The 144,179-nt window shown below is 38.0% G+C and overlaps 1 protein-coding gene and 3 long non-coding RNA genes across 15 annotated transcripts; 1 reads left to right on the top strand and 3 right to left on the bottom strand.

The window, feature by feature from the left end:
* Nucleotides 1-27,780: 27,780 nt before the first annotated feature.
* LOC105193845 (protein artichoke) lies at nt 27,781-112,713 on the bottom strand. Of its 5 annotated transcripts, XM_039459051.1 has the most exons (6): nt 106,336-106,437; nt 77,244-77,438; nt 35,599-35,911; nt 31,943-35,035; nt 30,298-30,641; nt 27,781-29,898 (listed from the first exon to the last, which is right to left on the bottom strand). In XM_039459051.1, exons 2-6 carry the CDS (start codon nt 77,307-77,309, stop codon nt 29,350-29,352), a joined length of 4,365 nt encoding a protein of 1,454 aa, XP_039314985.1. In that variant the 5' UTR covers nt 77,310-77,438; nt 106,336-106,437; the 3' UTR covers nt 27,781-29,349. The 5 variants fall into 5 exon arrangements, with proteins under 5 accessions (XP_039314985.1, XP_025990991.1, XP_039314986.1 ...); XM_026135206.2 differs by lacking the exons at nt 77,244-77,438; nt 106,336-106,437 and adding an exon at nt 112,404-112,713; XM_039459052.1 differs by lacking the exons at nt 77,244-77,438; nt 106,336-106,437 and adding an exon at nt 112,149-112,257.
* LOC120356875 lies at nt 71,081-137,292 on the top strand. Of its 8 annotated transcripts, XR_005576604.1 has the most exons (4): nt 128,940-130,032; nt 130,781-130,824; nt 135,901-136,049; nt 136,962-137,292. It is a non-coding gene; the product is annotated as an uncharacterized LOC120356875 (long non-coding RNA). The 8 variants fall into 8 exon arrangements; XR_005576607.1 differs by lacking the exons at nt 128,940-130,032; nt 130,781-130,824 and adding an exon at nt 71,081-76,360; XR_005576608.1 differs by lacking the exons at nt 128,940-130,032; nt 130,781-130,824 and adding an exon at nt 80,435-81,822.
* On the bottom strand, nt 87,343-89,553 carry LOC113003867. Its single transcript, XR_003268727.2, has 2 exons — nt 88,865-89,553; nt 87,343-87,869 (listed from the first exon to the last, which is right to left on the bottom strand). It is a non-coding gene; the product is annotated as an uncharacterized LOC113003867 (long non-coding RNA).
* On the bottom strand, nt 94,303-101,249 carry LOC120359815. Its single transcript, XR_005576609.1, has 2 exons — nt 98,229-101,249; nt 94,303-97,055 (listed from the first exon to the last, which is right to left on the bottom strand). It is a non-coding gene; the product is annotated as an uncharacterized LOC120359815 (long non-coding RNA).
* Nucleotides 137,293-144,179: the final 6,887 nt, after the last annotated feature.

The following is a 144,179-nucleotide window of genomic DNA, read 5'->3' as shown; positions in this document are numbered from 1 at the left end:
GTTTAAATTTATTGAAGCTTTGTTGGCTCGTAGAATGGCGCACGGTATCGCATGCCCGCGCTTTTTTATTCACGCTATGAAGCAAAGGGAGCTGCGTGTTCTGTGTGCGATACAGCAACGACACTTTTCAGCTCTGAAAAAATAATGCCTTTATTACACGAGAGACACGGTCGACATTTGCGATCGATTGGTCGCACGAAGCCGAGACATACGTACGCAAACTGTTCCCACACAAATCACAGCGTTAACACATATTTAAAATGTAAATGTTCTCAGCGATGTCACATTATTTAAATGTTACATTTTCATATGTTTTTTGTAATATACACTTTAAAATAAAATATTTCATATATTTCAACATTATTTATGCACGTTCTTGGGGGGGAGAGATTAAAACTCATCGTTTTAAATAATATAGCATTTGTAAGTAAAGAATATGTACAAGTGCATACTTACAGAATGTTTTATTTTAATTGACCCAGACAAATATTTCGAAAAATATAAAAGATATGAAAGAATATTTTCGACAAAGTTATATGATTTTAAAGGGGTATGATTTTATCACTTCGAATATATATAATGATAAAATCAATTTTTGAAAAATTTGGGTTTTTTTTAAGGTGAGATAAAAGAATAGTTTTGTTAAGAGCAATTTGTAAAATTTTATAAGTAACAAATGAAAATGGCTTTATATCTAAAATAACGTTTCTTTCACCTTTATCATTATTAATATTTTAATAAAAAGTATAAAATTATTAATATTTTAATAAAAAATATAAAATATTATAGGATAAATAGTAAATATAAAATTTTCCGGAAGCATCAAACAAGTTCAAAAGTTTTTATTTTTCTCTTTTAAATAAATCTTTGTAAATATTAATCAAAGTCTATAACTTTGTTCTATATACATCTATTACATGTTCGAAGATAAACTACCATATTTAATTTGCAGTGAACGATTTGAAGATGAAAAGTATTTTTATTTTCTGAAAATTTAACTATTTAGACTTGTTTAGTTTTTATAGAAAATTCTATGTATGCATTATGTATACATACTCGTATATGTATAGTCTAGTGAAACCTTCCAGGGATTTAAAGGGATTATCTAAGGGATTATTCCAATACGCGCGCTAAAGAGCGATAATATCTTTTCAGTCAATTAATACCGAATCGTCGTTAAAATCGCTTTCATCGCTCGCGCAGCAAATCAGATTGTATTATGACAGAATTAAGTTCGAAATATCCTTTTCATCTTTTCTACGCGACTCATATCGTTCTGCCTCTCGATGCTAATGGAACTGATCGAGGTCTGTGTGCCCCGGAAATATAAATTGCTCTGATTGTTAAACGTAATCCCACAGCGATTTGTTAATCAGTCAATGACAATTTGCCGAGTTCAGCACGACAATCTCCCCCATCTTTTAACATTGCAATCTTTGTTCTCTCGTGATCGTCGATTTGTACCTAGTGTTATAAATAAATTTGCGGGACATTTTATCGGTCGCTCGAACGTTGCTTTGACGTTGAACGTTTCCCGCGAGCGTATGTCTAATCGAAGTGCGTGTCCGCTTCGACATCGGCGCGAATATTCGGGGCCGATTATGGTGGTTGGCTTAATTGCATCGACGCAATTTCTCGACTGGCTTGCGGGTTAGGCTCGCCGGTTTTGGGGTCGGCATTAACGCATGCTACTCGAAACGAGCCGACACGGTGGTTGTCGATCCGTTCGATAATCAGCGCAATATATAGCGGCGTACGTACACGCACGTGCACACGTATGTACGTGCGCAACACACACGTGCGTTTGCCAGAAATCGAACGAGAGTAGTTAAAGAAAGAAAAAAAAAAAACATTTTGGACGATAAAACGATCGTCTCTTTGGTAACTGTTGATCCGAACGTAAGCGCTTTGGGTACGGATCTTCCGCGCTTCGCGTTACCGCTATTGTGCGTGTTACGGATTAAAGTGTAACGAGCGTTTTAAGAGGGCACGCCCGTTTGAAGCGGCGAAAATCGTGTTTTTCAAAGAGATATTCGCGAACAAGGTGAAAATCGAGAATTGAGCGATTTTCAGGTGTACATCTTTCGCACTTGATGTGCTCGGGGAACTTGACTTTTTTTCGATTAAAAAGAAATTAGAGGAAAAGGGTGTCTTTCTCTGCGTCTGCGGTGTTACGTCCCGTTGAAATATAATTTTTATCTCGTAGATGACCCGCGGCTATTTTGCAAGTTGAATCGGCGCTTTGAAATAGAGAATACTCACAGACGGAAACGTATATTACTCACAATGAATATCGCTATCGCGTAATATTCAAGGCAGAAATCGTACCCGGCGCGACCAAATGAAATCCGCAGGCGCAGGGTAAACTTTGTGCGAATACTATTATCATCGAAAAGACTCCGCGATCTCATCCACGGTTTCCGGCGCGGCGTTCGCCTGAACGAACTTACGGAAGATAATCGCTTTGCGATCCGTCGACGACTTTGTTATTCTTCTTCGATTCACGAATCCCTCGATGCTATCGTACTCGGTGAGTCGCGTTCTATGAGCGGAGAGCGTTCTGTCCGAGGCGCGAACTTTGACCATTAATATCGTCCTCGATTCGGACGCGGGAGTAACTTTGGAGTTTGGTCTTTCGAGCACAATAACCGATCTCGTAGGTGCACGGATAATTTCCGCGCAAGCTTTCGACGTAATTGAACCGGCGATTCAGCATAATTGAGCGCTAGTTACGCGCGACTCAAGGTGAGTTAATAATTGCCGCTTTAACGAAGAGACACGTGTCTCTTTTATGAGTAACACGCTGTGTGAGAGATTACTACTCGGAAATTGGTCCAGCACAAGTAGAACACAATTTAGTCCTTCTCGCGTACTATATTAACGAGGCACGTGAAATGGAATTCCGTAGCGTGATTTTGCGTAATACGTGAAGAACAAGAAAGATGTATATCTATATATCCTATCTCCTCAAATGTGACACAAATTCTTGTCCAAAAGAGAAATTGAGTATGTAAAAATTGCTTACTACGAGGCAGTGTTAAACACAAGTTAAATAACTTATTGCTAATTATCAATTGTTTCAAGGTTTCTACACAGAGAGAATTTGATTTTAGAATTTACCGTCAAAATCATGGCAGTCGTGGAACAGGATGGACTTGAAAAATTTTACTATATTTTTATTAGACTTTTTTACTAAAATTTAACCAAACTGTTCTATAATATAAAATAGTTTAATTAAATTTTACTGAGATTCTTCCAAAGCCTTGTTGTCCCACGCTTGTTGTGATTTTGAGAGTAAAGTCTAAAAGAAAATTTTCTTCATGCAAAAAAGTAATATAAATATTAATTTTATTATGGTGTTACGTTAGATCCTTGAAAACTATCTTTTGTAATTTGTGTTGTTTCCCCCGTTTTTCACTTGACTTCATCTTGTCATCTCATCAGTTTTCCTAATTGAAAGCCGATATATTTAGAACACAATCCGCACATGACATAAAATTTGAAAAATTTCAACTTGTGTCACCTTTCTTGCGGAGCTATGATATGTATCCTCATATATTTCAACGAGCCGTTGCGTGAACGAGTCGCTGTTGACAGCCAGCGATGCAGCTTATGCGATTAATTGCGCTTTAATTCACCCGCCCCTCTCCATACATCGCGACCCTCCGAAATTACTTCTCCAATTAACAGGCGTGTTTTATGTTGCGTTCATCAATAATCGATATTTCGTGTCTGTGTACACCCACCTATCAAGCCTACGCGGTTGAAGCGAAATGTGTTGACGTGCGTCTGCTAACGTTCGCCGCACCATTTGGTTCGTTGAATGTGTTTGGTCGTGTCTCAATGCGAATTCTGATTGCTCAGCAAGTCGTCGATGTGTGTGTGTGCGTACATCAGAATACGTTACAACCGTTACGACGTCATACGTTTCATAATTACATCTCTTTAACATACATGTGCGCGGATAGCTTAAGATAGAATATTTTCTCGCAGCAATTCAAATAATTAAATCGATTCACAGATGAATCTTTTTATTAGCGATTATTTTTTCCGCTGATAAGTATCGTGATTTGTTACTCATTCATTCTTTTTACGTTGTTAAATTTGTAATATCGAATTTTATACCTAATTTCAATTATTTTTGAATCATTTCTACGTTGACACTGCTCCTATTCAATATGTCATTAATTTATCTAAAACAATAAAGTTAAACAATTTAGCTCAAGAAATGTACTAAATTCGATTAAAATTTAATTTGTTATTTACTAGCGTACGTTAATATGGACACTGTTCACTTCGAAACTAAACAATTTAACTACAGAATTGAGTTGATTGAGATGTAATTGTCTTTTTAATTACATATTTTGTAATTAAAATAATAAATTTTAACACGCACATACACATAGAAGTTAAAAATAACAAAATGTCAATTGACTCAAGGCACTGATTTAAATTTGATTCTTTAATATTTAACAGTGTATCTCTAGAATAACCGATAATCGTATTGCTAGAAGAGGCACAGCGACCTTTAATTGACGAACAATGAGTGTATTTTTAGATCAGCTTCGATCAATTCGCTTTGACACTAATTGAACCTAGTGGATTAAATCGGTCACGTTGCTCCCGATAATCTCGATGCGTGTTCTCCGAATACAAAGACGATTCCAGAGAGAAATGGCTTTGTGACGATGAGAGCGCGTGCCGTCGCGTCTGGAGAACACTGTCGTTGAAATACCGTGATCTGTCTTTCTTCTCCGCACGTCGTCCAAGAAGCTACGGAATTTAGATGGGAAAGCCAAGTCAACTGATACTATATTTTGCATGCTATGCGATGCGATCGTCTACTTTGTAGAAAGAGTCGAGCGCATCAGATTCGGGCGTGAAATCGATCCTCGCAAGGACCCTCTCTCTATCAGATGCTTTATACACAGTCGCTATTATTTGCTTAAATTGTCAGTACATTTATCTATCTATTGGAAAATATAATACGTGATTATTGCAGATTAATATAGAAAAATGTTTCAATTATATAAATATGTATATAGGTTTAGATGAGCTCAAACGAAATTTTTGGTCATTTTCATTGGATTCAATATTTTACAGTTACAACATTGATAAACTTGATTATGAGAATTTGATTAGATCATTTGCAATTAAATTTATAAAATTTCTAGTTACATTCGTCAGATTTTTTTTCTCTAAAAGTTATGCTAATCTAATTAAGTTTGGTATCATTTAGCATCATTGAGTATCAAAAAATTTTGATATATTTAATAGGAAGTAATTACTCATACTCATCTGGTAATTTCTGAAAGAATTTTGATTTGTTCATTTTCTAAGGAATATTTTGATTGAATCTATCAACTTTCCAATTTATGTAACCAGAATTTTTCCAATGTATGAGTTTAAGAATTAATATAAAATTGTGTTTGATAAGAACAAAATAAAATATGAGAAGAAAATTAAGAAGGAAAAAGAGGTAGGAGATGAGAGAGAGAGAGAGAGAGAGAGAGAGAGAAATTTGAAAAATTATAATAAAAGATTTAATGTGCAAAGAAGACAATATCTGAAAAAAATAGAATGAACAAGTCTTGATAAGATTAAATTAAAAGAGATTATTCTTTCATATTTCGATATTAAAATATCGATCCAGTCCTCAGTTCTGTTTGATGGAATCGTATCGTTAACACGTTTTTTTTTAGAAATCCATTTGTCCCATCGATTCCGTTCATCTGTCGCTTTTATATGATACGATGTCTGAACCAGAAGAGAGAAAGAGAGAGAGAGAGAGAGAGAGTACGGTAGTATAGTAGTAAATGAGACGTTAACCGCTTCGCACAGGTGTGTCCTTTCCAATATCCTTTTTCGCGGCTGGCGATCTACGTTTGAGCGTTAAAATGTTCCTTAAATATCGTCTCTGCTCGAGGGTGAATTACGGTTTACCCTGGCAACGGCAGCATCGAACGGTATGCTAAGGGAAAAGAAGAGCGAGAGAGAAAGAGAGAGAAAGTGAGAAGTAGAAAGAGAAGTGCATGACGGCGTAGAACCGAGCTTACACGGCTCTGTACGGCAATTTCTTAGGCACTCGCTGCAATAAGTACCCATAATGCTTCGAAACGCGGAGCAAGCGAAATCATGCCATCGTTTACCCGCTATCGCCCACTAATATCCGCCTGTAAGACGGCGGTTATCGGAAGATTGCACAACCTCTTCGAGAATACTAATAACGAAGTCGAGAGACCTAAGCGAATTTTCTACGTGTTGGACGATTACGGATCAACTCTGATCTGTTTATTGCTGTGGAAATACGTAAAGTTCAGTATCGCGATCAATTTCGCATGGAATTTCACCAGAGGGATAGGACCGATCATGGAGAGAGTCGAGAGAACTTGATGTGAAAAGTTAACAGTGTGTATGATGAAAACGTTTTGTTCTTACCATCTTACGTGATTCTTGACTACTGTTTGTTCTCGACTACTTTGGGCGCTGTATGTTGGAAGAGATGGAAGCCTAAGGTACACAGACGAGCGACAGAAGCAACTTTGCGTCAGGTTAACGGATGCTACTGTTCCAGTCGAGATATTAGGTGCAAGAGGTTGAGATGTTAGATAATCCTGCTTAAAATGTATCTTCCAAACACCGTACGCAAAGTAAGACGAGCTGTTATTCTCTCCCGCAGTGTTATTCTCTCATGCACGATTAAATCAGGATGTATCGTATCTGCAGAGAGTTATAACTCGTGTTAGGCTTAGAGGATCGTAACGCGAAAGAACTCGGTCGATCTACGCTGCTTTCGCGCACGATAAATCTTCACGTAAGTTCCTCGATTGAATTGGCCACGAAAATTGTGAGAATTCGCGAGTCTTGGATCGAAGTTTCTAGAAAATGAAGGAGAAAGTAAGATTGGGGAAATAGGTTCCGCGGATTAACAATAAGACGACTACGCGGTAAGGGCGAAACTTTTTCCGCATCTTCCTGGAGCGCGTTTCTGCATTAAGGATCCGGTTTTAAAACAAGTCTCGGATACACGGAGACTACGAGTAAAACAATGCGAAAACGAGTAAGCTAACGTAAAAGGCTGTACCTAACAATGATCCAAGTTAAATTACAAAAACATACAAATGCATAACGTTTCGTGCATCACGAAAATTCACGGCAAATTCATATCTGGATTTTTATAATCAGTCACGGTCGAAATGATGAAACGCTAATTTAAAATAACAGAATTAATTAAAAATTAAAAAAATAAGAAATAAAAATACAATTTTTCAATTGAAACGGATCTTAAGATAGTTAATGATATTTCTATATCAATTATTAAATACACTTTATAAGAAAATATACTAGACATATTGCTTTAATAGAAGAATATAAAATTTATTTATTTCAGTTTTTCTGACAAATAGGAATTTGTTCACAATATTTCTTAACCACATCTATAACTTAAATATAGTGAATTGATTGATATCTATTCTACCATAATTTCATTTTTGTTCATATCATCTTTTCTTATTTTATTAGCTTATTTATAATATATTGAATTATATTACACTTTTACAATATTACAGAAGATATTTTATCTCACGCTTTCGTCTTTATTTCCTATCGTATATTATTTTAATAAAATGTGTATAATATATGTAACACGCATACATGTAATCGGGCTTCGCTACGAAGGGCGTCTTTGGTACGCCGCGTTTGCTTTCATCTACAGTTTCTTTGAGGAATTTGGCATCCATTTTTCCCTAACGAATTCGATTGGCGCCATCTCTTCACGTGTACTTTCTGGGTTTATACAAAAAATCCTTTGTCTTCCTAATTCTATTGTCTTTCATCTATCATCTGATCTATTGTGAAATTGTCAGGGCAAAATCAATTTCTGCGATGTGCCTTTATATCGCATGTATTGCAATACATGCAATTACAATAATATATACATGTAATTGCAATTACATGCGATAGATAAAGAACTTTAAGCCTCTTACAACATATAATTGGAAACAATTTTTCGATTTAATGATGTTCAATTGATACACTCATTTGTTTCAACGGAAATCGGATCAAATGTAATCCGCGAAATCATAAGTTTAAACAGAAAAAAAATTAGTATCAAATTAACAATTATTGCCTCGTATAAGTATAAGCAAGAATGTAAAATCTTCTTTGAAGAGTTAAGTAGACTCCTTGAGAATTCTAGTAAAAAGAAATTAAATACAATTATAAAATACTATAACTTATATATTTAAAAAAAGTCTTTAATCGATTTTTCAGTCTAAGATATTATTAGTTATTGAGATATTTATATGTCTGTGTTTAAGATTATCAACTTGTTTTAAAGAATTTTTTATATTCTTATTTATATATGAGACAGTGATTGTTGATCTGATACTATTTTTTTTCTGTGTAGAGTTACATATTCGTTTTGCTAAATGCTTACAGTCGATTTCGAGTAAATAATCCGGTCCCGCGGGTTCGCTCGGAAACGGAAAATCGGGCGCGAAAATTGATTCTCGCTCTCTCTCTCCCTCTCTTGCGTCCTACGCACGTCCCCTTCGGCGTAGCGCTGGTTTCTGCCTCCACTCGTCGATAAACCCCATCAAGCCCAGGCGATGAAAGCTCGCGGTCCAGCTCGCGCCGTTCATCTCGTTGCGAAGCGATTTCGGCGGTGCATGCACGCATATGACGAGTCTCGTCTCTGACTCGCCGCAGCGATGCAATGCTCGGTGCGGCAGTAATTAACCTTTCGTCGACCGTCGATTCTTCTGGCAGTCTAGGCCGGAGAGCGATTGGATCGATACGTCTCTCCTCGACGCGCCTTGCGAATCGCCCGAAGAAGCGATGCGGGGGAAGACCGCGTTCCCGCGAGGAGAGCGAAGGAGATGCGCCGATTGATGGGATTGATCATGATGAGATTAGCGAGAGTGAGGAATTGTTATTTGTTCCCGCCGCGCCGCGCGCCGCGTCGCGCTCCCGCGGGAGCCGCGCGTTTATATTCCGCTCGCCGATAATTAATTCCTCTCGAAGGTTATCCTGACTAATCGTCCGGTCTTAGAAAGCAGCTTCCCCGAGACAGCTTGGTCGACGCAGCTGCCGGGCGTGTTCAGTTTAATGAGAGTGCACGTCGAGATTCGAAGAATCCGATTAATGCCGCGCATAGCGATAAATATCGTCGTGGATCAATGTGATTTATCGCCCTGTATTCCGGGATTCGTCGAACTATCCTGTGATATAATTTATACGTGCAGCACACAACTTACACAGTACAGCGATACGGATAATGTGGCTGAGAGAATTGATGCGTACACGTCAAATGTTGCGTTGAGTTGGTAATTAATGACTCGGTTGGAAAGACCTCTGCGCGCCGCATATCTCTGCGCATATTCTTTTTTTCTTCTTTTTGCATCCCTTTCCAATAAATAAATATCATTCGAAAAGGAAGCCAGCTCCTTTTTATACGCTAGCACGATCCTTTTTACATCCAGCCCCAGCGGCTAATTAATCAAGCTTTAAAAATCAGCGGCCGGGACGTAACGGTGATATCTGATAAATATGCTAAGCATACGGGAAGCGCGCGTATGATACGTAGCATATTTCGAATTTGTTTGACAAGTCGTCTGACGGGTAAGTGCAACCGCAAATTTGAAATTCTAAATATTGCACCGGGGGGACCCCCGTAGGTATTGCGTGCAATCGATCATTCGTAACAAGTTCTCTTGCTAGGATATATCCTATTGAAAATGCTTTCGCGATACACTCGACATATCTGTTGCAATATGTAATGCAACCGCCTGCTGCAAAAAGTAATCACCGAGTATTGCGCTACCGCAATTCCTAAGCAATACTCGTCCCGACGAGATTTTGCTGAAGCGCGGTGCGCTTCCTATTGCTTACACATTTCAACGTGACATAGCTCAAACAGAACGGACAAATCGATAAGTAGCAGTAATTAGCGTAATCGTAAATCGATTCGCGAGTAATTACGACCTTTTTATGCTAACGTCTATAGCGCGTATGTTTAAGGATGTGTTTTGGCTATGCGATGCCAGCTAAAAGTTATTGAAATTTAACCCTGATCGATATTCGCTCTGAAATTTCCTTAACTGGTACCCGACGAATCTTTCAATTAATGAATCTTCACTTTAAATTAACATAATTGAACAATTTTTTTTCACTTGAAAGACCAAAATTAGAAGAATAAAATTAAACGACTTAAAATTAAGTAAGGTTATACAAAAACATTTGTTATAATTAATTTTTCATAGTACTATTTGGCGCGTAAAAAATATCCGGGTCCCCTAGATTGAACGTTAAAAGTGTAGATTTTTTGAATTTATATTTTTTCCTAATCAATGAAAAATAATTTTGATTCTGAAACAAGCTGCAAAAAACAAAACAACCAACTAGAAATAATTTAGTTTATAATAACTAATAACTTATGTAGTTTAAACAAATAACCATATTTTTTATACAATTTTAGGTAAATAACTTTTAAACGAGTAAATGGAGCCAAACAAACACGAATATTTATTAGAGTTTTTATTAGTTTTTAGTATGTGTATAAAAAATTCGATTTAATTTCCAATTTCTTCTCGAATTTGCAAATAAATATTAGAGAACGCGATTTTACATAAGAATTAATAGCAAACAAAAAATCGAATAACTTTTAAACTGATAAGAGAATTGTGCTCAAATTTTTTACAGATATTCAAACGTGCGAGTAATAATAGAACGATCTATAAAGTTTTTATATTTTTGATAAATGCTTTGAGATTCATAGATTCTTGAAAGAAAGTGTAATAAAGTGAGACGATGCATGTTGCGAATATTGCTAAACCGCATAAAAAAACAGCCGCAATTCGTGCATGTAGCCCGCAGTGGTGCGCTAGAAAAAAAAACGTATTTTGCTCGATATTCAATTTTCGCTCGGTCGCAGAGTGTCGAGGGCGGCTCTTATTTGCCAAGGTTGTAATGTAAAGCTCTCGATATGTGCCGAACGCATCGGGGCAGCGCCTGTTTTGCTGCTATGGTAAAAGAATATCGCGTCGGTGGCGGGTAAAAATAAAACATCAAATGCAACAAAACGGTATCGGTGGAGAGGCGATACCGTGTAGCCGTGTACACAACTGAAATTGTTGCTCTCCGGCTATGCGTAGAGGAAAGCAGAATGAACGCGGTGAGTCCGTTCGTTGGGGAATCGGGGATCGGGGATCTCGGGATAGTGCGAGTGAATTGGGACGAGAAAACGCGAGAATTACACGACAGTTGGTGAGAGCCGCCGTTGATGCTACTGGTCGATCGATTTTTTTTCCACCTGATGAAGTTGAGCCAATTAATGTCCGTCGGTTAAGTCACTTTGCCGCTATCGAAGAGAGATTCGGCTTATTTGCACATATTTGCTAGGGGGACCAGAAAAATCTGGGGTCCGATTTATTGAACATCGCGTTGCGACGGCGAAATGAAGGGAAATGAAGGGAAAACCGTGCGGCTTTATTTACTGCGGGCTTGTTTAGCGAAGAGCCCGGCGCGGCGCGGCTGTGTAGCCATTGGAATATATTATCATCTGTGAACGCCACTCTAGTTAGGTACGTGTGTCAATAATGTTTAGTATGCGACTTGCTTAAAATGCACGAGAATGTCTCATCTCATGCGTTATCAATTTTGTGGAATATTGCGATTGAAATACGTTGCGCTCTAGGGCCGGCTTTGTCATAGTAATGCCCCAAACACTGTTATTTTTCGCTATTTCGCGGCTAATTATTTTCAGATGAATATACATCATGCATTTACTGAGCGTTTGATACCGAATACACGAGCAAGATATCTTTTTCTGCAGAAATTAACCAGTTCCTTTTTACAGTTTTTAAAGTTTTCACATTAAACATTTTAGAGCAACTATGTCTCTCTCAAGTCACTTTACAGTTAAGTTCGCGTGCAATTATCTGGAGAATAAGGTTATATTATCTACTTGCAGTCCCGAAGTGAAATTAGTCGGAATTCCTTCTTCTCTTCAGTCGTATAGCTCATAGCATAGAACTATTTAAATCTCGACATTTATGCCAAGGAAAAATTACTTTGGTTTCTGACGAGAGATATCCGCGTGCATTAAATCTTCTACGGCATATCATATTTTTGTTAGAAAATTCTATATTATGAAGTAAATAACTGCCAGAATATTACTTAAAAGAATTAATGAAGAATCATGTTAATTTTATCATAAATAATAAAAAGAATAATAGAAGGTTTCCTACAGAAATTAAAAAGTTTAAAAAAGTTGAATTTTCAATAAATAAAAATTTCAAACCATTATATAATATGGTAATTTTTTGGACGTGTAAAAATATAAAAACAAAATTATAGACTTTTTGATTAATACTTTGAGGCCATTTAAAAGAAAAAAAACCTCTTGTTTGATTTTTGCGGTTTGAATTTTATATTTACTATTTTTTGTTTTCTGTTTGAATTTTGCCAGAACAAAATTGTTCAATATATGACGCTATTGAAAATGATTTGGCGTCTTATTCAGATTTAAAAAAAATAGACTTGTTTTTGCAAGAAATAACGTTCAGTTATTACTAATATCATAATAGAACTTTAATTTAAATTTGTAGTACCAATATATTCAATATATACATTATAAAATATTCATGAATGATTAATGTGCAATATAAATTCTAATACAGATCTATATTTAGAATGACAATTGCGGAAAAGCAAAATGTTTCGTACGATCGATTTTCTTCCCTTGTAACAATATACGTCTTCATTATATTTCTAGTTGAGTACACAGCCGATCGACTCAATTGTTAGATTCTGGCAGTCGGCTGCAATCGACCGTCGGCCGACAACGCCTTTTCGCCCTGGATTTTGAAATTCCTTTAGTTATCCGCTGACTTCTGACGTTCCTTCGTCGCGCGCGCAACCGAAAGTGGAAACGAGTTTACGGCAGAGCGAGATGGAAAAGAGGAGACAGGCTCGAACCGATGGAAATATTTATTCCAGAAATTTTCCTCGGAATAACGGCCTGGTTTCTCGCGTTTATATAAATTTGGTTCCTGGCGTTTTCGAGTCTGCTCGCTTGGGAGTTCTTACAGCGCTGCGAAAAACCCGAAGGAAACCCGAGTTCAGCGATAAACTTATGCACTTTCTTACGCTTTCCTTTCCTCCGACGTCGCATTGTTTTTGCTACCTTATGTGTTTGAACCTTGGCTCGCTATTGACTGTGCTCGTTTTTAGGCACGTATAATTGAATGTTCGAATAATTATGTTATCGTCACAATATTGTTGATTTCTTCTAATTTTATTAAATTAACATTAAATTTTTGCTTGATTTATTGATTTTTTACACTCATTTAATTTTTATACAAGCTGCTGAATATTTTTGTTTGAATGTCAGGTTTTTAGCTGATATACTTTTGGACATAAACTGGCGATGATTCTCAAAATAGGAGCAACAGCTATTAAAATATGAACATTCTCTGAAAACGTGTCCAATATGTATCGCGTCTTATAGAGGATTCGCGGCGCGAAGATATTTTGTTCACGAACTACATGACTGTCAACATTTCATTCGTACGCCAGTTTCGAAGTCTGCAGTTTGTCTCCGAAAGAAAACTCGCAGACTTTTCGCGCCATGGAAAAGCCACGGATGTCAGGTTTTCATTTGGGTATTCGTTTTGAAGTCTCCGTGAAAGTTGGACGGTACTCGAGAATCTGAGACACCTAATTTTGAAACTTCTCGTGTTACTTATCGCCGTCTGCCCAGTAATTTGTCGACCTACTGCGGAAAATTTATGAAGAAAACTCAATAACTCTCTTAGATAACGAACTCTCGATGCATCTACATTGTTCAAGTATCTCTTTCTGATTAATTTTTGTAAATTCGATTTTTCTCGCTGTTATTTTGCGTAGCGTTCAAAAAAATATACAGGTATCCTTCTACTTGTGACGGGGGTTTCATTTCATCGTAAATCGAATTGATTTTAAATCGAATAGCAATAAAGCGTTAACTGCCAATTTCATATAAATATTATTTTAACTGATATTATCGATATTATTTTAAAACACATTATTTATCGAAAATAATTATTGAATTACTAAAAATGTTTATAAATCTATTTAAGAAAGGACAAAACAAAATTAATTTTTTCAAGATATTGTAATACTTAATATAATATTTGCTAAAATTAATATTTATGTTAAAAACAGGTTAACTTCAACAGTAATTGTATTAAAAATACTATTTTTTCTTAAAAATATAATATAATTTTTAATGAATACTTAATCAACTTTAGTTTACTAGTTTATTTTTAGCAATTTTTAAACAATATGTCGGTTATCAGTTTAAAAATTTGTAAATGGAGCTAGTCGTAAGTAGGTAATATCTATATTCTGTTATTCAAAAAGATATGAAGTATTACTGTTAAGGTGATGTAACTTTTAACTTTTAATAAGATTATAGGATTAAACGATATTCCATTACAATATATGAACGTATATTGAGCGGACAAAATGTATCTGTTGAATAGCAATCAAACATGAGGCGATTATCAATATTCAACAATATTCAGCAAGCGATAGCTTTAGTATGATGGGATTCTGTCGCAGCATTAATCCTATCACAATATTATCCTCTCATTAGTTTGCATTAAGCTGATTGAATTACTAATTATGCGAGGAAGGAGACTTCGAAACGCAATTATTGCTTAATTAAATTGTACAAAATTAGTGATCTATTGTAGTTGCCCAAATAACTACAACAAAATCTTTTTCCTCGTTACATCATTTTGCGTAGAGTCTTTTCTCTTTGTGCTGTTCCATGTTGCATTTAAATGCGCATAATTTTATGTTGTCCCTGAAAAAGTTGCATAGATACTGGAATCCTCGAAGTTTATTGTTGCCGTTTGTCCGATGTGTTGATTGGTTTTCATTCAGCGCTTATTTTGTGAACGGTTGTCATCGTAGAGATTGTGTATTTTGATTGTGTGTATTGAGAGATTGACAGTGTAATATTAAATTTGTAATTTGTATAAAATTATGTAATATCAAAAACGCAGAAACAGAGCGCCTGTTTTGTCTAGTTTATTTAAATTACAAGTCATAATTTATTAAATAATTTGTTAAATATCGTATACAGAAAAAGAAGGAAATTTATTTTTAGAATTTATCTATATAAAATAATGATAATGGGACAATATGAATATTGAAGAATTTTATTACAATTTTGATAAAATTTATTATAAAGTTTAAATGAAATTTTACTAAATTGTACTAAAATTAATGTAAATATGTATATTTAATAAATATTTAGTAAATAATATTTAATAAAACTTTATTAAATTTTATTAAAATTATGATACAATTCTTCGATGTGTCCATGTCGGCTCACAATTACCATGATTTTAAAAATAAGGTCTAAGGGAAAATTCTCTTTGTGTAATTTGTTAAATATTATAGTTAACAATGTCGAATTTTTTAAAGAAAATTTAATCTCCCTTCTAGTAAATTGCTATAAACGCCGTTGGCTTACTTTATGCACACAATTAGCTTTGTCGCTTAATTATGCAACAGCATTTCACATACGAGTGTCTAATTAATCGCGTCGGCACTTGAGACGAAGCTTGATCGTCTGGTGTTCCGCGTGTTCTGGAAACGTAAGGTTTCTACATGGCAAGCACAGACGTGCAGAGAGACAGTCGGGTAATCCTCCTCGACCTCCGTCATAGTTCTGTCTGACCTAGACTTAGCGAAGACGAGATTTACCTTTGTTTCATCACGTTTTGCCAGTAGTTTCAACGTTAGCTCCGTTGTAATTTCGCCTGGGCGTACTCCGACCACTACCCTGGACGGCGCGGCGGTGCCACGGGATATTAAGGTAATGAGAATTCCCGTATTCTCCCCACCCTTCTCAACATCCGAGTATTCGATAACAGCGAAACCAAGTTGGAGTGCAAGTTTCCATTTCGAGGCAATGATTCGGTCCGCAAAAGTGGACGATAAAAATCCACCTTCGTTGAAAATCGCGCCGTTCCGCGAGGAAGAAATTGCGTGCTTTCAGTCGGATACGCATACAAATCCGAATTAAGTCGTATAATCTTCTAAAAACCATTTACACGTACGTTATTTATGTATAATCGTACTGAAAGGTACAAAATTTTATATGATCGTTTACTAAAGATGTACCATCCATCGAGATTTTGCAGAGTAAATTGAAATGGATAATACTTGGATGGATAATACTATCGGTTAATACTTATATTAATCTTTAAATTCTATACTTTTATACTTTAAATAAATTATATGCAGATAAAAATTACATTATATTTTGTATAAATACTTTTAGTATCCAAGAGGATTTATACAAAGTTCAATAAGTTTTATTTTACAAAAATATTCTTAAATACTTACATAAAAAAGTTTCAATTTTTATTGTTATTTCTTAATTACATCCATTAAAAGAATAAATTTCTACTTTTTATAGAAATAATTTTTAATCTAGATACAGAACATTACCAAATTTTTTATATTACTTTCAAATATAATATAAAATAATTTGTAATTTATTCATAGTTTTTTCATTATTTTGAAAAAAAAATATATATATATTTATTGCATAAGTTATTAACATATACGAAGAATCGCGATGCAATCATTTATATTTAACAGGTGTACAGTAACTATTAATGTATGCCAAGTACAAGCATAAGCGATTATATCGCAAACTCTTGATTTACATTCCTTGTCCGCAATACACTTGACTGTGATTCGAATATTGCACAATACGCTAGTATTGAGTGCTTGACTAGATTAGAGTAGCAGGTAGATAATCTAATATGAGAATGGCTCCTGGCATAAACATCGTATAATAGTAATTGAGGCCATTGAATCTGTCGGTCTGAATCTAGTTGTAGTAACGCTATTCAAAGCGATTTATTGATTCCATATTCCGTTCGAGATTCCATATTTATACATGCGGACGACGTAAAAAAGATTAATCCATGGGAATGAGTATACTCGCGTGATTTTCCTTACATTGCGCTGTCTCCCGATGAACGCGCGATCAATAAAACCGAGAGATATTTTCTAAATGCGAAACGTGCACGGGAGGCAGTTACGATCAAGCAACGAAACAGGTGCGTGTCGTTTTGCGTAATCTCACGACAGTGAGATTCGCTTTGTGCGAGGTACAAAGCCCACCGGCGCCATTCCGACGAATGCCCGACTTTGTATGTATGTCTATTCCCCGAATACGTCGTTACGAAGCCGGAAACGTTTGCTCGAGGCTCATTGAATTTCCCCGCACTGCGAAGTTTTGTATAAGCCGGACTGGAAGTAGCATCGACGAATGTTTCGCAAGCACGCGCTCAAATGTGCTTAGGTTTTGATAACCACATTCGCCTGTGTGCGTCGTTACCGCGAATATGTTACTAAGTTTGAGTATAGTTTTAAATAAAGGAAAACCAACGACATGCGTTCGGACTAAGGGGAATGATACAAGAAAATTAATAAGAACAATTAAATAATTGTTCTAGTGTTATATATATATGTATAAAAGATTTCATCTTCCGCGCTTACTTCTAATTTTCAAATTTACAACGAACCCGTAAGCATTCGCGTGACTTTTTTTAAGTAAGTACCTTTACTTTTATTTATAAGTAATTATAAACTGAGATGTGTTGTAAACATAAAATAATAAATTTGTAAATATTAGAAATTAAAAATTCTATATTTTTGAAAATATTTTGTAATATATATAATTAATAAATTTATAGCTTATCTTTGAATCAGTTTGATTCTGTCTCGCGAGTGCTTACGGTTGAAAAAAATTTGACATTTCGTTATCAAAATATTTAATATTGAAGATTTGTACGATAAAATTATACAATCGCTCTTGTTATTACCGTATAATTTTTACGAAATATGCATATCTCTTAGGATCGAGTTTAGTAGACGTAGATGGAGCATGATGATAAAACAGTTAATAGAGTCAATAAAGTTGCCCCTTTGAACTTATAATTTCATTCCACGTGCGCGGATTTCGAGAGACTGAAGAAGAAAAGATTGGGGATGCGGAAGGAAGAGATGGAGCCATGGCGTTCATTATAATATCACCGCCGGATAATCCTATACCCATTTCATACCGATCGATCCCTACCTTTTTCTCGGATCTAAGAGTTAAAATCCGAGAGTTAGTTGAGATTCAAGGGAAATGCTGAGCCCCATAAAATCATACCTCGGAATTGCTTCGCGTGTCTCAGGGATTCCGCTGGGCGAATGTTTGATATTTGCGAGGATCGTGCGGGAAATGTGTGTTTCCATGCGCAGGAGTACAGTTTTTTCTTTTTTTTCTTTTTTTTCCATTAAATTTTTTCCTACGTACTACTCGTTTTATTGTTGCTCTGTTCCCGCTTTCTCTTATTTTCCGCTGAGCGTCACGGTTTTTAAAGGGAGTTCTTTATACAAATATATGTACAAAGAAAATATCGTAAACCGTTACAACGGTAATAATCGGATGGCGTGTGTATTGACGTGTCTTTTGTAAATGGGACGAGATGGCGGCAGACTCTAAGAATCGCTTGGAAGTTGTTAAAGCGCGATCGCAGCTGCTGCCGCGGCAGCAAAAGTTTCGAAAGAGAACAAGTCCGTCGAATCGATCGTTGTTCATTGTACGGAGCTGGACCGTTCGTCATTCCTCCACAGAACTCGGACAAGATCCGAGTCTCAGATATCTCTTTGGGGGTGAGTGGTGCGTCGCGTCGTGTCGTCCGAATCTACCCGTCCATTGAACAAAAAGTTTCTGTCACGAAATTCATATATTCGAGAAAACGAGGAAAAAACATATGCTGTAAATATACATGTTGTAACGCTGACTTTAAATACAAATCATTTTTCACGTTTTTTTTTTTGGCACTGATCTCGCGATGTTTCTTCATGCGTTTTCCGCTCGATTTCGCTCGTTTACGCTGGCATACGCACACATTTTCGCAATCACGCTCATTCAGATCAGCATTTCAATGAAAATTATCGGTATTGTTATCGCGCGGGAGAAGCACGTATTTTCGGTATGTCGTTTATGAAAATGGATTAAACGTACTCCACACGTACATAAAATTATTCGTTCACCATATCAACGAGTTTGTGGTAATGTAGTAAAATACATTCGCAAAAGCGAATACGAGCGGCACGATGAATAGAATTATTCAGAAGAACATTTCATCAGTATAATAACAATGAATTGAGCTGGTACTTCATTTGTTATATGTTTCATATTCTTTCCTTCAAGAATCGCGTGATGCGCTTGAATCAAAATTCCATTTACTTTTATGGTAAAATTGAAATCTTAACATTATTAATACAAACAGATAAATTACATTTATTTTACACGCCTTTCTTTAATGAAACGAATTTTGCGTTTACAGCAATGTACTAGAGAGAAGATTACTCGAATCAAACAAATATGTTATTTGTATTTGAAAATAATTTTGACTTTATCAAAGTATAAATGTTATTTGAATTAGGATAAAGTCGCCTAAATGCATCACTTTTTAGACAAAGGTTTATACTTGGTCATATAATGTTTTCATAAGCGCAAGCAATACGAACAGGCCTAATTTCGAACAGAGTGCACACGTATTGACCTTGACACTTATCTTGATCCTCCTCGATGCGTTTGTGAATCGCACTCAATCTTATTCCAAATATTACTTATTTGATATAAAAATATCAATTTATTGGAACAATTGTAATAACATATTTATTTGTGAATCCAGTAATCTCTTTTCTCAGCGTAGAAACGTGCAGGATAACGTTATTTTCTGAATTATTGCGGATGCCAACGCTCTTCTGCGCTATAAACGTGAGATATACATTTGAAATGTAAGTTATTATTGTAATTACCGGACATGTCGGCATCCGCTGGTAAATATGTATGGCCCGCATACGAATCGGCGGAGAGGCAGCCGATAAACTCGTATATGAATTGTGTTTCACACTAGCGCGATAATGGCGATTTTGAAAGCACCGTCGACGAAATTACGACAGCCCGAAATGTTATTATTCGCTTTGAATATGCGCCGCTGGTAATGCGGTGCCCCTTTTTGCTCTCGTTGCCGAAATAAGCCGGCCCGGTGATATATTAGTACCGCATAATAGAGTTACTGTAATGAATGACCACGTAGTACGCGCCATTTTTGTTAGTTTTCGTGGTGAGCGCAGTCACTGCGACATACGAAAATGTCAATCACCTATGTAAATTGCGCAAGCGGGGGTTCGCCACACGTTACACATTGAATTATGGTCGGTAAATTGTCACAAGTCATCGTTGTTAAGCTGTTAGTGCAAGAATCCATATATGAATATTTATAAAAATTTTATTCAAATATGTAATTACAATTATAATATTGTAAAGAATAATAATATTTCTCTTCTAATAACTCTTTTTAAATAATATTCAGTTTTCTGAACTAACACTTATTATTAAAATTTTCAATAAACTTTTAAGCTCTCTTTCATATAATTTTAGAAATTAATATGGTTGATAATGGTGTGCATTAATGTTAAAGTTATCTTTATGCATTTAATGTACTCTTTATATTATTACAGTTTTTACCGTTATTATTATTGGAACGTATAATTTATATATATGACCTTTTAATCGATTTCGCCATAAAGTTGTCGTTGTAAAGTATCAACGACTATTTAATTCATGTTGCGTAATGGCAATGGGCTAGTTTAAAGCGGTTTTTGTATCAGCATAAATTTCACTTCGGAAAACATTTGATCTTGCGTACGTTGCGCGCCTGCCGCGCGAAGCGTACTCATTTTCCAGCATATAGCGAATAAATATTAATTATCTGTTATCGGACAAGCCGTACATGGTGCGCTGGCTCATTTTATGAAAATTCGATTTTATGAAAATAATATATGCTGGATTAATTTGAATCGGCAATGCGCGCCCACGTGCGCTGCGCTAGATTGTGCGTATTACAATTTTACTGAATTTAAAAACTGATTTTAAAGAGCTAACCGCTTTTCAATTAGTTTCAGGTATTATTATAATTTCAATGTGACTTTTCAATTTTCCTATATTTTCTCCAATTATTTTTCTGTTATATATTTGCGGATAAACGTGCTTCAAACATTTTTTATTAACTATATCATATTTTTATCATTATATAAAAGAAAGAGAGAGAAATCTGTTAAATAATTTTACATCATATAATTTACGTACATACAATACAATTTTACTTTTCACGATCAAATTTTAAATATAGTTAACGATATTAATATTTTGTAATATTCGTTGCATACAGTTTATGGAACATGTTTAATTATTATATATTTACAAACGGAATTGATTTATCGAATATAATACGTAATCATAAAAAATGCAGCATAACGTGAAGAGATAAATGAAAAGATAGAAATAAAAAATGTGCGTATATAATATTAGGCGTTCGAGATTATAATTGCATCCATTTTTTTAGCATAAAGTTTGCTCGAACATCCAATTTTATCGCCATTATTCTAGTTGAATAATTTTCCGGCATTCGCTTTGCATTCGATTACATATTCGCGCCAATTCCTTGATCACGACTTAGATTTATGTGGAACAGGTTGTTATCTCCTCGGCAAACGAGTGTTCCCCACTAGGTCTTCCTTTTAGTCTCTGTTCCTGCTTCCGGGCCACTTTGTACGCCCCTCGGGTATCGGGTCAAGAGAATGGAATCATTCCAAATCAGATTACGACATGCGCCGAGCATTTAAAGCATTCTCGATCATTCCTTTTCCGGAGTCGCCGCGCAGTGATTTCTCGACGTGAGAGAAGAACCGGTGAGAAAACGCAATCCGACAGGAAAGTGTATTGCCGATCGATATCGAAGCGGAGCTTTCTAAAGCGCAGAGTGGTATCTGAAATCTTTATACGCTACACGAAGCGGAATCTCGTGCTGAAGAGTAAACGTAAAACTTGTGTGTCAAGTTATGGACGTTTTACATGTTGTACAAATACAGAAACTAGTGTCTCGAGTATTTTCGTTGGTTTCTTTAATCTTTTTACTGCGAATCGCAGTAACACAGTTACGGACATTATGACTACTCTATGGTAACGTTTAAAAAAGAAAATTTTTACACTTAAACGTAATATATAACAATGTTAATTCAAATAGCAATTTCTAATTTTTTTCATTTTTTGCATTTATTATAAGTCTTTTTTCTATTTTTAATTAATTTAAAATTTTTTGTTAAATATATTTTTAAATATTTTTTTAACTTCTTGTACGCATTTTACTTGTAAACTTTATTTGTTTTATATGCTCTTGAATACTCTTTATTCATATTGTATCTAGAGGAAAAACCTTCGCAATATTAAAGAATTCCACGCGCATATTACTTTATCTAGAATGTTAAAAAATTTCTGACAATTTTCACAATTGAGTTCAAATTGTATTAACATTTTGGAATCCTATGCAGGATGTTTTAAATATAAGGAATTACCTAATTTTGAATTAAAAACGGTAGGTACATCGATTGATCTCAAACAGATCATTCTCGTAATTTATTTTTAATTATTAAGATTTTATCATTTTCACAAAAAAGTTTAAGACGAGAAACAAAAAAACTTTCCGTTAACAAGAGACAGAAATTTTGAATATTTCAATTTACGCTCGGTGGAAAATATTCCAAGAATGTAATTTGCAGTCATTTGAATTGCGTGGAGTTTAGCCGTAAGCGTAGTAAATTAAACAACAAAGTGTGCGGATATATGCAGTAATTAAACTGCATCTAGGATATTTTCTTTCTCTCCGTGAAATGAACGGAATGTACAAAAAAAAAACATGATCTTATTAATTAATTTATACAGCTGCGGTCGCAGCTTACCTCGAAATGCATGCGCTGCGGTTAGCGGACAAGTATATATTGTGTACATGCGCAAACTCTTTCTTTAATTACGTTACGTGCGCCAAAAGTTTCTTCATTATGCACGTAACTTTTGCATACCGTCGTTACGCGTATAAACGCTTTTTAAGAAAACTTGATGTTTCCAACTGATACGTCCAATATGTTTCGCAAAATAATTGATATAAAATTAAATAGTCAACGTTTACATCGATCGCAATTACACAACTGTAATGATAACTGTTATTGAAAAATTGTAATATCTTTATTGCAGAAAGAATTCGAATATTGGCAAAAAAGTCGAGTATAAAATCGTAACGGAGATATATCGTAACATTTTTTCGCATTCGATACGACGGCTATTCTCGGCGCAATTAATGTCGTTGCCGTGCGTGATGCAAGTGTGAATTCAAAACGATAGTATTGGTTGGACGTCCAATCGATATCGCTTTTTGACGCCGTCAGACGTACATTAATCCGGCGATAATGCGGCGCTATGAACCTGTACAATCCGTTGCGTTTATCTCAATAAATATAGTCTCTCGTGCTGTAGGCTGTCGCGAGCAGACTGCGCGCGCCCATAGATAGTTATTTCTCTCCTCTAGATATCGCGCAGCGCGGAACGGCGCGGAACGGCGCGGCGGCGCGCGGCGTGCACTTACACGTCGTAGCGAATTGGTTACTTGATAAATGTTTTACGTCACGGCTCGAAATGGCAGTTTTATACGAAGCTATATAGTATCGACTATTGTACCATTATAAACGCTATCTCGCGCGATCTATCATTTTTTTTCTCCCCGAAAGAAAATAACTATAGATACATGTATTTAGAATTTCGGTTGGAAATGTTAAAAAAGTAATGGTCATTTCAGTTCTGTAATGTGTAATGACGTTATTGTTACAGAAAAAAATAACAATGTAAAGTGTAACGTGCTATTTCACAATGTTATCTATAATTGGGGCTATATATATAAAATTTGAAATCCGACAGAACGCGATATTATCTCAGCGTTTATAATTCGGCTCTCGCGGGATTATACGAAGGAACACATCGGCGTTTCAGATGAAACGCGACGCTCAAGCGCCTTTCGTGTAATGCGCTATCATGTGTCCGCTCCCATTCAGCCGTCAATCGCGATAGGAGTCATCGTGGAGTGCATCTGCCAGGGTGTATTGTGCCAAGCGAAAAGTAGGATAGCGTAACACGATCGAGAGAAGCGCAGCCGCGCCGCCGCGTCGCACCCGTCGTACGCTGGTTGCGCGTGGGGGCGAAAACATGGGATTTTCATCGCATGCATAATTTCTCGGCCCGCAATTGCGTCTTTCCGTTACAAGGGAGCTGCCTTGCTCAAGCGTATTATCCGCGTGTATGTATACAATAGAACGTGTAACGCGGCGCAGCGCGGCGCAGCGCGGCGCAGCGCGGCGCGGCGCGGCGCGGCGAGGCGGACTCGCGAGCGCGCTGGCACAGCGAATGCGTATAGACGCCCAAGCTCTAATACAATTGCTCCCGCACACCAAGTTTTCCCGGTGTACGGCGCACAGTTATGCTGGCCCCGCGTCATGATGCTCGTACCGGATCCGTGCTATCCCAGCTACCAGCGGTATAGTTTACGGTCTAACGGTGCGCGGCGTAGCGCGCCTTATTAATAGTTGCACTTGGAAACTGCAACGCCGTTGGTCCCGTGTGTGCACAGCGAAAGATTAACAATATGCGCTCCGTTCGGAGTTGCCATTCGGTTCGAGTAGAAGAAGCCTCTAGCCTCGACCGCGGCTGTTTGTCATGCGGGAGTATGCTTCGGAAGCAAAAACACCAACCGCCGCCTTCTCTTGCAAACTGACGTCTTGGTTCATTAACGCGTCAGATATTTTTGCGCCGCTGACGCTGGTATGTTTGCTTCACCATTATTCAGCACGGTCCATCTGTTTCGACACGTAAGCTTTCTCGAAATAGCTTTCCGAAAGATTTCCCAAGTTTTACGGGGCTTTTCTTCTATAATACTTGTACTCTTACGTGATATGCTCGAGAGACACCGTTCTGAATAATTAAATTATGCAGCTAAAGAGCGAAATATATCCACGACTACGCGGTTTTCACCTAGCGAGTGCCGAGTGAGGCAAGACTGAAAGATATTACGCGTTGCAAATGAAGTACTCGCGAGCGAACTTCCCTGCAGGGTCGAAAAGGAAGAGAAGCGGTTTCGGTGAAACATGGCTTATTACATACGGTAGATGTTTTATAATGGCTCATTTAACTGTCGCTTTTTTTAGCGCTCGGAAAATATAGCTGTCGGTGCTTGGAATAACACACTAAACCTGGAATAATATAATAAACCTGCAATAATATCGGTTGTTCCTTTTAACAAATCGCGCTGTCGCTTTATTATACCTTCACCGGCATTCCTCTTCCGTGCTCCATTTTTGAAATTATAAATTACGTCGCAACGTACGCTATTTATCTCCTAGTTTCCTTATAAAGTAACAAGAAAGCAACTATTACGTTGGTAGACGTGAATTTATTTGTTCGATTCATTGTAAAATCACGTTTACAGCAGAACGTTTTGTAAAAGATTGATAAGCTGTGAGTATAATCAGCGAGAAGCATATAATGAATGAATAATAACGCGAAGGGATGATTAATGTATCGGTTAAATATGAGTAGCATAATAAACAATTATAAAAGTGATCTGTCTGCTTCTTTTAATATTAACGCGTATGTTTTTACGTAGCTTCCTTTAATTACGTTCTGTACGTCCGCGTTGTCTTCTTCTGGCCTTAAAAAATAAAAGGAATTTCATCATGCATGTCTTTGTTAATTATGCCAGCTATTATCTTATATATAAATTTTTTGTCGAAGAGAGAAAGAGGGAAAGAAAGAAAGTTTCGTTACTGTGAAGGCTCTAGTTTGAATATTACTTTTGTAGAACAGCGCGGGAGTAAACTTTATACTGGCACAAAAATGTACTGGGCTTCGTTGACGAGATCGCGGAATATGATTATAAAATAAGCGGAAATACCCCCCGGACGATCGCGACATACATTTACGGTCGCTGTACCGGGTAAATTAACGATACGCGACGGTTAGATGAAACCCGTGGAATTAATTAGCGCTCATAATTGCGTTGCTCTGCATCTCCCGACGTATCACACTGACCTTTCTTGTCGCGTTTCTTCTTGTTGTATATTCTCTCATTAAATTTACTCAGTAGTGATCTTATTTCATACTGCTACTTTAATTCCCTCTCAAGGGATGTCGACGTTAAGGCAGTTTCGATACGGTTATATACTTAATTAATCTCTCGAGATATTCGCAGTTTTTAATACTATTTTTTATATACTCTTTGTAATTCTATATTCAAAATTATCGAACATTTAAAATACAAGAATCACGCTTTTTAAATGTTTTAACTAAAATTTACATTTCTTGTACACATGTACAATATATAATATTCTGTATAATAAATATTCTGTAAAATGTTTAAAGAGAGAAAAAATAGTATTAAATTAAAATTAATATATTCAATTTAATAATTATTGTTTCATATACAAAGCAAGAATATAAAATCTTTTTTAAAGAATTTGATAATTTTGAAATTTTTAGTAAAATATTTTATATTTTAATTTTAATATTTTAATAATCATCTAAAGAGCACAATAGGATTATTTTGACAATAATAATATTAAAATATTCTAATTGTTGGTTTTAAAAATATTTCCCATTTGATATTTTTTCTTTTTAACTTATGAAAATTATTATTAACACTAAAACCGCGGTAAAATCTCTATCTGAAATCGCGGCAGAGATCAACTTAACCGCTCATTAAAAATTAGCGTTTAAATTATTATAATTTTAACAATAATTATCAGATACGTACCCAGGTATTAAGCGGACATTTAAAAATAATAAGTTATTTTTATTTGTTTATGTAACTACTACTGAAACGGTCATTTTGACCGCGGCCGCGGTTCTAGTGTTAAATAATGACAATATATCTTTCTTGATAAAATTACACAAAATTTCTTTATGTAAAAATCATGTCTGTTTAACGCTATAATTTTATCTCAATATATTTAGATATTTTGAAAATACATTCCTAAGATAAAAATGTTTTTTTTCCTATGTATCTACATATCTATACAAATAATAAAAAATCTCGGGGCAAGCTTCGAGTTTCTTATATGCACTTACCTGCCACGTGGGACTGCGCAATACCATCTGCAACACTATGTAGATACGTAGTCATAAAACGGACTTGCATCGAGGCATGTATTATTAGAAGGTGTATCTCTCCTTGCAGCTACATCTTCTCCTTCGACGTATCAGATCGGAACTGATTGACGCTCAGGGATATACCCGAGTTAATTACGAAATCTATGCGAGCCACGGACGCGTTCTAAGCTGTCCGGTCTAAGCTGCCATTATAATTAATTAATTAGTTGTGTGAGATGACTTAACGGATTGCCGGAGATACGCTAGGAAATTCCATTTGGCCAGAATGAATACTGAATCATAAATGAGATGTTTCACGCACAATCGTGATACAAAACAAATAAATAATTGTACTATAATAAAATTGATTGCAAATGAATCTTGCAATTTTATAAATAATTATATAAAATCTGTAAAGTCAATTAGTCTTATTTTTTCGTTGTTACGACTGTTAGGCTTTTTATCAGAATTTGCATCTTGCATAAATTGATCCTGTAATAAAAAAAAATGAATTATTGTTAATTGTGATATACTTAATTTTTATCGTGTATGCTATTACACGGACATTTTTTTGGGATCAACTGTTCGTCCTATTTGTGGACTTGTTTGAGAAATTAGTATGGGAATCGAAAGGGTAATAAGGATTAAGCAAATTAAACGAATAACAATTGAAACAATTAATTTTTACAGCTTTGTGGGGTACTTTTATTAACCGAAAGCCTAGACTATAATAAAGAATGCTATGTGTATATATATTCTCTATCTATATACAATAAACCGATTTGTTTTTTTTTTCACGATATTCGATACACAGTTAACATTTGGCAACTTGGAATCGATTATTTCTTCTTCTTCTTGGCAGGAATCACACTTAGTCTTTCGCAATTCATGAGTTCGAATCGTTGTGTCACGAGATATGCCCGCCTCGTGACGTGATATTAAAATCGAAGAGGCTGGATCACGTCCGTTCGTAAAATCTTTTCTATTGCAATGTCTTAAAGAGGTTGTCTTTCGTCGTGGCTCGCGTCTCTTCTTAATTACGTTAGTGCTGATTGTTAGAAACTATTGATACGAATAAGTTTAATATTGCTTGCGCAGCACTTTAATAAAGACAAATTTCACGGATACACACATCTTCGATGGACATCGTTTTATGCCGCGATGTTTCACGTTACGTATTTACAAAAATGTGTCGCGCCAAGTGTACGATACGGGGAGGAGTCTCGGAATTATGAAGGAAATTTTTAAATAGCGTAAAAAATCAGTCTTCGTACGAGAGATTCCAAGTTTCGAAGAGTGAGGGAAGATCGATACTTGATCGTTGCTCGGTTGCTTGTTTTCGTAGAACGGCGGGAGTACTCACCAATAACGCCGGCGGTTTTTTCCCGTGGTGTACATTGTAAAAAAAAAGAAGAGAAACCGTGCTTCGGTAAAATCTGTCAAAATGCTAATTTTATCGCGTATGTTTGATTTTCTCGCAGGCAGTCCTTGAATTTCACGCGGGAACGTTTCCCGGTCTTTTGGCATGATTTTCCAATGTCGCGACGTGCCGAAATCGCACGTTTACATTGACGTTTCCTTGCTGATGCGTGATGATGAGATCAAGTCACTCGTGAACGTTCTTTTCTTCCAGTGGAAGTCGTGCAACTCGTATGTGCGTGAGAGACTTGCGTTGTACGTAGGGACATGTATTTTTTGGCACTTGGCTACGTCGAATTCCTTCTTCCGTACGCGAGCTTAGTCGCGAAAACATTGACGCCGCGGTCACGTCTGACGATGTATAGTAGAAAAACTCTTCTACGTCGCAATGTCGTTGTGAATTAAAAAATTTTATCAATTGCGCGCGCCTTGCTGTTTTGATTATTTGCTACGTAAGTCGAACCTTTGTCTCTTCCTGTGGATTGCATAAACGAAATTATGTCGACTCGCAACGGCCGGAATAAAAATCACGTTCGTCACGAATGTTATCGTTCCACGTTGCGATCGATACAATCGACGGTTTTTTTTATTCGATTATTTGAAATGCAGATTAAAAGTTCGAAGATTCGATACGACACACCCGCGGGGCCGTCTCGTTCTTCTCGTCTTCACTTTATCCGACGACATATCGAAAGCGTCGTTGACGCGTCGTCGTCATCTCTCACCGTGCCGCGCGATTATTAGCTGTAGATGCTGGTGCAAGTCGACACGGTCTTCATCTCGATGTCATGTTGAGCGGTCTCTTTACGAGACTCCTTCGCCTTCTGCTACGAGCTGAGAGGCGGCGGCCCGATGTTACTGATGAAACTCGGACAGGCGTTTTCCGCTCTGTCACCGCTCTGCAACGAAAAGTGCCTGTAGGACATGTACTCCGGTGGATTCGACAACGGCTGATCCCGCTTGATCGTCGCCCGCTGTTTCTTCATTTTCACGTAACCCAGAACGGAGATTAGCACGATAAAGACGACGAAGCCCATGCAGCTACCCACAATCAGGCCCAGCCGTCTTGTGAGGATATTCGCTAAACTGCCCCTGTCGCTCACCGTGCCGTCGCCCACTATCGAGTCGGGTGCGTCTAAAGTTCTGACCTCGGTGCACCGGCTCGTAGGCGAGTTCACCATCACGGGCAACGAGGATCCTTCGATCACGTCATCGTGCGAGGCGTTCCATTGCCAGGAGCCGATGTCCTCTGGGATCGGTGTGCCCCAACTGCCCAAGCCAAGTACGCAGATCAGGTAGCGCGTGTCAGATGCCAACTTCGTCAATCTCACCGAACGTGCCTTTGGATCTAGCAGCTTACCTCGAACCTGAAACGCCGGCGGAAATATTTCGCCATCAGCATGCGCGAGCTCCACGCCTTTGCGCCGATTAAATAAGAAATGATCTTTCGGAGAAATAATGCAGCATATTTTAGTCTGTAGCATGAGCCACGTGGATGAATTTTTAGCACATTATTTTCGACACTGTGCTACGTTCCCGTAAGGAAATAAAAATTATCAATTTTACAAACAACCAAGAATAGTATTAAATAATATTAAAAAATAATAAAAGCAGTTTCATCTAAAACGACATGGTTGAATAAAGAAACGTTCTACTTGTATAAATTGCCAGACAGCGTATAGCTGTTTTTTCTAATTTGACATTTCCTTTCTGTTTACTTTATTCAACGTAGCGTGAGGTTACGATTTTCCTCTCACAATAATAAAAACTCTTACTTCGTCGACGTTGTCCAAGGCGTGATACGCCACTTGGTATCCGTGGAGGCCGGAATGATTCCTACTTTGCCACGATACCAGAACGGAGAAGGGCTGAATGTCCTGAATTGCGAGTTTCAGGACCAGTGGAGCGGAACAGAAGGCGTGGGGGTCAAGATCGAGGAAGACGAGACCCCGGAGTTCGGGTGGCTGCTCGCATCTTAACAAACCGCCCTCGACGTCACCGACTCCGACACCATTTCTTCCGCGGCTACGACCACCGCCGACCCCACTCACCAATTTCTGATGGTCTCTCAACCATTCCCACAATTCTTGCGATTCGCAGCCACAGTGCAACGGGTTTTCTGCCAATGAGAACAAAACAAAATTTGCTATTGTCCGCGACGTTCTATTTATCAAGATTGATTTAAAAAGCAAATTTAATATCTCGAAAAACATCGATAAACGGTTTGTTTTATACAGAAACTGATGCCTGTGAAATTATTTTTCACACAAGCCAATTGAACAATAACCAAAGTTTATTTGAAATGTAAAAGATCAGAAAATTAATAAAACCACGACAAAGTAAAGAATAAGTACAATCACAAACATGAAATTTTTTAATAAAAACTTTATCAATTTCAAGCTCTAATAACTCTTTGTATGATGATTTAAATTGTATGCAAACACGAGTGAATTCTGATCAATAACGTTTGAATAATAAAAGACGAGCAAATACAGTTTTGTCAATAATGTTAATAAATAATATGACCAATAGTGTTAATAAATAATATAATTAAAATAACAAAAATGTAATAGTTTCTCTTACATTTAGTAATGCTTGAATAATATATGTTCGAATTAGATTCGATAACAGATTAATTTATTAGTTAGCGCAAAAACATACATACTTGCAATATATATTTATAAACTAAATTTTTAAATATTTTTTATACGTTGCGACGAGTCTCTATTCGTTTTTCTTAACTAAAATTCAAATACGCAATTAAAAATTCATATATAATAAATGTAAATAAGTATATATATTATAATAAATATAAATCTCATTTATTCTCTCGCGCGTCGTAATTGACTAAAATTAATTACAAACCTCATGCATTAACAATAATTAAATTTTATAATTCCGGTTCAATACTTTTCAATTAGCATAAAACAAATCTACGCGATTCATGAGTAAACGGATTAATGGAATGGTATTTTACTGCTAATGGTAATGCTCCGTCTAAAGTCTTTCTGTATATTTTGTAAATAAAAAAAAATGGATTGCATGCATGTAATTTTGTATAATATATTCCAAATAAGTTTCAGAGAATTTTGAGAAATCTGTGATAAATTCAAAGATTCGTAGATTCCATTGAAACGAGTTATAAGAACTTGTTTGATTGTTTCAGTGCTGAATATTGATTCGAAATATGGCAATACGTGACTGGCGATACGATTGATTTTCAAATAGCAGTAACTTCATTCGGATCAATAGCCTCTGCGTCGTATGCACGAGAGATAACTCACGTATATCGTTTTCTTTCGCTCGTAGCCGTGTCGTCGCTCTCGGCTTTCTCGAACTCATTCTTTCAACGAGCAAACGCGCGCGCGCGTACGAGCGCGGAAATTAATTACAAATACTAGACGTGTTTAAGTAGCTCACCTTCAGCCCGCAGGCTCCTTATTTGTGTCTCGAGTGGCCGGAAAGCGTTCAGCGGCAAGTTCTCCAGATAATTCCTACTTAAGTCAAGTAGACGTAACTTCTTCAGGGGTCTAAACGCCTCGCTGGAAATGGCGTTTATCCAATTACCATAAAGGTGTAGCTCCACCAGACTAATTAAATTTTTGAACGTCACTTTGCCGACAATGCCGATCTGATTGTAAGACAGGTCCAGTATTTGTAGGGATTTGAGATCCTCCGGGAACTCTTCCAGTTCCTTCAAACGGTTGTGCGTTAAATTGAGTATCCGTAGATGCTCCATGCCCTGAAGCCTCTCCTTCGGTAGGATCTCTAAGCTGTTCATGCCGAGATGAAGAGTGAGCAGATTCGGAAGACTGCGAAATGCGCCCGGTGACACGCGCAGGATACAATTCTGACCGAGATAAAGATGCAGCAGCGCTGGGAAGGCTTCGAATTCTTGCGAAGTCACTATACTGAGGTTGGTGCCAGATATATGTACCTCCTGGAGAACAGGATACATCGCCTCCGACGGCAGATCGTGGATTCTGTTTAGAGGATTTCGCGTGAGATTCAGCCAGGCCAGACCGGGAAGATTCTGACCCGAGAGAGCCACCGCGGGTATCTGTCGGAATTTATTCTCCGACAGGTCTACTCTACGTAACAAGGACGAATGCGCGAAGAAGTTGGCTGGTAGAGCGTTCAAATTATTGTGACTGAGATCCACGGATGTCAAACGCGATAGATTGGCCATCGCGAATCCGGACATTGTTTCGATCTTATTGTGGCTCAGATCCAACTCTCGCAGATGCTTCAAGCTAGCGAAGCTGGCTACGTCGACGTTAAGAATCTCGTTGGTAGACAACGTGAGAATCTCGAGATTAAGGGCGCTCGCGAGCGCCGAATATGGGATATCTTGGAATCGATTGTGATTCAAATGTATCTCCCGCAACGATAGTAACCTATCGAAAATGCCCGGCGGCAGAGCACGCAGATAATTATGATTCAAGTGTAGGCGCGCCAGATTCCGATTCAGCACGAAGATGGTCTCCGGCAATTGACTTATTTGCGAGCCGTCCATGAACAGTTCCTGCAAAGACGGCAGTCCGTTGAAACAGTGCTCCGTGATCTGACTGAAATTGTTGCCGGATGCCGCGAGGGTACGAAGACCGGGAACGTGCAGGCGCAGCAGCGCCATCGCCGTAAGGAGATTCTCGTCCAGGTTGAGATCGAACAAGTTGTTGAGCCCTCGAAAGGCACCGTTTTCTATCGTGGTTATCGAACAGTTCTTTAGATTTAACGTTTTAATTGGCAAATCCTCTTGAAACATCGCGTCTTGCAGAACGGTAAGATAATTATTGGCGAGATCCAACACTCGCAGTTTCTTAAGTGCCGTCAACGCGTAGGGATCCAGTCTTCTCAAGCCGTTATCCTGCAGATACAGTTCCTCGAGCTCGTGCAGCTCCGAGAACGTCCTCGTTGTTACGTGACTCAGCTTATTCATGCTGAGCTCGAGAAATTTTAAAGCCTGCATCGGCTGAAAAGCGGCGTCCTCGATCTTGGATATGGAATTGTTCGTCAGATAAAGGCGCTCCACCAAAAGGAGATCCCTGAAGAGAGGAGCTTGTAGGTGTGTCAGCTTGTTGTGACCCAGCCACATGATTCTGACGGACGCTTGGCCGCGCAGAGAATCGTTGTGTAGAACGGCCAAGCCGTTACTGTCCAGCTGAATAGACACCAAAGAGCTTCCGCCGGAAGATGATTCTGAGGCGGACAGCTGAAAGACGTCGCCGAGCATGGCCAACTGATTGCCCTGCAGATTAACGTGCTGGAGACTATTCAGCGTTCTCAGCGCGCCCGTCTCCATGGAGGTGATGGCGTTGTTTTGTAGATGTAGCTCGAGGAGCGCCGGTAACGGTGTGAAAACGCCGCGCTTCACCTCCGTTATATGATTATCCTGCAGCCGCATCTCGCGCAATTGATGCAGCTTAAGGAATGTGCCTGGCTGCAGTTCGCGGATCTTGTTACCGTCCAGAGAGAGCGAAGAGAGGTTCTCGCAGTGCTCCAGGAATTCCCGCGGCACCTTCTCGATGTAGTTGTTACTCAGATGCAATTGCGCTAGCTGCGCGAGACTCGTAAGACCCTTGGCGTCGATTCTACGGATGGCGTTCTGCTGAAGATACACCACCGCGAGGCTGACGCTGCCGGCGAACGCGTCTCCCGGGATCTCTAGGATATTGTTTTCCGCGAGATAAAGCTCCCTCAGTTCGGGCAGTCGCGCGAACACGCCACCGATGTAGTGAATGTGGTTATGACTGAGCTCGATCGTGCGCAATCGTTCGTTTCCCTTGAACGTCGCCACGTCGAGGAAGACTATTTTGTTGTGGCTCAGATCGATCGACTCGAGATCCTTCAGCGACGCGAACGCGTCCTTATGAATGCTCTCGATGGAGTTGTAGTAGAGAGACAGAGTGTGAAGGATGGGACAGGGTCTGAAGCAGTCCTCGGCTAGTTTCTCGAAATTGTTGCTGCTCAGATCGAGGATCAGCAGAGAGCTGAGGAGACTGTAACCGTCGTCGGGCAGCTCCGATATTTCGTTCCACGCCAGCCTGAGCGAAGCCAAACTCTCGAGTCTCCTCAGGGGAGCCATGGGAAACAGTTTCAACTTGTTTTCAGCTAGATCAAGATCACTGAGACTGTCCTCGAGGCCCGCGAACGCGTATTCCGAAATTTTCGATATTTGATTCCCCTTCAGTGTAAGCTTCATTAGCTTCAAGCCGTAAAAACAGTAAGACGAGAGGTCCTGTATTAGATTCGTCTCGAGGTCCAACGCAGCCAGCTTCCGTAGATCGGCCAATGATTTTTGAGGCACGTGGGGCAAACGACCGGAGACCAGTGCCAAAGATTCCAGGCTATCTTTCAAATTCGTGAATGCACCCTCGTTCACTTCCCGTAAAGATGAATGTGATATTTGAAGATGTCTGATTTGAGTTCCGGGAGGGAAGGCACCCTCCCTCAGTTCTTCGATGCTTTTGTCGAGCTCGTAAACGCTCAACGACTGTACCATCGTGCCCGCGCCTGAAAACGATCGTAAAGGGCACGGCCATTAATTTCATTGAATCGCGATAACGTAAACTTTGAATTTGGCAGCATTGCCTGATTGCACGTTTCATTAGTTTTATGAGGCGCATTGAAGAAAATGGTTTTCTTCAACCGCGTCAATTTCAACCTTGCGTTGAAGTTACATGGACACGTAAGAAAGAGTATACGTATTATTAGTTTGCTATTAAATGAGGTGTGTGACAAGAAAGTACGTTTAATAGGGCACTCGATCGATAGAGCCAATTTCTTCGATGCTTTTAGAGATGCCGCTAAATACATTTAACTGTGTTATAAAAAAAAAATTATCACTGCAGTTATTATGGTCATCACACATTTAATTCAAAATTTTTAGTATAACAATTCATAATCCAGAAATTCTTTTAAAAAGATTACTTGTTCAAGATATAAAAGTATTATATACAATATAATTTCAATAATCACTTCCGACATTCTTTCTTCACAATATTATGGAAGAGTTATAAAATTTATTATAAAAACGTAGCTGGCCATATTTCGTTTCTTTTAAACATTTAACTTACCGCTAATACTTAGCACGCCTTCTAGAGTGGTTTTTAGAGTCTCTTCCGTAGCGCCAGCGCATTCTAGAAAGAGACCGTCCTCGAAGTTATAGCAGGGACAGCCCGTTATTATTTCCGGCGGCGGACATTCAGCTATCTGAGCGACAGCTTTAAATGTAATAAAATTCTGAATCAACAGAATCTGAAGGACCATCCTCGGTATCCGCCGCCGGTCTATAGCGTACGGGTGATCTACCCGTCGTTGCGGATCTCGCGTCATCGTATCGTCACATCCGTAATCCCGTTTTTCGCCTGACAGACCGCAAGAAGCTTTCTGAAACATGAAAGTTACTAAAATCAATTCCATTTCGGCAACTCAGTAACATTACATCGAATAACGAGTTATATATTATTTGAATTTGTAGCATGAAAAAAGTTGCAGCAGCTTGTTAACTTTTTTATAAATGTTGCAAAGCCAACTCCCACTGAAAATTAAATATATTAAATTAATTTAATTAATTATACTTTTACAAAGCTGCAGTTGTATTCTATTTGCATATGTTCGTAAGAAATAATTGAAAACCTTATTATCTTTTTAAAAATTTTCTTGACAAATATTTACAGCTGCCTTTGCCATGAGAGATTCTTGTCTGAATAAATCTACGGATAAAGTTAAAGTTCGCCTGCCAGGCACTATGCAGCGCGTGCTGGAGCATGTTTACGAAAAAGTACGGCCAAGCTCTCAGAATAGTGCGAATAGCTTCCTTGAATAACAAAGAGTGCACGTCTCGCTAAGACGGAGATGCATACGAATACACGAGAACATAAAAATTATTTGACTTGTATAAGAAAAAATTATGTTATTTTTACAATTTCTCGAAAAAATCGCTTTTTTTCAAGAATAAAGAAAAAAGCAATTGCTGTAATAAGAAAGTTTGTTTTATAGTCGTAATCACAATACTCATTCTTATGAAACACGTTTTGTTAATAATTTGAAAATTTCGTCTTTGACGATTCCCCTTTTCCATTATCTGCCATTTATTTTATATATCATTACACACTAATGTAGTATCCCGTTACGGGTGATTAAATCGGGAATGGAAACCGGAATCTTTCTTTTCCCAGACGATTGCTTTTACCATTAAGCCATCCGGCTCCTACGTGCTGATATTTTATATATATATACTATATATATATTTTTTTTTCAACGTGCTATGGTGATTTACTATGTATATAAAAGGAGTATTTTTCTTTCACAGAAAAACATTAGTATCAAATTACAACTAATATATTCTATTTAACAATCATTGTTTCATATATAAGTAAAAAATAATTATGCTTATATACAATTTTATTTTATTTAAGAAATTTGATGAAAATTTGTAATTTTAACAAAAGATTACATTTTTGTTTCAATACCATACATAGTTATTTAAACAGCATAATATGATTGTTTTTGAAAATAAAGATATTTTTGAAACAAAAATGTTCTTCTTTTGCGTATGATTGAGATGATGAGGAGTAAAAACAAGCTAGCAGACACAATTATATTTTACGTTGTATAATGTTACTTTTTTACAGATACAATGCGTAATAATTTTTTTCCTGTTAATAAAACCATATGTGCATAAAAGCTTTTCTTTGCATAAATCGATTCCTTTTGTTATTACGTGTATGGAAGTATTGAGATAAGTGTATTGAAAAATCAATAATTTATGAGATATTTCATATTTTATCTAGATCTTACTTCGTGTAAAAAACTATTGTGGATAACGTTAGCAACTTTTCGACTATTTCCAAAGTTTTACGTAGTAGAAAAAGTTTGGAACACAGAACTGCTGTTACTGAATATAACATGACACGAAGCTGCACACACAAAGACAACGTTCTTAATTTGATAGTATCTATCGAGGGAATGCTATTCAAATAGACATGGCGACGTCGACGGTTGTCGACGATGCTAATGAATTTCCGTGTGGATGACGTTCGGTTTGAGCATATTGAGAAAATACACGACGGGGACTGTTCGCAAATATGTCATCTGTAAAGTTGAGCTTTCTGTGTAGTATTCAACGGAAAACATGTTGCACGATGTTTTTTGAACGTTGGTGACGTTGATAAATATGCCTCTAAAAGATATCGCGGCTTCTCATGCATCATAATTGATAATACATCAAAACTGCACTGCTGCACTGATTGTAGGAGTATTATGATAAATAAGCTTTCCTTCTAACATTGTAGATTTCAAAGGAGATATGTTATGCAGAAAGGATGAACGGCCATAAAGCTCTTTACGCGTAATCGAGCGACGGCAATGGCCGATTCAGAAATCTGTATCACAAAGACGGTGTCTAGACCGAATCGATTTTCTGCGAGCGCCAAGCCGCGATATCGCGCCATTCACGCCCAACTGAATTCACGAATGTCTCTTTCCTTCTGACCTGGATGGCGAGATCGCGGCACGAAAAGCCTCAATAGGGATGCACCATTCTCGTTCACATTCACATTTGCGCTTCCGCGGAGCGCGTCGACCAACACCACCTTTACGATCGGGCGGTAAAACACACCACAAGAGACGTTTCACGCGTGCCAAAAGGCTTTAAAACTCGAATCCAGTAAGGATCGTTGGTGGTGTCGACGGACTCGCCGGAAAACACTCGGGAGAGGTTTTTCCACAAAATATGATTAACAAACTCTCGAAAGAGTTTCATGCGCGCGCTACGGATCTACTGGAAAATATTTTAGAAAATTCTTTTAAAAGTTTCAAGAGTATTTCATTTATCGAAAATATACCGAGTAAAAAATTGTTAGCTTACTAAATTCTTCAATTTCATTAAACTTCTATATTTAATTTAGATATATAAAATACATAAGTATTTTAAATTCAGTTTATTCGTATATTTAATTTAAATACATAAATACTTGAACTGGAGAAATTTAATCGAGTTGAACAATTTAGTCAAGTTAGTCAACTTTTGTTTTCGGAACATTTTTAGTCTCGAATGTAAAATTTATCGACAAATAAGATATCCGTTAAAATGACGGAACAAAGTAACAATTCCACCAATACACGTGCGTAAATGCGCATACGCACGAGACATCTACGCGCGATTGCGAGAGGAGGGTACATGAGTCTCCGATTTCGAAGAGGGTAACCGAATCGGATCTCCTCTCACTCTGTTTACTATCGAGCGAGAGAGAAAGTCAACGTACTCCAATTATTTTGCAGCGAGCGATTAAGGACGGATTCACTTGAAATTCAAGAAACGTTTTCAATTTGAACATTAATCTTCGTAGAGAAACGTCGGTTCAGCGTTATATCGGAATCCCGGTTGCAGCTATCCTTCCTTAAGTATTTCGATCGAGTGGTTGGGCAAACTCGGCTCCGGTATACCTTTCCGGTTTCTATTCGTCCTACTGATCCTGGGGAATATGTTGTTCGCAGGGCATATGTTGCATTCCTGGCACGATCGCCATAAACGCTCCGTGCTCCAGAAATCCGGTGTACGACGCGCCATTAGTAAACTAAGATATCGCGATCGCGTACAACTACTCGATTTGGATTATCGGCATATAATATTGATAGAATTAAATCACACGCGGCGACAAATGGATTGGCTAACGACGGCAGTTGTCCACGAGCATTTATGAAAACAAATACATTTCTTTTTATGATTCTTAATGATTATTTTGTTAAGATAAATACGAGAAAGAAAGAGAAGGAGAGAGAAAAGAAAGTAAACCTTCGGACGTTTGCCATCCGTTTGTCGATCGGCAAGTTTGAAGAATACTAGTTACTAAAGAATACCAGTGCGTGAAGGAGGAATTCGTCTACTCGCACGAGTGAATGGTTCAAAGCATGCTCTTTTCAAGTCGATGCGACAGAGGATTATAACTCGCGAAGAGAAGAAGGTAGTTGAGAATTCAGTAGAAAATGCGCTTTACTAGACATACATCGTTTCGATCCAAGTGTACGGCTATATATGTACGTTACTCCTTGAGAGCGTACTCAGCGCTTCATGCAACACCGACGGTAATAAAGCGCGAAAACGTTTCTCCGTTGCTTCGTGGCGCTGTTTTAACGCGATGAAAACAGTCAGCGCACTTCCACCCGGGGAAAAACGAAACGTGTCTCTTTCAGCACGTCCATTTCCCCGTCAGAACCTCTCGTCGAGCCCCAAAGAAGTTTCAGCAATGGAATTAAAAGGTTTATGTGAAACTAAAAACGTTCTTCTTGTTTTCTCGATTCTTTGTTGAATTATTTGCCACTCTCCTTCGTCATGTCTTTTGCATCGATTTATGGCGTCAAAATTTGTGATATAAATACATATATATAGTATATAGATACGAGATGTATAAATTAAGATGTAAGATTTAAGTTTTTTTAAGATAATTTTTACAAGAATCCTATGAAACATTTATGCTGCGAGAATTTCATTAAACTTTAATATAGAAAAAATTATGCAGCATAGAGTTTGGATTTTTATACAAAGAGAATATTTATAGAATAAATATTCATAATCTCTATAAATCTCGATACGGTAAAAACTTCCTTTATTAATATAAACTGTTTTAATAATTCATCCCACATTGCTGCTATTTGTTACGAGAGCTCGACAGTTTCGATTGAATTTCATGATTTACGTTACATCGATTTCGAAATAATAATATATTGTAATTTTGAAACTATGCTTCGATAAAACACATGGCTGTTTTGCTTTTGCATTATTTAGGCATGCAACACAACTTGTGAACCTCATGGTTCAATTAGTAATCGCTCTTTTTGACACACTGCTGTGTCAACACCATGTATGCGCATGCATATTAATTATTCGATGAAGAGCTTTGGCATCTAGTAGCTACTGATCGGTTTAATACATTTATTTCTCAATAATGTATTGATATGATATGCAGCTATAAGTAAATATTACAAACAAATCACCGTACTGATATTCTAAATAATTCTTTCAAATAGTACGAGTATAGTTGTCATTGTAATAAGTTTGATGTTCAACAAACGACGCAGTAAAATAACTGCTTCGCGAGAACTCTAACGTTTATGATTTCTCCCCTCCGCTCCTATTTAAGACGGTGGAAGTGATTAATTCACCGCGCACGGGGTGGTAGTGTCAGTCGAAACTGTACTCGGCACTGTTTTTGCGTCGTACACTCGGCTATTGTATTGCGCTTCTTGTCGTAAACTACGCATAATTTCAAGAATATGCCGCTACAGTTGCCGCATAAAACCATGGCAGAGCATGATATGTAGAGATAGGTGGCGGCGTAAAACTCGATGCCAGTACGCTTCTTCCGTTGCAAGTTCCGACCGCACGTCTTGAGAGATTACCTACGGCTTCCTTGTGCGTGCGGGCATGACTCGCGCGCGCCATACGCGCATGTTTCGTGTGCATTCGCGAAACTTGTTTGCTGCATATTACATTCGGCGGTTAAACGTACCGTGAATCCAGTTCGTTTATCGGAGCGTCGCGTCGTTCGAGCGATTTGATTGCAAATCATGTGCAAAACTTTGGAGCGATACATTTTATCGCTCGGACATACACGCTCCGCACATTTCCTTGATGTCGAGACGCGAATTGTAGATTAAAAGTGAAGCTTCACTCGAACGAGCGATCATATAACGCGCGGAAATACACAAGCACGGGACAGTGAGAAAAGAGAAAGTTAATGAGCGATATATCGGAGATGAATAATCACCTAACGGATAAATTCGTCGGAAGACATCGCGACTATGTACTGCCTGTGTACCGGCGACAGTCAGCTATCCGATCGTAATTGATAGAAATCTGTGTAATAGTGCGTGAGCTGTCGTAGGCACGAATAGCGCTTTGCACGGGGTATTAAGGTCAGGCGGCCACATTTGCTGGGACGACGCGATAACAGCCCTCGTTAAGTTTGATTGGCACTAGCGCAATCATTTTGCCAGTTAGATTTACTATGAATATATAATTGTGTCATTAAACCGCACTTAATTGCAAATATGTTCTCATTGTAACGCAATTACGATTTAATTTTCCGTGATATAAGCTTTTAATATCGTTTTATTTAATTAAATCCCATATTGGGTAAATTGCGTTTTGTTCATAATATCACATTTGTCTAATTGTTTTTGATCAATAGGCATATGATGCGTGCAATTTGGTTTTTGAACTCGTATAAAAGCTGTAGTCTTAATGGAAATTAGAAACAATTTATTTTTAATTTAATAAAAATTCGATGTTTATTGCGACCGTAAATGACCAAGAAAAAGACGCCAGTCAGTCTATCACTGAAATAGAACGGGGAAAAAGAAATAAATATATCGCGATCGAAGCCAAAAATTCGAATAAAATCGAAAAGATACGGCTGGTATGGCAAATGGAGCGCATTGACATGTGCAAAATTCACTGTTAAACGGATAGCCTATTTTCTTAAGAGAGATTCATAAAAGGATTATTTGTTTTGTTCGCATACTCGCGGTTTATATCGATGGTTGTGAATACGAATTCTCATTCGGGCATATTTTCTTTGTATATGGTGAATGATAACGCGTTGCCCCAGGGATGTTACATGAAGTATCTCTTCAGTCGTTTTGCAGCGGAAAACTTGCTCGTATTCCAGTACATATATGTCCTACGTATTTCGTATACATCTTACGTATCTCGTATATTATGTGTTTATCGCTTCACGAAATATTATCTTGGAGTAATTTTGACTGCCAACAAAAGAGCAAAATGATCAAATTTAATTTACGATACGTCGTCTTCTCTACGTTTATACAAAATTTTAAAAAAAAATATATAACGCTTTTTTTAAACTTAAATAACTGTCAAACAAGTAAGGATGTTCCTGTCCTTGGAATTACTAGTATAAAAAGAACGATTAATTCAAATCTTGTCGTTCATAGCGCACATTGTAATTTTAACATAAATCAGCATTTATAATCGGACATACACCCAAAGGGTAAATATAACAATATATATGTCAGAGTAAATCGAGTTTTAAATCGAGGACTATTTAGTTAAAGCGCACCTCACGTTTATTTCGTCAGATGGACTTTCCTTAAAATGGTTGATCTCCCTGCATGGGATTTCTTTTGCTCGCACAGAGATCCGACTGCTTGCGGATATTGCTTCTCTGTGCATCGCCTTTTAACCGGTTTACCTTGTTTCTCAGCGGAGGGGAAAAGCAAAGCCTGGGCTTGCTAGCATCGAAGAAGCTACCAATTTCCGCAGCGCCTATCCTCTTTCGAACGTTTTCACTTGGAGGATCTCCGCTAGAAGTGGCTTGCGAAGAATCTCTGAAACTGGGTGGGTTAAGTGAATTCGGGGTGTCCTAGTTCGGATTACCACCTTCCAATTTTGCCGTCTTCGGTGGCTAACGGGAACGCGAATTCGCTTTAGATCGGGTCCGCGATCGCCTCGAGATTTGCGTGATTCGAAAGGCGGGAGTTTATCTAACTTTGCATTATCAGTTGAGCTTACGCGGTTTGTGATCTTGAAAAGAAGATCGTCGCGCACTCGAGGAAGATTCCATGAAGAGAGAGCTCCCGCTTTCTATATAATCGATATATTCGATCGCTTTTGAATCTGGTACTCATTCCTTCATGAATAATTGCTATCTTAAAATAATGAAAGTGTTCGCCAAGTGCCTTGCGCATAAAGTGCTCTATAATAGAACGTCGTTTCGTAATATCGTTTTGTATTTTATAGCGTGGTACAGCGAAATTTATGATAAATGTTTTATCGTTCATACATGATCGTATATGGTCGATAATATATTATCGCATCACGCCAAGTACCAAACGACTATTGTAATCATTTGATACATGCATTCGCGATTCGCAAATGTAAATTACATTTAACAAACGTGTAAAATAAATTATGTTTCGATAAATTATTATCGGGAATCCTCATATTAGGGATTAGTATCATGTAATATAGTAACAAACTTTAGACGCAGCTTTCGAGCTAACGTGAATCTACGCGACGTCTTGCGTTACATATTCACATCGTAGTTTCGAACAAGTTCCGATCCGTTCGCTCCAAAATTATGCGAAAATGGGTTACGATACTTCGCATACAATTTCGTACGTATAGCCACATGTTACTCATACATGATATCGAACTGTGACGTTAGCGACTATTCGTCTTTCGAAACTATAAACTATTTATCTTTGAAGGGAAACGACATTTTATGCATTTCGTTCGTTCCCAACCGTGCGTGCCAGTAAGATTTTCCGTGAAAGGCGGAGAATGACAGTTAAGCTGTTTTTCTGATGCAGACAGAGAACAGAAGTCAAATTGCAGGAAACTAGCTTGCGGGGATGGAGAGGGAGAGGGAGAGGAGGAAGGATTCCTATCGGTCGAATTAACCAAGACGAGAATACGTTTCGCATGTTTCTTCTGCTCGAGAGGCGTGTGGCATTCGTCTGGAATACCTCGATTTGGAGAACCCCAGACGAGTATAAACGTGATTTGAATATTTCAAGCGCCAATAAGAGAAGCCACGGAGTTTCCAGCGTATGAATTATTTTTTCGGTATACCGTTGAGTACAACAGGAAGATTCCGATGAATATTTCATATGCGGAATATTTGTCAGTCTCTTGCATCACGCGGACGGGCACGTCGCGATTTATATTTACTTTTCGCACGCTTCTCCGTTTCGCAAAAAAAATGATCCATTAAAATGATCTCTTCGCGACACGGAACAATGGCTCGCGCCATCATTTCTTCCGGTTATGATTATTCCGGTAATAGAACTAGTTTGTAGAATGTACAGAGACGGGAAATGCATAGATTTCACGTAGGCGGGAAGCCATTCGATATCCGCTTTGTAGTACGACAGAGCGAACGTAAGGGATGCATTGCCGTTCGGCAGCACCGAATCGATGCTGCCACCGCGACGAATACCAAATACGTTCGTTATGTCACACGAGCACGAGCACGGCTGCCGGGTTGGGCTGGGCGCCCGTAAACTCCCGGGCAGAGACGTTCGGGTTCGGTCCTCCCGCGGAAACAAATGTATGATATTCCGGCGAAAAGCGGGCGCCTCGATCAACGAAACTGCTATGTCTCGGGACAGTCGTTCGCGGAAGGAGGATGGGGAACGGATAGGCGAGGATGGCGAGAATGGCGAGGACCGCTTCTCTCTGAAAGACCGGATTCCCCGAGTATTGGCACATACGTAATCTCCTTTCGGCCTCGTTTCCGGAAATCGCTGATCTTCGAGGAAGAGCATTCCCTTCGTACATCCACCCAGTCGCCCAGACCCGGCGACCGGGATCCTCATGTGGAATAGTTTCGCGGCGCTTCGATGGGGATAGAGCTCCCGAAAATTTACTGCTCTCGTCGTACGTGCGGTAACTTAGGGCAAGGTCCGGGAAGAGACGCGTCAAGGTGGAAGCGGGAAACACGCTTCCTGCTGCGCGCCGATTTAAAGTTGAAGAACCTCCTCGATTCGGAGACGATGACTCCTTTTAGGATTCCCGGTGACGTCGTTTCTTTTTATTGTCCTCAACTATAAGTGCGCGCTTCGTGGTTTTATGTTCGCGGATGTATGTGTAACATGGTATACGAATATTACACCTGCCCGCCATGAATTTCAAATGTGTTAAATGTAACGATATTACGTTCGTGGCTTGGGAGAGATTAATAACGTTTTCTAAAATTTTCCAAAATTATCAGAATTTATCTATCCTTTAATTATGATACATTTCAATTCCAGAAATTTAATTCCAGAAAATCGAAAAATCTAATTGTCGTAATAATTGTTATAATAATGACTGTTCGATAAAAAGCGATTTTTCTTGGTATAAAAATAAAGTTGATCGTTTTCTGTGGTTTTTTATGTGCTAAATACAACTGAAGGTCTGAACTTTGACAGCTGACACATGACTCTCTATTAATCATAAATATCTTTTTAATTCTAATCGATACAAGAAATTTCTTTTAAGGGATAAAAGTTCTGACAACATACTTAATTTTAATTGCAGTAAAATTTTTCAACACATTATATTTCGTAGTTATAACATGCCAATATGTACTAGAATTCGCAACTTTGCTTATTTTTGCAATTTTAAACGTAAATTTCTCAAATTTTTAAAACGTAAAAGAGCAATTTGATAGAAAAGATCTTATTTAACGTTCAAAGCTGTGAAAAACAAAAATCTTCATCCGTATGCATTTTTCAATGAATATTATTATTGAAATTCTGATGAGTGATTATATAATTGACCAATACAAAATCATGTCTCCGTAACTATTCTTCCGCGTGTATTTAACTATGCGCATTTATTATCAGCATTCACAGTTCAAGTGATATTGATTATCACTAGTCCCTTTTTTGCTTCTCTTATGGTTAGATATTATGCAGTATAGCTAATTAACTAATATCGGTAATTAATTACTAATTAATGTTACGTAGAATTAATTAATTCTTTTTTAACAAAAATTTAAATAGTTAATGAATTAATGGAATTATAAAATTTATATAAAAAGTATTATTAAATATTCATTCGCAGGACAAAGTTTACCTCCATTTGCTTGGAAAAATATGAAAATTAATTTACCATTATTACTTTTTTTCAATTTTTTATATCCCGAGAGAAATAAAATTGTGTGATTGAAATAAATGAGTAAAAAGTGAGATTAAGCATCACATATTTTTGCAACGTTTTAATCTCATTTTCTCGATTTGTCAAAATCGCAAAAATTGTAACATACAAAATTGATATAACTTATAAAAATAATGAAAGAAATGAACGTTACACGAATGTATGATGAAACAGTAAGTTTCTTGAAGTTTTTTGAAAGCATAAAAAATGGGCTGACATATGGATTTACCGTGTAAAGCTTCCGAAAGCTTTCCGTCATCCGGCGTTACATCGATAACTTGCATCTGCGGACAGTTATAGAACGAATCTATCAGTGGCTATATCGCGCGATACGTGCGTGTCCGTACGTACTTTCGCGCTCGAAAATCGCCACCAAGGTGAGAGTGATTCTTGGATCGATAGAGGAGGAAATAGTGGGTGTTCCTCTAAAAGCCGATCGTACGGTGTCTAGCCCTAGCAAAGCGGGGTTACTCGTGCAAGATTACGGTCGAATGACTATCGGTTTGTGATAAATTCTCACAAGTTTAAAGGATGCCGTAATGGATTCGGGTTATATATCTTCTCCCGGACGGTAGTTGCTCGCCGCCGCGCCGGTTTTCTGACTGGAAAGAGAGCGGGTCGTCGCGTCGCTTCGCGTCGCGTCGGTTGGTTGGTGGAGCGAACTGCTATGGCGTTCTCTTACCGTCAGGCGCGCGATTCTCGATCCCGGATATTTCGGAACGGTATGGCGGACTCGACGAGAAATTTTTGCGACATCCCGGAGTGAAATCCGCTCGAGCACACCGTTCGATTACCCGCGTTCGCCGGTACGGTGCGCGAACTTCTCAAAGCCCTTCGTTCGCCCTGTGAAGTTGAAAGGAGCTTTCTTAGAGACCGCGCAAAAGAGCCGCGTGGCGATGGTGTTAAATGGAACGTATCAGAGTTCTCCTGGTTACTATAGCGACAGAGAGTTGGCAAAAAATTATATAAGAAGCGTTTGCCGTTTAATAAGCTTTCTAAAATTAAACACTATAGAATGGACGCGTACAATTATAAAATTATATATTTTTCGAATCTTGCAGTTTTTATGAATATTTTAAGTTTTAGGAAATACGAACATTCACGAGAAAAAGAATAATTTTATAGAAAAAAATCATATATTTCTTAGATGTAGAAAAGAAAAATATCAATAATAATAATTTACAATATAAAACTTCAGTCGCATCATCTATTCATTCGTTCCTTGAATTTATTAATTAATTAAAATCTAGTGACTTTCATAAAAACTTCTTACTGTTTATACCGTCATCTCTTATTTTTAAACCTCTATTACTCGATTTATCATTTATATTAATTATATATATCTCTTATCACATTATTACAATGTTACAAAATTTTTATCCTACAACTTTGTTCTTGTCCCTATTCTCCTTTCTCTTATTCAAATCCACTTTTAATTCTCTCTTTTCACGCTCTCCTCAGTACACTGCTTTTCATATTACGTTATAATTATATTTTACTTGATAACGCGGAATTCGAATAGTAGTTCAAGCAACGTTTTAGCAACAATTACGTTATCTTATACTTGACTGAATCCGTTCATTACGCGAGGAATAATCCGCAGGCAGGAATCAATCGATCGTCTCATTAAAATGGCATTCGTATTACGATCGTAATTATCACGGTCGAAAACCAAGAGTTCTATCGGGTACATTCATTCGCGGCTGTCTAGCAAGTCGGGGGTTCATCCCGGGAGAATAGCTCGCCTTTTTCTTTATTCTTACTAGAGGACAAAGAATCCCCGCGGATAGATTAAAGTACAACGCGATACAAAGAAGTCGCTCGGCGCTTTCAAGGAAATATCGTTTTGAAGGTACGAAGGGACTCGTACAGCCGTCGAGAAACCGTCATTCTGCCAAAAGCAGACGTGGGGAGGAAGGAGGTGGTGGTAGTAGAAAAAGCTTCTGCAAGAAGACGGTGAATGTGTGCGAGGCGACACGAGTGTGCGATTAGAGGTGTGAATATCGATTTAAGTCCGTCTGGCCTCGGAGAACTCGTCGATGTTTCGTATTTCTTTGTGTCGATACCGGTTTCGTAATGTAATGACGGAAATCGTGCGCGTTGCGTGTCCTCGAGCACATATCGCTAAATTGAAACTGATTCCCTCCCCGGCAAAAATATGGAACCGAGCCCAATTAATTAATCGCGTTGTCTCCCCTCGCTCGTGTCGATTGTCCGTCCGACTTCGCACGATTACGACCCATTGGTCTCTCGGCGAGACCGGCGGCAATGGGATTTCATGCATCGTCGAATATCAAACCCGTATAATATTATTATCGGTGTCGTTATAATTAAAACGCGAAGAAATTAACTTTGGCCCGTTCATCACCGTCCGTTTCTCTCTTTTTCTTTCTCCTTCCGCGCTTTCTTTCCTAGTTCTCTTTCCACTTCATTTGTTCATTCCTTTTCTTCCTTGCCCCACTTTGCTACATTTTGTCTTCTGACTCACGCGCTCCTCTGGCATTTCCATCCAATGTTCGACTTTATGAGTCTCGGCGAACCTCGAGACTTTTTAATTTCTTTTATCCTCAAGTTCGCGAGCGCTCATTCCCATCGTTTCCCGCACTTTTATTTGTGCGAATTAGCACTTTGCTTGATATCGATCCCAAAGATTCTCCACGATTGTGATGAGAAACTGTGCGAAAAATCTACAAAAGGAAGAGAGACATGGGTAGGGAAAATACGCATATAAATCGATTATTTCCGTGTAAAGGGAGAATGAAGGCAGAGCCAGTTTTCGAAAGAAGAATTGAAGGGTGAGAGGAGAAAGAGAGAGAGAGAGAGAATCTGCCTGCATGTGTGAGGAAATGAAGGAAGGGTCGAGCCGTCGATAAACGGGGTAAAATAGAGAACCAGTGCAATCTTTCGATTTACTGCGATCGAGTGATTCCATTGAAGCAGCACAGGTGCTGACGATGGATCGAGTGGGCAGTAACGCCGAGAGTGAAATAATTTTCATGACGCGAATAAATTTGGTCCTTTGGGCGGTCTGGGCATTCATTTACATTTCTCGAATACAGTGAAAGTGCAAATTTGCTTTCGCGCCCCGTACGAATTGCCGTAATTTTTTTCCCCTCTCACGCGGTAATCACGCGCGCGCACAAATAAAACCAATTGTAGGATGGAGTTGAGATAAATCGTAAATTCATAGTGAAAGTTAAGCAAAACTCTCGTAAATCACAACTCTTATCGCGTAATGAGAAAAAGTCAGAGATATGAAATATTATTAAAGTAATATATCCTCAAGGGAGCTAACAGGAGACAACATATCATGTTGCGAGTCTCTATCGATTATCTTATGTATGCTACTTGGAAAGTTAGTAAATTTCTCTTTAACGTCATTTAATTTTATTTTTGGCTGAGCGAGAGAGAGAGAGAGAGAGAAGGGGGGGAGAAAGAAAGAAAGAGAGAATACTGTTATTATATCGTTTCAATGCATCGGATATCTTCGGAGATTGTCGCACATTGTAAATTGTCAATGTATTCATGAAAAAGTAAAAATTTTGATTAATTATCCAGAGAGTAATAAAAAAATGTATGTCATGTGACTAATATTCGACGTTAAACATTGTATAAAAATAATTAGTTATTTGGACACTTAAATTTTCACAATGCACTCTTGATTGGCACGAAAGCCGGACCCGAACTAACGTTGGTCACGGCGTTATTCTCGTTAGGTTTCTCGTTAACGGAGAGATTATCAAAAGCTGGGCTGCCTTTGTGATGGCCAAGAGTAGAACATTTCATGAATAAGTGATGCAATTACCACAAACATTGCTTGCGATTATTTTACGAGCTGTTGTACGCGTGCAGCGTATTATTCATCCTTTTGGCAATTTAAATTCCAATAATAATGATATTACTATGTTTCGTAATTAAGCTCACGTGAAATATAGTCATATTTTTGCTTTGTCCATTCGTCCGTTTGTATCGTTCGACAATGATCAAGTGTTCGTTCGCGCGGGCGGGTAAAAAATGAAGGATCAGAACGAACACTATATCGACTGCGAATTTATTCATGAGAGTATTCTTGTTATTTTTTTCTTCGCTTCATCGCTCGAAGAAGAGGAACAAAGGATAATTGCGCATAAAGGACCACAATGGCTAATTTCACGCTTTCCAAGTTTCCGTTGATATTAAACTGCCGATCCGTTATTTTTTGGCTTTTATTAACAATAAAAATACTTTAACGATTGTCGGTGCTAATAAATAAAATCAAGTGATGGATACATCTAACGGATTAAATGCCAGCTTATAAACGGAAGCTCATTTGAAGTTTTAATAATCAGTTTCGATATAATTCTTTACTTTTCGTAATTACTCTGTCGTTCTGTTCCGATGAGAAAGGAGAAGTGACACAACAGGAGATCTATTGTTTTAAATTAAAAAAAACGACTCGCTCAATGCGGTCGTAGCGCTATTTGTCAGACGACACTCTCGTTACAAAACGTTTGCGAGGCAGTAGCTCATACCGAAATTACATCGTCTCGTAAGTGACGGGTCGCGCGTTTCTAACACCCTTCGGTTCGACGTGCTACGTGTCGCGTACATCCATACTGATGTATTGCAATTTGCAACACGCGCTTATGGGTCGTGTCAGCGTGTAACAATAGATACATCAGGCACGACTGACGACGACGACTCGCCGCACCGCGCCGCACCGCGCCGCGTCGCGCCGCCCGGAAGCCGGCGCGACCGTTCGCTTGCTAGGGAGCGACCCGATGATGGTCTCGAGCCATCGGATTGACATCTCGAGTGATCGGTAAATCAATCGCGGGTACATTAATAAGAGCGTGCGCGCGCGCGCGCATAAGCCACTCCACCTACCATGCCTAGACTCTAGTCTGGAATCCGGCAGTAGACGACAAAGCGGTCGGCGCGTGACCCTGCTCGCGTGTCCGATTGTTGTGCTTCGTGCTCGTTAAGATCAGTTGACCTTTTACAATCGGGATCCGCAGGCGGAATTTCCTCATCGTGTGTCGTTGCCCTCAAACTCGCGAGAAACGAGGCGTTCTCGGTCTCTGTCAAGGATACCGCAATAATACAACTCGCTCTTTACAGTGCACGGTTATGAGGCAATCTATCCTCCGTTTATACGGTAACGTGCCACGTCGAAAGAGAGATAAGGGTGAACGTAAATACCCTTAAAGCGAAACATTACATTAAGTAAACGTTCGACAATACGACTCGCGTGGGTGGGTTCGCCGGAAATTTTCAGTCGTTTCGCGGGGCGGGCGCCATTGAAATTCAATGAACATCAAAATGAAATAACGCTACGCGACTTCGTTACATCACGTTACGTTTGTGCAATGGCGTTTCTCCGAGAGCAGCCCGAGTGAACCAAGGCTCTCCTTAAATTCACCGCACGGCTCACAACGGCGCAAGCTTTCATTTATGTCGATTCCAGTTTATATTGCGCGAACCGTAATGGGCTCGCATTCGTGAAATCGTTACTTCCATCGGTCGTGCAAAGTTTGAATCTCGGGCCCATGAAGCGTTATTAACCTCCGATGCATTCGCATACTTCTATATTGCACATCTACCGATCTTGCTTGCGCGTCGTGGCTCCTCCATAGTTTCTTGCGGCGTATATTGTGGCCGTAAGACTGCCGGTGGCACGGCGGTTTGCCATTTGTAACGTATGAACTCATAGATATGGTAAAATAGTGTTGTAGTGATCGCATAAATAAAGTTCTCGTGTGCTTGATTACCCTGTAGCTTTTATTTCCCATCTGGTGCACGACAGTTTCACCTTTACTCATATTTCATTGTATTTTATCGACCTTATATAAACGCGAATGTGTTGGAAGTCTATACTTCTCATTTCCTCTCTATCTTCGAATCAATTTTGAAACAAATTCAAAAATGTACGATTTACTCGCTAATTTATTCACAAATGTTGGTACGTAAAATTGTTAAAAATATGTACATTGAAAAAGAGGATTTTAATTATCATAATTTAATTATAATTTATTTTTGATGTCAACTATATATTTATAACATTTATAACTATTAATTATTATTATTTAAATAGTAAGCGAATGTTAAAAAAAATTACGTTTATTGTAATTATGATTACATTATATAAAAATGTTAATTTTATTTTTGCCATTGACCAGCCTGATATTTTAGTATTTTAATATTTGAAGATAAAATTAAAAATTTTTTTTACATAATTAGTAGAATTATAAACATAAGGTTATTATTATTACTGTAGTAATAATTATAAAAATGATAAAAAATATAAAAATAAAAATCATAATTATTTTACCGTTTAATATTATAGTAATAAACAGTTTTCTCTCAGTGTATGAATAAATGCATAATAACTTGGCAGAATGCACATTATTCTAATATACTTCAAAGGAAGAAAGAATTAATTTCCCTGCTTAGCGTAACACTTAGTCACAGGAAGGGCACAATGGGCGCGATTAATCGCGTTGAATTATTGTTGCGTGGTACGTTACGGTTCGTCGCAGACCTTCAATTGGTTCTGTCAATTGCATGCGATTCGCTTGGTAGAAATGGTTCAGGCTACCGTGCAGTATGTAGATGAAACTGGCTGTCTAAATCGATAAAAGTGAGATTGAGATTTTCTCGATATCGCATAGAATGAACATAGCTTTGTACGAGAAATGTGCGTTTCTCCTCGAAAGCGAACGTCGGGACATACGTTGGGTGGGAGTTATCTTCACAAATTCGCACGTGATGTTCTGACGGTCCCCAGAGGCGCTTCGCTTGCCGTTTAGATTTCTGCTTGGCAACAGTATTGCGAGCTGGTATAAATTCTCGGTGACGTTTGACTGCTATAAATTAAAAAGCATCTGCGTGCCAAATCTGGAAAACGCGGGAAACTTGTTGTATCCAACCCCCGCGCACCTTAGACACAAATATTAAATCCTGATGGCAGGAAATAAATAATTCTGCAATGTTATATTGTATCGAGGTTCCAGCGCTAAATTTCATATTGTGAGAAAGTATAAGGAAAAGAAAGAAGCTGTTGTCAAGTAGCAAGTAGATAACGGTAATGGATAGCATGCGGCAAGGGATGTAAAGTTTCTAAAGTTTTTTTTTCGAAAATGTATGTGTGTGCATTTTCAGAGAAATTATTGTTGGTATATATAATTAAATATTTTACTAAATGAATTTTAATTTAATCACTCTGAAATAAAAGCACTCTGAAATTCTTAAAAACAGTAGTAAATGTAATGGGCTATTTTAAAAATACAACATCAAAAATCTGCACAAAGTTATAAAACGTTTTTCACAGTATACAGAATTTTTATTTAAAATATTCTTGCATATTTCTATTGTTTTGATAATATATGTGCAGAAATATAAAAGTTTTTCAGAAGATTGTGTCATTTTCCTAACGTGTATAAGAACATTTATTAAAAAATACATATTTCTTCTTTTTTTAATTTATACTGCGATTTATCTTCAAAACTCGTGTAAATCCAAGAAGGATATTTGCATACGTTTCTTTATTAAATCTCTTTAATTTTGAGCGATTATTCAATTTCGTTACATCGTTCATGCAACTCTAATAATTTATATTATGAATTAGTTTCTTTTCGCAAAAACATATTCGTTTCACAGAAGATAGTTATCTAAAATATTTTGGTCGGTCTCCTAATCGATTTTACATAACACCATACATCACGAAATCTCATGTGAATCGTTCGGCGTGCGCAAATGCATGTCAGAAATGCGTCAGTATAGCTCACGAGACATCCGATCTAACCCGTTTGATCCTCTGCAGAGAAGCAATCCTATCCTACATTTACCTACTTTTTCTTTACAGGCTCTCGGAGTCTTTTGCTCACGTGAGACGTCTGAAATGCTTTCTATCGAGTTCCTTAGATGCAGGTAAACGTACGGTGTCACGTTTCGCAGCGCGTCTACTCGCGTTCTCCACTCTAAATTTTACTGCCGCGCGAGATCCAATCCGACAGCGAGGCCGTGCGAGAGATCTAATCCGAAAAATAGCGTGTGCCGCTATACGATAAGCTTTCTCCATATTCGTACCCACTTTATCGCAGCACATCTCCGCCTCCGATACTTTCAGGGGTATCATCATTCATGCTACTTCTGTTACTTCATGTGGAATATATTCGAAATGTAACAGGACAAATGTATACGAAAAGATGTGGAAAAACTTGCGATATCCCGCGCATATCCTTTGCTCGTTCGACATATTACATTACTTAGTCTTTATTTGTTATTATCGTGAACATTGGAAACTTGTAACGTTTCCCCTCCTAATTTCAAGGTTTCAAGGTTGACAAGTTTTTTTTTTCATTTTCCCTTTGACACACTCGTGAAAGATCATTCGTCTAACGCGAAAGCGTCGCGCGCCGCGCCGATCGAAGCCGTCGAGGTGAGAAATGGCCAAGTCGAAGATGGAATATTTTGTTGGCGAATGAGATCTGTCGAAGAACATAAGCCCCTTGTACGTCCACGCGCGCAGAGGTGGTTGGTTTCATTACAACTCAGGTGGCGAAGAGAATTTTCTGCGAGGGGAGAGGAAGGGAGAAAGGGTCTCATCGAAAACCTAATACGATGGTAATCAGGAGTGAGTCTGCTTCGGGGTTACCAGTTCCATCCGCCGTCGAAAGAAGATCCAGTCACCCCCGTCTCGCTTCCCGCACCTCCTATCCGCCAGTTGCCAGGCATTGAAAATTTATTGAACTCCCCTCCCCGCCATCCACCTCCTCGCCAACCCCTCCTCCGTCATTTTCCTCCTCTCTCACCCTTCAACGCTCTCTTGACTTGATCGCAGACAGGCTTTTCGATATCTTAATAATCCGCCTATTCGGCTGTCATTGGGGGTGAGTATGATTCCGCGAATCTATAGCCCGTCGACATACGAAGAATAGACGTCGTCGTACTTGTCATTCGTGGTACGTCGTCGATGGAACCTTCATGAGCTAAGCTCACTCGAGGGACTTTTGTGCTGCCGTTATGTTCGACGTCCCGCGCGTAATGCCAAATTGAAATTGCCGTATCGTCGGCTTTCGAATGGCCCAGGTGTAATGGAACATACGTTCTATTATAACCAACGATCTGTTATTTTATTGCAAACGAAAAATAGTTTTTAATAACGCAAATATATAGGTAACAAAGTGCTGTATTGAAGTAAGTTGTTTATTTATATTTCCGCACTTATTTTCAAATTTTGCAGCGTTGCATCTCATGAAAATTCCATGCACAAAGTTTCTAAATAATCGAAGAAAAAAAATCAATACAAAGATCAATACTGCAGTACGGTGCAATCAAACCGATATAAGTATCATATTGGTATGTTATTGTTACATCTAAATAATAATAATTTTTATCAAGAATTTACATCACAATATAGGTATGCTTCCCGAGTTTGTTTACCTATTCTCGAACAGCCATCGCAAAACGCATATATACAGAGCACGTCGTACATTTTCCATTTCTACATGTTTCTATATTTTCATGAATACGTCAGAACATAGGATCCATCTACTCATGGTATTATCGAAACTTCTCCTACAAGGCATCTTATTTCTTACTATGTCTGGCACAAAGGAAGCACCTACCGTGCTTTTCAAACATTCAATAAAATATGAGCAATCTTGAATATACGTTTATGAGACAATCATACTTCAAGTAAAAAAAATAAAAATAGTGAATGTACCCCGTTTTCTTATGTAAATGATCCGTAACTCAATATCTTATTAAGCTTCACCTAATAAGCGAATTTGTTCCAAATTCAAGGCTGCTATCTGACTTTATCCGTTGCCAAAACTTTTTTCGAGTATTAGTCCGTTCAAAAATGGTTTTGGTTATTACTACTAGTAAAAATAAAAATTGGCAGAAGTGAAAATGATTGGCGTTTCGCTTCTTCCACCAGTAAAACCAAAAGTCTTTATGACGTTTCGGACTATTTGGGATCGTCTATTGGTTTTACTAGTTGAAGAAACAAAACGCAACACCAATAATTTTCACTTCTGCCCACTGCATTATTTTTACTAGTAATAATCAAGCTTATTTTCAAACAGAGGGTATATCGTGAAAAAAATGAATAAAAAAATTAATCTCATTGACACACGCACGAATATGTCTGTATTCACGTGCCTCGTCTCTCTCTCACCATCTTTTATTTCGAATTCGCACCCGCTTTGCCTTTCGGCAACGCCTCAGCGTAGGTATGCTTCTTCTCTTCGGGATTCTTTATCTATTTTCTTATGTTAAATTCATGACCCTACGACGGCCGCCGCCACTGTCGCCGCTCTTGCTGGAATTCCCATGCGTTGCGCGTGCGACAAGTCGCTGGCTCGCAATACGCATAGAATGCGCTTCGTTCTTGGCACGAGCAAGCCGCCGAAGCGTGTGAAAATAGTGCCGAGTTGTTCGTGTAGACGTAAAAGTGATGGATATTTTCCGAGATGATTTCTACAGCAGCATTTTCTCTCTTAAGCCCACTCTCCCTCTTTATCTATCCAGCTGTCTTTCTTTATCTTTTCCTCTCTTTCTCCTTATTCACAGCTCTGAATTTGCAGAATTAATTACTAATTAATTAAAATTTATAGCGTATTGTTTGCATTAAAAAAAATATTGATTCTCTATAATAATAATATTAAATTTTTGTTTATACATCATTTGCTATATCGCTGACCGTAACTCTCCAACTAATATTTAATAACGCAGAAAAACGAAATAAAAATGGAATTTTAAAAAAATTTTCAATAAACGCGAGGAAAATTAATTACATCGCATAAAATGATGTTCAACAATTTCTGTAATTAATAAGTGGTAACAATCTCATTACTTTTCATCATAAAATTCTTAATAAAACAAATGGATAATTAAAATACAGCTAAATGGGTCAACAAAATTATTACATATTATAATAAAATTTATAACAAAAATATTAAGAAATAATGAGTATAACGTTAGCATATATTGCGACTACCAAATGTTTTTCGTTCCATTCGAGTTTTCATCCGAAAAGAATCAACCTGCTATTTCGAAAGTAAAAAGTACAAAAAAAATCGTCTTATCTTCCCGCTTCTTTGCTGACTGCGCACATTTTCGAGCTCTTTCTCAGAAATATTATCGATAAGGGAAGAGGTGCATCGTGTAATCACGTTTCCGGAATTTCTGCGGTTAATACAGATTCTCGGTCTTTCGTTGACATTGTAGTGCAAAAGAGGATGGGGGAAGGGGGGGGGGGAGGACATCTGCATAACGTGAGGAATACAATGCGCAATACCGGCGAGCGTGAGCCCGGCGCGCGGATAATGAAATCGCATATTACGTTGTGATAATGACGAGTCTCGAGACATTGCGACGCTTATCGTTTACAAGGACGATGCAGGAAAGGAACGTCCCGCAATACGAGATTAAGACGTTGTCGCGGACCGCGATTTCGACGAGCGCAATCTCAAATTTCTCCATTTTACTTGATTAACACTGAAAAGGACGCAAAATAATCAGCCACGTAAATAATTTTGTTCTTCACAATTTAGATCGAATACGTGATTTCAGTGAAACGAAATCGCGAGGTTCGTCAATTAAATTAAGATCTTTAAGCGATAACTAATAATTTGATTAAATGCTTCTATATGTGTGATGCTTAGACGTGTCAAGCTTATAAAGTACGACGAGTTAGCGTTCTAGAAATAACTTCGTTACTAATTTATGTTAAGTAAGCTGCTTTCAGATATGTGTCAAGAGTACTTCTCTAAAGAGCTTTTAGAAATCTGGCAAGTAGATTCACATTTGCGTACAGTTGCGCGGCTATACAAATGTTTGCATAAGAGTCTTAATCCGATTATTGTGAATGAAGTTAGGTAGGATTACGGATAGAAAGCTGTAAGCTTGCTTCTCGCAATTTTTACCACCGGCTACTTGCGAGAGACACGCGGACTACGCGGACAGCGGATCCGAAATGAAACGCTCCGGTATCTGCGGTATGTCTGGTATCCAATTTTTAATGAATTCCGAAGTGACGGCACACACGGCGCTGTGAAGCTATAATGACAGTCACCACGCTCGATGGCCGCATGCAATTATAGAAGGGACACATCGCGCAGCTTAAACTGGCGCAGCTGCAATCAGCGTAACGCTCCCTTGGGGATCGCTCATCTGATTATGGTCGCGATGAGAGCTCGGACATGCCTGTTGATAAAAACTCTTAATCGATGTACATATCGTCGCTAATTACAAGTTGTGAGCTATATCTCACTGAGTTTGGAAACTGTTATAATTATGTTGCACGTGTGAAGCTTGTAAATCTACCGACGCGTACATGCATACTTCAATAAGATTGTGATTTACGAGAGTGATACATTATAGAGGAAAACAATGTTAGCGTTGAATAAGAAAATTTCCAAAGATATAATTTTTTCAATTCTGTAACAATGTTCGAATCTCTTTGAAAAAGATTAAAAAGATTTTATTTTGTTAAAGATGTCTTTTCTGTGAACATTTTGTTTTTAATTTTGTTATCTTAAGGATTTCGTACAATCTTCCATTTATTGACAATTAATACAACGTTCCGTAATAAGACTTATATAAATCTAAACCAAATTTATAAAATTTTTTTCTTCGCTAATTTTTACGAAGAAGCAATTTTAATAAATTTTCGAGACCGCTTTTATATTTGTTTGACACTACGCTTTCGCAAACAAAATTTTTATTACCAATATAAATTGTTGATCAAAGAGAAATTTAATTAAATGTTCCATGATGATAAAACTTTTACCTCTAAATTCGATAAAAAAACAGTGTCCTACGTTTCATTGTCTTGATTCGAAATCAAACGGAATGAAATTTACGTGGATGAGATGTTCGCAGGCCTGCAGCCACGTAATCATAAATATTCTTCTTTCGTGCAGTTTCCGCGTTCTCAGTCATCGCGTTATCTGAAATGTCCTCCAACAACGGCATAAATTTGCCGGTATGTTTTCGGCTCGGTGCGCAATTTACTTGAGGTTCTGTTTGCGCGACCGCCGCCTGTGCCTTCGCCGCTGATTCCTAACTCCAAAACTGCAGCGGAGCGACGGACTCTGCCGACGACTTTGCTACGCCGGTCACGCCGATCGTCGGAGTTTCTCATTATGATTCCGTTAGCGTCAGCAATTGCAGTAAGTTGCAGCCGGTCGAGCATATATCGTGCTACTTTATTGCTGTTTGACCAGTGGCCGCTACAGTGCACTATTTCCAAATTTTCGGCAATGGCCTCGTCACGTCACTAACATTACTGTAACTTACGGTCGTGAATGAACGTGATACTTTCGTATTTTACTCCTCTACCCTTACTCGTGTGTTTTTGTGATCTTTAACCCAAGTTGGACAATCGAATTATTTATTTTGTTCGCGCGACAAAGTATATTTTTTACACCCTCAAACAGTACACCTTCATGCCGTTCAGTATACCATTAATGCAGGATCTTGTACCTCCGTGTTAAATTATCATTTTTTGTGCACTATTTAACGAAAAAGAAGAAATACAGGAACGAAGTAATAATTCAGGATATCACGTTTAGAAAATCGATTTCCTTCTTTCTCTTTTTTAAGCCGGTTATATTCTATTGAATTCTACGTGGAAATACTTCTGGTTGTCAACCGATTGCGCTCGGGTAAAGCAGACGTTCGAGAAATTCGCTACAATCAGAGAGTATTTGTATGTGTCATCATTTTTACTTTCTATTCGTTAATATGATAGATAGGGCTCGGATATTCGTACTCTAAACCGGCTCATCGCCGGCTGCGCTGGAGATAAATGGGCCAGCTCGCTCTTTCGGCTCTGTCCCTTTCTCTCGCCTCTTCTTCTCACCGACGAGCTGCTAAACGAGTCGTTAGTGCCGATTTTTTACACCGGAACCGTCATTTTAACGGGCGGACATCCGAGCTTTAAATTAATAGACACATAAATCAAGGAGATTTCCTAATTTACTTACGGTAGCGACGTGAGAAGAAGACATCTTCAATGCTTTTTTCTAAGTGTTGACGAAAAAACGTCAGAATACTTGGATTACATGTATATTTTGTACATTTCACACATATTGTACATTTCACGAATCTCGTCGCGTCCGTTATATAGAAAGAGGGTTTCTGCATTTGACGCGCCGTAATTTACACTCCCTGAATCCCAGCGAGGGAATCCTAAAAATTCAATTTTCTGAAACATCGCCGTCAGAAATTCCGCAAATAACTTGCAGTGAGCCGCGTCTTCGTTCCGAATAGGTTTTCCGAGGAAAGCAGCGCGGAAATTGTAAGGAAGCCGCGATTGATTACCGATTCGAAGCAACATGGGACGGCTTGGCGAATCTCGAGGAAAACGCCAATGCTAGGATGATAAAATGCAAAATAATAAGCAGCTCACGTTGCAATTTTATAAATATTTGAAAATATTTATTATTTACAAAATTATAAAAGAGATAAAGTATTTCTTTCACGCGCAAAATAGATTTCGAAGGATTTTCTATTCCAAATATCGAAAGGAATATTTTTGACCACAAACAAAGAGAAACCCTTTCTATATAATTCCATACGCGTTATGTTTGGAAATTCGCAACAAATATTTTCTCATTGTAGTCAAAATAAATAGCATATTATTCAGCACATTATTTTAATGGAATTTACGGTTTCAGAAGGCTAGGCTTCTCGAAACAGGTCACATCGATTGTGAGAGTTTCTCGCTGTGCGCTCGGGATACCACTCGATGTATCACGGCAGAACGGAATTTCACGAAATTGCTTACCGCCTTTTACAGTGTCTACAATCCCTGCCACGGTATAGCTAGTCGAATTGTGGCCCGAATTCTGCAGACATTACAGACAGTTCCGTACGAAACTGGTCTCGTGTATTTTCAAAGCAAACTTGGGACAAATTTGTCCCAATTGGATTTTATAGACCGTAGTAATTCGTAAAAGTTATTCAAAATTACGTGTTACAGTGTAACAAGGGCAATGATCATTAAATGAATTCGTGACAAGCTTATATCTCAAAAGAGATTTATCAAATTAGATTTATATTCATTTAAAGGGAAACATTATATTGAAATAAGAATAAATCGATATAATACTATATTATCTCTGTAAAAGGTACAATATATAAAAATAAAAATTACGTGGAAGAGCGAATAAGCTTATTTTGAATATCTTTATGGACCAGATTTTTAATATTCATACACCAGAGCATACGTATTTCCACGTGTATTTTTTATAAGATTTAAAACATTCCATTAACTTGCGCGTCCATTAGGACATTTTTTTCATGTATTTTACATCAGCGTACATTTGCCAGTCTTTTACGATTTCACATTTCACCCTACGAATCCCTTTCGATTTACAGTTGTGAACAACTGCATAATTTATTTTCGACTTTTCGTTTTCATCCGCGTGCGACGACGTATGGCCAGCGAGCAATGAAAATGCCCTGCAGAGGCTGCATTGTTCTTGCGATTCGTAATGATGCCTCCGAGGTCGCAAATGTTGCTCTAAGCTCTACTTCGGAGCAGCCAACGTGGAAAATTGGAAAGACCTAGGAAAAAACCTTGTAACATGTTTAGAGTAACATTTTTATATGTCATGTAGCATGTTATCATATTTTCCGTGCATCACGACAATATGACACATCAGTTCTAGCTTCAGTTCAGCGTGGAATTGAAACTATCGCAACATGAAAAAAAAAAAAAAAAATAATCAAGAGGATAAATGGACCAATTACTGATAGTGTCCCAAATATTGAAAATTCAATCTTGCTTTTTTGAATATTAAGTTATATCGTTACACAATTGTATTTTAATATTATTACATAATTGTAATATTTAAATTTTCTTAAGGAGTGTACCTGGTATCGTTATAACATTTCATTAAAAGTAAAACGTCAAACTTCTAAATTAAAAAAAAAGTATTTAAGTTCGAAATTTCTAGTAAATAGAACACTGTCAATAATTGAAACATTTATCCAAACTCTATTTTACGTTAATTTAAAAATTCGTGAAGACGAGAGACGGAAGATATAACGTTAATGTTATTTGCGTGGGTAGAAACGACGGAATGTAATTGTTAATAAAATACAATTTCCTTACATCGCTAGGCAGAGAAAATTACTACCATTTAGAAACTATGCTCTACGGCATGCCTTTAGATTCGCCCTCTGCCGAATCAAAGTCATTGAACGAATTGCCGCGGCCGATTGCTCGGCTCTAGCTGATCAGGAAGCCCATTTGTCGAGTAATATATTATTCGGAGTGGCCGCATCAATCACCTCCGCTTGCAAGTTGCCTAGCTTCTCATTGCGATTTAGAGGTCAAACGTAGGAAGAAATGCGGAGGAGAATACTATAGAGGAAATAATTTAATTTATCCGCTTTATAGAGCTTATATAAAGGAGATTACGATTTACTGAAAGACGATTATTCCAATGTTTCTTTGTAATTCTTGATGAGAGATGTAGAGATCGGTGAGTCTGCAGCAGCAAGCTCGAAACATATCGTTTAATTGCAAACACATTCTCTCGTTTTCATACTCTCGTCTAACTTCTGGTTTTGCTTGTAATTGCATCGATTACGTGTAGTCCGCAATATCATCTCGCAATGCATAATAGATTCGAGTGGTAGGTAATTAATTAACGAGCATCCATGGTATCCAATAATGCTGTCTGTTAATTCCTCTGCTTCGTTTTGCAAGTATACCTATACGGTAATATTCAATACGATTCTGTTTGATTTCTCTTACTATATGTAAACTTGCTATAGTAGCAGCTGAATTACAAATTTTAGAGAGTTTTGTAATCAGTATAACATTTTATCAATACATATACTAACAATAAAGTGCGTGCTTGTTTCTCGAATAAAAATTCTTTATACCAAGAATTATATCTTAAAACTTACGTTAGAGTGCAAAGATGTCATATAATATGAATATACAATTTATTATAATTAAGGATACAAATTATTTTACACGGCCTTTTGGCATTAAATGAAATATTTACTGTTTGCCATAAATTTTGTCGTTTTTCAATTAACAAGTGTGAACATAAATAATTGCAAATTACTGCAATTTATCGCGTAAAAAGCGAAACTGTAAATGTGATTAAAACATGAGTGTAATTATAATCGGTGGTCAAACGCTGTCTTCTCACTTATGGACAAAATTAAACTGCTATAACAAGAGAATTTGATAATGGGCAATTAATTACATTAATCGAGATTAATTGATTGATGGTTATTGCAAAAAAATCTTTCGTTTGTAGATTTAAATATTAGTGACAAGAATTGGAACAATCAAACTGGTTCAAAAGAAAATCATTCAACGTTTTTTTTCTTACATTTTTAACAGAAACAATTATTAATTGCCAATCAATCAATTATTAAATATCATTTAAATTACTTAATAAACCATTTAAATAGCAAATTACTATCATTTAAATGGCTAGTAATTCATTAGTAATCCAAATTTATTTTTATTAGTTTTATGAGAGGAAAGTTTTGAACACGCATATGAGATAAAATAATATCTTTTGTGTGAGTTTCAAATTACCATTTTACTCGGACAAAAGCTATACCGTGGCTCAAAAATATAAGCATTGTGTAGTCGGAATGATTTTTTTTCAGAGAGAATAGTCGTTCTTTAAAAACGTGCTTAAAAAAAAATAGTTGTTCAAAGGTACTCTCTTCTACTAATTCGAGTGAATCATAACAAGCGGACATGATCACAAAAGCGATTGTATGTATAGTGATTGAAATGTCAAAGCACGTAACAGCGATAGATATTTTTAATTTAAAATATTCCTCGATGCGTCACGCGTACGAATGTGAAAGCACACATTAATGCACTCGCATTCAGAACAGTCCCACGAAACATAAAGTAGCAACAATGTTTCGTTTCGATAACTATATTGGAGCAATTATAATACTTCGTTCCTCGTCAAACGAAAATTTATCTCCGAAATGTCATTCAAGTTCCTGCGCTTGACAATGTGTTAATGATGTTGTTTGTAGGTTGTCCACGGTGCGTCAATTTAGAGCATGTTAAGTTAATAGATAATTAATTCTGTTTGATTATTATGAGCGCGTTAGATTTTATCGCTTCCGTGTGTGTATGTGTATATGTGTTTTGCGACACATTCGGATTATTATCCAGATTATTACTTGGATAATCCAGTATTCGGTTCCGCTCGACGAAGCGACTCTCATGCATCGATACGTCAGGTCAAATCGAAATAAGAGGAAAACGAGAGAAATGATTTCTGTTAATTAAATTTAAATTGACATAATAAGTCTTTTAATGCGGTAAACTGATTAAATAAACTCAATCGTCAGTTTTATCAGGATTGATATATTATTAACTGATAGAATTATTGATACATTATTAGAATTGATATATTAGTTTTACAAATGTAATAGAAAGTAAAATAAAATATAAGATGTTCTTGCATATATTGAATTTATTATTTTTTACTTATGTATTTGCATTCAATGCTTTTATTGCTGCAAAACTCTTGAATTGTATTATTTTATTGCATAATATCGACATTCTTTTGCAGTTTAACAATCGATGTAAATATTTAAATTAAATAAATTGTAATTCATGTATTTTTAGTATTTTTTTTTTATAAAAATGCTATCTTCTGTTATCTATTTTTTCTGTTCTGCTGTTTTTTTTGCATTAATGTTGTTTTCTCGTAATGCATTTGAAATGTTTAAGTCTCTTGAATTATATATCTCTCTTGAAATTATTGAATCTACTTCTGTAATTTGTCGATCGAAGACTGTAGATTCAGTTTAAGATTTTTAATTGTTATGCGATTGTATATTTTGATGTACTATTCTCTATTAGAAATATTAATAAACGAGATAAAAACAGCAGACAAGCAATAATCAATAATGTAATGGATTTCTAAACTTTATTTTTGCAAACATCGCTAAACCTCGTTCAGTGAGACGGCGGAAATGCAGAGAGTACCATCGTTTTATTTTAATTGTTGACGCAGCAAATGAACTATCACAAATCAAGCTCGACTGTCGGTTCCGGTAAAACGCACATCCATAAACTGACTAACGTTCCCATCGCACGCATCCTCCGCAAATGAAGCCATTGACGCTTTCCGCCTCGAAGCACGAGGAAGCCGCGCGTATTTTTTTTTTATTCGTCACTCGCCTCTCTGCTTCTTCCATGAAAACACAATTTAATTTCACGGCATACGTATAGGTGAGAGCGACCTGTTTAGTATTCGCATCGCGTCACGGGGCCTGGATCGTCACGGATGGCCTACGCCTTTAGTCCCGTACTTTCCGCATCGCGTCTTCTTCCCCTTGCTCCTCCTTGGTCCTCCGCTTCGAGCGGAAGTCGGAATTTACTGAAGAGCCGGAGAGTGCCGAAAAGGCCGTGAGAGTCGTTCTATATTCTCCGATCTTATTTTCGTATCGCTAGGCAAATTTTCTGCGGGAATCCCAAGCACGTTGATCAGAGGGATACCTCGGCCTCGGCCTTCCGTCGCTCGTTCGTTCCTACGAGCCAGCAACCATCGGGGGAGCACTGAGTTATTACACCGGTCTTCCGCGGGCGGTCGTCGCGGAGGGCTGCTTCGCAGCGTGTCGGTCCCCCCCGGGGTGCTTTGCGAAGGACAAAGTGCTAGCATCACTCCGGCATTAATAGGCCACGAGCAAGTGACTTATGTAAAGTTTGACCAAGTTGGCGCAGCAATATGCCTCTTCGTCCTCGTTGTCGGTATTCTCCCCGTCTCTCCTCCGTCTTTCCTGAGGATCTGCGAGAGAACGATGGGCTGAATAACTCTCCGGAGGACACTTTGAGAGAGAGAGAGAGAGAGAAAATAGTCGCGGCAGCAGTATCCTCAAAACTTCCGCGTCCAGCGATACTGTATCTCTGCCCATTGGGCGGTGCGCGCGCGGTGGGTCGAATTGCAAGTGGAGATGAATTAAGTGTGTGCGCGCGCGCCCATGTACACGATTCGTGTTTTGCGAGGCGCGAGGAGAGGCGAGAGGATGCACGGTTATAAAGGTCGGGTCATATTTTAGTTCTCGCATTGTACTGACGGAATTGTAAGGGAAATAAATTATCGCGCCCGTGGGAATCACCGGGCGCCGCCGGCGACCACCGCGTTTCCTCGCGGTGCAACGTGCTGCTCGCGCAGACTCACCTCACCTTCGTCGAGAGAAGAGAAGAGAAGAGAGAGAGAAAGAGAGAGAGAGAGAGAGAGAGAGAGAGACAGCGAGAGAGCGAGACTCTGTGAGCTCGATGCCAAAGTACGACGGGATTACGCCCCCTTGACGCTGAAGTTACCGATAATCCTGGGAAACTATTCGCGATAATAGCGCGAGCAATTCAGTCGTTCGCGGCTGAATTATCGAGTTATTCTGAAACGTGAAGTTTTGTAAATTGAGAAGAGTCGGAAATTAGAAGTGAAACGATAGAAGTGAAACGACGCTTGCTAAATGTTTACGGAGGCTTTTGCAATTGGTATCTGATACAAAACGCAAGAAAGTTTTTCCTTAAAAGGTATTGATAGTATCTCTATAAAACTACATGGAGATTATTCTTTTTATTCATTTGCGTGTCGTCCAATATAATTGATCGAATTAATTTTCTTCGATACTTTTCTTTTCCATAATTAGTCTTGATATACAAAGCTAGAAAAATCAATAAAAAAATAATTAGAAATATAAACAAAAACAGAATTATAAAAATAATAATAAAGAAAATAAAAGAGCGTGATATGTACAACATAATTAAATGAAGAAAAGTATCAAGAAATGGTCGAGTAGGATTTTAATGATTAATGTTATTTTTCGCAACAAGTTTTTTGCATTGTTTAAAAGATGCTTATTAGGATCAGTATTATTAAATTAATTATCAATCAAATTTTAAAATATTATTGTACTATTTTGGTATAATTTAAAAAGTGTATTTCAAGAAAATAATTCCGCGCAGTTTGAAGAAAAAATAGAGAAATATACTATAATTTATACATTTCAATTACAAAATTATAAAATTTAAACGTCTTTTTTATAAGTCGTTGAAATATCTCATTGATTTTTGCTCTTGAAACATTCCATCTTTTCATGACAAAAGACTGAGCACCCACACAAGATCTAAAAGAAAAAAGTAAACAATCACGTACTTCATAGAAAAAGAAGTGTACAAATTTGCGTACTTGATACTAGTAGTTGCCTGTACATGTATGAGCGCACGCGCATATCTGTGCTGATGTTGGTTCGTGCAACAATTACGTGAGCATCAATATCACTTCGGAAGAAAAAAGAAGCGCCTTTGATCTTGCCTTTAATCCGCCAATATCAATTAACGTTTTTTTTCCGTCGTCGCGCGTCGCGTCGAGTAAATTCGAAAAGAGGGTTAAAAGAATCTTGAACGCGCGCGATGCGCGATCTGTTTCCTCCCTTTCGCATCCGACCAGAATTTCCAATTCTGCGAGTATTACTCCAGATTACTAGAGACCGACCGAGCACATTTTTTGGGATCCCCGATAATTCCGTAGAACGCGACGGAAGGGGATTAATTCGAGTGGCGGAACCGTATGACGTGTTCGTCACATTTTCGGGGTTATACGCGAGCGGAAAATGTGGCACCTGTGCCACACGAAATTGGATAGATAGTCCGCGTGGCTTTTATAAATCGTAGATACTTCCTGGAATTTATTGTCCGTAATAGCGATCGCGAGAGATCCATTCGAAAAAAAGAGGAAGAAGAAAAATGTGGGTATGGAGCGAAATTATCGGTCATTCAACGTGTATGAATTCCATTCGATTTCATCGTTTGTTCTTCGTGTAGAACGGATTCGTTATATCTTCTTCGATGATACTTGGCGCGAATTCTCAAGTCTCACTTACTGCTCGCGCAATCTCCCTGCGTTTCAAAATTTAGACGCGCAACCGTGCGCTATCGACAGTTCTTGTAACACACTGGCTTTTGACCGATCATTTCGAAAATATACGGGACAGATTGATGCATCGCATAACCGGCGCGCGCGCGTATCAAATGTCTCTATATTTTATATTTCGCGTTCGCCGAAAACTGTTGAATGCACAACGTTCCGAATCGGATAACGCCTAGTATCGTAACGTGTCAATAGCGATTCCACAACCTCGAGGAATTGTCGATTCGGGAATGCGAAATGACAGGTAGAAGTTTGACCCGCAGATATCACGGGTATCAATACTGATCGCGTTTATTCAAAATATTGATTCTTTTCTTTCTTTAATAAATGAAAAAAAAATATATAATAGGCATTCTTTTATTAAGTACCAGTATTTAGTAATTTACGGTATTTCTTCGTCTCTTGAAAGATTTATGGAAATATCTTATGCGGAATTATCTTATAATTAGTTGACTTTTCTCGGTAAAAATTTTACTTGGATTACCTTTTATTTTTATCATTTTCTGTAAATATTTGTTTTAAAATTAAATTTTCTTAAATAAATTGAAACACGAACGTTTAAAGTTTATTAACAGAGAGAAATAGAGAGAGAGAAAAATAGAGAATATTTCTTCAAATATTCCCCCTCAAATTAAAATTCTATTAAAGTTTGTTTAAAATATATAAAGTAAAGAATAAAATTCAAATTTCATAGTGATATAATTTGAAATGTTATTTGTAAAATTTTGCGCCGCTTCGGGGAATTGTCTCTTCCTCACAATCTTGTCTCACAACTGCGTCTTGCGAATTTGCTACAATGACTTTCGCGAACATTTCCCGTTAATGAAACCACGCTTTAGCGTCATTCGTGTCTTAATGGGGAGGGTAGGCTCCGCCGTCTCGTCGCGCAAACCGAGAATAATCTGCCTCCGGAGACGAGATCTGCAGGATATACGTACTTTCTCTCTCTCTCTTGTCCCTTCTAAAAGTGTCGCCGACACGTCTGGCGGGTACTGTCAAAGATCTCTCTCTCTCTCTCTCTCTCTCTCTCTGTGTGTGTGTCGTCGCAAATACGCGCAGTTTGTCACGTATATTTAGTGCGAATTTCTCGGCCGTTTCTCGCCCACGCGCTCACGCTCGTGATTTCCCCGCGGCGATAAACCCTACACGAATTTCTGTCTCTCTCTCTCTTTCAAAGCTCTTTTTCATCACGTATATACTATACCTGTCGTGCATCGGAACGTATTGAAGTGGTGAACGGTTATGACAGACGATTCAATACGGTCCAAAGCCGCTGTTCTGGCCCCTATCTTCGTGGATGATCTGCAACGAAAATATTAACAAAATACTCCGCCGCGCGTGATCATCGATATCGATCGCTCCTGATCGCGGCTCCACTCCGTGGAACGTTAAATTGAAAACCTTGGGGTTCAGAGCGCATGGCGCGTCCAAAAATCAATATTTGACGGATAACAGGGTTTCAACGGGGTAACGCTGGTATTCTTTCAAATATTTGAAGATGCTTCGTGCCATCAGATCAAAGACATTAAACAACCAATGCCCACACACATTTAAGACATGCTCTTTAAATTGTTATGTTATTAGAATTTAATTCAATAGCAAAACAATCACATCTCTCCAATCTTTCCGGCTAATCGAAAAATTGCAAATAAGAAGGAAAAAAAGTTTATTACATAATAATTTGTGAATAAAATAAAATAAAAAAAAATTACAACATTAATTCAATAGTTTTCTTCATTCTCCATTTCATTTTTCTAGCTTCTCTGAGCTGTTAGTTCATATACAATATTTTTCTTAACGTAGCTTTCAATGCTCCATTCTTTCTCTATGTTCTTTCTATACCCTCTAAGGCTTGTTTCTAAAAGTAGTGAATGCTTTAAAACGCAACGAGAAATGTTAGTCTCCAACATTAAGACATAATATTTACATTTCTCTGATGTTTCTACATGTTCGTGTGGAATTTCGATTATATTGACACTGAAATTAAAGATATTTAATTTATATTTGTATAAACTAAGTGTAAATATTTATTTTCGTCTTTTAGATAATACTGTTTAGATAATACTGTTTACCTAATAAAAGGTTTTACTATATGTATGTATAGGATAAACTGAAAAGAAAATTTCCCACTTTAAGCTTTTTTGTGCGAAATATATTGAAATACATTAATTTTTGGTTTTTAAAGGGAATGTACAATTGTGATAAATTCAATCGTGCTATTTTAACTCTTTGGTTAGCTATTTTTTCAAAAACCTTAAACAGTAAATTTTCACATCGTCATAGAGTCAAGTTTTAATATGGTCTTAAACTTTCTTGGTTTTTTTTTACAATTGTTCTTTTTTTTAATTTTAGTGAATGCTTGTTGAGAATTTAAAAATTTCATTATTAAGAAAAACTAAAAATTCGAAATAAATCCGCTCAAAAAACCTGTAAAGTTGTTTGATTTTTCTTTGGAGACATTTGAAAAATAAGATTTATACTACAATATGCTGGATTCCATACAAGGTTTACGTCAAAAGATAGTGGTTGAGCGCCATAGAATAACGGCGAAGATTTCTTGAAAAGTCCGCAACAGCATTGAACAGAAACTTTATTATTGCATGAGAGCTGAAGGACATATTTCGAACATGAGTTTGAACATTTCGAATCATTACACAATTTTATATTACTTTTAAATGCATTTTTAAAATTTGATAATAATTTATCACAAAGGAATAATTATATCGTTGATTCTGCATCCAGTGTATTGTAGGTACCTTTTTGTTTTATTGCGCACAACTAAAAATATGATAATTTTTTAGTTATGTCGTTGTTGCAGCATTGAATATATATTTTCATGAAAAGTTTACCCTTTTACATAGTATCCTTTTGAAATATATTTGAAATTACTTTCGATATATTATTTTGAACTTAAATTTTGATGGAAAAAATGTAATGTATGTAAAATACTAACAATATTAAATAAATTAAAAAGACAACAAAAATATAATTTTTGCTTCTATTATAATAAATTACTGCATTCTTCATTTAGTATTACTGTCATTGCATTTTACACGTGGTGTAGCATAGCAATAATAGGAAAACGTAAATGCTTGTTTTCCAATGGACAGTATCACTTTTTATAATATATGAGCGTAATCGCTCACACCAAGAGACACCGCTGGCGCAAGTTTTACGTCATCGTAGACGCGGCATTTAATTTCTCGACCGTGTCTTAATCGTCTTTCTCTTCCGGCAGCTACTTTTGCGCGCGAACGCAGACGGAAAATTGGGGCTTAAATTTCCGCGCGCGTGCATGCAAACAGGAGAGAGAGAGAGAGAGAGAGAGAAAGGAAGAAGTCGTGGAGAGTTAATTAGCGCAGAAAGCGCAATGCCGTTTTTGCCACCTTCCTTCAAAACAGCAGCGGGAGTTCGGTTTTAGAGCCCCCTTTTTCTTCGCTGCGTACGATAATTTATAATTAATAAGCGTGGAGGCTCGCCTTACCTTTTTCATTATTTTAAATCAGCTTGTAACGGAAAGTGAAAGAGCTCACTATAAAAACTAATTTACATAATACGCGTTCATTGTTCATTCGATCTAATTACAATAAAGTTTTCTGAAGCTAAATCAAACAATTCTTTTATTTAATCGGAATATTAATATCACTTCAATATAAATATAAATATATACTTTTAAATATTAAAAGATCAAATTTAATCAATTCCGCAAATTAACATTTTGTTAGTTTTAATTCTTATGTGTGCCGGAATTTAATACAAAATATGTAATTAAAAAAAAATTACTATCTAAACTCATTTTTATGATTGAATTGTTAGTTTCAAAATAAACGATGTTTATATTAATGTATTCATCTGGTAAGTAATAGACTAAATTTGAATAAAATTTAATACGCTTCTAAATTGTTTAACTCGATTATTTTAATTAAATTAATGATGTTTTGAGTAGGAGCAGTGGCGACATAAAAATGATTAAAAAATGATTTAAACATATTGGTACAATTTGACATTTCAAATTTAGATGACAAGACAAAGAATGTGTGCCGTCGTTTGTATTAATTATTTCATATAAATAAATATAATTACAAAAAAGATTTAAAAAATATAATATGTGATATAAAATGATGAAAATTACAAATAAACGATTTCTCAATTAAATGGACAATTTAGTAGTTCAATTGATCGAGTTATAATACTTTATCGCGTACATGTACTGCAGCATCGAACATGATTCAACCATTATTACTACACGTTACTCTCTATCTCTCCTTTCCTCTTTTAGTTTATTATATTACGATGTTTTCATCTATTCGTGCATAATACATAATGGAATACGCAATGAAAGAGGGAGTGCGTGCGTTGATGCAAAATACGGGATGAAATTGAGATCGTAATAATACTGGCCATCGTGGATAAATCTCTGATAAACTTTGACATTAATTCAATAATAGTAATGGCTAGTCCGCGTTATTTTAGCGCGCTGCATGTCGAAAATGAATTATGCTTTACGCTCACGTTCGGGCTCTGTTCCTCCGTGTATTTATCGTATTAAAATAATTCCCATATAATGCCATATGGCGCATTAATCGCAAGTATAACCCATAAAATGATAACCTATTCACTCACGAATGACACAATTTGTAGCAAAAATAAAATTTATTCGACGAAATCGAGATCTAAAGCACGACCGACCGTGATTATCCAGTCTCTTCCCCTAATTTTCTTTTTTAAATTTTAGGCTAGTTAACAATTTGTCATTACGTGTGATTGAGCCGCTTAATGACTTTTAATCGTAAACGCAATCACTTAGCCGTTGTTTATTTCCTTTGATTTCTACGGCAATTGGGCCGCGGCGTTAAATAACGGCGCGAGCAGCTTTGAGTCTGGATTATACGAAGCTGATCCCGGATTATAAAAGAGACCGGATAATATTCGCAACAACGTCATGCCATTCCCGGCGCTTTTATCTCTATATGAAAACTGCTTTCTCGCACAATGTGAAAAATCCAGTTGATAGCCCTACGACGACAGACGAATGTAAAGCGCAAAGCCATAAAGCATTTACGTGAGTGCGGGGACGGATCGTGGATTCTCTCTCTCTCTCTCTCTCTTTTCTCTCTCGATGAGCGAGAGAATACCAAATGGTAGATCGCGAGCCCATTGTTGACGCAATTCTTCGGCCGGTTGTAAAACGTTGCTCATACGCTACGTTTGTCCGTGTAACGCGACGTCGCGATTGTTATGCATTTATTTGAGTTATTATTTCATTGCTATAGCTCCGTGATTATGATACGGCGTATATGTGACGTTTTCAAAATAGGATAGTTCTATTCTTCTCTCTCGAAAGCAATACGCTACCATCGCAAAAATGTCGATGAAATTCGATATCGCAGAGACTATGCTTGGCATTGGAAAATTGCGAAAATAACTTAGGCAGTTTGTGCGGTATTATCTGCATCCGCATGAGTAGCCTCGAGGGAAATTATGTATTCTCTCGTAACGTAACGCGCTTATGACGCACGTATGTATAATATATTGATAATAGGAACATCATAGAAAATCATTTCATGCTATAGATTATTAAAATTTATTATCATAATCCGCAATTATAACAGAATAGAAATTACTTGATAATTTAAACTGTTATATATATTCTATATTATCGTATAATTAATATGATTTAATAATGTAATTTAATGTACAATTTTTTAATAGTTATAGGAGAGTTGAACGAATGATTTTTTTTACGCGACAATGTCACGCTTTGCTTATTTTAAAATCACGAAACAACATTAAGAACACCCTGCCAAATTTCAAAGAGTCAAAGAGCTGTAACAATATTTTTCGTTTTTTGCTTAAAAAATACGCGCGAATATGAGAATTGAAACGAGTCGCAACAATTAAAAGCGTTTACACAAAACCCGAATGGCAAAATACAAAAGCGAACGTCGTTACGCGTACGTCGTATTGTTCACCATAAAAATATCGCAATTAAAGTTGAATCCCCTCCAGGTTCATTTTTCGACGTGTACGTCGAAACGGGCGATTTCACGATCGGGATCCAATCGCATAATGTATAAGGAACAACGTGCCGAGATCCGATGGATTTTCTGCCGGCTTGGCCTAGCCGGATCGCGGATAATTCGAGTGGATCAAATCGGCTGCAATTTACTCGTGGCCTTAAGCCCATTTATACATAGATGCGTCCCGGAGCACGGCACTCGGAACGCCGCGTTAGAGAACAGCCGAATGCTACAAATGGATCTGCATGGAGTGATCTGTACGAGCGAACGTGGGGACGTTCCTCTCCAGCACGCGCAGATTGCACCGTGCATACGCCGCATTAGAAGCGTTCGAATGCGGCGTATTCCGAGCGGACATTTTGAACGCCCGTCCCGATCTGCTTCTAAAGCCGCAAAGACCTCCTCCCCCCATCCTCCATACAAGAGACTACTCTCTTCCCTTTTCCGCAAAAGGCTTTATTCGAAAATCGCTATTTGTCATAATGAATATTTATATAAAGCTTATACAGAGAAGCTTATACCAACGCACACACACACACACACTCTCTCTCTCTCTCTCTCTCTCTTTCTTGTTTATAATTTCACTGAATATCATAATTTTAACGCGATTTCTCTCGCGAACAGTAATGATTTCGCCGAGTATCATCTTTCCGTGCAGTCCTTTGATTTTCAATATTCTAGTATTTTACAATACTGAAATTCTCATCTTTTGTAAGAATATTCAGGAATATAGAATCTATGTCACGAGGTGTGAACGATAACGGCTTTAACGATACATTTTAAGATCGATGGAGAACTTGGATAATTCGAGGCGGTCTTTGCAAATTCGATACCGAGACTGAATTCATTGGAACGACATGTCGGTCGTATAATCGGCGCTTCAAATGCTCTCCCTGCTTTGAATTTCCTCTAAAGTGCGCTAATATGCATACAACTGGTATGAGAATTCGCTCAGCTTGCGCTACAAATAAATCGTTTTAATCATGCGCTTCACAGAGGTATTAATTGAATTTGCTTATGCAACTTTCAACGTTTTAATCAATGCCTGAATGTACTTTTGTATTTGATGCTCGTAGGCCAAGTAACACAAGTTACGCAGTGCAAGTTTATTCGAAACAATGAATTTGAGTTTACGGCACGCTTACGGAGATTTTTTTTAATATAAACAAATTAAGTGCTATTCGTCTGAAGGAAAATTATAGTTGCATACATCCTGAATGCAGTTTCATGCTGTATTGTTTTTGTTTGCAGTGGTCGTTGTATATTTGCCCGCACGTTGCTAAAAGCAGCCGCTATAAATTTTGCCAGCGGATATATCTACGGTAGAATTTATAGCGATGTAAAAACTAGATATCTCCGATTTTTACGAAATTGGGCTACGCGATAGCGGGCTACACGCGCGAACTACGTGGTGCGCCGGAGACGCAAATAACGCGCGAGAGGACGAATCTAATTAGTGCGCCGTAATATGGATGTTTATCTGCTTGTTTTAATTAATGATGCACCCGCATATTATTTTCCGTGCAGTTGCGTTTCGGTCGCGCGCGTGCGCGTGGCTTTAGCATTCTGAAATAGCGTCCGCTTTTATGCAGATCCGTAATAACATATAAGCGTAACTCTGGATTAGTTTCCTCCAGTATTCCCTCTTATCGCGAGTTCCATCTTCCTTTTATCGAATAATATAATACGATTATGATACGTAATTTAGACGATTGCATCAATCAGTCACGCGTCAGTGTATATATGATGAGCAAAAGCGATGAACATGTAATATTGGATACTGAAGGAATAAATGTTATCATTTTTTACCTCTCCTCGTGAATGCGAAAACGTTTGCTTCTTTCGTGGAAAAGGACGCCGCGCGTAGTTCGTTTTTCGCTCATGAATTGTAGATTATTTTATTATCGCCACGTTGCGCGTCGTTTAATAGATCGTGCAATTTTCAATGCTGCAGGAGCTACACACAACGGCTTACGCGGCACTTCCTTAGGATAAGCGTGCATTCTTGATCGCGCACATCTATCAATATTGGAAATATTATGCATTGAATGCAGCCGCCGCTGTCCAGAAAGGAGGAACGAAGAGAATGCACAATGGATAGCGCGCGAATTCCTGAGAAAATCGATGAGGTACCTTTCAAAGCGATCGTCCGCAAATTACTTGAAGCTCATTGTGACTCGAAATTGATGAGGTCGTGGACGCGCGAACGCGGGTACGTATATACGTACACACGTACACACCCACACACCCACGCACACACGTAGACACGACGAGGGAACGAGCGGAATAACGAGAACGACGATTGGCCGACTTGTCGGAAAAAGTGCAACGGAGGAGGCTGACGAGCAGGAAGTTTGCGGGCATTAAGTTTTTGCGCCGTCAGGGCGAAATACGAAGAAAGTCGTTCCTCTCGTTTCTGCTCGTCCACCGACAAGCGCGCGGTGTCTTATCGTCAATGAAGGGTTGTACGGCCACCGGCGTATAACGATATGCCGTTAATAGGAGACGCGATATCTGATGGTAGGGAGTTTGCGTTAACTACGACTGTGTAGTAGTACCGCCGCGGAAATATCCGATAAAACCGGCCAAGACAAGAAATAATTAGTGCCCGTCCATTTCTGGAATGCGAGAGCTAAGGGGGAGTGAGTCTCTAAGCTAGCTGTTAGAGAGGAAAGGTCGTTAGGGCTTTGATACGAGTTTCAACAACACCTAACAAAGTAATAAGCGTGAGGAACGGAAAGCCGCTTGTGCCCCGACTCGACATTTATACATTTAATTGACTGTCCTCTGCAATCGGCGCGTAAACACCGGCAAATTGCGGCACAAAAATGAACGTGCAACTTTGTGTCTATTATGATACTTGTGTTTATTAAGACATCTTATGTTATAAACGTTTGATTAAAAATTTTCATTACTATTTCATTCTGTTTGTTTCGTATATAATAAATTTTATTATGCTGTCCTTAATTTTTTATTAAAAATCTTTTACTACCTCATTTAATATAGGGTTTATTTTATCAACGGCTCTTTCTCTTTCTATGAGTAGTGAACAACGTTGAAGCAACGTTTAACAAAGAAATTTTATGATCACTTACTTTTGAATAACGAGGTACGAGCACTGAAGCGAACAGCAGATGCAGCACGAACGCGTGCAGCACCATGGCGAAAGTTAACGTCAGTGATGTTAACCCTTTAAGGCATATGCCATATATCGTGCATATGGCTCCTAGTTTCCGCTCTCTGCCTACTCCGGCATACGTCAACCCGCCTCTCTCGAGATTTCATTTCCTCTAATTTTCAAGAGAGAAATGCCAGAAATTAACGTATTATACGTACAATATGTCATAAAAAGAGTATTATTGTATTATTTGCTGACATTTACAAATTTTACAACTATTATTATTAAGTCAAATATGTGTAAAAAAAATAGAATAGAAAAACGTACAAATTGTATACATATACGATGGAATATATGTAAAAATGCAAAAAATAGATGTATTAAAGGTAGAAACGAAAAATGATGTTGATGAATACTTGTTTATAAATTTCCTTGTGAAAAATATAATAATTGTCTTGTTCTTAAAAAATAAAATTCTATTGCAAATATAATTGAGTGATACGCGAAGGTATCACAGTATTTGACAGCAAATGCGCGTTTGAGTATTTCCCTTTGATCACGAGTCAAACAAGAGGTAACTAAAGGAGCCCTGCGTTCATGATTGCGGTCTGATGCTGACAAACGACTGCAATTGCGGATTGCTGAAATGCAAGCAGCGATACAAGCGAACGATACATGTGCGTACAGCATCATGTTTGATCTGCGTTTCTCATCCGGGCACGTCCACTGCTTATGCACTCAGAAGATACAAAGCAAACAACTGGGAACGTAGAACGCACCACTTCATTATCGTATTTGATCGCGTGAAACCAACGGCTATCGGTAGATCAGCAAACGGCACGATATATTCGAACACAATTATCGCCGCGTACGTGTGCAATCTTTATTTCGCGTGTTTCAAAATTTGACTTTTATCTTGTGTGCGAGCCTCGAAATTTGATTTTTATTTCGTAAACCTTGAAATTTGATCAGGCCCACGTCAACGAGATGTGTATCGATTCTTAACAAATATCTTAAAAGAAGCAGATACTAATTTTCAGAAAATTATTCAAGCTTTTTTCTTATTTTGTTAAAAGTTTTATTTACGGAGAATTTTAAAAGTTTGATTTATAGAACTTTTTTCCACAATTACCCATCGTATTAATTTCAATGAATTTTATAGGACTTGCTAACTATTTTGTCTAGTTTTTGCACTTTCTACGTCGCTTCGTCTCTTCAAAAGAGTGTTCGGTAATTTAATTCCAATAAACTGTCGATGGTTTAGCAGCATCGCCTTTGCCTTGCTCGAAACTTTCAAAGAAGCGTAACTACTTTTATGAAAGAGACACTCCTTTGTCTCTCCTTCTGTTAACGCTAAATAAACGCGAATTAAAGGAAAAATTTTTTTATGAGTCTTCTTTTTATGAGATCTCTTGTGATCACTTTTTATACAAATATAAAATACATAAAATGCATATAAGATGTACGTTGTGTGTGTATATATATATATATATATATATATATATATATATATATAAAGAGAGAGAGAGAGAGAGAGATAACATACATAAGATGTACATTATACACATGGAGAGAGTATAGTTATCTAATACGTCATCTATAATAAATCACATCTTATTAATTTTTTTCTTATTATTAAATGAGCGACATTTAATAATAAAAATTTTAAATAAACAAATAATAAAAAATATAGACAAAAATTTTCAAATTACATACACACCGTTATTTTTTTATTCGTTACAATTTTATGATAATTGTTTATTTATCGATTATTTACTGTATTATTTATCATTTTATGACTACATAATTATTTCTATAGCCATAAAATGATGAAACAAATCTACCAAATCTATATGTAATAAACTAAATACGTAATAGTGAATATATTAAGTATGACTTTTTAGATAAATATTATTACAAGTTAAATATTTTTTATTTATACGTATAAACTTTCTATCGGTTGATATTGATTGATCAAGAGTAGTAGTTAGTCATTACAAGAGCTCAGTGCAGGAGATTTCGCATATTGAAGAGCACATATAGAAGCAGTAATCGAGGACCCAACGCGCGTGTACAAACAGAGAGTTCCGTCTTAACTAATCGGACAAAGGGAGTACGAGTCTGATGAAGCATTGTTGGCCATGTCAGGATGTACGATATTACGAAGAGACGTAGAGTCAATCACAGATCTGGTGATGTCGCAATAAAAAGAAAAAAGAGCGACGGAAGATCATGATAGTAACGACTCCTCTCGACGTGGACACACTGGTGACACTCGAACGAAGCGGTTGTGCACTAAATTCTCTTTCGCATCCGCCGTCCCCTTTTGTTTCGCCCGTCATCCGGCAAACACCATCAGCGCGCACATTATAAGCTTCCACGTCAATGTCGCGTTAATTCTCGCAATCGCGACATCCATAGCAGAAAGCTTTCGTTCGGAAGCCGCGTTAAAATCGATAACGAGTCCATTGTTGAAAGTTCACCGATGTCGGCTTTCGTTGCTTTTAGGATCGCCGGGTAATTTTTCGCGTTAAAGAATTCACGACTGCTCCTCCCGAAGGCGCGAGCGTTAACACAGAACCAAGATGGAATGCATTCCGCGAGGTATTTTTAAAATACGCGTCCACGTAGTGCTCGACGGCATTGTCGTCGAGAATGTTCTTCGTGACGTGCGACAGCTCACTGTTTCAGTCTCGGTATCAGCGTGCAAATTAAGGGGATGCATCTCACCTGTATAGGTCCCGGAAAAGTTTTAAATTGAAAATGTGTTAATATTTATATTTTTCGTATAAAAATAAATACCAAAATTATATATAAATACAATAACCACAGAACAACATATTTTTATTTAACGATATATTTTTCTAGTTTATTTATTCCATTTTCTATTATTTTTTAATAACAAAGTTTATTTATTTATTTGAGGAATAATTAATTTCTGTATCGCAATAAAATTTTGTATAAATCGTTTTGAATACTTAAAATATTTTTCCATAATAATTAAGATTTTAATCATTATTTTTTTAGATCAAGGTATTAAGTAAAAAAATAATATAAATAATCTATAATAATTTTATTTATATATAGTTATATTTATTATACTTTTATATGAAAAGTATAAATATTATATTAGCATTTTCAATTTTAAACTTTTTGCGCGCGAGAGAGAGAGAGAGAGAGAGAGAGAGAGAGAGAGAGAGAGAGAGAGAGAGAACTATACGAGTAATACATTTTTAAGCATCACGAATGAAATCTCTGTGGCACTACGTTTTGTGAAAGATGACAAAAAACAGTCGTCAATATCAGTATTCGATATCGAAGCTATTCCTTTCCTTCAAAGGAAGAATTACCAATCTTGTCGAGCACATTTCGCGTTTCGAGTAGAATGACGCGCTAAGCGACGTGGGAGATAAACGGAATCCTTGTAAGAGAATCGGGCAGATAATCCGTTGACATTTTAGAAACCCTCCTTCGCTCCCTATCTCGCCGCAAATTAAAACTCATCCCGTCCGCGCGTCGCGTTTCCCAGTGGTAGTCGCTGTAACGATGCGCCGCGGCCGGGCGCATCGATCTTCGGCGCGGATATCTCTCTCTCTCTCTCTCTCCCGTGCAAGCTCTTTGAATTATTTTTCCGCGGCGGGGCATGCCGTAATCCGACCTTAAAACACCCAAAGCACCGACGATAACTCGCCTGTCAAAGAACGCCCTTGCCCAGCGTCCGACCCTCGAAACCACTTTCTTGCCGTTATTTCCGCCGCACTTATCCAGCGCGCGCGTACTTCACTACCTCGTCAAAAGTCTGCGCGCGACTCGCGGAAACCCCTTTGTGATCGCGCGCGCGCTCTTTCAAGATTCTCGTCCAGCAGCCGTGTGACGTGGATGTCAAAGTACTTGGCGAAATAAATGAGACGGCGCGTCGGTATAAGGGAAAAGGTGAAAACGCGTCTTGTTTAAAAACTCTTGCGGAAACGTACCGGGGCGAATGTATGCGGATTTTAAATCCGCTTATGCCTCGCGAGGTTTCTTCCTTTTTACCGGGTTTTTCCCCAGTCTCTCGCGAGCGACGAGAACGTTGCTAGTTATGCGTCCCGAGTTCTGGCAAACTTTTCAATGTCGCTCCCCAACTTTACGCTTGCCACTTTCGCCTCCGAGAGAGTAGGGGTTTGAAAGAGACGTCGCGCAGACGGGGGAGGACGTATCATATCCGATTATATAATTCTTCGCCGCTCGCGCAATGGCTCGGAGTGACTCGATATATTGAATTAGGAGTCGGATAGTCCGGACGCTTCTTCCGCTCGAGGCGCGCCCCTGACAATTTTGCAGTCTAACGCGCCAATAAACGACAGAGCTTAATCTTCGTCGCTTGTGATAAATGATTTCACGCTCCTGAAAGTACACAACTTAAGGTCGTCGCGACCCGTGAGAAATTCGATGGTGCTGCCGCGTGTTTACGTTGTCAACATTATATAATCCTGACACCGCTAGTGCATCACTCCTGGACGCTTATTTCGCACGAATGCATCGCAAAAGAAGAATTTTCATAAGAGTCTTTACAGGTGCGCATTTCGGATGTTTCGCATTATGTGTTCATAGTTTATAGCTGCATCTATTTCATGTTTTAGAAGCCTATTCAATTTATAATATATAAGCGGATGTTGGCAAATAATATATGGTGATAAATGTTTACAAAAAGCTTGTCGATTCGTTGAAAAGTAAATAAAATTTCTATAAATATTTTTGCGCTTATTAATAACTTTATCAAAATAATTTTGCGTTTCGCAATGCGAGAAACACAGAAAAACTATTAAATTCAAAATAATCGTTCTACTCGATCATTGTTTTATAAACATGAAACTATATTTTTATATTTACTTATGATAATCTTGCTTATATATAAAATTTAATTTTTTTCGTAAAGTTTGATAATCTTAAAATTTCAGCAAAGTATTATGTTTTTCTTTCAATATTATAATAGTTGTTTTGAAAAAGCAACATTGTCCAATAACAATAATATTAGAAAATGTTGATTCTTTGAAGAAACTATTATTTTTTATTTAATTTTTTTTTTTCAAGTTAAGAAATATATTATTAAAATATTTTTTTATTGATAAAACTATACAAAGTTTCTTCACGTAAGCAAGTTATGTTTGTGTAACACTGTATAGTGACATTTCAATATTCTTTCAAAATAAAGATATTTTTAAAACAAGAATTAAAAAGATTTCTTTTATCTGCGAAGAGAATGTAAAAAGGATGTTAACGATAAAAATAAAACACAAAAGTCTACTGTGTACATTTATTGGTGAGAAATCGACCAAATGATCATTAATAATACAGAGCGCATCTTGTACGCGCAAATGTGCGACTACAGAACAGTATTAAGACTGGGGTGTTACGAGTGGGGCCGGACTCTGCGCGCGACCGTTAACTCAGCACGTCTGAATAAAATATAAACGGAATTAGCCAGTGCTAAATACTCCCGGAGGTCTAACTCAAGTACGTACACGTAATTTCCTTTGTAACGAGAATCCATTGGTTGAAAGAGAGAGAGAGAGAGAGAGAGAGAGAGAGAGAGAGAGAGAGAGAGAGAGAGAGAGTTAATTAATATGGATACTAAAAGAAGTCCTGACTGCCTCCGAAAACGAATATGAGAAAGAACACACAAGAATAAAGGTGTACGGTAATTGTTCCTCGTTATAATATTATGCGAATGAGCATACAAACGTCCGCCTTTGACTCGTCACCCTGTCCGGAATCAGGTGTACAAAGTTGAGTTATACAGACGACGCGTCATTGGTGAACAGTTTCGCACTTATTCGCGATAAAGCGGTAGTCGTGCCGGCTCAGAAACTCGTGATCGATATCGCGCGAGAATGCAGCGAGGTTTTAAAAAGACTGATTAAAGGTGTAATTACGGCATGGAACGCTTTTTCGCGTCCACGTGATATCGAATATTTCTAACGTCGCTAGATGATAGATCGGTCGAGAGAAGCGCGTAAACAATTTTAAAAATTAATTTTTTTTAAGATATGCATTTTTCCTTTTTCATTCTTCACGCGTACCATCGTGTGTGCAGCTGCGGCTGCAGTGTCCCATTTTTGCCGTGGCGCCGTTCTCGCGTCGACGAATTTTTCATTATAACCTAGAATTAATATTTCTCTAGGAGAAAATTGTTGAAACATTGATATTTGTTAAATTGCAAGCTATTGAAAATAAAATGTTTCTTCAGCGAAGAGTTTCACGAAAATGCAAATATATCAAACTTTATTCTTTGCAGAATTTCAAGAGTGAAATTTCAAAGTTTTACTTCACTGCTATTTTAATTGAAGGACTAATTAGAAACGTTTAAATATTGAAAATTAGATGTACAAGCTGACGACCTGTGCCTAGACACCTTTGTTAATGAAAATTAAACTCTAAACTCATCAAAAGAATTTAACATAAAAGCTTTACGCGTTATGTCGATTATTTTAAGATCTTACGATTATCTTAAGCTTCTCTTAAGCGTAGCCTTCAGAAGTGGCAGCGACGCAATAAGTGCATAAAATACTGTTAACGATGAATCATCACTGAACGTATCACGCGTATGAATCGCATACTGGTTGATCGCGCGAATATCTTTGACCTAAATCTACTCTTCATTATACTCTTCTCCGCGTGCACCGAGCAAAAAGTTTCAGTCGGATCTCCATCTCGAAGCTCAAAGGACGCTATACGTACGTATTGGGGATACGCCCTGGACTATTCCAAAAGGGTTTGAGGGTTCGTGCGGGCACGAATGACGTCAAAAGCCGGATTGTTCTCCGCCCGCGTTTGACTTTGACGCGATGAGTATGACATTATCTGTCGGCGTAATGAGAAACGCGCGAGCCAGGCGCTCGATATAGACGAAAACACGGGGACGCCCAGTTTGGGACGACCTGGTGTTGGTCCGTCGCCGCGCCGGTGACGGAGTGCAGTGCCCTCCGAGCACACCATCGTCGTCATCGTAGTCGTCGTCGTCGTCGTCGTCGTCGTCGTCGTCGTCGTTGTTGGTCGCCGTCTCGCGCCGTCTCGCCTGAGGAGATATTCATAGAAGAGGAAACTTCAGGGAACTTGGGGGCTATTCGTGGTTTCCCATAAATGCGCGAGAGATGAGACGACAAGGGGGGAGGGGGAGAGAAAGAGAAAGAGAGAGAGAGAAAAATGATGGCTGATGGAGGAAGCGTCGCGGTATTTTTAACCCGCAGCTCGCAAAAAGTCGGCATATTTATAGAAACGGTTAGCAGCCGGCACACAGCACTCTCTTCGTTTTGTCTACCAATGGCAACGGTAATGCTCTTACGTGTCGGTGCGCAAGGTGCGGACTGTTACGAGAGACGTAACGTTACACCCACCGTAACGGCCCGGCGCTCTTATGGATATTCATGGGACGTTCATGCACCGACTAAAACGTATGTGAGGACGATTTGAGCGTATTATTTGCATAACGCACGAGCGACGTCTGTTTTCGATTATTACCGGATATCGCCGGAGGGAATGGACATGGAGTGAATATTTTCGTCGTAAGATATCGTGTCTCTCTCGAGCTTTGCAACGTGCGTTTGTGAGCACAAAGCTTAAAATTACATGCAGATTGATCGGGCCACTTTTAATTCGCCAATTTGATCGATATTCCGCGCTACGTGATCGTAAAACAGCTTTGATAGAAAGTCTGATATAAATATTTATACCTATATACCTATATCTGTATATACAAGTATATATTTCTCAGGCACTTCTCGCCCTCTTCCTCCATTTATTTGATTGCCGCTTTGAGAATATATTCTCTACGTGTCTATCATGCATAGAAACTTGCAGAATTTCCGAGATATCCTCTTGACTGTACCGCGAAGCCTCAGAAGGTTCATTTACATTTTAGTTAACGCATAAACTTTGCATGAGAATCGAAACGGAGTTTGCGTACCTCCATCAAATCAGTGTGTCTCTTTCCATCCGCAATCTTACGAATAGCAATCAACCTAAACGCACGGGGCCACTAAGAAATAGATGATATATTCATGCAAATCAGGGAATAATTAACAAACACTTCGGAGATAAGAATACTCAGTTCCGTACATAATACTATCTAAATATCATTAAAAGCTGCGCGATGCATCTCGCAACGTCGCTTCCATGATAGACAAAGAGAAGATAGACGTAGAGTTCACGACGGCGAAATGTGGTTAATGCACACGACAGAGGTCATTCGAGTCACGTATTACGTTTTTTCCTCATGAGTCCATTAGCTCGGGTGCAAGAAAACAAGGATAATTATTAAGGGGCTATTTCATTAGCTCTGGTTAATTGTCTTTATCGACGTAGCAGGCGGCCTTAATAACCGAAGGAATTCCGCTTTCTTTGGCGGCAGCCTGGAAAGGCAGCCTCTTAGAAAATAAACAAGAAATTTGGCGTTATGTGTTCTGCTTCTCTTCTCCGTGTTCTCGTTGCACTGCCTGTACACTTTAGGAGCACTTATGAACACTTAACGCAAGAAGCAACACGATATGACACGTGTATGTGCATGCACTGTAAAGTGGCATGAGATATCGTATGTATAAGGAGGAGGAAATATTGCCCGACTTACATATGCATATGGCTTACGTCAAACGCCCAGAGGCCAATAAAAGAGAAAGGCGTAAAATCGTGATACGTACGATTGACAATTCGTGAATGCAAAAAATGTCATGTGCAACTCATAACATTAAGCAATTAATTAAATTGGTTAATTAAAGCGATCGATAAAATCGATTAAAGAAGTTTAAGTTGGTAATAAAAAATATTTGATTAAAATAAATTTTTAAAATTTCAAATTTTATATTTTCTGAGTACGTATACTTTCGCCTACGAGGTTGCCAATCTGGTATTGAGGCAACAAACCAATTAAGCGATCGTTATCTTATCTTTCTCAATTAAGTGATTATTTCTGTGAAAATTTACTTTATTAGAGCGGTCGGTCACTGTAATTTTCCTCAATCACGATGCATTTACGATAATAAGACAATTTTATACAATAATCTATGTAATACGTTTATTTGCGATAAGAATATCCAGACTACCAGATTTCTTTAGACGCGCAGTAACCGTAAATCGTGCAATTTCGTTCGACGTATTCTTTCACCCAAATTACCTCGGCGTCTGCGGATCCTCCAGCGAATCGCACTCCGGGACATTAAGGACCGGTGGCGGGATCGTAAAAATCAATTTGCGCCAGCCACGTCGCCGGGGGTAATCAATTCGGCAGATTCGACAATCTTATTTGCAGGATGCTGGTGGTGCGCGCGAAAGTAACGACATCGGCGCGCTGTTCGCCAGAGTATTAAATTGGCTGACGCGACCGCCGCGCGCCGCGCGCCGCGCACCGCTTCCGGTTACCGGCACTCGCAATTTTAAATCCGAGGATGGATCCTCTCCTCTCGCGTCTCGAATTCAAGATCCGCGTCGCGTGGGACCCGTGGCGAGCGACCATCTGGATCCGTCCTTGCCCGTCCGCCGAATCAATTTCACCAAGTCCCATTAACGATCGAGGGTGTGTGTAGGCGTTAGAATAGCAGTGGGTTGCGTGCGGGTGCTTTTCCCTCCAAGTTCTCCTACCGACGACCCCTTCGTGAATTTATTCGCACGAACGCCCGGCACGTCGCCGAGGAATTCCATTAATCGACGACGCAGGCACTTCGAGGCGACCGAGCTACCGCTTTATAAATGGCGGTAACCATCGTTTAAGCCGGGATTTATAACCTAACCCGAACCTAAGCCCGGATGTATCGTGCTACGGCGTATCCGGGGACATGCTTCCGTCCATACATCGATATTCTGCCGATCTATGCCTCGTGAAACGCCAAGAAACTTGCGACCATAAAACAAGTTATTCGAATCAATTCATATTCTCACAAATGCAAATTCATTATAAAAAAATGTTCTGTACATTAATTTAGAAAATTTATTGTTTTCTCTATCAGAAATATCTTATCAAATAGCATATTAAATTCTTATATTAATTTTAAAATTCAATATTTGTATCGCATTAATCCGTATAATCTGTTTTATCTATTTCAAAATAGTAGTTACAGTCATTTTTATTTTTATATTTTTAGGAGATAATATACGAGAACGTATACGAATATTATATATAAAAAAGTTTTGAGACTGGTAACGTTGAGGTCGTGCACTTTGGGATGATAATATTTTTACATATATAATAGCTGAGATAATTAATTCTTTAATTGTGCGTGAAACTTCGTCAGAATCAATTGTGATTAATAATGTACTAACAATTTTTCTCTGTTTTCCGCGTGCATGTGCATAGCAGCATCATGCCGAAAGCATTAAAATTGGAGCAGCGCACAAACATCAAGTTCTATTGTAAACTCGGCAAAAGTACAACTGATGGAGCGGCACTGCTGAGAATTCGACATACGTGACCAAACTTTGCTGACCGCGGGTAGTTGGCATGTCTTCTGCACGACAATATATTCACGCATTCGGACGTCATTGTGAAGTAATTTTTGGCAAAAAGGGAGTTATTGGACTATCTTTCCTACTCTCGGGATCTCAGACTTTATGTTGCTCTAAACTGCAAAACGTCCTGAAAAGAAGACGTTTCGAAAACGTCAATAACAACAAAAGTAGAATGTGACCGCCAAACTCAACAGCCTCTTCTAACATATTTAAATAAGCTTACTTCTATGCAAGTTAATTATTTTATTTTTATATTTCGATACATATAATCAATTAGTTCATTTTGCGCTTTATATTGGCGCGTAAACATGAATGAACTAGTTTCATTAAATGTGAATAATGAGTACTGGCTAATAGTAACACTACGTCATTGTATTCATCAAAGCATATCGAGAATCTTCAGAAATAATCATTTTCTTTATATATACGTAAAGTACCAGGAAACTTCTCTTAGTGTTTAAAAGTTATTGTCTTGTGAAGGACAACGTAATACATTGATTTCATTCGTCATGAAATTAAATACAAATTTTCAATGTTTTGTTTTTACGACAACGGAATAATTTCCAATTTAATTCGTCTAGTATTGTATATGTGAAATAAGTTTGAAAATCAAACCCGGATCTTTCGCTTAGTAAGCATCTGCTCTAGCAGTCTGAGCTATTTATCATCCCAGCATTTTCTTTTTAAGTTTCCGGAAAAGTTACAAGATTCTAAAGCTATTTACACGCTGTTTACACGAGCTTTTCTCAAGAATCCATCACTGAATTACGGAAAATAATGCTCAGGCCATGTTTCAAGATAAACTCTATTCGAATTTGATTAAATTATGATTGTAAACATGACGTAACAAATATCAGATTTTATTGTGATACAAATAGCAATTAACTCGCGAGGTCTATTAATTAAATTGTATCATATTTCAAGACTGATTTCAACTGAATCCTCCAGCAATAATGATGATTTAAATTTACAATGATGATTACAATGTATTCTCAGTTTAAAAGATCAAGAAAAAATATATAACAAGTATTACAATATATAAGATTATGTAAGATAAAAATATATATAGAGTATTGTACTTTGAATGCAAGACAATAGCAGAATTCTTTAAAACACACTTACGCGATTTCGAACGCTGATCGCGAATACGATGGTTTAACCTATCTTCGTGATGGGATCGCGGCCAAAATCGATGAAAACGCTCGAGCGATCGCAGACACAGCGAAAACTTGTTGCACGCTCGATCATCATACACTGACATTGGATGAACGCGTGTTCGAAATTTAATCCTCAAATGGCCGATGCGCACTCGCGTGATGGATATCGCGATTTCCGCGCACGAACGACGCGAACGACGCCCATGAACATACTTTAGTTCCAAATGCGCATTCTGTAATATGCGGGCGGCTACAATGGAACTGGTATTTTATATCTCGATATTTATGTACGAAGCTGACGGTAATACCGCCGAGCTGCATACGGGAGTATCGACATTATTGCGCAGATTTGATTTGAGATAGAGTCGAATTTAATACGATTTGAGATTACGTTTCCTACTTTTTTTATCACGCTCGCTGAACTCGTTTTTTGGATCATTGCGATGTAACTTTGATTAGCTGCTCGATTGCGAGAAATATAGTTAATCAAAATTAAAATCGTGAAAAGATAGAAAAAGTAGTTTTGATTTACTAAATGTGGCGAATGTATTATTATTAATATCATTGTAAATAATTTAATGCGGTAAAGATTAAGAATATTTTTTGTAACATTGTTGATTAATAATTATTACTTACAATTTATTATTATTATTTTAAATACTTTACCATTTAGTTTTCTATATTTTTAAGTAACAATTTTAATATGATAAAATAAATATTTGTAATTTTTATTTTATTCCATAAAATATACATTTATTTAAAACAATCATTAACGTTATTATAGAAAATAATTAATTTTTACATTTTTAAAACAATAATTTTAAATACATGTTTTTCACATCATTGTTTTCATATTGTATTCTTTCCAATTATTATTGATTAAAAAATTACAAAATATAATATAACTGCCTCTCGTGATGCTTGATAACAGCATTCTGCATTAAATGTTGTAAAAGTTATTAATGTGAAAAATGAGACGATAGTACATTCGTTCACATTTTTCATGCAAAAATCTCACAAAAAAAGCGTAGATTACACTAAACTGATACATTACTTTTTTAAATCTCGTTAATTTCAAATCGCCCTTGCTAAGCTGTTCTCGTTGCCATTTCATTCGCCAGTACATTTTTAACGAAACTGGCTTACTACTTTTTTTGCGATACTATCCGCTTAAGGCTCGGTATTTCCGTTAGAGCTTAATCAGTTTAAGCACAGGTTTTATCCACAAGCGGCCACAACCTGCTCTTTAAATTCAAAGGAAGCTTAACGTTTAAGCTTTCTCGGAAACACTGAGCCTAAATAATCCCTTCCAACGTGATACAATATCAAAATTATTATTTTTGTTCAAATAAAATATACAATAGAATTACATCGCAGTTTGGATATTGCGATTTAAAAATGTATATATGACACGTATTTTTATGTTTTATTGATTCTATAAAACATCAAAATTTTATGACTCTTTTTATCAATATCAAACATTCGATACACTTAAAACTTAAACGATCCGTTCACATGACCTGTAAAAAGTTTGTATCGTTATAAATACCAACAATAAATTGATATTTACACACTCGATAAAAAATTATATATAAAGTAAAAATTTTGTTAAGAATGTTGTAGCCGAGACAAAGTACGCGTGACTACTAGGACATTTTGATATATTTGTTATTTTCGTCCTATTTCTGGTGAATGTATCTATGTGTTGAAGTAGGATTATTGCATAATTTAATATGACAGCGCGAAAACTTTTTTAATAAAAGTTACAACATTTCTTTACATTTTTCTTCAACCATGAACGTAATATGCTTTGTCAGTTTGTACATTCCATCACAATTTTATATGTTGCAATAAGAGATTTGTCGCTTATCGCGTTGCACGTCAATGCGCGTCATGTGCCACTGTATGCATTAAAACACAATAAATTTCTACGCTATTGTTGCAAAAGTATAAAGGGCGCAAAAATAAAAGTAAAGAAGAGGTAATGATGAATAACTTCTTTTTCCGGTCGAAGCTCAGAGTGGTTTTTTGTGTTTTCGAACGAGTGCAACCATTACGATGTTCTGTCATGCATGCTGCTAGTTTTTTGTGACATCAATGAAAAAGTCGATCAAGAGCGCACAATGGGTAATGTGTGTTTTAACGTGATTTCGTTTATTTCAATAGACATACGTTGTAAGAGATTTAGAGGTGAGAGTAAGAAATACAGTCGCTTATAAAATTATTCGTGACTTTGTCGGGTGTCTAAGACAAGAGGGTGCGACCATTTTTTCCGTTTGTGTAAGTTATGCTCCGAGAATCTAGACGTTTCGAGTCGCGCAGGTAATGCGTTGTTGCTATTCCATTCCCGCGAGATTTAATCCCGCGGAGCTCGGAAGCGTGGCAAAACTCTCCGAGAAAGAATCGAAGAAAGAAGAAAAAATATAACAAGAAAAAAAACGAAAGAAAAACTAGAAAGGGGAAAAAAATATCACGGAAACCACGACGGGGCGATGTAAATACGGGAGGAAATTGCTGGCACTCTGGAAACGCGCTCGCTTTTCGATACGGACGAGAGGCCGGCGATTGAAATACGCGCGAGATGCCAATAGCTTCGGTTATGCAAACGCTTAACGTGTAATTAAAAACTAACATTTTTGTGCCAGATGCAAACATGTATGGACCGAAAATGATACGCGCATTCGCCCACCACGCCTACGAACCACATATAGCGCGTGTGCCCGTCAATTACGCAATACGATTTATACAACGTGCATATTTGGTTGGAATTTTTACAAAACAATTTTTAAGACAATTTTAGTTGCTTTCTAGAAACGTAATTACAACCTCGCGTAACTTCCGTATAAATTGTATTTATCTAAACTAAAAGACAAAACATTTTTTCTTATCCTCAAAATCATAGTAATCGTGGGAGAACATGGTATTTGTGCGAAAGAATTTTATTTTACAATTTTATAAAATTTAGTATAATCTAACTAAACTATACTGTATGTTTCATTGTGATAGATTTTGATCAGAGAAAATTATCTAAAATTCTTCGAAATAGCATGATTTTGATGGCAAATAAAAAAAAATTCTGTTTGTATACTTAACAATTATGTAACATTTAAAATCCATCTATCAAAGTTTTACAGTCTCAAATCGTTTGAATTGCTATACAATTGTCGTGTCTAGTTGCCTCACGCGGAAACGGGATGCAGCCTCGTAATAATCTGGCGCTAGCTGATCTTTAACTTCTTGGAGGATGCACGAACGAGTGAACAAAGTTCGCGTAGTGGTACAGACGCGATTTCGAATGTTTATCGCCGTTTGTCGCGCGCAAATTAAAAGCCCGGTGTCGGGGCGGTGGGCGGTTGCGCAGCGAGATGCCGGCGAGATCGCGTGCGTTCTCGTCGTTGCATTTCAGTTAACTGCAGTTAACCGCGTCAGTCGGCGCAAGTAGTGCCAGCGGACAAAACGGCGTAATTAGAGCGATAATTGTAGGAGCGAGGGATGCGCGCGAGGGTCGGACGGGGTGACGCGGTAGCGTTCACGAGAAGGCTAGAAACAGCGCGGCGAGAGGGGCGAGAGGGGCGCGAGGAGGAAAGCGGGAATCAGCCCGACGCTGCCGAGGCAATCATGGTAATTACTCGTGAGCATGTTCATTACGACGCGGTTGTATCCACACGAGAGGCGCGCCTAGGAGCGGCTAGATTTCGTCTCGAGCCATTGCTTCCTTTAGCCTACTTTGCTTCGCGATCGGTTCGCCAAAACGATAAATCGACTATACACCGCTAGATTGCAAACCGCTACGGTGCGATTCGACGAAGGGACGACGGGCATGTAAGATACGTCACTATCAGGCGAAGCCGTTTGATCTGTGCGATATCCAAATGTGCGTGAAACACGAATGAAAGGCAAGATAATTACTTAATTTATTCTTCTGGGTTTTGCGTGGCGCAGAGGACACTCGTAATACCTAATGTAATTTACATGCAAAAAGTGAGAGAGGACACTCCTCTAGATGCAATATAGTAAAGTATACATTTGTACCGTCCAATATGTAATATCGCGTATGCGCGGATTAATGTAAATTCCATGTAAACACGATGCCATAGTGCAAGCCAAAGCGTGCATTTGCGGCCGTTTCAATCTAGAATGCTGATGCTGTCAACAATTACAGGAGCGTATATTATATATTTCAGTAAGTTTATAGATGTACGTACTGCGAATGTATACAAATATTTGAGAAATTAAAGGACAACGTTTTATGCAAGCTGCACGCCGCGTCTCACTTTTCTCTCTTTCTCTCTCTGGAAAGTAATTTGTTGCATTAGGTTCCCAATTATCAGCGTCCGCGTTGTGGACACGAGTAATGCATTTCGCCCTGTGTGCGTTTGAGCAAATGCGCCCGTCCACAATCGCGTCTCAATTACAAGAGTAACATAATTGCGCGAAACGAGTTCACATTTGAACGACATCCTCCGCGGGAGACGTCGTAGCGTCCCGGTGCCCATTCTATTAGTCTTTCATTCTAGCTCGGAGCTATTTGATTCTCGTTTTAATACAGGCAGCGGCACAACGGCGCGACGGCGAATTGGATTTCTCTATGTCCCCTCTTTACTTCGCCGTGTTTTCTCGTATCTTCAAACACAGCCCGTGTCTGCATGTATAATATTGCCGGTACAAAGAACGCGAAACCTTTGCCCCTATTTCATTCCGCGTAGCGGCAGCTCACCCAGTCTCTCGGCGCATAACCCATGCACGATGTGGCACAGTGTTTGCCAGTCTCGTACAATTTTGAGATTTTCAAGCCGCTGTATATTATCTCGTTCTTGCCTATAACATGCACCTTTTATGTATCAGAGATTACGTGAAAAACGAATGTAAAGCTAACGTTTAAGCGCGTTGCGGTTTTGCAAATGTCTAGTCCAATATTTTTTTGGAAGAAGACTATTTTATTCTTTTAATTTTGTTTTAACGAAATGTAGGTGTGTTTTAGGTATTTGTAAGAAACATTTTGCTCTAATTATGTGCAATTATAACAGCTTATTTCGTGCAAAATCCCTAGTTTTCGATACTTTTTAAAATCAAAATAATGTCATTTTTTTAAATTTTATATTGATGATAATGATTTACGTATTTCTACAAGATATTTTGCTCTAAATTGAATTCATTTATAACGAATTTTTCAAGTTAAATTTTCTTGTTTATTCCGATGATAAGATATAAGTCACGTTTGAAAAAAAAAATTAATTTAGACGTAGTAGCAGTGACATCAAAGAAAGAATGTTGCTCTCGTTAACGCACTATTATCACGTATACTGAAATCTTAATCACAGCTTGCACATTACGCATTCATTAACCTCGCGTCTAGTTCATCAACTCCGCGACTCTGTCTTGTAATTGAGTCTGAGATTATTAAACCGTTGTCGCTTCTTGCTGCCGTCTGTTCAAGTCATTAGAAACGTCAATAAGAGCATTCGAAAGCTGTTACGTATAATGTTCTCTTTGCGTTTATCAATACCTTTGCAGAAAACGTATAATTGTCTACCATTTTACTTTGCTATTACGATACCTGTTGAACAAACGCCATTCTCATTATTTGTTTTAATAAGTCAAGGTAATGAATACGATACAGTTATGTGCCAGCTCGTTATCGTTAGCATTAGAGCCGCGTTACAAGAACAATATCATTACCGTTAATGGTTTATGGCATACGTTCCACATGTATAAGCCACGCGTACTTTTATTACAGTTTGAAATTAGTTTAGGCGTGTTGAGAGTATTATGCAGTACATTACGCGGCGTAGCGATATATGTCCGCAATTACATACTAACTTTTATCGATGAAGCCTGCTAAAGGATAGTTTATAATGAGTCTCCATTAAGCATGAATTGTGTCGATAGAGTGTTCGCTGTTTTCTTCAGCGAGAATGAAGAATTAAATGGTAGTGTGCCATTTCGATATATTTATCAGGAATGATGACGAGAATATGTTGTAATTTTGAAAGGTATCGTAAGTTAGTAGTATCGACGCGTGTACAGATGAAAGAGACGAAACGTTCATCGCGCACAAGCAATTAGAATGTAAAGGGATTAACCGGAAGAAAAAATTGTATCTGTAATTGAAGGATATGGTGCGCATCCTGCGTATAACCTGCCGAACCGGTAACCGCCAAAATAAAATTTGACATTGACATTAATTGGCCGGCAATATTACGCATAACGGTTCGATAAACCGTGAAGGATGCTTACTACTGTGGAAAATATTTAGATTATACGTAACGTTATTAATATTGCTGCTATTTTTTGTTCTTTATATTGGTTTTAAAGAGAAGTATATTAGTTTTTCTGATAAATTTATTTGCAATAATATTGCTCTCTTATAGGTCTCTATACTTTATACGAGAAAATCGTAGATAAAAAAAAGCGAGAAAAAGTCGCGTGAACGTAAATAATAATAAATAATAATGCAACAATAATGCATAAAATTTCAATGGAACTGTGCAAAGAAATCATGACAAAACATACAATTACAGTCTCTAATGTGTTGTTGCAATTTACATTTGTATTTTTAGTGTTCCGTGTTGTTTGCCAGATATTAATTCGCAGTTATCGATCGCTTCGTTACGAAGTTGTAATTAATTTGTCGTTTTGTGCATCAAAACAAAGCAGCGTTACGTTGAAGTTGCTCGACGTTGTTAACTCGTCGATCTTCTTTTTCATTCGACATACATTTTACAAACGATCGGGGAAAAAAGCCCAAGTCCTTCCTGACAACGTAAAATGTCAGTATTTTTAAAAACTAGGCTGTCCGGTATCGGATGGAATACGCAAATCGGATCAATCCGACGTCCGAACAAAACTCAGGCGCTGGCGCTTCGCAATTTCAAATATTGCTCGCGCTAATAGAAACTGCGCAATGTCAATACCGAAATGTTCATTGTGTTATGCAAATAATCGCACTCAAGCGAGCAGGGCTTGACGTAGAAATTCGACGAGGCTGAAACCGTTGACCCGTAGCGACGCGCATTTTGTGCAGCATGTAACATTCGTGTGAAGAGAGGATATCATGGAGGATGTGTCAATTTGCCGTTTTTATTATCGATCATAAACACCGGTGCTCTTGTTAATTGTAAAATAAAGTTCGTCCGCGAGTTATAGCAAGAGGTTACAACGCGTAATAACACGCCATTGTCCATTTGGAAGCATTTTGTATTATTTTAAATGACGAGAATCATCGTAAGCGCTTCTGCCTTACAATAAAGCTCGCGAGCGTTACTGGCGCGCAGGAAAATTTATGTTCATCCCAATTAAAAGTTATCTAAAGCATCCTCGCAGATACCCTTCAGAACCGCTGAGGCGTACTGTCGTTTCTCAGTTCATGGAAACACAGACAGTGTAAATTTATTTAAATGCCGCTCGCGATAAGCGTTGTGGAAGCCGTTATGAATGGAATGTAATTTCCTGAAAAGCAGCGATGGGCTTACGATCTCCAGGCGCAACTGTTACGTTTCCATCCGACCAGCTCTTCAACGATTTCGTTAATTGTCAAGTCCTTTTGATCGATTCAATCGTTGAGGGCTTAACGAACGACTTGTTTCCGAAATTTAGAGAGGAGAGATGATGTAATAAAAAGTTGTCGACATATATATATATATATATATATATATATATAATTTTGGGTTCTTTATTGCATTACGTCTTTTTACACATAACATAAATGCAAAGATAGAGTTAACGTGTTTTATCGCTACATTTATCGAGGCGACAAATTATAAGACGTAGTTGGTGCGCGGACAGTTGTGGATCCGACATACTGAGAACCACTGTAAACATGCATTCGTTTCAGCAACGATCTCATCGGTCAAGGTAGAAAATGCTGACGATGCCACCGCACGCACCCGAGGGGGGATGTTGGCTCGTAAAATGCATGCTCCTGTGTGCGCACGAGCTGTTCGTATGCGCGCACACACGAACGAGTATCCGTCACATCGGCGAGCAATACACACGGATACAACCGTGAAGTTACTTCCCGGGGACACAAAGGTCCTGAGAGAAAAAAAAATCCATCTCGGTGGGATAGACGAGCCGAGGTCAGCCAAAGCTTGCGACTTCGGAAACTCGCTGGCAGTTTTCCAAAGCTTCTTCGGCCAATCGACCAGCCTGATAGCCTGCAAAACACACGGAAACCTTTCGATATATTCACTCGAGCTGTTGGACACTTGAAACATTGCGCCCGGCGCGATTAATCAGAATCAATGGGAGGACGTGTAATTATTGTAGGTACTAGATCACAGCGAAGAACGTTTTTGAAATTTGTTTTTCTTTTTTGCAGTGCGTTGCATTGATGCCTGGGGTACCGATTTTAAGGACCACGTTTCTTTCTTAGTTATTTTTGCGTTCATGACCAAATGCTGCTGTCAACTATCACTGCAGCATTCAATCATGAACATAAAAATAATCAAGAAAGAAACGTGGTCCCCAAAATCGGTACCCCAGGCATCAATGCAACGCACTGTACAATTTTAGATTTCGTGGCTACGTCAAACGCACATTTAATATTAAAACACAATTTGAATTTAACTCTATGCAAATGCATCGATATTGATTCTCCAACGTGTAAATATTTATTCAAACTTTTGCGAGAAATTAAAAAAAAAAATTGTCGCCTACAGTATATATTATAATATCGCGTGATATGTATGCAAAATATAACAACGTACTTCTCGACGCGTTTTGTATGGCCTGTTGACGCGTTTGCTTGTTACACAAGAGCATTACATTCAAGACCTTTTGTCCTAAATATTTTATTAAACTGTACCCGACGGGTCGAACCATTAGATAAAAATATGATAAAATCACATGAAGTAAAGAGATGAAATTTGAAATTAAGAAGTGATAAATGTATCTTATTTTTCTGCGATATTGCGCATTAAAAAAATATATCATGTATAGAAAATTAAAATGTGTAATTCACCGTGCATCCGTTTTTCCATTACGTAGACGAACGACGTATCGCATATACGTATATGGACGCGGCGGAACATTTTATACGTCGCGTGCAGTTAGCTTCATAATTATTGCAAATCTAATTGAAGCTAAATTTTAATGCGGATTCATCAACACGATTTCCCGTTCGGGCGTGGCCTCACACCAGGCGATAATTCACAGGGAAAATCGATCTCCGGTCGGAGGTATATCAGTCGTGGATTAGCGGAGTAGTCCAGCCGCCAAATTACATGACGTGGAGAGCGGATCCAGGCGATCGGTACGCGATAATCGTGTCGTACACGATTTCACGCATGTTTCCATACAGGTAGCCGTGGCGGTATTATATCTCTTACCTGGCCACGCGTTCTCTCTGACCGTACATCCCCCAGCCCACCACCACCACGTCGCGTCGCGGTCGCCTTTTCCGCGGGTTACCTCGCGCGCCGTTTGATTAACACTGCCGAGAGAGTGTGGACGGCGTGGTTTCGGCATGCTGCATGTGACATTACGGGTATACCATCCATTATTCTGTCCTCTCTTCACCCTTCACTTCGTGATTCTCTCAGTGTCGCGCTTAAATAGATTCACGCGCCCGCGCCCAGCTCCGCCCTGCTCCCGTCGAGTCTCTCTCTCTCTCTCTCTCTCTCTCTCTCTGCTACTCCCTCTCTCTCTCATATGTATTTCCTTCCGCGCTACTAAATCATCATCAAGTTGAAGGAGCGGCGATAGTGTTACTTAGCATGCCGCAAGCAGTCTCAAGTTGTACCGTGAGTGTCGAGTTATTGAATTTCCAATTATTCAGGCATTCGAGTGGTGAAAACTCGCGATATGTGTGTGCCTCGTCGAGCGATGTTATCTCGCTGCTCGCGCGCGCATAAATTTCCAGTACAACACCTCGCACCCTAAACTTTCCACATGTTGATGTCTTACCTAGTTAGTACCTTGTCTGCTTTTTAAGAGAAACTTCTCTCTACTTGTGCGGTGTGTAACGACAGACGTGTTTTCAATCGAAAAACTTTGCAATGAGAAGTAAACAGCTCGATAATCTTCAATATCGGAATACTGAACAGAGTTATTTGAACGCGATATTAATTAGCATCCTATTAATGTTATAATTGTCATCCGAGTGATACTCAAACGATCGATTAATAATTGTCACGCGCAGTCTAGAAAATTCCACATCTTTGAGAATAAATTATCCAGGCCCAAGATATTCTACTCAATCCGTTCGAGTAGATCAAGGCTGTTCTTTGTATATAATACATAGTTACTTGTTATATCATTTATCTGGCCACTTCACCAATGTCACACGTAGGTGTGAGGATAATGACACAAACGGGGAGGACAAAGGGAAAAAAAAGATAAGAGGCGACTCGAAAAATAACCAAGTATCCGCGAAGAGCGGAGAAAGTAAACGACCCTTGGCGCTTGCGGCGGCGCTCTTTTGATTTTGATGGATCGCCCTTTTCTCATGACGTTCTCCCCACAGCTTTCTTCCTTCCTTCGGCACTTCCTTCCTTCCTTTATCCCTCGCGAGCTCGCCAGTGTGAAGTAAATACTTGGTCTGACGATGATGGACGCGAAATCGTTAAAGCGTTAGATTCTTAAATCTTGAATTGACTGCGAAATATGAAAAAGCTCTTTTGATTCACATCAAACATTGAGTCATGAATTTTTATTTTTTATCTTTGGTATTACTCTACACTTAATATAATTTATAAATACACGTAATATTAATTATAAATTTTAACTTGATAAGTAATTGTCAACTATTAACTAGAAAGAGAAAAATATTTTTACGCGTCGCTATTCTTTTTAGATCAACAAATGATAGGTATATAAAAAAAAACGTACTCTATTAAATCTTTTGATTATGATGTGTCATTTTATCCTTGTATTATTGAGTGAAAATATTTGACAGGGCTGCCGAATAATCGCATTTCATGCAAATAAAGATATATTCATTAGCTATCATTAACCGGATCAACAGAAACCCATAATGAGCCAATGACATGTTTCATCATCAGGATTGAACGACATCAAAGAAGAATAGAATTGATTTAAATAGTACGATAATTGTGTGGAAAATGGCTCTAACGATTATTTAAATAAGTAAATTATCGGTAAAATGAGATGTAATGTAACGTGTACGATAAATGTGAAATGTAGAACATCATATAAATTTAATTAGTGCAGGAGTTCTCTCCTCATCTTTTGCAAATAAATAATTCAGATGCAGTATGTATTATTTAATTGCCGCATATTATTGTTCACGAAAGTTTTTATGGTCGAAATTAAGAGATTTTCTCTTTTATTCTCTGTAAATTACTCTCCAAGTTATTCTCCAAAAGCTTATTAGCGAATTTTTTTTACACGGAAGAGAAGAAACAAAATTATTGTTGCAACTCACCTATTTTCTTAAGTACAGTCCCAATTAAAATTATGTTTCGTACGTATACATTTGACATAATGCATATCCGTAGTATCAAAATGAGATTTGCCATGTCGAATCGATATAGCGATAATAGGCTGTGGCTTATATCTCATATGCAATATCGTATAGCCTCAAGTAAATACGCAGCCTATAAACTAGTCAGCACAGCCAGATCTAATTTGTTACACAACCATTCAGCTCCACCCAACACTTAATCGAACTGACAACCGAGTCAGCTGTCGCGAATTAATTTGCCTTGCAAGTGTCAAGAACAGACCGACAGCTATCGTCATTTTGACTCGATTTATTGGAAGTATTCAGTAAATTATTTTTCACTCATTGTCAGACTCTTTTATAACAAGTCTGCCTTTCTACGATAAATAATCTAAAATTAATTAATCTAATATAAATTACTATAGAAATGTAAATCATATTGTAATATATGTATAATGACCAGGGTGTAAAACATGGAAATGTTTTATCACATTAATATTAAATATAATGCTCATCATTACACATTCGCGAATGTATTCGCTCTAGAGAGAATTTGAGAAGGAGCACATTCATAGAGGTATTGTCGCTTCGTCGTTATTACGTCGCACAGAATTCTAATAATCTCGTTGGTTGTTTCGCTTAACAAATGAACACAGTCGTTCTCATTATCTTCAGCAGTACAGTTTCGAGAAAATCACTTCCACGCAATTTCGTAACAATCCGAGTTGCGGTATTCAGCAGCGAGCTTTCAGTATTGCTTTAATGATATTCTTTAGCGTGGAGAGAACTGCTCGTGAGAATTGTTGAAGAGAGACATAGATCGGACGAGAGCGATCTCGAAAAGTAATGAACGACCATGCGTCGACAATCGTCTAGAGAGAGAGAGAGAGAGAGAGAGAGAGAGAGAGAGAGAGAGAGAGAGAGAGAGAGAGAGAGAGAGAGAGAGAGAGAGAGAGAGAGAGAGAGAGAGAGAGAGAGAGAGAGAGAGAGAGAGAGAGAGAGAGAGAGAGAGAGGAGAGAGAGAGAGAGAGAGAGAGAGAGAGAGAGAGAGAGAGAGGAGAGAGAGAGAGAGAGAGAGAGAGAGAGAGAGAGAGAGAGAGAGAGAGAGAGAGAGAGAGAGAGAAGAGAGAGAGAGAGAGAGAGAGAGAGAGAGAGAGAGAGAGAGAAGAGAGAGAGAGAGAGAGAGAGAGAGAGAGAGAGAGAGAGAGAGAGAGAGAGAGAGAAGAGAGAGAGAGAGAGAGAGAGAGAGAGAGAGAGAGAGAGAGAGAGAGAGAGAGAGAGAGAGAGGAGAGAGAGAGAGAGAGAGAGAGAGAGAGAGAGAGAGAGAGAGAGAGAGAGAGAGAGAGAGAGAGAGAGAGAGAGAGAGAGAAGAGAGAGAGAGAGAGAGAGAGAGAGAGAGAGAGAGAGAGAGAGAGAGAGAGAGAGAGAGAGAGAGAGAGAGAGAGAGAGAGAGAGAGAGAAGAGAGAGAGAGAGAGAGAGAGAGAGAGAGAGAGGAGAGAGAGAGAGAGAGAGAGAGAGAGAGAGAGAGAGAGAGAGAGAGAGAGAGAGAGAGAGAGAGAGAGAGAGAGAGAGAGGAGAGAGAGAGAGAGAGAGAGAGAGAGAGAGAGAGAGAGAGAGAGAGAGAGAGAGAGAGAGAGAGAGAGAGAGAGAGAGAGAGAGAGAGAGAGAGAGAGAGAGAGAGAGAAGAGAGAGAGAGAGAGAGAAGAGAGAGAGAGAGAGAGAGAGAGAGAGAGAGAGAGAGAAGAGAGAGAGAGAGAGAGAGAGAGAGAGAGAGAGAGAGAGAGAGAGAGAGAGAAGAGAGAGAGAGAGAGAGAGAGAGAGAGAGAGAGAGAGAGAGAGAGAGAGAGGAGAGAGAGAGAGAGAGAGAGAGGAGAGAGAGAGAGAGAGAGAGAGAGAGAGAAGAGAGAGAGAGAGAGAGAGAGAGAGAGAGAGAGAGAGAGAGAGAGAGAGAGAGAGAGGAGAGAGAGAGAGAGAGAGAGAGAGAGAGAGAGAGAGAGAGAGAGAGAGAGAGAGAGAGAGAGAGAGAGAGAAGAGAGAGAGAGAGAGAGAGAGAGAGAGAGAGAGAGAGAGAGAGAGAGAGAGAGAGAGAGAGAGAGAGAGAGAGAGAGAGAGAGAGAGAGGAGAGAGAGAGAGAGAGAGAGAGAGAGAGAGAGAGAGAGAGAGAGAGAGAGAGAGAGAGAGAGAGAGAGAGAGAGAGAGAGAGAGAGAGGGAGGAGAGAGAAAGCGTATTTTAAGGAGTTCTTGAGGCATTCTGTAGTCACCACAAATATTACGGTCCAACCAACGGATCCGCCCTTGTGAAAGTGCAAGTCGAATTTGTGGCTGGGATTTGCTCGTCAGATCGCAGCTCTCGTGTCGGGTAGGCCGCGCGAATACCGCAAAGCAGACATTCTGTACGTTCCGGAACTGTAATATTGCACTTGTTGTTTGAAGCGTTTTACCCTTCAGAATTAATTATATAGCGGAAAAGAGAAATAAATATATATGTTTACGTTCATGAATATGAATTGTTTAAAAACTTTATAATTTTTATTATTATTATTATTATTATTCTCAGGGAAAAATGGTTTTGCTGAAATATTTAAAAACTAGCTAAAATAATTTTCTGTTAGATCATCAAAATAATTAAAACACTCAAGCTAGTTGCTAGAATATCAAAACTTTTTGTAGCATTGCTGTACGTGCACCTTCGTAATTTCTTGCGTACACTTAATTAAAAGAGTTTTGCCGGTCGAATCTACACGGAGACAGGATGCAGTAAAATGAAATACGCTAATGAAATTAGACAGTCTTTAGTTCGTTTATTGTTAATTACAAGAAGTTAGTGCGAGCGGTATTTTGAGCGCGATACACTAAGAAAGAAGCATTTCGTATTTGTGACTATAATTAAACGTTAAAATAATTATGGGGCATTTGTATAGTTATTGCTGCTATTATTACTAACACTGTAGCAGCAATAACTATAAAAACAAAGTTCCTAATTACAATTATTTTAACATTCAACAATTATAGTCAAATACTAAATACCTTTTTCTTAGAACACGTTCACGTCACGAGCTGACTGGCAAATTCGAAAGTTCGCTTCGAAGCACAGCCAGGAAGTGCTTACAGTTTTCTCCATCGTCTTTCGATTCCCGAAACACAAATAGGAACTCCATATTTGTTACCATATATAGCAGTGTTTTCGCAAATATTCCACGTCGCGTTGAAAATCAAGAATAATAAAATCGACATAATAATAAAACGAAAAGTATGATTTTTAAATATATTTGTCATATTAGTTCTCATCGTGGAACAGTTTTCAACAAGAAGATCAGAATATTATTCAAATCGTTCTAACAGAATTATTAAATGTTTTAACAATTGCTCATCACACTTGAGCGTTTTACTAATTACTTTGATGGTCCAAAAAGAAATTATTTTCACATTTGTATCTCGTTAAATTTTTAGATATTTTAATAAAACCGTTCTTTCCTCATAAATCCATCTTATCACGGATTTTAAAATTCTCTCAAGTAATTTCATCTATATTTTTAAATAACTTGAATTGCTAAGGAAGTTTTATCAATAGCTTGCCATAAAAGCTTTAAAAGAATAGAATGAACCTGGTTTAATGTAAGGAAATGTGCATTGTTCCATTTGCATTATAATGAATAGCTTTTTTTAATTTATTCCAAAATACGTAATTGTTTTTGCAATAAACGCGTTTCGTAGAGAAGCAACTGGTGCGCAAATTTTTGATATTAAAGCGATACGTATGCGATATGCTGAGACTGTGCTTGTACATGAATATACTAAAAATATCATTCCAAAGTAATTACGCTCTGAGTTGTTGCATTAATTAAAGTCACGGATTATACGTAGGATAATATCATGTTTACGTGTGTATCGTAAAAATCCTTTGCAAGATTTTAATTGCACTAAAATTGCATCGTGTTACGAGCACCGCAGTTTCACTGCTGAACGAGGATTAAATAACAACGACTAAAATATGAATGGCTGTCGTCGCTTTATAATATCATGATTTATCTCACATGTCTGACATTACAAAGAGATATTATTTTCGGACGTCGAGTCACATAATGAAAGTGCGGAGAATTTTTTATGAAAAAAAAAAAGAGAAAAACAGTCTCACGATTTTGCATTAGGTTTTTTATGCCATCAATGCGGTGATCGGTCATTTTTGTGAGTTTACATTTATTTGGCGACATGTTTTAATGCACAAAATATACGATACTTCCAATGCAACGCAACGCAGCAACACAACTTTCAACAGATAAATGACTAAATTTGCGAAAACATTTTTTTTCCGGAAAATAATAATTAAACGCAAGCCCAATTCGATGAAAGCATAGTGCTATGTCTTCGAAACTCAAAAATTGTTTCGATGCTCGTATAACATTCGTGCGTGAACATATTGCGAATATAAAGTCAATTGTGAGATTAAAGAATAAAAGTGTTGGTTCGTGCATTGCACTATAATATTCGTTAAAAAAAAAAAAAAAAAAAACTGAAGCTATAGAGATCTGCGTAAGAGGAGTTCGAATTCCGTTGGCAAGAGTTGGCATCTCAATAAAAATTTTAATATTTTCAAATATAATTTTTCGTGCAAGTTTTTCGCTATAACGAAAAGTTAATGATAAATTCAATATGAGATGATTATATCTATTACAGTTTAATATGTTATCAGAATGAATATCTATGAATTTTAAATTCCAATACAAGTTTCGTTAGTCACTAATTAATATTTTCCTAATATTTCGTTCAAAATAAAAAAAATATGTAGTAGTCATTCCTTAAGACTGTAACGATATTCATAAAAATTCCTCGAGTTCTTGTCCATAAGATCCAAAAGTTTTAAGTGGTTCTCGTCAAAAACCGCTGTAGGACAGATTATCAAAGTTACGCAACCTACTACTCGCCCGAGTTTTACACTACGCGATGCTTATAAGGTCACGTGGAAATGGATAAAAAATTGGACAGAAACTATATAGCATAAATTTTACTTTGGGCAAAAATATTTTAATTAAAATTTTCTTGTTTATCTTTATACTCTTTTCACTGTGTGGAAAACGAAATGTGCGAGATAATCGATAAATACGGGGAATAAAAGCTAGTGATATATCGCAGCACAGATGGTATAAGAAAATTTTCTCAATCTGTCTCCCTATTTTACGTTTCAATAGGTTTAACCATACTTTATGCACATAATATGTATATGTTATAAAGTTTCGCAAGTCGTACAGTAAAAATGTCATCAACTTTGCCCGCGGCAACTTGAAGGCTAGCTAGCTAAAGCTTCTAACTTGCGCGTGATGCAGCTGCGTAGTTTCTTTGTAAGTAGATTACAGTAGAAAGTATACAGAGTACACGCACAATCCTCTAATGCAAACTTTGCAAAATATGATATATATATATATATATATATATATATATATATATATATATATATATATATATATTTATATCTTCTAATAATATTAAATTCTCAGTTTTTTTCAGACTGTGTCTCATTTGATTATATCTCTTGTCTTCTAACTACTTTGTTTCGTAGTCGACTACTATACTTTGGATTTAGATGTCTGAATTTAGCAAAAACTTCAAATATTTACAGAGAGAAAGAGAATTTTTTCTTAGAATTTTCTCTTAAAATTATAGTAGTCGTGAGCATGCTATTTTCAAGAATTTAAATGTAATTTTAGTGAAATTCAGTAAAATTTTAGTAAAACTTTTATCAAATTATTTTATATAATATTTTTTGTGATAGATATTAATAAAAGCAGAGAGGTCACGTAAAATTGTTCGAAATACGATATTGTCTTACGTTTACCATAATTTTAAAAGTAAATTCTAAGAGAAAATTCTCTCCGTATAAGCATTTAACTAAAAGCAAGCAAAAAATCATATCTCTCGGCAAAGAGTGGAAATTCCATTTCTTATAAATGCGAGTAAAATGAAACTGCAGTTTATACAAAGACGCCCGATTTTTGGTTGTGTCAAAAATTAATAACAAAAGGTGATATCGACTCACCCACGCATACAAGCCGCAACGCGAAATTTGTTTGCTGAGCCAAGCCAAATCACGATGATCCACGTTGACACTCGATTCTTGATCTCTCCGCAGCACTTGGGCACTTTGTAAGTCACACGCGCACATGCACGCCGAGATGAATCGTACCTCGACGCGCCATCACTCTGTTTCCTCCGAGTCGACGATTATCCCATTTGGTCGGCACGATCACGTCGGGCCAGCGCGCGTTGCATCGTACCCTCTCGCGTCGATCTCTCGACTCTTCTCCCCCACCAGAAACAGACGAGATTTTCAACTAACCAAAGATGAGAATCTGTCTCGACGACACTCGAGGACGGGAACACTCATCCGCCGACTGTCGGGCCGCGGTTTACGCTTCCGGCTTATGGCGCCGCCCCGAATGTGTGCATTTCCGTCAGCGATGGGATTATGGGACGTCGCTGTGTTGTCGTACGAGATTGTCATTGTACGCGCCAGTCGTCGTGATGCCCATCGTGACAGGTACTTACGCCGGATACATCTGTTGTTCGAGAGAGTGCATGTGATAAGCGGCGCCCCAGAGTATCTTCCGGTGTCCTTGGTGGCCGCGTCGCAGCGCGGCCTTATTCACGGAAATCGGAGAATCGAACCGGCTGCGGTCGATCGTTCCGATTTCCACGTGCATTAGTTACGCTATGAACGAAACTAATTGTCGAATATGAATGTGATACATTTGCCGTTATTTAGCGCGACAAGTACGGACGATAGAATGAGCGGCGCGCATGGCGATGAGTACCGAAGGGAATGAGGACTTATTAATTTGAAATGCTTTTTGCAAATGACTAGTGTGCAAACGGCCACTCTACGCATATTGTTAATTGCTACCGGGTGCTAATTGAAATTTGTTTTGGGTACGATCACTTCCGCGATAACATAAACGATCATCGAGCGCGATTTTTGCTAAGTTTCGCAGTTGTCTAAAATAACATCTAGTTCTACATACAAGTAAAAACAACAAATTTTATGTTACATATGACAGATAATTTCGTAACTGATTATTTTATAATAATATTATAAAAAAATCAATGTGTTTCCATCAGATATTGCGTTCCATATATCGTGCATCTAACTCGCGCCAACTAAACTTTCGAAAAAGCTGCAGTTAGAAAAAATTAAGTTCTCTACAGAGACGACACGCGTTTGCTCTTGCCTTGACATACAATATTAGTCGTACAAGAGAATCGCTTTCGCTTCCTCCCTTCTTTCCGTACTTCGGGAGGTGTAATCATCAGGGCGGTGACGAAAAAGCTCACGATCCAGGACGAAAACGAGCAGCCCTTGAGTGAGAGAGAGAAAGAGAGAGAGAGAGAGAGAGAGAGAGAGAGAGAGAGAGATAAAAAAAGAGCGAAAGGAAACAGGTACGAAAAGACCAAACCATTAATTTGCATAGGTTGCCTTACAACCGCATCTGCCGCACCGCACGGGAAAATTTCGGCGCAGCGAGCGAGGAGCCTCGACGTGTGCTCTGTTAATTGCCGCTGGTCGCTAATTGAAGTTCGTGCGATACTCGGGGGCTGGTCGGGAGGCGGCGGTATGCGCCGCGCACACACCGGCCTGGACTTTTCGGGTTGCGAATTCTCGCGTTTACGGAAGCCGGCCGCGTCGGAAACAGTCGGCGTTATCATACGGCCGAGGCAGCGCCCGGTTAGCACGGCGCCTGGCTACTTCGTTACGCGATTGTCTGCGGCAAACTGCGCGCATTTACATCGGCGCGAATTATACGCGGTGCATACGGACGCGTCCGACGAAGCTGCGGCAGACTCGTCAAGGGCTTTCCCTCTTTGGGGGAAAGCTCCGATCGTGCAAATCGCGCGGCCCGCGCTCGCCGAGAGAGCTTTGAAAAGTTATGCTCATCAACGTTCGTGCGCTTCGCGTTTGAGTACATGTTCCTGTTATACAAGTTTGAGCTAGTGGTGAGATGCATGCGCGTTTAACTCTTCAATTCCTAAATTCCATGTGATGAATATCTATATTAATTCAAAGCATAAAGTGCATTTACATAGAAGCGTAATAACTTGTTTTTTCCTTTTTTTACGATAAGATGTTTAGTACGCGCAAGAACGTTTATTTAAAAATTTGTAATGGAAGACTTGACAAATCTTTAGCCGTTAAAATAATGAATTATTTAAGAAATCAAGCTCATAAAACTAACAATTAATTTCATTAATATTGGTTCCGAAGACGAGTAAAATACTACCTGTTTTTACGCAACGGAATTTAGATTAAAGTGAATACAATTATGATTGCCGTAGAAACCAACATAACGATAATACTGGAGGCTTAGGAGGGGCTCTACCGGTTGGATATTCGCGATCGCAGCGAATATCGCATTTGCATTGCGGCGGATTATACCAAATTCATATGTATATATTGGTTGAGGGAAGGAAATTCATCAACGCCTCTCTTTACATGGCGCATGGTTGAATGGCGTGGTTGTACAAACTGAGCTATGGTATGCGATTGCTAGGCGCAAGTATATCGGGTCTATTCATAGATCTATAGAATCGTAGAGTCGGCGGTACTATAAATTCTACGTACTTTAATTTTAGGTCTTTGTCGATCCGAGTGTTTGCGTTTGGAAACGAAACTGCAGGTTGCCAATAATTGGCACGTCGTTCGACGGAAGTATACACTATACCGCGCTTTATCGTGCTGCAATGTTAAACACAAAGCGTATACAGTTTATAAAACATGAATTATGTAAAGAAAGACCGTTTGATTTCTAGTGCCAAGTTTGCGCATGAGTTTCTTTGATGTCCTAAATTTAGACTTTTAAATATTTTGATAGAAACTTCTCATTTCACAGCTCCTTGTTATATTACTTAATATTTTCATCTTTCTATCTTGCTGTCTACCTATTTACGACTTGTGCTTCACTTTAAAAAAGCATAGAGCAAAATAAATTATCACGAAAAATGAATAACGTTAACGTGGAAGATCCAACAAGTATCGTGCACATATACACGTTTTTATATATTCGTATACACGGAGCTATGTCATAACGCGGTCGATGCTCAATAAAATCTATAGGTGCTTGGTTATCCTCGGTATTAATGCAAGGCAAAATAATGCACTTCCGGCGATCGACGATCCGATCGAAACTATAAAACCGCGCTCGAGAGAGGCCGTCTGCATACTTCGCCGCTCTTTTACGACTTCATTAAGGTGCCGTTACGAGCTAGATACTGCCGAGCGAACAAAGTGTATACTTATAGCGCCCTTACGATAAACCGCGTCGATTTATGAACATCGCGCGCGCTTTAACGGCCGTTACTAATAATTTTTCGTTTCGAGATGCGCCAATGTCGTTTTATAAAGCCGATACGGCGGATTGGTTTAGGAACGAGTGAAATTTTTATTTGTTAAACACTCACTTATCAAGCATAAATGAGATATCAGATGCAAAAAGATATACATATATTTCTCCAACGTTAATAATTAACGGATATTAGCATTTAATATTTTTCATTATACAATCAGAAATATATTAATTTAATTAAAGAGATACATTCATCGAATATATTTATTTTCACTTGTAAAACAGAAATATAAATATGGCAGTAAATTTTAATTAGTTCATTGAGACGTATTCACATGTCGCATTAAACGTATTATTGCGCAATTTAAAGAAATAAATCGTAAATCGAATTTTGCAGGCCAATAATTGTTCATTTCTCATATTATTTTATACGATATTCGTCAATTATTGATATAAAAAATAGCATTATTCAATTTACATTAAATTTGTACTTATTAATATCTTGTTTAAGAGGATTAAGGTTATGTAACAACACAGTGCCCTTAATCATCGTAGGTTCAAGTTCAGCTACGTCGTGCCGGTGCGTGATGCTTTTCCGGGGGAAGGTAAACGTCAGTGCGTTTACAATGTAAACAGTGAGCATAAATGTTTATGATATAGGTAGTACGTGAATTTGATAACGACAGAAGATTTCGCGGTAATGAGGATGAAACGTATCAAAATATTGATACTCGCGCAATGGCAACTGAAGTAGGGAGATCAGGAACCATTCCGCTTCATTTTCAAGCATCCACTTTCGGGATATTCGATCTCACTATTTCCGATAGACTGATTCATTTGTGACATAATTACAAATATAAAGGAACGTTAATGTTAAAATGATGTAAATCATTCCGCGATAATCGAGAGCCATTAAAAGTGTAGATAGTTATTAAAAGAAAAAAAAGAAAAAAAAATTATGAGACAATGATTATGTCCGAGTGTAGAAGTGAATGTTAATTGTTAAATAAAAAATCTTTCACTCAGAATAACACGACCATCGCGAGTATTTTACGATGACGTAAAAAAATTATTTACTCCGCGTGTAGTGAAAAATCAAAGCTTCAGCAGATATCGGTTGAAATACGCCAAATTTTAATACATACTGGCAAAAGCGATATTTCTATTTGAACCAGATATGCATTTTGACGCTTCGTTCAAAATGTAGGTAGCCAGGATTTCGCGTATCGTCAGATAAGTCCTCGTTTTGCGATGCCTCCGCGCATTTTTTCCCCCTTTTTTTATTTTTATAACGATGCATGAAGATCGTCAGTCGTGCGTTGCGATGTACTATGCAAACAATGCGTATACATATTTATATGCTACCGCGGGGGTATCGCGCCGTTATGATGAGAATGGGAAAGGCGGAATATTCGAATGGTATTTAACCGGCGAGCCTCGGTCGAATTTTACGAACGTCGGGGACTGATTAAAGTTTTATACCGTTCTAATTTCGGAAGTTCCTTCCGCCAGACGCAGGAAAGTCTGTCGTAAGTTTATCGCGAGGCGTTCTACGGGCGTTCACGCGCGAGTCGTAATTGAAATCAACGATACGAGATGTCTTTATCGCTTAGCTGCTAGTCTGCGCTTAAATTTTTCACGTTATCGACGCGATTAACGAGTGATATGTACGCGACGAGATATACGTGACGTACAATCCGGTCGCGCGCATCTGTGATTACATCGAAACGCGTAATACCCATGAAATCCGGATGCGCTAAAGTCAGGTCGCACAATCGAGATGAAATTATAGGCTGTAACGCGTATTACGCACGCACACATTCACATGTACGAGCCGCACGAATATATCGTAAATGCTCGCCATTCATTCATAGAAATGAACTCTTTGAACTCTTCGTGCCACACGCGACTCGATTAGGTTTATTTTGGCAGCAAGACGTTCTTACGGAGCGTTTCGTCTGCCTCTCTCCTAACTGCGCTTGCCAACAATCTGCCGTACACATCGCGCTGCTCTGATCGAACTTTCGACTGTCAGAAACATTGCACACGTGCTGTCAGGTGCATGTGCTTTGTGAAGTACGTATGCAACTTGGATATGTGATTAAATGACGGCGATATACACATACGCTAATCCAATTGACACGAATCGTTAACAACGAGAAGTCTTCGTTATACTTCATTATACTTCTTTAATTCACTTTCTTGAAAACTAACCTTGCCTTTCTGATATTTAATTTTGTCCCTCGCGTAATTTTTCTACTCGGAGAAATCTAGTCACATCTTGCACTTTATCTCCCTTCACGGTAAACTTCACCTTCTCTACGCGCGTATCTCGGTGCAGTATCCAATTCCATTAAAACTTACGGTAAAAGAATTTTAAGCTCCTCTACGTACAAACTTTAATGATGCATGAAGCAAACGAGACGTGCTTCGTTTATACATAAAAAAAAATTTATAATCTTATACAACGATTACGCTTTCTGGAAGAATTTCAACGGACAGCGTGCGGACTTACAGCGAAGACTGTAAGAAAAAGAGAGTAGGTGCCCGAGTCTTCTATCTCCCTCTTTCCCCTCTTTACCCATTCGCCGAGCGATTTTGCGCAAGTGGAAACAGTCGTCGCTGTTCAGCCGCGAATAAATCCGCCGCGCCGCGTCGCGTCGTTTCTACTACGGTTGTTCGCGCGCTCGCCTCGACAAGCGCGAGTGATCCGTATTGCGCGTCATCCCTCACGCCACACTGTGCGGATAATTGTCATTCAGAAACTCACACAGAAGTCTATCTCTCCGGAACGGCGCGCTCCGACGAGGCGCGCAGCATCCTGCCGGAGTCAAAGCGAACGCAGTGGTCTCAAATGCGGACGATCATCGAATTGCGCGTCGCGCAACGTATCTGAACGCACGCACGCACGCACGCACGCACGCACGCACGCACAAGAATCACGTCGTGACACTGCCGCGTGCGGCGCGTACGTTTATTTTCGTCGACGGAAACGTGACACCCGCTGCACCGCTCGGGAGCTGCGGACCCGTCGCTCCCATTCAAGAGTCGCCGGCGGACTGCGAGCTCGCACCGTGTCGAGATATGGGAGTGGTGGGAGCATGGGAGACGCGGGACCAAGGGGGATGTAGTACTGCGTTCGCGGTGAGTGGGAGAGAACGACTGTGGAGTACAAGGGATGAAGGGAGCGAGAGCGAGATGCACAGAGAGGAAGAAAGACATGGAAGAAAGAGGGAGAGAGGGAAAGAGAGGGAGAGAAAGCACGACGATGCGAGAGAGCAGAGACAGGGATGCAGTTACGGAGGAGACGTGGTCCAAACGAAGAGCGAGAGAAAGCATAGCATTCGAAGAGAGAAAGAGAAGCGATGAACGAAGAAAGAACGAAGGCACGAACGACGAAGAAACGTGGATGCCCTAAGCACCTGGATGACGAGGAGGAAAAAGAAGGATGGAATATCAGCGATAGGAGAAGGACGACGAGAACGAGAGAAGAACGGACGAGGATGGCTGCGCGGGAGAGTGACAAAGTTAGCGAACGCGATATCCTTCCTTTCTCTCTCTCCGACTTCACTTTACTTTTCCCCCTTTCTCTATCCACAACCCTTCTCTACACTTCCTCCATTTCTCTCGCGTTTCATTCTTCTCGCTCGTATCTGACAGTTTGCACCCTCCGCTTCCTGCACCTTATACGCGCCATTTTTTCCTCCACCAGTTCGCTCTTTAGACACATTTCGCGATCTTTTCTCGGGCGTTCTCGCGAGCTCCGGCCCATCCTTCTTACTTTACGCGCCTCTTCAACAGCAACATGCTCGGGTGCACGTAGATCGCGTAAACGCAAAAGGATTATTTGCACCGCAGAACGCTACGATTATCGTCGGAAAACACGTTTTGAAAGGAGCTCATGTTTCTTTTCATTATAGAGCGCGCTACGACAAATTTCATACATATAAAGTACGTACAATATATTAATACATCTGTATATATTATTTTAATTTTTCAGAAAAAGAATTAAAAAAATTTCCTTTCTTGCTTCCCTTAACATTTAAGGACGATCAGTTTTGACTTGATATCGTTTTATACCCTGAATATGATTTATCGCAACATTCTTATCGATGATTTATCATAGAAGATTCTTCATTTTGGACAAATTGTGTTTATCAATAAAAATAATATTATTTAATTTTTTTCGGTGTCTCTCGAATTTTTTAACAGGAGAATTTTTAAATATAAGATAATTGTACGTTAAAATGAGTCTAGAATTAGAGCTTTTATAAGCATCTTCATCCGCTGAATATCGTTCTGTGTTTACCTAACTACTGTATTTTGTAACAGAATTTCCATAGAAATGATACGAATGTACCAAGCTGCATTCCTACAGTCGTATTGCGTAACTGCTACGGATGCTTCAAATTGTGAGTGGACAAATTGTTTACCACTGAGTGCACCAGTATTAAGGGTATTATCTTTACAGGTGGAATAAGCATACAAGTAAACTGGTGCTGGGTAATCACTGTACATTACATTGTAATCTTTTTTTTATATTTTAAACATGTGGAAAATCCAATATAATTAATATTACTATATATACATATATTTAACATACGAATTGTATTTTTAGTACTATTATAAATCGTGGTAAAATAAAATAATTTACTAACACTAATAATTGATTTGATATTTATCGCACTGATCTACAGATTAATAATATGTACTAAATCTTTGAAATATATTCCTTTTTTTATTTAATATTGATAGAAGAGACATTTTATCGATAGAGCAACTAAATTTTTATTTTTGATTAATGTTTAGTCAAAGATAAATCGAGATAAAAATTTCTATGCTAAAAAATCAATTTTAACGTTTGAGCTTTTTCAAAAATCGAGACGAGAGCTTTTCTTGTCAGAATGAAGAACATTTGTGTACAGAATTTGTTTTTATATATTCCATTTTCCATGGTATTTGGTTATATACAATTTATATATTTATGTATTTATATTTGACTTATACAACTCATGTACAATACAGTTTCTAACTTCTCAATAGCCTCGAGGTTCGTGAATAGAATATCTTCCGAACCAAGACTTGTGATAAACTAACAAGGAGTTGCTACCATATATATGCATGCATTAATTTTATATAACAAATCGATGATCCGTAGTTTACAAAACTGTAAGAAAAGTTTCTGTAAAATAAATCATTTATATATATATATATATATGTACATACATACATATATACATACATATATGTACATACATACATATATACATACATACACAAAACACATTAAAGGACACGAGAAACATAAAAAAAATATCGGAGAAAATACAGAACATAAAATATTTATGAACATATATAGTAAATAACATTTTTAAATAAAAAAAAACTAGTTAAGAAGTATGTGGGATAAAATAAAAGTTGGCAAAATTTGAAAGTCTTACAGTTTTTCATCAAAACCCGCAGTTTATTTCCGCAGGACGTAAAAACGATCATGAATGCATATGAAATGACTTATACCTAAGTAATATCTCATAAATTTCGATATCGCAGATTGAGTTTTCCATTCAATACGCTTGGCTCAACTCATGGGGGTTAAGTTTAAAGTAAGCCAACAGGGATGAACAGTATTATGAGAAAGCTTTTAAGGGACTTATAAATTCGGTTTCAAGGTGAAAAGCAACAATGTACTGCAAATGTGTACATCGCAGGAAAAATAATTATGTAAATTATGATAATTAATACTTCTAATTATTAAAATTATAAAAAGAGAAAATGTAAAACAAATGGTTTTTAAAACTTGAAATAAAATTTTCGATAAATACTCTCGTCTACAATTTGAAAAATAATTCATTTATATTATTACACACACGCACGCACGCACGCACGCACGCACGCACGCACGCACGCACGCACGCACGCACACACACACACAAAATTTTATAACAATTAATTATAACTACTTTTGTGTATTTATGCATTTTTAATTAATATAATGTATTATAGAAAGTATACAAATTATTATTATTAAATTCAGTATTTTGTTTGCTTAAATGAACGTGTTGATAAAATTTTGTTTTTATTGATCGTTAGACTGACGAACTGTTTGCGTTATAAACGTTAATTTTAACTTTCCTAGCGTATTCACGCATTCACGCGTTCACACGCCATTAACGCGTACACAGTTATTATTTCACATTGTTGCATTTTGAACTTTTGTTGAAAACAGGTCTGCTCGCGCAGATGTGCCCATCAAAATATAGCTTTATAAATTTCCATCCCAATGAATTTGATCTTCGAAAATGATAGTTAAATTTTCATAGATCGCTGGTTTAGATCAGATTTTAACTCTAGTGAATTTTCTTAAAACTTTTTACGTTAGTTTGTGATATTGTTCTTTGAAGAGTCTCAATTTCAAGATTTTAATTTTTTTAGTCCATTACTATTATTCGCTTTACCCGTTAGCTTTAATAACAGAAAGATAAACGGAATTAAAAGCGTTAATTGAAAAAGAAAAAGAGTAGAAACACTTTAGATACACTCAGATAATAAAATGAATTTGCTTAGAAAAGTAGAAATAGAATTCGAGCTAAACTTCTTCATTAATTTGCATAGTTTGAAATAATTTTATATATAATTCTATTCAAAATAATAATAATAAATATATAAAATATATTAATACATTCCTGAATATATTAACACGTTAAATAAATTATATATAAAATAATTCTCTTTAATAAACTAATAAGAAGCGAAACATATCCCTTGCTGTGGGATACTACAACTTTTTATACATCACTACTGAGATTTCCCTTAGAATTGCACATCTTTTCGGTCTGACTCCCGTATCACATTCTTTATTACACGGACACACTTTTGTTTGAAACGCTCTGTATTCCACATGCGTCGCAGCGTTATTATTCTAAAAATGTTCCGGGCATATCGAAGTGTACCCTTCGCTTCAACCGCAGCTGATAGAAAAATCCGACATGACCGACCCTTCGGCAGACTTTTGACTGCCAAAGCTCACCCTTCTCAATACGCAAAGGTTTCCTAACATCGGGACGAATGAGGTAAAAGCTTATACAAAGCTCTGCAAGATAGGCATCTTCTGGTATACGGAAAGTATGTCCAAGGTGAGCTGCCTATAACAAGTTAATATCTCAATGACTATCTAAGGCCATCGAAAGAACATTTAACGGAAAGAGTTTAACTCTTTCAACGAGAAACTTAAAAAATACAAAAGTGGATCTGAGACATTTCCGTATATTGATTTACATTGATTAGTAATAATTTATATATATAAACATTTTTGAAGTCATTTAATATAAATTTAAAATTTTTTAATGGAATATCTAATATAAAAAATGTTATAAAATTTAAAACGAAATAGATTATATTAGTTTTCCTTTTCAAAAATAAATTAAAAAATTTCAATTTTAAATCTTCGTATTTGCATTTCGTTAATTCAAAAAAAATTCATCGCAATTGAATTACAAAAAGCAAATTACGAAATTTCCGAAGCTGCAATTTTGAATAAGTAAAATTTAAATAAAGTAAATTTTAAATTTTTGATCAGAGTTTCCTAAGAGTGTTGAAATTATAGATCATAAAAATTAGAAAACAATTTCTGAACAATTTTAATAATATTTATAAAAATAATATGCACTTTCTCCTTACCATTTTCCACAAAAAAAAAATCGCAAATTTAGGCTTTGTATTAACCCGTTTAGATGTACTATATATGCCTCTTTAATAATTTTATACGGTCAATAAACTTTACGACAAAACTATATTTATTATATATACAATATGCTTTTATTTATATAATACAAATATAAAATTAAAGAACCGGTAAAAACAAACTTTAAGGACTGAATAAGGATTGTATCGCAATAAGAAATGTTTCAGACGAATTCTCTTTCCACTCGAAGAACTTTTCATAAATCTTTTTTGCAACAGTATCGTAATAACATTTTTGTTGTTCATTTATTTCGATACTCATTTATTTATAGCTTCAACATCAATAAAGAACGTTGCTTTTTTTTCTAAAACGCCTCTTTATACTTCGCTCGATGTGTCACGGCTTAAAAAAAAGTGACGTAAAGCCGTAAATCGTATAGTAAAAATATTATGTCGTACGATTCAATCAAGGAAATTACCAGTGCAGAGCGAGGAGCAGAAATGTTTCGGAAGTTACAAAAGCAAACATCCCGATGCCTGTGTAAGTAGCATTTTGCGCTTATCTCGCGGTATTAAAGCGACCCCTGACTTTTTCCCGTCTTCGAGCCCGTCGCGCCGTCCTAGTCGCATAGGTGTCACGTACACGCAAAAACTTACGGGAGCGGCTATAGGCTCATTCGGCCGGAAGTACCGGACATCGGGTGAAATACGATTGTGCACGGATGGGAAGAATAGGGACGCGGGGTCGCGGAATATCGGGTGGCTGAGGTTGTAAGGGGTCGAAAGAGGGAAACTGAAAGAGAGATACCTGGACAGAGAGAGAAGAAGATGGAGAGAGAGAGAGAGAGAGAGAGAGAGAGAGAGAGAGAGAGAGAGAGAGAGAGAGAGAAAGAGAGGAATCATCTCCATGCACGCAGCAGCACTTGCGTATTCTCCCCCTTTCTCTTTGTTTAGCCGGATATCGCCGGTTCGGCCCGCAGTTGTTATTTACGTCGGGCGATGAATAACAATGAACGGGAACGTATATTAAACGTATCTATAAATTTGAGCGCGGCGTGACAATTTTCGCTAGGAGAGAAACGACAGGGGAAGATGGGCGCGTCGATGGCGGGCGACGGCGACGGCGACAGAGCGGTGGCGACCGCAATGATGGCGATGGGAGTGCATTAAAAACGATCGTCGACGGAACGACGGAGGAACGGAGGAACAGGCGCGCGGATAGTGGCCCGGCCATCCGACCGATCGTTTTCCACGCTCGTTCACTCGCCCGCTCGTGTCCTTCGCCGCGTGTTCACGAGCGTTTTCACACGAACGAGCGACGCGTGCTGGCATTGTTCGGGCCAGACAGGCGTCCGTGCACGTTCGCTCCTTTTTTCCCCCGCCCATATTTTTTCTCACTTCTGTATAATGTCGATTTCTGGGAAAACTGGAGTAACGGCAAAAAGTGCGCGTGAAAAATAGGGATCGAGCTGGAAGACAGCTGCTTGAATGCTCGCTTTAAACCATCGTAGGGGTATGCATCGGAATGAGAAAGGCGGAAAGATTGCAAGAGTTACAATTAAATGTAGTACTGCAAGTTGAACGCTGAAAGTGGGGCGAGATCGAAATTCTAAATAAAAGATAGGATAACTCGTTGATTTACTAGATTTCTCTGCTTTTTAACTTGAAGGGTAATTCTTGTGTATTTTTCTGTAGAAAAGAATCTAGGATTAAAAAAGTTCTACCAACAGATTATGAGAAATCTAAAATTTTAAAACTAGATTAAAGAACAATTATTAAAATAATATAAAAAAATATATACACGTAAATTATTTAAATTAACTTCTTTACAAAACAACAAGCGTAATATGATTTACAGATTATTTATTAGTATTCAGTATCGAACACGTGTAGTTTGCCAATGTAAATTAAATTCGCGTTCATTTAAACTTTTCATCTGAGAATGATTCCGACAACACAAAGTTGACATATGGAGATTCTATTGCCGGCCGTCCCGCGTAATCATCGAACCCTCCCCGATATCGTTGGACCTGTTGTTGATAATTGCGAGCCATTGTAAACGTTGCGAACGTGCGAGGAAAGAGCAGCAATTGTTTAGCCCCGTTTGTGGCGGTCAGTATTCAAAATCGTCATGCGTCCGAAGTTACAAAGCGAATATTAACTCGCACAATATTTTCGCAAGGTACTTCATGAACGTATTTCATCGTGTCCGCGGAAATCAGACCGATGAAATTTCACCGATCTCATCCCCTTCTCTTCTTCCCACCCTCCTGCGATCGTGTCTCGTCGCGCGGTATAGGCGAAGCTACCCCGTTGAATATTGATGTAACATCGTGTGTCGGCGAATGGAACGTCATGGCGAAAGAACGTGCGGATCTATGTGTTCGACATATAGATTAGAGAAACTGATTTTATTAATGTAGAAAAAAAATTATCGTCTAATCTAAATTAAAAGTCTTCATTTAAAAGTCTAAATTAAAAATCTTATTACTTATCTTTATTTTACGATCTTGCACAAATCGTGCAAAACTAACTGCAATACTAAAACAGAGCAAACTGATACTCATTTAATTAGGCATACGTTCAATAAAAATTACGCATCTATCGCATAGCCTGAGTCATCACGGTTTTTATTTTTAACGATAAACCGTGCAATTACATATAAAGTTTGAAAATAGAGACGGAGATTATGATGCTACTTCGGAAGTAACGACGTCGTTACATCTTAATGCCGCGTATTCGTGTAGAGATGTTTTTTATTTCTTTGTTTTTTTTTTCTTTTACCCGACACGATATCTGCAGGTCGCGAAATGAAAGAAACTTATTATGAGATAATAAACGGCGCGAATTATCGCTTCTATAACGGGATAAACAACCGACCGGACCATGATCGTTTCAGCAACATTTACGATAGGTGCGTATCGGGTCGAGAGCTCCATGAAAAATTTGTTGCTAATGCACCGGTCATCTATCAAACACCGCGTCGTAACGCGTGGGAGATGACGCGCAGAACTGTCATTGCGGGTTGATCGTGCCCTCCACGTATTGGTTTACACGCACGTGAATTTCACGCCATTGTAAAAGCACACGTAGGATGGGATGACGCGTATAAGATATTAAAACATTAGTCTCCCTCGCTGTCGGAAAGTTAAACAAGCATTTTCGATGACATTATCAGCGCGTTGTTGCTGCGCGCACTTTCTCTCCCCCCCCCCAAAAAAACGATAATAGCAACTTCGTTCTTGAGTTTAATGACACGTCGCATTCTTCCTATCGTCGACTTCACGCTTCGTCGTCTCACGTGTCCTTTATCACGTTGCTACTTGTCTCGCGCGCGCGCGAGAACCACGTGAGATACTTTTCATCGCCCGACTAGATTACCGAGTAGGTCTTTAAGAGTCCTGTGGTAGTTTGAGCGCCGTACTTCCTTCACTACTACAACAAAGCCCGAGTTTGGCGCGCGGAGTCTAGGATAACAAAACTAAGAGAAAAATTTCAAGAATTGTCTTACTGCGAGACTCTCGCTCTCTCACCTGTCTCCCTTCTCGCCCAACTCCAATTTTTATATTGCAAATTTTTGCTTCTCCCATCCACTTCTTCGTAGATTCCCGTATCTCCAACATCCAGAGACGGAATAAGAAGTAATAAGAATCGTACGTCTTAAGACAACGTGTTTTTTCCGCAGCTCATACTTTTTAGAAGCCCGGTTTAAGGGGCTGTTCTAGTCTGGAGTGCGAAAAAGTGGGAATTTCTTTGAAGTAAGCTGCTGCACATATTCTTTTACATTTTCACATATCTTCTTGTATTATATTTAATAAATATCTGTAAACTGTGATATTACTAATTGTTTATTAGTTTCCATTGTATTAGTTTTTAAATAAATTATTATGCGTGTGTGTGTATAAATTATTTTTTACTCGATGTTAAATTAAAACATTTTGTTAAGAAAATCGATACTTCCGTTATTTTTTGAAAATTGCGCTATTTCATTTATCCTAATTCAGACTATAATTTCAGGAAACATAAAAGATAACATACATTTAGCCATACCAAAATTTATAGACATTTACTAAATACGTAAAGTAGATGTGTAAAAACATAGAGAAATGTGCAGCAGTTCTCTTTTTAATTTTCTAAAAGTAGGCCACTTTTTTGTGCTCTCTAAAATACCCTCTTAACCCTTTCGCTTCGCGCCCCGAGGATAGGTACAGTTTCGAATTTGCTCTCGCACGAAGCGTGAGGACGAAACTATAAGCGACGCTGCTCTCCCGCCTCGCGTCTGTATCTTACTTCTTCGTTTCACGTGTATAGCGTAATGCCGAATAATAAGCAGCCAAAAGCACCCGGTGTAATATTACGTCGGATCGTGTGGTAGATAGTGCGCCGGTTCCTCTCGTCTGCTAAGTTCCTTTGCCTAAACGGGGCCGTCTCGCTCGAAGGGCGGCTTATCGGTGGCGGACTGCAACCGCTGTTCGAAATTTCCCGAAGCGCCTACGACTCCGCCGTACTCTCCCGTCGTTCGCAAAGCCAAGTTTCCGGCCGTATAAGCGCATATCCAGCGCGGAGTTTCCCGCGAATTGCGAGCGAGACGCGCGCCACGGATGCGGTTGTGTTTGCTTGCGAGAGCGGACGAATCGGTCCAAGTATTTACACGAAAAATACGGAGGGAACTCGGGTAAATATCAACGCCTAAAAATATTTTACCGACGAGCGTCTCAAGTTGGAACCGAGCTTTCGAGGAAAGAGTTTAAAGCGATTATTTTATTCCACACTTTCGAATTGACTATTGTCAAACGATTTTGTAATAAATTTCTAGCTCAAAATTACAAATCTTGGACAGCGCTGATGTCCAAGACGTAAAACATATCCAGATGTAAAACAATTGACGGGACACGCAATGTGAATGTACCACGTTATGGATTACAAATGCGCGTGTTCATCTACAATCAGATTAGAGATTGAGATTTTCCTTACGCGCGTTAAACGCATGGAAACCAGGGGTAACTGCGACGCGCACGACGATCCATTCGAAAATACAGAGAGGCGGAAGAGAATGATACAAAATTCAATGTTCTGCACAGTAATAGGTTTCGATCGCGTGGATTCCGCGAAACGCACGTTTTATTAACGAAAGATCGATCGTAACTTACCACTACTCTAGCCCGTGACTCGTGACTCGCTCCGCACTTCTTAACGATATGAAGATAGAGGATGAATTACGGCGCTTTAATCGATCGAGAAAGTTCAAAGCTCGACGCGCGACGTATCCGAATTCATTAAAATATTTTAAAATAGTGTTTAGGATTTGTAGTTTTGGGCTTGAAATTAAAATGTATCAATGTTTACGTGTATTGCCGCTTCTACTTTTAATTTTACATGTTCAATGTGTTATTTTATTGAATATTAAATTATATTAATTATTATCCTTAATGCATATAATTTTGAAAAATTCATTAATATATTTGATCAAACACATATAAAAATAGAGGAAAACCTCTAATATACCGACATATATAGATTACCCCACTTCTCGAAAACTAAACATTGCACCTTATTAATCAAGAGGTGCGGTCGCGTCAAATCAAGCGCAGCGAGCTAATAAAAACATCGATCTTAGATAATTAAAAAAGTAAAAAATTCAATAGTTTATACTTTTATGATTTTTTCTCTATATAAAATCTATTAAAAATAAATTCTTCAAAGAATAAAATTTCCAAGGTATTCTCAAGGTTTTTTTCAAATTGCATAGTTTAAACAATAGCAATATTATTGATAATATTAAATTATTTTCCTATTTGCACCGACTATAAAAATTTTATTTATATTTTTCTTGTAAGGCAATTTTAAACATAAAGTTGCATTGGCATAAAAAGGCAACAGAATTATACATTATTGAATACACGGAATTTAATATAATGTAATGGAAGCAATTTCACGCACACACTTTTCAATTAAAAATTTATTAAATTTAATGTACTTTTAATTTAATGTTTATCTTAAAAACATTGAATTTCATAACGTTTTTAACAGTGCGAGATGTAGCGTAAATTGACGCACCCATCTATCAATAATTAATACGTATAATTAATTGTATTATATTTAATCTGTTAATAATTCCCGTACCATCTATTAAAGATTACGAATGACAGACCTCAACAATTTTTAACGATCTCAGATTATTCTCGTCTTTAAAACTGAGCGTCGCGTGTTGAAGTGAGAAGGATGAATTGCAATAAGACACTAATATATTTTAATTTTAAAACTACAAATCTTGAACAGCACTGAATTAAAACAATGTAAACGCATCGTAACATTTATGTAAAATATTTTTAATGTTCGCGTTCAATAGATAATATATACGCACACTATTGTGCGTATATATTAGCAGTCGTGTCTCTATACCGCACAAATGTGTCGTGTGATTTATCGTTAAGCGCATATACATGCGTTCGTATAGGCAAACTCATCGGAAGATGGGATCGCATGATTGCCTGCTGTGGATCAAGCACAATACCTGGAAGCAATGATGTATTATACAAAGCTCTCCGTTTTCGCTCGCGTCGAACGGTCGCGCGCAATTAGAGTCTCCTTTCCTCTTTCTTTCACATTCGCGACAGTACTGCGATACATCCACAAATAATTGTTCGCTCGGCCGTAATTTATCATAAATTAAAGCAGATCGCGCAATTGCATCATTGTGAATATTATTTATGCACATCGCGCAATTGTCGCCTGTGTCACTTCCATGACTTTAAGCAGCTATTATGTCGTGTTTGAGGTAGCATCCGTGTTATAGGGAGATTACATGGCTCGTATTTCAAGATACTGTACGTAACTGAATAGCTTCGTACAACAAGCAAAGTTTTAAAAGTTCTTTTATCGCGGAGTTTTTTTATACTTCGGCTTTTTTGGAGAGTAAAAATGTTATTTGATAGAGGAGAGTTGCCAAATGCATACCACTTCAACTTTTTTTGTGATATTTCCCGTTTGATATACTAATCTGTATGTAAAAACATTGGAAATTGTAGTTTGATATTCGAGAAGATATCTATTATTACAATATTTAATTTTTCATTTATAACAAATCAAAATAATTAAAAACATCAGATTAATAATAAAGATTTATTAACTTTTAATACTTATTTTATTAATAATTTATTGAAAAAAAGGCACAAATATTTAATAATTAATAAATAACAATAAAAAAGGTAAGGGCTTCAAAATAAAATTATCTTGAATTTATTTTTGCAATTAACATGTTTTTATTGCTTTCAACTGTAAGACGACTGGTACGCATTTAGCAACTTTTTCTTAAATCTTTTCAATAGTTCTCTTTTCAATAGTATATTATATACATATTATGTTACATGACTTAAATCATATTTTTTAATTTTTGTCTTTTTTATACCTACATGTAAAAAATATAAAATTTCCTTTCCTCATGGTAAATGAATCATGACGTTTTTCAAATCAATGGCGGAAATCTTATACATATATCTGTAAGCTGCATTACGATATTAATATCACGCATTAATTAAAAAAAAAATATAAATAAAAGTATCACATATCTCTCCAATGACTTTTTCGTAAAATATCACAGAATTAAAAAGCGTTCCGCATAACGTCGATAAAGATGCGGAGCGACTGCGTACAGCGTACATATCCATTAAACTCTTTCATTCTCCGTGCCGCGTATCTCCGCGAACGGTCGCGCACGTGTCTCTCGTCTCTCTGCCGTTTTGCGATTCCGTTTGCGTGTTACGAAGCGCGTCGTTTCGGATCGGTCGCGCTTCGATGGCCGTGCCCGGATAGCGATGCGAGAGCTGGACAGAGCCACGTCGGGACATTCGTCTATCCGTTCGAGCCTCGTCGATCGCTCATGCATGCTCGTATGCAGAGCCGGGACAAACGGGTCGCTTTGTAAACGCGAATTTCGCTCGTCGCGTAGCTGACGGTCGACGCGGTTCCGGTGGCTTCTGTTCTGTCACGATTACGCGCTTCCGTTCCGCGTGGCGCGCGATCGTTCGTACCTCGCTGTGAGAATCAACGCGCGGTGTAATATAGGTATATACCCCTGACAAGGGGGGCGAACAGGATACGCGATGCCCGACGAAGGGTCGGGGGTGAATGACGGTGGAAGGTTGTAAAACAGGAAGGAGCACGACCGCGACCGCAGACTTTTATGAGCGTGCTGTTACCGAGCTACTTTGATAAGTTAATTGAAGCATTCACAACGCATTTCGCGTTTTACTAGGTTTTTACACCACCCAGATTACTGATGCCCTAATGGCCTGATTGCAGGTATAATGGGAATGTCCATTTCTATTAAAATTTTAATGACAGTAAGACAGCCTTCCTGCACGCATCATTTTTTAGTTATAAACGTCAATAGTTTTATCAAGATGTACATTGAATAAACTTTCTATTTAATTTATAATAATCTCTCGCTTTACTATTAATAAGATTTTAGTTAAAAGCTATTAAATATGAACTGTAAAAAAAAGTAATCGTGTGTGACTTGGATAGAAAATAAAAAAATTTTAACAAGGACTATTGTAAAAATTTAATATAGAAGTAAATGGAAGGGTCTTTTAAATTTATAGCTGAGATTATCTATATTTTTTTTTAAATAGAAAATAATAAAAAATTTCTATTAAATAAGTAAAAGAGAATTTATGATATTGCGCCATATGGACAACAAAATTCTTAATTTACTTTTATTAAAGTTGTTTCCATAAATTTTTTATAAAGCGTTATATTACATTTGTTATATAGTCAATATATTTGTGAAAGAAATTAAAAAAAAAACCCCGGTTGATTCACACTAAAATAGTACAACGACAATTATTTGTAGTTTTTTCTGTCTGGTGAAAAGATTTATGATAAAAGTTTCATGGTGATATACATGATAGTGGTAGTATATTCTTCCACACAAAACTTTTTATTCCATTTGTAGAAAAAAGAAATTAGTGGTCTACACTACTCACTCAATCTATAAAAATAACGTGGAGTATTATAAAAATATAAGTGGATGTTATATAGGGTATTGTCGTAACAGTCCATACGAGACACATGCTATAGTTTGAAAAAAGGGAAAGTACTTATTTACTTCATAAAAGCTACAATTTGCAATTAAAAAATTTGAAAATTTTTTAATAAAAAAATCAAGGTTTTTTTTATGTCTTTAACCTTTTGAAAAGTTTTTGGATGACTTTTACAGTTGTAGACTTAGAATTTTGTTGATTGTGTCATTGCATTGATCTAAGAAAAAGATGGCGTCATTCCAGAACCGATATATTAGTTTCTGATCCGGAAAGGTTTCAATTATTTTTTTGCGCATTTAAGTTTTATATTATGTGTTTCTAAAATAACTATTTAATAGCATTTGCAATAAAACATTATATAAAAACATTATAAAAACATACATAAATACAAAAGCAAAATAAAATTCACTTAAATCAAAAGCCGATATATCGACTCCCGATCCTGTAGAGGTTAAATAGCATCATCAAATTTAGTAAACTTGTTACATGTTGTAAAAATATTCATTTAACATTCGTAGTAATTGCGAACATGTATATACAACGAATGTAAAATTTGATAATAAACTTTCTTTTATGAAAACATACAAATGCAGAGTAAATTGATAAAAAATCAACATTAGTTATACATAATTTTTGAAAGTGATGGGCAATTCATTAACGATTTTTCTTAACGACGCGTACATGATTATTTTGAGCGCTTGTTACGTGTTATGCTCTTTAATATCTCACTTCTGCGCTGTTCATTAGATACCTTATATTTTGCCTCGTAAAATATTCGTTTTACAAGCAATTACTTTTCGTTATCACATAATTTATTCAATACAGATCTAGAAATTTTCTCATTTTCAACTAACGCAGAAATTCTCGCGTATAGTAAGTTTCACCGCAGCTACCCCACGAGAACCTATCAGACAGGAAAATCGCAACGAAAGTGGTAAAGGATGGCGCACAGCTACTCGCTCTGAATACTGCAAAGTTGAGGAGTTGACTCTCGCCGGTTTCTTCGTAATAACTCTTTTGGCGTCTACAATTAGTGGTTAGTCCAGGTTGCTTGCACGCCAAGCACGTCTGCAAATGCTTCATAAAGCGTTGCACTCCGCCATGAAGGGGTCGAGGTTCCAGGCCCGAGGCGTGCTCCATTCCGTCGTTCTCTCGCAGGTTGAGCCAAGACGGTTAAACGAAAGTAAGACGATGGGATGACGTGGGCGGAGAAGAGGGAAGATAGTTAAACGGGGTGAGAAAGTAGATGGTCCACTGGGAGCGTTGGCGCCGTTGCAGGCAGGTACGTGGCTACGTATGAAGGTACGTTTGCCAGTTAGCTGACGCCAAAGTAGACGTTAACTTACGCTGCCCGCGGGGCGAGAGCTCCCTTCATCCCATGGCGTGTGAGGGAAGTAATGAAGAAATAATTATGAGAGTACGTGTCGAGATTTTATGGTACCGTTCGCGAGAAGAGACGCAGCTGCGCCACCGTCTATGTAAACGCGTGTTTCACGCTCGGCACGTTTCTCAGTTCGACATGACACAACTGGATTTACGACCGACGGTCGATTCGCGACGCGCTGAATCCAATTGGGAATTCCGAAAAAGAGAGAGAGAGGGACGAGAGATTTGACAAAACTACAAGTACGATAAACGAAATTCAAATTTTTTTTTATCTAAACCGTCGTTGCAATGTGAATCGCGAAAGGCTCGAGGTTACTTGATAGTTTGATAAATAACTAACTCACTATATAAGAACGTTTCTGTGAATCATGAGCGAGATTTAGCGCTCCTCTTTGCTGTACACGAAGCGATTAATATGCATTTTATCCTAATTCAGCTTTATTTCGTAAATGCGAGGTCGCGTATGAATTACAATCACTTAGAAGGGCAAGAGGGTAGAGCACTTAATAATAATTACCGTGAAAATTATGGGGGGCGCTCGCTTTTACTGCTATAAATAAGTGAGAAGGAAAACGCGGAAGAGGGAAGTCATTTTTGCTCCCTTCTCCAAGCTTTTCCGCCAGCAGTTACCTTTTCCATCCCCCTGCTTTTTGTAACACCCTCGTTTCTTATTTTAATCTCATTTTCTTTTGTATTAACTCTCTAATTTATGTCATACACGTGCTTCCAAAAATCTCGTGCCAGCTTACGATCTTCCTCAAACGTTCGTAATATGTACCCCTGATTCGTTCTATTTATTTCCCTGCATTATATCATCTAACTTATACTGACTCCGTCATAAAAATATTGCCACTCCTCTCAACTGCAGGTACGAAGTAAGACAAACGATAGTTTTACGGCTTTACCGTCGGAACAACGATAGCTTTTGACTTATAAAATAGAATATTATGGAATTGTGATTGTGACTAACGCTCGAACATAATACAATGTAGTTTATATAAATTAAATTTAATCGTTTGATAGATCTCTAAAAAAATATACGCATTCTATTCAAGGAATGTGTGTTATTCTCGTAAATTAAAATTTCCATTTTTCTCCATTTTTCTCCCTTGTCTTCATATTGTTCAATATTATTAAGAGAGGTATTCTGCTCTAAAATTTGAAAATAGAATTTTGATTTTTTTACATTTTTAAAAATTTAAAGTCTTGAAAACAGTTTGTACATTAGATGAAAATAATGTTTTTAGACACGAAAAGTAAAAAAAAAACTTCAAAGTCATTTCCTTCAAAATCACTTTTTTGTAACTAATCTCTTTAAAAAATTTTCAGTACTGATACATCCTTCAATTTCTCAATTTAAATTCTTTCAATTTGTTTAACCAACCAAGTTGTAATCTTTTTTGTTGCAATGTCGAGAATACACTTCCATTGTTCAAAAATCATGCGTGATCGTAATTGCGAGATGTCACGTATTCACCTTCGCTGTCTCGATTTCTCGCTATTTTTACCCATTGGAGCTCGGTATCTCTACCACGGAAGGGAAAAATAACGAGGATAGAATCCCAGAAACAATCATTGTAGCCCTGAATATCTCACGTTTCTCCTTTAGGAAAATGGCAGATGGTGTAGGATAGGATAGGCACCGTGAAATGCGGCAAACGGCCATGGCGCGATGATACCTTCAAACTCTCGGATTCTGGATCCCAATTTTTAAACGCGCACGAGTTCATAAACGAAGCAATTACTGTCGCGATCATCTAGTTGGTATTGCAGTCGACAAGCGTATTATCGATTTTCATACCGTACGCGATGTCGCGCGTCGTTTCGAAAATTAAATTATGTTTGAAATACAGCTGCATTTAAACTACTAACGTACTCGGTTTTTGTAGAAATGTGCAATGAAAAAGGTTTAATATGAAATGTGTAGAAACGGTTGCACACATTTTGAGAAAAAGTCTTGAATCATGAAATGGTAGATACAGAATCGACGAGCCGAAAACATTGGCTCTAACATCTCTCTCTTTCGAAAAGAACAACTGCGGTAGATCGTGAGTGTGTACCTCGATCGATAGGATTTCTCGTTGCATTCAGGTCCAATGGAGGAAAGATCGCAGACGAAGACACTGCGCAGCGATGTTTGGTGCAGCGATCGCTTCCCTATCTTCGAGGTTCAATTTGGCAGGACGTGTCACGACGTTACGAGAGTGAGAGGAAGAGCTTCGCAAGCGCTATTTTACGAGGGCGCCGTGAGAGGGATGCCGGCAGTTTAAGTTTTGCTCGGTGCGAGAGGTATCGGGCGAGATCGTACGAAAAGCGTACAGACGGATCAGGTGTACGTTCCGCGTCTGGGAATACCCTCGTGGAATTTATGATTCCGCCGTGTCGGTATTTTCACGCCCCGTTGGATTTCCGTGCGCTCTTATCTCGCGCGTTTGACGTAATGCCGCGCGATCACTCGCCGGAAGATATTGGCACGCTCGCTTGGTTGCGGTCAATCGCAGGGTGACTCGCGAAGGTATCGCGCCGTTTTTGCGGATGGCGAATATATTCCGATGCGCGCATGCACGGTGCATCGAGAACACGGCGATCCGTCGGAGTAATATAGGGAAATATTGCTTAACCGTCGTGCTCTCTACGAGAATTGGGTCGAAAATAATCCTCCCCGCGTTTGTATCGCCAATTACGCGCGGATTATTCGGACGTGAAATCGGAGGTGCCGAATGATGTTTAGGGGGAATATTCGGAGATATGTTTTTTTCCCTAAATTTCAATTTGGATTTAATACAAGTAGATTTGTTAATTAAATGTTTTATATTATTATATATTATCAAACGGTTGGAAAAAACTTTTAAAAGTAATTGGTTATCGAAAACGTAATCAATTATTGTAATCAATTATTGTTAGTTAAAAACTCAATTTATTAAATTTCTATTACTTTTTTTAAATACTAATTGTAAAAAAGAATAAAAAATTCATTTTTTCAATATGTTATATTAAAATATTAATAAAACCAATACTATTGTTTTGAAATTTGCAGGATCACGACAAATTTAAAGAGCTTTTTTGGCTTGAAATTGAAAGGTATCAGAGTTTTGTTATGCCTGTTACCGTTCTTGCATCTTATCTCACAGCCCGTTTTCTCATAATGCGCGACACTCTTCCTTGTTCCTGAGATCGAGCATCGCGTATTACGAGATAGGTACTAATCGAAATTAATCACGCAATGTTTCTAAAATTTAACTTGCTTATTTTTCATTAATTTCAGAAGTAAATCATATTATACATAATGCAGTTTTGCAATCACGATGTTTCCCAATCTTTGAACGAACGGTTGCGAAATCCATACTGAATCATCAACGGTGCAATTTTCACACGGCTATTCGCGATAATCATCCTCGTCTTGGGTAGCGTGCTGTTACGAGATTGGATGTCTGCGCTATCTCCCGCGAGGTAGAAAGAAAGAAGGAAGATACTGTCGTCACCAGCCGGTCGGGCGAGCGAAATGAACTTTATCACACAGCTGGGATCTCCATTGGAAAACGTGAGGCGCGCGCGAGAAAACCTCTATACCCTGTCCTCGCCTGTCCCGTCATTGCGCCGCGCCGTCTTGGTGTTCCACTTCGGCTTCGGCAACGTGACGCGTGCTTCGGCAGGGTCAACCGATGTAAAAATATTTATCAACTGAGTACCGGTGTTAGTCGGTCGCGGCGACGACACTTTGCCGGGGAAGGTTGGATGGTGCACTTGAATTTTGTAAAGTGCACTTAGTCGACAAGAGCTTTCTCTACCGGGCGTGTCGGCGACTTCTCGAAATGACTCCCTTTCATTTCTTCCATACTCCTCTCTGTCTCTCTCTCTCTCTTACTCTCTCTAGGCGGAAAATCTATTTTTCCGCGATAGAAGCTCTTTCTCTCTCGTTCCCTATTTATCTATCCATCCCCATCTCATCTCGCCGAGAGTGGGAAAGGGTAACGTTGAAGCAAACCCAGGTAAAAAGCCGCGGCTTTTCAGCGATAGTTATCAGATCTGAATTCAATTCGCCATTCAGACAACGAGAAGCGCATCGGAGGAACGTCCTTTCCCTTTATCTATGTCTCGATGCTTCGATATCCCGGTCTTTGTTTCGGAAATAGAGAAACAATGTCGTCGAGCCACGCTCGAAGAACTCGATCGTGACACAATGGCCTCGTAACGTCGTGTCGATGCGTTGGCGCTACTAAATCTTTTTTTTATAACCCTCCGCGTATGAGAAATGAATGAATACACGTACGATGAAAACGAAGAGAACGACGATACGTCGACCGTGTCTGGCCATGACGGATCGACGAGGATTCGATGCCAATCCAACAATATGACGACGAATTGTCGTCGATTCGAACTGGGTTGTCTCACTTCGTAGATTGGTTCGCAGATGCGCTAGAGATAGGAATGCATTTATCTTGGAATTCGGAGAGATCCCCCACTAATGGAAGTTTACGTGATATAAAGAAATATTGATAATATACGTAAGTGTAAATTAAATATATTTCTTGCTAGTCAAGTAATAAACCACAAATAAAAACAAAATTAATAAAAAATTAAATTAAAAATATAGAACAAATTCCAACAATTTTTAAGTGCAATTAAAGAATATCTTAATAAAATCAAATAATTTAATTTTTAAAAAAATCTGAATTATGGTAAATCATTCTCTACTTCATACGATTTGAAGAAATTTTTTGGTTTTTGAAAATTTAACTTTACGTATTTGTTTGGTTTTTTCCTAGAAAATATTTTATTTTCATTTTTATATTATTTTACGTTGTAACGCCGTTCATGCAGAATTTGTTCCGTATTCGTTTGTAACATGTAAACATGTCAAACGTAACGCATTGTATTTGTTCAACTCGTGTACATAACTTTCGTTGAGAAAAGTGCATTAATTTGCGCACAATAATTGCCATCGCTGTTCGTTGCCATGTCCTTTGAAACGGTCAGCCTCGAGCCTCGACCCGCGCGAGTTAGTCGACTATTCAACTTTCATGCAAATGTCGCGTTTGGTCACAAATATCTCGTGTGACCGCCCAAGATACCCTTCTGACCGAGTTATGCATGCGTCCGCGAGACAATAAGAGATACGAAGAGAGGAAGGAACGAGAGAGATAAAGCTGGCCCTGGGACGAAATTTACGCGAGATTCCGGATAGAAAATAGGGTCGGTATAAGTCACGGATATAAAGGTTAAACGAGACGGCTCTAGCGGACTGGCGGAGTCGTTACTATTACTTCCGAGCCTCTAGGTTTTAGCTGGCGCGCAGTTTTCAAAGAGAGAGAGAGAGAGAGAGAGAGAGAGAGAGAGAGAAAGCGATTCCTCTTTCTCCACCGCGAGCTTCGTCTCCATCGTCCATCTCGCTGATGCACCACGCGGTAGCCGGGCCAGACGATGAAGAGAAGAGTAGCGTGTAGTAGCGTGTGGAGAAAGGGGATAATGCGAGCGAGAGACAGACGCGAAACTTTCGACGAGAAGTAGTCTCGGTCGGCTGTTTTTGGGAAAAGAGAGGATTATATACTTTCGGAATATCCACCGTTCTCTTTCGCCATCATCATCGTCGTCGTCGTCGTCGTCGTCGTCGTCGTCGTCGTCGTCGTCGTCGTTGTCGTCGTCGGCTACCAAGAATTCGGCACCGCTCCAGTTAACAATCGCGATTAAGATCCTTCCGTGGGCATCGCCGTACGAGCTGCGGACATTAGCGGGGAGATTAACGTTCGCTACGCTCGCCGTTACGAGCGCGAAAGCCGAGGGAGGACGTAGGAAGCGAAGATCTCGTTTCCACGGGCGATAAACGAAGTATGCTCCAACGCGCTCGGATTTCGTTTCGGGAGGGAGACGACGGGAGTATTGGGATTAAGGGGATGTCGGCCGCCGCACGGTTAAGATGGTTTAGGAAAAATAGAACGGTCGTTTGTGCCGATAACGACGGCTGTTTTTATCGATTAATGCGTTAGCCTGCAAATCGGTATTTAATAGATTATTATCTTCACTTAAAGCTATAAAGGAAGAAACCCGATGCGAGGAATAGAATTTCAATAATATCAAGTACTTTTTAAGCGTAATTACCTTCAAATACTTCAATATTCATAATATGTTATTTGTAGGAGAGCAACTTTTTTCTTCGTAATTTTTCCATTATATAAAATTTTACTTTAATATAATTATAATAAATTATGTGTATGTAAAAACGTCTAAATATCTTCGTTCATGATTTTCAAAAGAACCTTGTTTCTTCCTAGAGAAATGTTTTATACTGCAGTAATTTAGAATTTCTTGTAAATTATACGTAACGCGGTAAAAAACTTAATAAAATTATAAATATTCTTGGTATATTTGTAAGTGTGTACGTGTCAGAGACACAACTTATGCCAAGTTACATCCGCATTGCTCAGAAGTTTCACCATTCTTTATAATCCCAGGCCATATTAAAAATTCTCATCCGTGCCAGAAGGCACTAGGATTTCATACTCGTCACTGCCACTTGCAGTTTCTCTGGTTCATGAACGTTACGAATCACGAATTATTATTCATCTGCCAGCTCGGTCACGAACGTAAACTGCTTTATAGAGCGGCACGATATCTACATGTTTTACGACAACCAGTAAAATTTCTCGGCTACCGCAAATACTTCTAATTTCCTTTTCGCTGTCAAGTGAAAGAGAAAATAATTTTTTTATTCCCTTATAAAAGGAATTAGGAAAACAATGGAGAAAGCTCGCTTTGCCAATCAATTAATCACTTTGCTAATCAATTCGATCGTGCGAGATACAATGGGCATGTGACATATAATATTATAATGATAATTCGTTGGAAAATCCGGATAGAAAATATTTCCAAAGAAAAGAGCGCAAGCGGTTAGTTTATGCGCTTTGTGGCGCGAACGCAATGCGTGAAGCATTCTAATGCAACCGTTCTCGGTTTATACAATAAATAGGAATTTGGCAAGATTTTATACCAAACCAACGATTCGCTGACGTGTATCGTTTATGTAAATATTCGCTACAATCTTTGGAATATGAATCGGAATATAATCATTCGTCTTGTGAAAAATAAAAACAACCTAGAAGACTTTGTTTGATAGTATTTCGCATTCGCGATTTCCCGTCGACGCGAATATTACGAAGCGCTTCATGATGATGAGGAAAAGAATCCTGCTGCATATTTAAAGATCCCCCGGGATTTACGCTGAATGTGTAAAATCACGAGTAACTTTAATATTCATGAACTTTTGGTATTTGAATCTCTCTTGGACAAATCGAAATGAATTTATATCAAGAAACAAATACGTGAGGGAAAGAAAAACGACAGAAACTTTCGGAATCTTGTTGTTACAAATAGAAAACAAATCTAAAATATTTACAAATAAATAACTTATGTAGAGAACTATGAGTGTAAAAAATACAATCCGATATAGATGAAAAATAAAGCGAGTTTAAAACAATATATGATTAGTGAATCCATAGTGCACACTTTCACCTTTGTAGTACCTTTTTAACAAGAAAAAAAGTTAAGAAAAAAATTGATATGTATCGGTCATCTAAATCGTATAACTTTATCGATATTTTGTATTTTTAATTGATTTAAGCAAAATGACAAAAATATGAAATAAATAAGAAATAAGAAATATAGATGAAAATTTAACATATTACAGCTTTATTTCGACATCTTTATCTTTTTATTATCATTATTAATTATTTAATACTTGATCCTTCTTTCAATAAATTATTATTAAAGTAAATATTAGTTAATAATGTTTTACATTTTTAATTATTTTATAAATTCAATACTTTCAAAAGCGATTGATTGCCTAAATGGTACTTTTTGCAGTATGTTGATATAAAGCTTATAATAAATTAATTATTGGTTAATTATTCAATTATTATTTAATTCGTTATTGATGAAAGATTAAACGTTGTATTAATAGTTGTATTTGAAATATCAAACTACAATTTCCAACATTTATTTTCATATAAATCTGTACGTTATAAATAGTAGAGAACATTGGTAATAAAAAAATAACTTATGTAGTGCGCATTCGACAACTCTCTCCTACAAATTGATAAACTTCCTATCATTGTAAAGTCATTGGCACGAAAAATTAATCTAAAATTACGTTACAATTTTTAGTTGAGCTTCTACGAAGCTGACATCATTCCGGAAAAGATCGAGCGAGGAGAGCAACGGCGAATCTGATAAAAGAGACGTAGGAGATGAAGAGGAAATAAGCAAATAGGAGACGATGGTGCCAGCGGCAATGCGATATACATAGCGATGAGGTAAAAAGGAGTAAGAGTTATATATTCCGACATAGTCAAAAGGAATATTCTTTTGTTGGTTCGCAGAGGATAGTTTCCACGACGGATTGACATTTCATTTGAATAACGTTCATCCTGTTTTCAATCGTTTCCTCCGTGTCTTCCGTACGCCCGGTGACTTGCTCCTTCGTATCCGCATAATTCTCTCCCGATTTACCACATTTTTTGAAAGCAGTCGAACGGAAGATATCCCACCGACAATGAGTCGAATCTATTGTCATCACGTCGCGTCACATCCCTCGATCTTATTCGTAAAGGGATTGGTGTCAGAGCTGAATAATTGTTTCATCGATGTGTCATGTTCCCTTCAAGAACATATTAATTCCTTTCACTAACAAATTTGAGCTACAGAAGACGTCAATTTTTTCAAAGGAAAGAAAATATCGGAAACTTTATCTATACAAATTAACTTTTTAAAAAAGATAAAACAAAAGAAAACGGCGCCAAGTATACGTGTTCTACAAAAGATTTAATCAAAAACTAATCCCAAATTATAATTTAATTGTCGGTAAAATCCAATAAAATTAAAAATAATATAATACTAATTGAGCTTTATATTATTTTTCATTTTTTCAACTAAGTACTTTATTTAAAAAATAGTTTCGGTATTAGATATTTATTTAAATTAGTGGACAGAGCGGACACTTTTTCGTAGTAAGAAATATTACATTTTAGTGATTATGTGATTAATGTTACATACACTTTAATTTTCAGTTTTCAAATGTAAATTGTATAGATTTAGAATTTGCTGATATATTTTCTATAAAAAAATGCGTGAAAGTTGCAAATATGCAACAGTAGAGACCGGTAAAAGATTAAAATATGTTATAATATTAACTATTCAATGCAAAAAGCTCTGTATAAATGTTGCAGATGTACAAATTCGGACAGTGAAAGAAAATCGTATGGTGCTCTAGAAGAATCAACTTCCAGACGTTACAGAAACTTGCCAGAATCAAATCAAAGAAGAAACAGACATTATTAATGAGTAATTGTTATTAATTGTGAGTATGTGTGTACGTATATTTTCGAATATATTATATTCATCGTAACGATCGATTGTATCATAGCCATATGTTTCATTTCCATATCATTTGTAATATACAATACTGCTTTCGATTTTGATTTTATTCGTTTGTATTAAAAAAAAATAATACTGCCAATATAAATGTGAAAAATAAATGGTTTCATTATATGGAACGTATCTCTCGTAAAAAATATTTTCATAGAAACCAATCTCGTAAGCATACATATGCGATACATATGTTTCATTGTACGTTTGATTATTCGCCGCATTAATCACGCATAATTTTTCCATAAATTGCGCATAGCATTGCCATAATTGCCGCATATCAAATTTATTGACTGCATAGGCAATTTCCAAAACGAGAAGCGTGGAGAAGCGTCTCCACAATACAAAGCGGGACAGCTCATTCGTTGAATAAACAAATGTACTCTGTCGTGCTGTGACCCACTATTGCTGCACTACGAAGTGCCGATTAAACGCGTTTTCGATTATCCTCTTGCATTTGTCGAATTTACGTTTAGCTTATTATAATGTTAATTCGTGCAGACCGCGAACTCACGCTGGAGCGTTCTAGCGGCAATAAATTCTGGTCACGCTTTTGTGTCTGTCAGATTCTAAATCGAGTTTTGTGTGCTTCGTTTGAATCTCGCAATCAAATTACATTTATACCTATTTGGGGCAAATATGAGCGTTGAGAGGATTTGAGGAAAACATGAAACATATGGACTCACACGCGTCATGCAACTTTGAAAAAGTACTCTTGACACTCTCTGTTTCAGAACTTATTTCTCTCTCAGATGGTCTATTAACATATTAAAACTTAGAATGGGAATGCGTGCAAACTATTAAAACTTGTCTCATAACTCGTAGTTTACATAAGTCACGAAAATATGACAGGGTAATGTTATTTCACTAAAATAAGTAGCGATTCACTCGCAAAGGATCGTTAGAGTGCCGTGTACTTTTTTGTGTATGAAATCTATCGAATAACGATAGATTATCAGTAAAAGTAAATGCGCAAAACAGCGTTTCTTCGTTAGAAAAGTCTCGTTCTTAAAGCGTAAACGGTTAAGCGTTAGATGCAAAATCTTGCGGTAAGGGTCTATAACGCTTTACGGCGAACAATGCGTCTTAATCGCAGCAAGTGCCACGTGTGCGGTTAACGAGTTTAGATATTCCAGCTGTATGTCAGAATTTTGATAGTGAGCCCCACACGTTTAACACGCACGTCCGGCGTGTAATGACCCTCGAAACGTGTCGCTGTCAAACACGACTTGACCTCCGTCGAGTGGCGGGCGACGGTCGAGAGGATGTAACCGCCCGGGATGACTCCGAAGCCTGGGACGTGCGCGTGATGCACGTGTGACACATGCATGCTCCGTCCACCCGCATTCGCCGCCGGCCGTATGAATCCGCGACCAATCGGCCAATAATCACCGGCCACGGGCTTATAATTGATTCAACACGCGCGCTCGATCATCGATTCGCAATCAACACTGGACCAATCGCCCGAGTTTCGGTAGCCGGACAGTTTTGCCTGATCTGGCATTATCTACGAGCCATTCATTATTGCTATCCCGCGTGATAAGAAGCACCCCGTGATTTAGGCCTGTGAAAACATTTACATAAAAAATATCCTAATTGTATAAAATTTCTATTGATTTATTAATTAAAAATTAATAAATTACAAATTTTACATTTCTATAATTTGTTATCGAATAACAAAAATTTAATTTTATATCTCTTAATATTTTATTATAACTTAGATAAACTTATTATACAATTAACATGATGCATTAAAACTCTTTCTCTCTCTCCCTCCCTCCTTTAGTAGTTTTTCTGTCTTTTGAAATATGAGAATTAGATTTGCTACTAAAAATGAACGACTCACAGACTTTTTTCAACATTCAGCACGAGTGTATGTATATATGTATATGTGTATTCACGCCAAGTATTTTCCGCAGTATTGTAGCGGGGAAAGTTTAATTGCCTCGATAAGCCGTTCTGAATCGACAGTTTCGAAGCTATTCGAGCCTTCGAGGTACTTTGAGACTGACCAAAAAAGAAGGGCGTGCTGAACGCTTTGTCGGTGGCAGCGCGTAGATTCCGCAAAATAACTTTTCCGGCGCTTTTCACGGTTAAGGAAACCGAAAAATGTCTGCCGTGAATCGTTCGTTCGCGAACGTGTGGGGTTATCGCTATCGGCAGATTTCGTTTCGCTGGATCGCGTTGCAGCGAGAACGCGTAACGCGGGTGGCTGCGACGCGGTTGATGCTTTAATTTACGCGGCGCTATCCGTCACGCGGACCGACGGCGACGAGGGGGTAGTCGCGATGGAGATTTGGCATGCAAAGTAATTATTCGGCGGAAACTATGCGCGCGGCGCGGTGGCGGCGGCGAACCAAGCAAAAAAGAACTCGCGGAACTGCTGACGAGCGGCAAAAAATCGACTGGGAGAATCTGCGAATACCCCTTTCGGCCCTCGGCCTCGCACGAGAAAGAAGGGAGCCTTCAATTTTCAAGCGAGATTTATGATGGCCGTTCGAGAAAATTGAACACGGACCCGGGAATCTATAATCTACGATGGAGAAATGGATGCGCCGGAGAGATAATAATCTACAGTGGACTTTATGTTGCCGATCAATAACGGCCATCGATGGTATTTATTCCCTGAAGGGGGTGCGGGGACAAAGACGAACATCATATCGATTCGGCGGACATTCGGGTATCAATTGGGGAACTTATTGAAAGTTTTAAGTGAATTTTATAATGCGGTTAAAGTTTGCCGCTTGAACGGCGGCGTTTGGTGTCTGCTGCGGGGGACAAGTAATTTTCTCAGATATATGGCCCTATGGTGCGGCGACTAGGGCGAGGGAATTACAAATAAATATTTCTCAGATGAGATTGGCCAGAAATACGGCACAGGTTACAGGAGGAAGCGCGTAAAAGGTCTGCGCGAAAGGTTCCCGCAGAGATTAAAAGCGATCGTGGTCTTAATTCGGAGCACCTCGGTTAAATTGCTGGCTTTCGTATGTAACCGCATATCGTTACACACAAAAGTATCTGAAAGTACAGACGCAACAAACTTTGCTACTTAAAAAGCACAATCTTCCGAGAGAGAGAGAGAGAGAGAGAGAGAGAGAGAGAAAGAGAAAGAGAAAGAAGCGAACGTTCCATTTAACAGACAGTGTTTAATCTTGCAGGTTTTCCGATGTTACCTTCTGGTAACTATACTTTCTAGTATTGGCTTTACGACAAGAGCGATTTAAGCATAATCGATGTGAAAACTCATACAGTTTTGACAGAGGTAAGAAATCGAGATTTCCCCGTTAATTGTGTTCTGTCAAAGGATTCCGTATCTAACTGGAGCGTCACGGTACAACCGGGAATAGAGTATCGTCATGACGTTTCGTCGTATCCAACCGATACGCAGATCTTAGTACGAAGGATCGGATATTACCGTCGCTCCGCTGGCTACAAACTACCCCGCGGCGTTACTAAGACCAAGACAACAATCCCGAGTTCCGGTTTCTATGGTCTGAGAGCTTGTACTTCGGGTCCGTAAGATCGTTTCGGCATTGTACGCGAAATTAATAATCGCGAAGCGGATAATATTGAGATTTCCAGCTGCACCAAATAGGAGCGCCTCTGGGCCTCGCATAATTGTCCTAGCCAAAGTACCCCTTTGGTCATCGATTGTGATTCTATGGACGAGAACCAACGGAATTTTCATTCTGATGCACGATACCGGCGTGTGCTAGAGTGGTCGGAGCGAAAATAGCCATATTTCCCTTGTCGCGAATACGAATATCATCGAATGTTCTCGTCTTGGTTAATGCTACACAAGTTCTTATGCTATATCAAGTCACGTACAAGTCAAGTCAAGCATACGTTTTAGACACAACCGCGTGTTAAAAGGCGTGAGAGATACTCCATGTGCTTTACATACTTCTTAATCCTTTCGGAGAGAAATAATGCTAATATTTCTTCATTTTAATCCAGCAGCTATAGTTGATGAAATATTCGGTAAGTCTGCGCTGTGTTACAGTATATAAATGACTTTATACTCTGAATCTAAAAGACTATGTTATTCTTCTATATTACGACATTGGGTAGTCGATCATTAAGCTGCTGCGCAAACATCATATTCTTTTGTCAAAAAATGTATTATTCATTGAAATATTTGGCGAACAATGATTTTTCAATTGATGCAACAAACAGACGTGTCTAGATAGCAGGTGTAATGGAAAAAGCAAAATTGATCTATCGGCGCAAAGTTTGACCGCGGGAATCAATCAAATCCTGGCACGTCTGATTTCTGCAACAATTGGAGCGTGTTGTTGGGATGTAGCTACACTAATGTGACACCTTCGCTTTTTGTGCTTTTAAAGAGGTAAAATCGAATTATAAAATTTCGCGTTATAACACTAGAAGTACCGACGTTTTTCACTCACTAAAAGGTCCAAGCGAATAAATTATTTACAAAAATAATGTGATTGAAAACTAAACACACAAACATTTTATGAATATAAAAAGACTATAATTATTGAAAAATTATTGAAACCAATATAAAAAGAATATAATTATTGACAAGTCAAAGAATTTCAAAATTCAATGTGCGTTTTATGATTATATCTAAATATAATATTAATTTAAATAATAAAACCAGTTATAATGACCGCTCCGTAATTCTAGTGTTAATCTAGAACTTAAATAAGCATACCTTTGAATTAATTCTTTTATATCATATCTTCTATTTATTAATTTCTTCTTCATGATTTCTTTCCTGTTAATATATTTCTAATTTTAATTACTACTCAGTTTATATCTTACTCTTGTAATTTTCCTGCAGTGATTTTAGCAAAGAAATCTAAATATTCGCTAAGAATCCGCTTTAGCTTGAACCTAGAACGGTTATGACAGACGGCCTGCTCTCTGTGAACCGGAGGAGAAAAAGGACACTCGCTAGGGAGTCAACGCGTTATTCCGACGATTTTATTCTCAACCGCGATGAAAGGCGAGCCTCGAGCCATCTCATTAAGCTCACGAAACGTCCGTTTCTTTTTACGTCTCTTCAAGGACATAGCCTTTATCTCGCGAGGTTAGTACGACGATAAAAGCAGCCCGTGCAGGATTCGCGCCACCTGATTCGTCGTAGAAGAGTTGTTTAGAAAAGAAAGTACTTCGTTACGCGGACCATTGTAGTCGGCCCCTTTCAAGAACGGCGCCGTTAACGACGCCGTTCGTCGAAGGATCCGATACGGACTTTCGGAATCAGAGGGCAGCAATTGCTTTTTACGATGATTACATAGACGCGGTTCTCGTATATCCGCGAATATTTTTAAGTGTCGTAAAAATTTCGTTGGTGTTTTTTTTATAAAATGGCGCATATAAATGGAGTATTACGACACGCCAAACAATTAAGGTGTGATTTTTATTTTGAAAGCTTCATAAAGATAAAAATCCGAATACGTTAGTTTTACATTGAAAATATTATCAAAGGTGAAAAATTGGCGATTTATGAATAAAATGATTTTATAAAAATAAAATAAACCAAGATTTAACGTCAAGCTGTTTCCTATCAAGCCGAATAGTTTTCAACATTTTAGAGAGAAAGATAACTAACTTTTTTGCGTAACGTGATAATTTAATATCGATATCGATATCGACATCTTTATTGAGATGAATAATTTAAAATATGCGTAGCCGAAGTTTTTGAGATTTTCCAAACAAATTCATGGCACATATTCCGAATATGAACCAATTCTTCCGGATATATTAATCTGCTGTACATATACCGTTTATTAATTGCTCTCATTCTCTACAGGCGCTTTTAATAAATTCCCGAATGTCGAAAGTATCTCAAATGCAGCAACACGGTGTTGCTATTTACGTTTTCGTGCTGCATCGGGATTTCGAGGGTTGAAAACGGTGATAAATAAATAAATGCGACTTAAATGCATTGTTTTACGACAATGCCGCAAATATCTCTTGGTATGCTCTCAATAGTCTTGGAGGAAATTGCTGGCAGCGTGCAAGTTGCGCCCTGCACGCTACATCGCTCCGCAGCAAACGAAGTGGCGTACGAAGCGGACTTAAAAATTCCTGCAACGTTTGAGACGCGGGCGTGTAATGGACCGTAATTTCTCCTTACTACAGTCGATTACCTTATTGTGCACTTGTTGCTGGAGCCGCGCTATTTGTTCTCCCGGCTGTTAGCATACCGCCGCTAAAATAATCCCGCGATAAAACTCATCGCGATTCTTCGGGGAATCGCTCGCCGTTTTTATTCGCTTCGTGTGCGCGCGCACGCGCGCGAATGCTAAATTAGATGGGACCGGCTTAATGGTCCGCGACACGTTGTAAAGCGCTTTTAATTCTTTACATCTCCGCAGGAACAGTCGGATTACAGTTCAGGCGCGATCTAACTAACGACGCGGTACATTTCGACGTACGCGTAATAGTATTCTTGTTTCGGCGTTCGTTGCGGTGAATTCGGAAATTCTCAACCCGGCAAGACGAGCTTGACTGATAAATGAATCGCTTTGAAATGTGGAAAACTGAAAATTCGCTCAGTACGCAGTTTTTAATTTGCCGGTCGAACAGGTAGCGCGCAGAAAAGGGAAAGCACATTGTTCCGAGGAACAATTCATTCCGCGCACTTCGACTACCGTGGATTGATCGGCGAAACGGAGCCGAGTGTTCGGCGGAGGAATAAAAGAAAAAAAAAAGAGAAGATGCGTCGCTCAATGAACGGATCGAAGTGAAATATAACTAACTGCGCGCCAAATGGTGCAGTGTTGCGCGTGACTTTTAATTTTCCACTTCGGATAGCAACCTCCGAACGACCTAGCTACACGTCACGATCGATATAAAGACGTTTTTAGCTTCCTGCGATGAGCAATGTGTATAAAAGGAAAAAAACAGAGAGGACAGTTTCTAGATTAAAATGTCTTTATATATAAATAATATTTTATATATGGAAAATATAATTAATTTAAAAAGTATGTAGTATACATACTGAGATTGAGAGAAAATATCACCTCGATAAAAAAAATCAAGAT

Source organism: Solenopsis invicta, chromosome 16, assembly GCF_016802725.1.
Source record: "Solenopsis invicta isolate M01_SB chromosome 16, UNIL_Sinv_3.0, whole genome shotgun sequence".
NCBI classification, from domain to species: Eukaryota; Metazoa; Arthropoda; class Insecta; order Hymenoptera; family Formicidae; genus Solenopsis; species Solenopsis invicta.
Note: the sequence above shows the minus strand (reverse complement) of the source record. Positions and strands in the feature narration are given on the sequence as shown.

Bases quoted from the DNA above. Each gene is read 5' to 3' on its own strand.
- LOC105193845 (XM_026135201.2), bottom strand. From the start codon at position 106,461: ATGTGCGCGTGTGACTTACAAAGTGCCCAAGTGCTGCGGAGAGATCAA. The intron at 35,036-35,598 runs GTAAGTTAAATG...GATCGTTTTCAG, and splicing joins AGGCGTGCTAAGTATTAGCG to GCGCGGGCACGATGGTACAG. The intron at 30,642-31,942 runs GTGAGCTACTTA...TCTCATTGGCAG, and splicing joins AAGGAGCCTGCGGGCTGAAG to AAAACCCGTTGCACTGTGGC.